General features: G+C 36.4%; 4 protein-coding genes and 1 long non-coding RNA gene across 11 annotated transcripts; 2 read left to right on the forward strand and 3 right to left on the reverse strand.

Moving 5' to 3' along the window:
* Window positions 1-269: 269 nt before the first annotated feature.
* Window positions 270-44,479, reverse strand: LOC138238209 (uncharacterized). The gene is made up of 3 exons (XR_011189326.1): window positions 44,313-44,479; window positions 40,990-41,076; window positions 270-794 (listed from the first exon to the last, which is right to left on the reverse strand). It is a non-coding gene; the product is annotated as an uncharacterized lncRNA (long non-coding RNA).
* A 184-nt stretch (window positions 44,480-44,663) lies between these two features.
* On the forward strand, window positions 44,664-48,899 carry sfrp2 (secreted frizzled-related protein 2). The gene is made up of 3 exons (XM_006629484.3): window positions 44,664-45,353; window positions 46,430-46,510; window positions 47,512-48,899. Exons 1-3 carry the CDS (start codon window positions 44,858-44,860, stop codon window positions 47,814-47,816), a joined length of 882 nt encoding a protein of 293 aa, XP_006629547.3. The 5' UTR covers window positions 44,664-44,857; the 3' UTR covers window positions 47,817-48,899.
* A 4,252-nt stretch (window positions 48,900-53,151) lies between these two features.
* rnf175 (ring finger protein 175) lies at window positions 53,152-66,017 on the forward strand. Of its 3 annotated transcripts, none has more exons than XM_006629485.3 (9): window positions 53,152-53,245; window positions 54,915-54,952; window positions 56,919-57,060; window positions 58,449-58,603; window positions 59,754-59,861; window positions 61,086-61,206; window positions 61,585-61,718; window positions 62,806-62,907; window positions 63,984-66,017. In XM_006629485.3, exons 1-9 carry the CDS (start codon window positions 53,195-53,197, stop codon window positions 64,102-64,104), a joined length of 972 nt encoding a protein of 323 aa, XP_006629548.2. In that variant the 5' UTR covers window positions 53,152-53,194; the 3' UTR covers window positions 64,105-66,017. The 3 variants fall into 3 exon arrangements, with proteins under 3 accessions (XP_006629548.2, XP_015200207.1, XP_015200208.1); XM_015344721.2 differs by having other exon boundaries at window positions 53,176-53,215; XM_015344722.2 differs by lacking the exon at window positions 53,152-53,245 and adding an exon at window positions 53,558-53,659.
* Window positions 66,018-66,029: 12 nt separating this feature from the next.
* Window positions 66,030-71,329, reverse strand: tlr2 (toll-like receptor 2). 2 transcript variants are annotated; one of them, XM_015344720.2, is made up of 2 exons: window positions 71,255-71,329; window positions 66,030-68,448 (listed from the first exon to the last, which is right to left on the reverse strand). In XM_015344720.2, exon 2 carries the CDS (start codon window positions 68,436-68,438, stop codon window positions 66,045-66,047), a length of 2,394 nt encoding a protein of 797 aa, XP_015200206.2. In that variant the 5' UTR covers window positions 68,439-68,448; window positions 71,255-71,329; the 3' UTR covers window positions 66,030-66,044. The 2 variants fall into 2 exon arrangements, with proteins under 2 accessions (XP_015200206.2, XP_015200205.2); XM_015344719.2 differs by having other exon boundaries at window positions 71,107-71,306.
* A 7,455-nt stretch (window positions 71,330-78,784) lies between these two features.
* On the reverse strand, window positions 78,785-133,036 carry tmem131l (transmembrane 131 like). 4 transcript variants are annotated; one of them, XM_015344654.2, is made up of 34 exons: window positions 132,834-133,036; window positions 132,085-132,152; window positions 128,868-128,911; window positions 106,257-106,325; window positions 104,859-104,982; window positions 101,373-101,489; window positions 100,038-100,142; window positions 98,829-98,906; window positions 97,735-97,882; window positions 96,165-96,223; window positions 95,962-96,067; window positions 95,155-95,257; window positions 94,816-94,966; window positions 94,298-94,468; window positions 93,657-93,726; window positions 93,011-93,128; window positions 91,912-91,981; window positions 91,253-91,362; window positions 90,853-90,922; window positions 90,034-90,167; window positions 89,358-89,500; window positions 88,940-89,126; window positions 88,442-88,627; window positions 87,884-88,033; window positions 86,769-87,360; window positions 86,362-86,489; window positions 85,779-85,942; window positions 84,437-84,634; window positions 82,257-82,332; window positions 82,043-82,152; window positions 81,827-81,959; window positions 81,147-81,229; window positions 80,642-80,778; window positions 78,785-79,229 (listed from the first exon to the last, which is right to left on the reverse strand). In XM_015344654.2, exons 1-34 carry the CDS (start codon window positions 132,955-132,957, stop codon window positions 78,942-78,944), a joined length of 4,614 nt encoding a protein of 1,537 aa, XP_015200140.2. In that variant the 5' UTR covers window positions 132,958-133,036; the 3' UTR covers window positions 78,785-78,941. The 4 variants fall into 4 exon arrangements, with proteins under 4 accessions (XP_015200140.2, XP_015200138.2, XP_015200139.2 ...); XM_015344652.2 differs by having other exon boundaries at window positions 82,248-82,332; window positions 94,816-94,963; window positions 132,834-133,035; XM_015344653.2 differs by having other exon boundaries at window positions 82,248-82,332; window positions 93,657-93,723; window positions 132,834-133,035.
* Window positions 133,037-133,340: the final 304 nt, after the last annotated feature.

The raw sequence follows: 133,340 nt of genomic DNA on the forward strand, positions 1-133,340 counted from the left end.
GGTAATTTCAGGATTAGTGTTAATCTCTAGAATTACACAGGGAGGAATCGCATAGGTCTTATTTAGAATCAGTGGAGAATGGGTGACAACAAGTTAAAAGAATTCTACTTGAAACAAAGAACAAATGTATAATTATCATAAGAGTCAGCAGATCAAAAGCTAAAAAATAGGATTTAAAATGTTTAAAAAAATCTATTAAGAAAAATGCTGTATAAAAATAAAAATGACAACAACCATAACTTAAAAGGAGTATAATGAAAAGAAACACAGATAAAAAAGATACAATAGGTCAAGACAAAGATGAAAAGAAATATGACAATGGAGGCTCATATAAATAATAAAAATAACTGCAAAAAGAAGTATAGAGAATTAAATAAAATGTATGTGAGACAATCATGAAAACCTTCTAGACAATGAAAGGGAAATAGCTGATGCACTGAATAAGTCAATAATTTCACACAGGTTTGTATTAACTAAGGAAGAAATTAACCCCATGCTTCAGAAAGCAGAAGGGCAAAGGTCTGTACTAAATGGAAGTTACTAACTGGCATTTGGGAGGGATAACAACAACTCAGTCACATACAGATGCACCATCTTCATGGAACTTTGATATTGTAGGAGATTGGGGGTTTTAATTTGCTGTAACATTCCACTCCGATGGCAGGCGGAGCGACGCGCCGGTTGGAATATTTCTCAGTCGCAGTTAATGGCAACGTCAGCTCAAAGATTTGGTTCAAACCACCAAATGGAGACGGGTGTGCCGACAAGCGGACCCTGCTGATGCGGGATTAACGCTAGGAAAGAGAGAGAGAATTTGCTGTAACATTCAAAAATTGTAAGGGTAAATTACGAGAGTACTTGACGACTTTTAGGAACCAATCAAACAATAATTTAAGACTCACACATGGATTCTAAATATACAACATGCAATTTATTGATATTACCAAAACACGCAGAACAAGCAACAAACACAATATATCTGTGAATACGAATGACTGATCTTTCACTTAGTCATTACAAAGATCAGAGTTGATAAGGGTTGAAATATGCATTGACTATAGCATGTTACAGTGTACCTTGTATACCATAGGTTCTATCAGTCTCATATAACGGCTTGGCTTCTTGAAGAAAAGTTTGTCCAGACTTGGACTGCTTGTAGTCATGTAGTTGTAACAGTCAGACAGCCAGTTTAGATGGAGAGATTTAGTCAGTGAGTTAACCAGTGAAAAATTACTCATGTTACTGTTTAATAGTACAACCAGAGATACCATTAGGTATATACCCACCCTACAGATCATTCATGAGTGGATCTTCCTTCGGTCGATTGACCATGCCCTGTGACTTCAAGATCAGGTCCCTTCTCTTGTCTGATCAATTTGTTTGAGTTCTTTGAACAAGCAACAACAGCAATGGATTTAGATTTTCACATGGCGATTTATGAAGTTCTCCATATAAACCATTATTTGTCAAATTACATGGGGTAGGCATTCAGACAAAGACATATATTTGGCTTGAGAATTGGTTAATGGACGGGAAACAGTGCAGACAGATAGGGATGATTGATATTGATGTAATTTGTGGGATACCAAAGGGATCTACACTGGGACCATTGCATTTCCTAATTTATATCAATGATCTAGATTGTGGTAAAGTTTCTAAACTAGTCAGTTTTGCAAAAAGTACCAAAAACGTGGATTAGAGAACTATAGGTAGAATAGGTAATTAGGCCACAACAGGTCACAGGGATAGAGTTTATCCAAGTTTCCATGGTGTTAAGCAAACTGCAAGCACATAACATCTCCCATTTTATAGTACCCCAGTCCATTGCAGAATCTACGCACAAAACACTCATCATCATTCATATAGTTTGGCAAACTGGAGCAATCCAGGTAAAGTATCTTGCTAACAGAGCAAAGCTAGTAGAAACAGCAACTGAAATTCAAAAACATTTAGAAAAATTCAACAATGGGCAAAAATCTGACAAATGACCTTAAATCTAGACAACATAAAATGGAAAACATTGAGCTAAAAAACTACTTAGCTGGTTTTGTTGACACATCATTTACATGTTTAGATAATGTAGGATAGTAATAAAAAGGCAAAAAATGTTAGGATATATAGTCAAAGGTATACAATTTAAATTAGATGTGGTCATGAAATTGAAATTCTATAATGCCGTAGTAAGTCATTTAAAATATTTAGTTCAAATTTAGTCTGCATGCTATAGAAATATTGTTAATCTGGACACAGAATACAGCAACCAGATACATTCAGAGACTTAAATGAATGCCCGAAACTGATAGGATACAAGACCTGTATCTTTTAAGTCTCATACAGAGAAGATCTTGAGTAGACGTAATCCACATATTTAAAATCCTCCATGACACAAAGTCAATACAGTGGACTTCTTCAGAATCAAAAGTGAAACTCAAACTACAGAGAAACTACATGGACGTGCATTAAAACTAAAACTGTTGGGGATAGGCTCTGTGAGAAATAAACCATCTATGCTAATTAGAAGGCTTATAAGACTATTTGAAAGGAAAAGGGTTTCTGTCTATGTATAGGCTCTAGCCTGGATGGAGAGGGAATGAGAGCTCTAGAGTTCTCCATAGTGACAGATCAGGCTCAGCTAGCTGTGAATCTTCTCCTGACAGTACAGAGAAAAGAGTCTGCATTTCTCTGGCGGGGACAAACTTTCTGAAGTTAGATCGACAGCTTCTCTTGTCAAAAAATTAGTAGTCTTGCCAGACTACTTATGTGTAGGTGTTGAAAACAGATCAGGTGCCATCCTCTCCATCAACCAAGATGGGAGGTTTCCCAGAAGGCCACAGCTAGCTTTATCTTCAGCAGAGAGACTTTTGTTATTGGAAAGTAACTTCATGTCCATATACACAGTTGCACATTATTTCCCTGGCTAATCATCAGGCATGAATCGCACATTATGTTCCTGGCTAATCATCAGGCATGGATTCCAATAAGAACATGCCCATCTAACAGAAAACATTGCAGTAACATTTGCAAATGTTGCTAAAAGGTTGTGGTTTGGTTATGTCACACTAAATATTCTTTCAAAAGTTTTACAACATTACTGGAAGGGTGCCGTGTGGTTATATGAGACATAAGCATTCTTGCCACATTACAAATACCTAATGTGTGTGTTGTGTATATGTTTGTAAAAGACTTGGTGAAAAAAAGATGTCCATAGCTGCTAACTTTGACTTAATATGTGCAAAAGGCAGAAACTAGAAGTCTGTTTAGATGGTTCTGTCTCCCTCGGTATTAAGTCAGCAAGAACATATTAATATCCATTCCCATAATTCCCATAATTCATAGATACATATTCATAGATACATATACAAGCTAATTTTAAACAGCCCTTTTCTTGTCATGAACGGTTCATTCAAATATGGCTTTAATGATAATAATGTTTGAGTTGCATAATCAATGAGGCAATCTGAGCTTTACACATCTGAAATGATTTAATTAAATCATCTCTGCTCCAAGATCCAGTTAATAGCATGAAATGACAATAATACTGTATATCCCACAGACAAATGCATTCAGGGAATGCATGGAAAATTTACGAAAAATAATGGGCTTACTATGGTTTGCCAGAAACCTTATCATCAAGAATCTTTCTTAGTGTCCTGCTGAATAAAGTAACCAAGTTTTTAATGAACTTTTCATAAATATGCATTAAAAAGAATTAAAGCAGAAAAGGGGATCTCTACTGAAGTAGAGAAAGGTCAAGCTGAGAGGCGAGAGACCAGCTGTTTTATTTTTTAACTAGTCTGATTTCATGCAGAGCACTGTTCAGTTCTGATTATGTTTTTAATTTGCCACTAATGTTCATTATACAAAACTTTAATGCATCTGCAGTGGAATGTTGTTCTCTTGGCTTACTTGGCTTGAAGGATTTTTGTTTGGTTAAGTTTAATGATTTCCACTCTAGGTGAAATTATAAGTATGCTAATTAGAGACCAAAATGAATAAAAGTTCAACAGTTTTATGTTTGGGCTGGTCTGCACAGGCTGGCACCAAATAAAAAGAGTTTTTAGTATTTCCAATTGGTGTCAAACAGCGTCCAAGCAGCATGGTTTGAAATATATTATAGCTCAAATTCCATGTTTAACTGTCAAGGGAAAACATACTGTAACCATGCAAATCCATTTTAATTTTGTAAAAAACTTTATATGTGTGCACTAACGCTCAATGTATAATTTGATTTTAACAGTTATATTAACAGGTACATTATTATTTTTATTAATAGGTAATTACAAGTATAACCAACATATCAACAGTTACAGTACATACAGTATGAAGAATGTTTACAGCAATTGAATACTTCAACATTCATTTCATGATTTTATTCTATGAAAAATGTATACTGTTAGTGTGAAAATAATAATGAAATTGTCTCAGTACAGTTGTCACACAATCTTGTCATTGCTGAAACATGGACCTACAGTAAAAAGCCTCTAATCAGATTGCTAAGGGATGTTCTTGTGTGATTGCAGCAAGCTAGAGGCCTGAGCAAATGGAGAAACGGAGACAAATGGCTTCTGAAAACTCAAGTGAAAACTGTCAAGTACAGTGATAGCAGTTTTCTCAATTTTACTTTTTTGCAGTTTTCTTAACTGAAAAGTGTAAAAAGCAGTATTTCATGTAAGAATAAAAAATGTATAATAGTTGATTATCTTGCATTAGTTTTTCAAAACCAAACTGCCTCTCAGTAAGCACTAAACAGAAATAGTATTGGGAATAAACAACAAGGAGAACCATGCTGCTGCTGTAAGTGGTGTTACAGGACCAGTAAGTGGCACCCTTCCCTCTGGACAACAATTTAGAAACCTACCTCCCAGTGTATTGAAAAGATATACTGTACTATAGGAAGTGCCAGTTAAACAAAGATTGTGACTACTTGGCCATCATAGGCCTTTTAAAAGAGTAGGGGTGTTCACCCTAGTGTATTGGCGCTATATATGGGGCTATACAATACATTCCATGCTGAGCTTCTAGCACACCTAAAGTTCACTCAGTTTAAACAGTGAAGCAATGTCTAATCTGAGGGATAATTTCTACAGCACTGCAGGAGTGATGGATGAAGTGGTTCCCCTCCTATGTATAAATCCCTTTGGGATCTTTTAGGCAAGCACAATAGAAAGGCAAGGAATTATTATTATTAGTTCATTAGTCTCCTTGTCACCTCAGTTGTTGTCTGGCCCACAAAATCTGAACACAAAGGTTGAGACTCCTTGGAAGAGCATGCACATGCAGTCATGAAGCAGAAGGTGAATGAGATGCTCCTGGTTAGAATAGTGACCTTCTGCCACCTGGACAGAAGCAACTAAATGTGGTGATTGTTGAAGCAAAGCAACACATTTTATGTGCACATTTTCTACTTCATTAATTTTGACAGCAGTAATGTGTTCCTTTAAAGAGGAGCAATTGTGGCTTCTCTTATTGTCTGGATGAAAACCAGGCTTTTTGGATAGGCTTTCTATACGAATTACTCCACTGTACAGAGAAGACTACTCCATTTCTGTAATAGCTTCTCATGCTTAAAACTTTTTCTCAGAATGTTTTCTATCAGATGCGAAAAGAACTAAAGATGGGATTTTTGCTTTCTATACTGTTTCTCTTATGTGTTTTGCCATCAAAACTATTTATTTGCATCAGATCAGGCATGCAAGAAGTGAAAACACTGATTCTAATTTAACACAATTCTTAAATGATTGGTGGAGTTTGTGTCTCTCATTATATGTATTTTATTTTATGGAGTTTGTAACAAAAGTTTGGAAGGGATGACAACAACCAAGTTCAGCTGTCAGCTATCACTCCTGACATAATTTCCTCTCCTAAAACTCTATACTGTATAGCAGTATAAATACTGTACCTGATCCACTTCTCTCCCTCCCATCCACGTCCCACCTCCACCTGCCCCTTTGTCACTCCTCACTCTACAGCCTCCCAGCCTCCTTGTCCAGTGGCCAGGAGGGTAGCCCTCAGCCAAGCAAGTTAAGCCAAGTTTTCACTAAACACTCCATTTAGTACAACCACTAACTTAGTACTTAGTACTTAGTACTTAGTACTAACAACTAATTTAGTACAACCTAGTGCAATGGCCTCTGAAAATGAATAAAATGAGCATAGTCAAATTTTGTTCCTACTGTAATAAAGCTGTTGAGTGCTTATTCCATCTGGCCATTTTATAACTGCTTCACCATGTACAGGGTTTCAGGGAAACCAGACCCAATTCGGGCAAGCAACAAGGTAAAGCAGGGTACAGCCTGGACAGGATAACAGTCCATCCATTGAGGACAGACTTACAGCCACACATACAGTCACATTTAGGGCAAAACTCAGTCCCCAGCGCTGTGAGGCAGCAACGATAACCACAGTGCCACTATGCCACCCTCAGTGGTTAATATTTAAGTTTGTTTAGAATGTATTCCTTACATCGTGTTACTTATGGCACCACAACTGAAATAAATAGAAGTAAAGTTATCTTATTTGGTTGTAAAAGGGTGGCAAGGTACATGGTGGTAGTATTCCTGCCTTGGATCTGTGTTTAATTCCAGATCTGGGGAGCTATCTGCATGGAGCTTGTGTTTTCCCCATGTTTCTTCACAGTGCTCTGGTTTTCTTCCAACGTCCAAAGACATACTGGTAGGTTAATTGACATCTGGGATTATTGGCCCTGGTGTGACTGTGTGCATGTTTGTTTCTGTGTGTGTCCTGTGATGAACTGATGTCTGGTCCAGGGTGTATCCAGACTTGCGCCAGTTTGCTTGCTGGGTAGGCTGATTGATACCATATACAGTACTTTTGCTTGTGTTGTGTTAGTATAAATTACTATGATTTCATCTGAGGCCGAATTTACCTCAGAACTTATTATTTAATATGTGACAGCAAGCCCTAACTACAAAAATATTTCAGTGTAATTATTAAGTCAATCTTTCACATAGTGTAGTTCCATGAAACAGACGGTATATAAATTGCAGTAATGATAAGGTACATTTAAAAATGTTTCCTTGTAGTTTATTGTGGAGCTTTTTTTGCTTTTGAAATCCACTCCACTGTGGAAACTTTGAATGTTAGCATTTTACCTGTTCTTTACTCTGCAGGAGCTCTTACATTAACAGCTTGCTGTAACCATGGGCCAGAATGCTGCCAAATGGTCTAGAGAAACAGTTAATCATCCTGTTAGAAATTGTAGGTGTTTCATTTTGTTCCATTATTTTTATGAGGAATATCAATATTTTGAAGTTACAATTAATTATATGAAAAGAAAATCTTGCAGGTTGTGTTGAACAAAATCCATTCTTCTTGATCATCGCCAGGTTTTTTAAATATAGTATAGAACACAAATAGAATGTTTATATTACTTAAGAATGTTATGGACCACAAAAGTGAAACTCCAATAACTCTGTTTTCTTCAGCTGCAGCTGGCCTTGGATAAAATTAATTTGCTAAAAAGTATTGCCATCAGCAATCCAAAAGTGAATAGCTTAGTTTAATTAACCTAACATAGTGAGAAGAAAAGAGCGAGGTGTGATACTGAATTGCAAGTTTTCACCAATGCAGAAATATTATTTTATTTTTAAAGTTTCACGGGAAAACAGACATCTCAGTAGTTTCAATAGCATCGTTTTCACCTGCAGGGGTTGCTGTGGAGCAAAGATCCAAACCTGGACACGGGGACTTGAACTGATGCCATGGCAACCCCTCTTTAAACTAGATGACAAATTCAGACATGCTCATACACTAGGTTTACACACAGGAGTTGTAAACATTTTGCAGGTCTCCTGTGTCCGCTATCTAGACGTCACCATACAAAACACAGCTAGCTGAGATCATTAAAAAGTGGTAAAGAGGGAATGCTGCTCAGCTCATAGTAGCTTTTACACATATTTTAGGTCAAATGCTGACACTTTTAATACAAATCAGAACACATTTTTTTATGACCTGTGAGAAAGGCTCTAGTTATTAAGCAGTTTGGAGACAGTTTTGGGAACAGTTTGTTTCTCATTAATGAAAAACAAATGTAATTCAACAGAATTGTAATTGTAATTACTAACATGATTCAAAGTGGTAAGAAAATTGGGATTTGTATGATTTATAGTACATAATAACAGTATTCTCTTTTACTGTAGTTTAATATTTTTTTTATTTTCATGGAGGACTGAGGAGCATGAGCTCTATTCTACAGTACATACAGTATATGGTACTACTACTACATCAATTTACAATTCTGATGTGTGTCATTAGTATTGTTACTGTGAGAAAATAGTTCTTTGTGTCACAAAAGAAAGCAAAGATAATATCACGATATTTCTAGCTCTTGATAGATAGTATTATCTACTATCTATTCTATCTATAGAGTAGGATCTATTCTTAATGTAGACCTTTGTCATCCATTCAAAGCTCTGACAATCTGAATAACAAGCTGAATAAGAAAACAATCACTTGATCAAAAACATACACACAGATCTCCAATAGAATGGTTGAAGAAGAAATTTCACTTTTTGAATTGGCAAAGTCTGGATAATAGAGAGCTGCTCAAGTAAAGAAAGCTATGTCACTGACTTGAAAGAATATTGTAAGGTACAATGGGTAAAAATAAATAAAAGTCACTGCAAGAGACTGATGATCAGTTACAGAAAACCTCTAGTTGCAGTCATTCCTGCTCAAGTAGCACCAGTTACTGACTCACAAGAGGATATTTACTGTTGGATCATTTTGTTAATAATCCAAATATATCTCATGTTATACATTTAATCAGGTTATATGTATCTTTTAGAATTTCATTACAATCTAATTATGTTTACATTTTAAAAAATATATATAATAATATGGACAAACCTAGAGGGTTCACACTCGTTTTCTCTACATTGTGTATAGGTTATGATTTTTTTTTAATTCAAAACCTCTGGGTAATTGAGCAAGAAAATGAAAGTACGGCAGTCAATAGGAACATCAAAATTGGTTGCTTCCAACCACAGCATTCTTACATGCATTTTCACTTTAAAGGAACTGAGGGGACCGAACTCCATTTGGTGAGAAAAAGCAACTTGGAAAACATAGGGTTATTCAGGTGGGTACGGAGGGGAGAAAGAATGTTCCATTCAAAGTATCTGATATTGACACAATTTAGAATTGAGCTCTGTGTACGTGTTTTTGTCTTTCTCTGTGCACTATATTTAAACACACATGCTTTTCAGTGTAAGAACAACTTCTTCTAAATGTATCCTCTCTTTGTATGTCTGTGGCACATGGAGAATGAGATCATGTTTCCTTTACTCATTATAGCACCAAAGGTAGGACTAGTTCACCCATTTAATGATTCCTTACTTTGAATTTCAGCCTGTTTCTTTTTCTTTTTACTTTTCTTAACATATTCTTAAGATGTGCATTACACAGTTACTGTAATTGCATAAAATAAAAGATGATTTATACAGCTCAGATTACTGGTATTAGTAACAGTAAATTACATAAGTACAAATGTCTGAATTTTAAAATATACGAACAATCCTCAGGTTGTTTCATTATTCTGTAGAGGGTGTCTGTTTAAAACTGAAAAGCAATTCCATGGCACCAAACTTCCATTGCATAGAAATAAAAGGCATGCTTTAGGACAAGGGAATGCTGTTATTTATGTAACATTTCTAAATATAATTGTCTTCAGATTCTGACATTTTTGGCCAAATAAAATAACAAAAGCCCCTGGATTTGTTTTCAAGCACTAGTGAGTAATGTTGGACTAATTTACCTCTCTGTTATTTTGTATTTTCCAAAAACAGTTCTCCTTTCTTTGATATTGCAGAAAAAATTGTCTGAGTTTACTAATACAAAGATGTTTATGTGCAATTTATGGGAAGAATTGAACTTTATTTTATCAGCTTCTATATTTTAGCAGCTGAAATTAGCTTGCAATAGAAAAAATTAAACTTTTAAAATCAGACTCTTACTATGAAAATAAATCTGCATGAAATTTTAACAATCAGAACCACAGTGTGTATGTGTGGTATTAATGTATATGGAAATTCCAGGCTCCTAACCACTAAATCAGACCGATACCACATGTTTTTGATATTTTATGTCTAAAATGATCAGATTAAAATTGTTTTAAAAGCATTGAACTTCATTTGATTAAAGTTTCTCTCATAGAGCAGGTTTAACCATTAAGCACAGGTCCCAACTTTCCATTGGTGAATCACCACAGAATCTTGAATTACAGACACTTGCATGTGGAGAGGAAGTTTAGCTGCTGTAAACCAGATATTATTAAAGTGATGTAAACAGATTTGGAATAGCATCGTAAAAGAGATTTAACTTTAACACGAAATGCCTTTATTTCATGATCTTGTTTGTTTTGTGGTCCTTCTGGTTATGAACACAAAGTAAGTCTTAGATATGAAGTCCATATATTTGTCCATTCATCCATTATCAGATACTGTAGTCATTTATTCCTGGCAAGGTTCTTGGCAACCCACAGCTGATCCTGAAGCACAGGGGGCAAGGAAAGATTAATCAGAGGACAGGGCACACACAAACATGTAATTTAGAGTCACCAATTTATCTAGTCAGCAAGTCTAATGGATGTTACCCAGCAACTCACAACTGGTAACCCACTGAAGCTAAGCAAGTGTGAGCCTGGCCAGTACCTGCATTGGAGACCTCCTGGGAAAAAACGGTTGCAGCTGAAATAGGTGTTAGTGGGGCCAGTAGGGTCATTAAAATAATCATTTCTCAAAAAGAGTGGAGGTGTTGCCCTGGTATCCTGTCCAAATTTCCTATTGGCCTTTACCAATCATGGCCTCCTAATAATTCTCATCTATGAATTGGCTTACTCTATTACTCTATTCTCCTCCACAATGACTGCTGATGTGTGGTAATCATACTGGTGCACTTTGGCTGCCTTCGCATAATCCAGGTGGGTGCTGCACATTGGTAGTGGTGGAGGGGAGGGGAGTCCCCATTATCTGTAAAGCACTTTGAGTGGAGTGTCCCACCTGAACACAAGAGAACATGCAGAACGTACTCCAATCCAAACTTGAACTCAGGACCAAGAGCTGTGAGTGAAGCAGAGCTAACTATCACACTACTGTGCCAGCTAACATAATGAAATTAATTTTTAATCATTGATCTTAGTTTGTATTGTTCAAAGTCATTTACATGAAGACAAAACAATTCAAAAAAATCTAAGAAATAAAATAGTGGAAAGAAATATAAAATTATTGAACATAAGTTCAGGTGGAGGTTAAATTCTGATGTTACACTTCAGCTTCCCCACACATACTGTAAAAGCTCACTGGTTAATCTCAGCTTCCTGGTTGAACAGTGCACTGCCGTGCATCCTCTTGAGAAACCTGTGTAACACTTTGCCACAGACGGATGCATCTCCTGACTCAGAGCTCCACTTAAACTAAGCGCCTCTGTACCAACCACACTGCCCACATTTTTCTTCCAAATCTCCTGATGCTAGCAAGCTTCCCAGAAAGCAAGAAACTGCTGCAGATGTCTGCACAGTACAACCAACCGAATGTGTTGTTTAGGACCCTATGCAGATGGTATAATCTGTGAGTGACTGGAGTAGGACATCAGGGGAAACACGGCAGGAACAGGACAGGGTGACAGTCAGGGGGAGTGACGGCTGTGATCTGGTGCTCTGGGGCGTGGTGCAGGCGAACGAGCCCAAAACAGTCCAAAAAGGGAAACCTGGGCGCAGTCTATGATCCAAAACTGGGAGGTCCATCAAAGACAAGGACGATTAAAATCCCCGGGAAGGGGGAACTCGAACAGGAACACAGAGGTTAAAAGGGTAACGAGGCCAGGCACTCTGAGCCCCAGAATCAGATGGTCAGGACGCTGTGATGAAGCCTGTGCCGCCGGGTCACTCCTGGACCTGCTGGTAGGCGGGCTTCCGGGTGTCCATTTTCCAGATGCTGAGCTGAGAGCTTCGGAAACTTCACACTTAAATAGTAAACAGCAAACAGGGGGCAGGTGCATGTAATAACGAAATTAAAATACAAAAGGGTCGGAGTGCCCTCTAGAAGAGGGATGAAGATCATGACAATTTACCCTTCCTTTTGGCTAGTGTCCAACTAGTCAGCTTTAGCCTTCAACTCCTCCCCCTCCCAAAGCTTCCTGACACATATATAGCTGATATTCCTTTTCTTTTCATTCATCTTTTCATTTTCTTTTGGATTCAGCTCAAAATACATTTTGTCTAACGCATGTCTTTTCATCCACAACATACATGCTTCTCAGGACACTAGCTCAGACTAGCGCAAGTCTGCATCATACACGTTTTTGTTTATTACACACGTTTGGCTAAGTTCTGGCAAAAACACAGCCAAACCAACTTGCTTTTAGACTATCATTAGAAATCTGTGTCTATGTTTTGGGGATTCTGGCTGAACTTGCCCAGTGCAGTCATGTCCTAGGAGACATGTGTCAGGAGACTCTAGGCTAGGAGAGTAAAAGCCGAAGTACTGATCAAGCAATCTCTTTATTTGTCAGCTCATTACAATGTTATTATAAATTGACCAAACAACTGAAGTATGTGTTATTAAACAGAAATATGCCTGGACGTCAAATACATGGCGGCATTGCGCCGCCATGCGTCCTCTTGAGCATCCCTCCTGCACCACCAACATCATCTTTGCATTAATCCTCCCTCTCTCTCTGTTTTTATATTTGTCTTGGTTCATTTGTAAAACGAAAAAAGGAAACTACCTCTGTTAAAATCTGCAATAGAATGCACCAGTAACAGGACAGTGGTAACTGGCAAGAAAGGTTGCTTGGTTGAGATGCCTCATGAGCCATATAGGATGAATTGGTTGATAGGACTCATTGGAGAAATCAGAGCAATGTCTGCTTGTGGGTCAAGTGCACGTTTGCACGTGTGAGTCAAGCACTGCAGCTGCATGTGCAAGCTCCTGTTGCAACAACCACTGCCCTGTTACTGCAACATAAAGTCCAACACAAAATAAACACCAAATGATCTTGAAATTCGCTTCACCCCTTAATCCAACAATACATGCTCAGTCTGATGGACAATATGCTTTTGTGTGAAAAGAAGATGTGGGAACATCTCTGATGCAATGCTTTCTTCAAACATTTGGCTGAAATAAGGATTGCGCTTCTTGTTCTCGTCACGATTGTAGTCCCTCACCCTTAAGGGCGCTCAGGCTTGTTCACTTTTAAGTTGATTTTGTGCACCTGCTCCTTGTTCCAGCCCACCTTTAAAAGCCAGATGCTCACTCTGTTCCGGGTTCTGTGTTGGAACACGGACGCCCAGAGGCTCACCTATCACCGAGTTGCCCTACGTCCGCGGCTCAGGTGGCATTCGCCTCCTAGTTATCCTGAACCAGCCAAGCCCAGGACCTGGAGCGCCTGGTTCCGTTCCCCCTTTCTTTCCACTGACCCTTCGCCAGATTTCACTCCGGCTTTTAACTTTGTTTTGTTCGTCTTGGATTTATCACCCGACTCTGGACCTTCGCATGTACCGGACTTCCCTTTGGACTCCCTTTCGGACTGTTCGCCTGGACCACGCCCCCCGGAGCACCTTTGTCACGCCCCCCCCCCCCGTACCTCTACCAGCCCAGTTCCTCGTTTCCCCCCTGTGTGTGTTCACTCCCTTCTTGATTGTGTCATCTGCATAGGGTCCTGAAAGACGGTTCGTAGCAGTTCTTTAATGATGAAACCAGTTTCTTTTGAATAGGACTATTTTTCTTGGTAATTGTGAGATATTTCTCACACAGAGTTAGCAAAGCTTCTTTACTTCCTATGATTTTGCCAATGAATGATTCAGTACAGGGCAACAGTAATATGTGAGCTCCAGGCTACACCTTGATATCACAAAAACCAGACTTAAAACCTTAAGGATTCATGTGTGAACTCAGCGTATTGACATGTTACTGGAAGTGTAGACGTGTCGATTCTAAAACTTCAAAGTGAAGTGTGACGAATTTGAAAAAAACAACTTTTTCAGAAAATATGTTACAAGGATGTAAAAGCATGCCCTGTGAGTCTGCAAGCATGTGTTTTGTCATTAAGGTATTGTTCTCACTGCTGGAATCAAATCCAGATCCACTCCATCTCTCCTTTGATTGATGGTACTTGTTGACATTCCTTTTCTCTACTTGCGGTGGTGCTCTCAGCAGGAGGAGCTTTGTGCCTAAAACGGACACTCTGCTGAAAGCTGTGATTTCTACTAAATTCCATTAATTTTCTGCTGCATCCTAGGAAAAGCTGCAGAGGCACTGACCTTCCAAAATATGCACAAACTGTATGTCTACATACTGTATATATAAAAGGCCACAAACTTCCAATACCTCAGAGTTGCAGGCATAGCCATTAATAGAAAAAGTAAAAGATACCTTCATCTGGATGTGCAATACTTCTTTTTTTAGTGTACTTCATGTTTACCTTGTGTGAACTAAAATTAAATATTCAAATATACCTTTTCAGCGTGAAATTAATCTCTTCTTGTTCCTGAAAAAGTGAAGTGAACTGAAGGGGAAAAAAACAAAAACCGTGTTGTTTTGTATTTCCAAGCCATCTTGGGTCAATAATACAAAAAGATTTCTCAAATCCCAGAAAAATGTCTCCTGCAATCTGAAAAAAGAGAATCTTGTTTGCGGCTGGTGGCACACTGTATATATCAATACTGCTTCACATCTGGAACCGCTTGGAAAATCCCTGTGCTGTTGCAAGGGAGCCGGTCTTTGTCAGACATGGAGCCGGGCACAGTTTTAGCTGGAGGCGAGGAACATCCAAGAGCTCTGCCCCCTGCTGACCTGGGTTTGTTCAAGCTCTGAGGCAACTGGGTAAGCCCTCTTTCTGTCAAAGCCATCCCCTGCACTGCCCTGTGCCAAGAGAAACCCCAGGTGCTGCACTAATTTAGGACCACTGACCAAAGAAATTTATTTGGCTAGTTTGGACTAATGAGAATCAGAGGCCTTGAGTCTTTGATGGGCCTATTAGTTCATACTTTACTGGCAGGTTACAGAAGGAGGTATTGAACGATTAGGCTGCTGCTACAGACGCTGGGAAAACATTGTGACATTCCATTTCTAATTTATGTGCTAATAGGTCCCATCTCCAGATTAACTTAATTTTTTACTCTATATATCCAAAAACATCAAATGCACACTCTTCTGGATTAACGGGTAATTAGTTTGTGATGTATTGTTACAGAACATCCTTCAGATTAACTGACGTTGTGTCATTTACATTACTGTATTTACTGTTTATTTACACATGTATTCACCATAATATTAAGCAGACATTCGTCAATTCACTTGCACAATGTTTCTAATCTTTAAAATTAACTATTGACGTGCTTTATTTTATTATCTAGAAAATGAGAATGTTTTCTTACATTTTTTATTAAATATGTAATATTTTCTTTCAAAGTATACTGCATAATATTTATTTTCCCACGATGAGAACGTTTACTACATTTCTGTAACAGAAACAATACTCATGTCATTGCTGACTCTGAAGCATTGACTTTAAAATTAACACTTGGACCTTTGTTTTTCATATTGTTTTGCTCCATACATTGTTGGAAAATGCAAACTGAAAGGTTCAATTTGTGTCTTGCATGCAGCTATTAAATTTCCAGTGAGCTATATCCAGTTTTATAGCAATATTTTGTTTATAAACTGAGTTACAGCATTTGATTTCTTTTCTATTGGTAAAAGCAGCATACTTTGTGTAACAGATCACTGTCTACTTTCATGAATGTAGAAAATGCAATCAAGTCTTACAAGTCTTAGATTGAGTTAGTATGTCATTTCTTGTCTGAAGTTTCACATACTGGACTGCATCCATGAGATGCAGCCACATCTTGCAATGGGTTACTATCAGATGGAATTAGCCTAGCATGCATTTAAATTATGAGCTGCAGTCTATTTTTTAACTTGGAAAGTGATTTCCTTCACAAGAAAATGCATATGCTTTTCCACTTGAAGCAGAAGTAGGATATACCATCCATCCATTTTCTAACTGTTTCATCCAATTCATTGTCACAGGGGAGCCAGAGCCTGTCCTAGCAATCAACAGGGGCAAGGGAGGATACATCCTGGGTGGGATGCCAGTCAATCACAGGGAGCACACACACACACCAATTTTCCCAGAAGCCAATTAAACGACCAGTATGTCTTTCAACTGAGGGAGGAAACTGGAGCACCCAGAGACATGAAAACAGGGAGAACATACAAACTCCACAGAGATAGCACCCCAGGTCTGGAATGCACCCAGAGCCCCAGGGCTTGGGCAGCCATGCTATCCACTGCACCGCTGTTTTGGTCTTGGGGTATACTACTTATTATATTAACATAGCCCAGACAATCATGCTCTTTAATGTATTTTATTTTCATTTATTTATTATGTGAACGTACACAATATATACTTTCATTCCAGAAGCAGTATGAATAATTGCTATCACTTAAAACAAATCTGGAATTCTCAATTAACTGGTTTATCCAAACATGAGGTAAGAAGCTGGTAAACACACTTGCAAAGAACATTACATATTGAACAGTCAAAACACTTTACTGAAAAGCATCTGGCTTTTTTCTGTAAGGGTTGAGTGATAGAAAAAAATGTGATTTGTAGACTGCTATGTGCTAATGTTCCAGAGATGGATGTGATGAGTGAGTTTAAGCAACCACAGCATAGGCAGGGAGACTCAGAGTTCAACTGTACAGCCCGTCTGCAATTTGGCAAAGAGCAGATCATCGGACCCAGCATTCACCAACTGGTTCAGACGTCTTGGCTTTCCGCCAAGCCAGCAAACCAGCCTTAAAACAGCAGGAAAACACTCCATAATTTCATTCCTTCTGAGGTTTAGTGAAAGGAGCCATGAGGCACCTAGTCTGTGGGGATTGCTCTGCCTCCCACATGGTCTTTGTCTCACTGTCTGCTTCACACTCAGCAATGCCTAACAGCTTTTGTTCCTTCATTGGTTTGGGTTCACTGGTTCTAACCTGAAACACAGATTCTCAGAAGGAGATTAACAGTAACAAGGGTATTATGGTGCTTTTGGATTTACATTATTTCACAGAGCAGAGCCACCCTGGAGTGATTTCGTGACACACATCAATTTAGCCAAAGAAGAAAAGAGAGGGGTATTTGTTAAGTACTGTATTAGCTCTTTTATCACACGTAACTTGAATATTATTAATATTTTTAATAGTAAGATTTTCATCTTTTTTTAAGCACACCCAATTAAAAAGTACAAAGTATAGAAAATATTTTTTCCTTAAACTGTACTTCCACTGTTCCTTGTTCTAAGCAGATTGCACTCTATCGTCTATTCCTAAAACAAGGATTGGAATTAAGTTCTCTTAGTCAATGATGTGTCAGAGATCTAGAAATCTTTATCTCAGCTTTGTCACTATTCTCAATTAAGGACTCATTCCCTAAGGGACTCAGTCCTTTTATAGGTAATGATTTTTAAGTTTCTGTTGTAATAGAAATCTAGAGACTACTTCATGTTGTTGGTTTACTTCCATTTGACTATAACAGAAGCAAATTCATAAATGGCTGTTTTGAATCTGATGTTGTACCATTTATGCAGGATGATCAACAGGGTTCTATGCTGAGTCCTTCACTTTTTAGAATTTACATCTTGCCTCTTGGTCAGGTTATTCATGGACTTGGGTTTCACTATGCAGACACCACTCATATTTACTTGCAGGATCACACTTCACATGTTTCTGTTATTAAAGATATGGATGTATTCAGTTATATTACTCATAGTTACTGTATAATACAAAATAATCATAACTTAAAATAACAACTTCATGCCACAGTGTCCAAAGGGACTGTACAATGAAACAATCAAACCAGTTAGACATTAAAATAAATTCTATTTTTTTAATAGAATTTGAAAGTGCTGACTGACAAAGCAGGAGTTGATATGGCAGAGGAATGTTTTCAACAGTCTTGGGGAAAAAGAACAGTCTCCCAGAGTTTGAAGCCTCATATTGGGTGCTGAAAAAAGACCAGAGTCCGACAAACTGAACTATTTTGAATTCTGTAAGAACAAAATTCCTAGAAAATCTCGGCAAATAAGCTAATATAGGCGAACCTGGTTGAATATGCCATCAAGCACAAATTTGCAATAATTAAGCCTGAAAAAAAAGACAGAAATAAAAGAAAAATAAGACAGCTTCACACCCCTGTAAATGTGAGCTTCAGGTTCAGGTTCAAGGCTGCAGTTAAAATGACCCAAATTCCTAACCTTAGTACTTACAAGATGACAATAACATATTTGCAAAGTTGATAAGAAAATCCAATCAACACAATGTATTCTCACCAGAGATCAAATGCAAAATGTTCTTTTTTGCATTCATTTCTAACTTAATCTCAGAGGTGTGACAAAGCAGATAATGTCAGGTTTTCTCGGGTCTTCTAAGAAATATTTCTTATGAAAAAAGACCGCTGTGTGGAGTGTCAACATCAATGTTAAAATGTCCTAAAGGCTTTAAATGCTTGCCAAATCAAGGATGAAAAAATAATCCCAAACTCTTCAGAAAAAAACAGAATTCTTGGTTTGCTGGCCTGTGTAACGTCATAAACGTTGGGAAAACTTGGTAACATTCAGTGTTGTACAATCAAATGCATTCATCAGTTCCCATCATCAGCTTGACAAGGACTTGTTGTTGACAGTGCTGAAATCGAACACTTGAGAAAAGATAGAAATGCTGGCTTTTCTTTTGACCCTGTGCTCTCATGTGGAGCAAATGTTAATACCACAAGGATCTTATTTCCACCTACATTACATTTCTCATTTAAAGTCTTTGCTCTTTCTAGATGATGCTGAAATATTGATACATGGTTTTAGTTCATTAATACTTCTGTTGTAACTCTTTATGTGCTCAGGTACCTCTTAAGATACTAAATAAGTTTCAGTATTTCCAGAGCTCTGCAACTCATGAGCAAACTGAAACGACTCTGCATCAGCTTTTACTGTAACACTCATCCTATGTAAATTTCACCAGCTCCCTTTAAACCCTAGAGCAGACTTTAAGGTTTTCCTGTTCTCATGTAAAGCACTAAATCTAGATTATTTTAAGGTGTTACTGCATGAGTCAAGTCCAGCTCTTAATAAAAGGTTTGATTGTTCTGGCCTTCTAATTTTACCAGTGACCATGCTCCTCATAATGGGAGATAGAGACTTCTCTCTCCTATGCAGCACTACATCTGTAAAACTCATTGCTAAATTCCATTAGATTTGACCACAGCCACATTTTTGAAACTCACTGTTTTAAAAAGAAAACCTGTCTATCTAGACTTAGATAAACTGTATTAAGATTTTAATACTCCTTGAATTATCCCAAGTTCTCTGGTTTGTTTTTAATATAGAATTCAGTTTTACTCTAATTTCTTTTATTTTTTTCATTCAATTTACTTTGCTTCTCTTAGTTGTTTCTCTTTTTTTACTTATTTTTTATGCATTATTTAAGCGTTTTTTGTACTCCCTTTTGTACTTCTGTTTTTAAAAGCATTTACAAATAAAATTATATTATTATCACTATATTTTGTATAAAACATTGTATTTGTTGTTTTATTGTTAACTGCTTTTCTTTTCTTAAATGGTGCCTTACAAACATTATTATGAAAGAAAATTTCATTACTCATTTCTCTCTCACATGATACCGAGCCGACTTTTAGGAATAATTAAGGAAAGGGAAACATGATAATTTGGAAGAAGTCACCAAATAGTCTGACTTCTGATAGGCTGGTCAATCAACTCTTTGTTCATTTAAACAAGGATGATAGAAGAAAAGGCATGTTTGTTAAAATGAATTACCATGCTTTTAAGGAAGAAGATGACATACTAGTATTGCACACCATTGAGAGTATACTAAAATCTACAAGAAAACATTATCCAAACAAAACAATCTGAGAAAGAGAGACATAGATGAAGGACTGTTGATTCCAATTCTATAACAAATTCTTCTTCAAAGGAAACAGTAAAGACGTTTCTTTGCAAATATAGTGTCATGAAGAAACCATAAAAAGTCCTCTAAATTTTATGATTGGTTAATGAGAACAAAGAATAATACAGTAAAATGTCAGAGAAACATTTACAGAATATTCAATCAATCAATTTGATTAGAGAGAATATGTTTTTGCACAAATTTGTATTTGTTTTATATTTTTGTTTCTTTATATTTCACTGAATATTCCCATAATTTAAACCCTTATGTCTTAGTAGACACTTTGTAATATACTCACACTATCAAATAGGATGTTGCACTACTATGCACTGGCTGCAAATTAACAAGTAAAGAATAATTTCAATACCAAAAAGTAGAAAGAAGAAACACAATGTTTTGGCTGTTGTATATGTTGCATATTTTAACGCAGTTCTGTTGAAATGCAAACTGTGTGTCCATAAAAAGGTTTAAGAACCTTGTGAATAACTAGAATAAAACATTTTCAAAGATCATGAATCATTTTGCCGAGAGTAATGTACAACATGTGCAAGTATACATGTTTTAGTGCAGCTGAGGCTTGTGGTAACTTTGAGGTTTAATGTATGTACTTTAATTAGAGACATTTAAACATGTGAAAACAGGAATCCAATCTGTGTCTAATTCTATGTTCTGTCATTGGCTGTCAGACATCAAATTATATAAAACCTGCAGATGGCTTAAATTTTACTTTTTGCATGGCTCCTCAATGTGCTTAATGAGACTGTTTATAATATCAGAAGTTGCTATCAAGCAAGCAAGACCACACATGTCCTGCCACAAAATGGGTGACCTAGTGTTATGACAGCTGCTCAGACCCATTTCATTGGAAAGACATTTCTTTGCTATTGTTTCTAAATTGCTCCACAAACCACAAAAAACCTAAAGAATTCATGCAAAAATAGACTGAAAGAGGAATCCATACTTGTGCAACGAACTCATCTTGCTACAAGGTGTATCCTGTTTCAATTTTTAGCATGCAAACCAGTACCTCCTATAGAATCAGATCAGAATGTATTGAGGAAAACTGCTTTTATTTTGCAGATGCAAGATTTTGAGCCCATTAAGCTTCTTCATATATCATTGCTCATGAGGTTTCTGATCTTCAAAGATAAACCCAAACCCTAGTTTGAAACGCTATTCCCTGTGGTCCCTGTGAGATTCTGAATAGGTCAATGAAGTGCTAATGCAATGCAGTGACTGCTGCAAAAGCTGAATAACATGACCAGTAAAGAAACTGTGACTTTCTCTTCTAGCCTTGTTTGTCTAAGAAAGAGGCGCTCAAACAGCAAAACTGATGTTTAATTTGAAATGAAAGATTTAAATTATTTTGATGAGCTATGCTCACACCTTATACTATTAGTTATCAATTCATTTCCATGACCATGTTTGTCACTTATTACTGTCTCCTTGTGTATTGCATTTTTATCTACAATATATGTCAATATTTGTGTTGTATACTTGATTTGAAATTCAAACTGAAGTGAAATCAACAAGTTTTATTTGTGATGCATTTTAAGGTCTTAAGTGACTTACTTTTATTATTACTGATTTATTGGGTTGATGCTTTTATTTAAAGTGACATAATCTATATTTACAGATACATAATCCATTTATGTAGATGGGTATTTTACCAGAGCAATCTGAATGGAGTACAGTACCTTATTGAACATAACAACAGCAATGCACCACCCACAATTTGAACCCTCATTTCCATTTCTCCAAACTGCTATTAATATACTAGTGCTGGCTGGATATTTTATCAACAAGAAAAAAAATGTCTATTTTAAGCTTTTCAGTACCTACACGCACAAAAAACATTATAAATACAGCACATGGTGATTCACATTCTATGACCTTAATTGGGAAGAAATATGCTGGTCATTATGACAGTCATTACTTTATACTGTAATCTATTAATATTCTGTAATACACTTAATAAAAAAATAAAGAGCATTTCCGTTTCAACACCAAAACATATGTGACAAAAAATATTTGAGGAGTACACAATATGCTTTGTTAATTTATTCAGGAATGCAGATCTGGACATTCATTAATTGGAAGACAGACGATTACAAGGGTAACTGGTACAGATAATCAAATTGCTCAAACGTATTGACAAAGTCAATCCAGAGCATTTCTGCAAAATGAACAGTGAATCACAAATTAGAGGGCACAAGTGAAATGTACATGAAGGTCCATTAAAAAGTAGAATAAACTTCTTTTTTACCAAAAGGATGGTGGGAGAATGGAACAGGCCACCAAATAAGTTATTGAATACCCTGGCATCTTTTCAAGAAATATTTAGAAAACATCCATGCATCAATTAACAAATAATTAATAAATTAGCTAGATGGGCCCAATGGTTCTTTTTTTTAAGTTCCCCAAATTCCCATATTTTGTTACTACCTGAGCCTGCAATCATAACATTTTCAAATAGGACTGTATATTTACAGTTTACACAAACTGCCCCAAACTGAAAAAGATGATAATATTCTAAGTCAGTTAATGAATTAGAATTTTCAAGAAAAATAGTATCTGTCTCTGTATGTTCCCATGGACAGATATTTAAGATATTTAAACTCACATAGCTACACCACAGATCAACCAGGATGTCAGAGAAGAAGTGGTACTGTATATAGAGATGTAGAATATGTGTAATGCCAACAGAACAACTAAAATTTCATTAGAGATATACTGCAAACATGTGGAAAAGGGTTTTATGGTTAGACAAGACAAAAACTGAACTTTGGTCTGCATGGTAGTGGCAGCATCATTTTATGGGGAAGCTTCTCATCAGCAGGGACAGAGTAATGAGAAGCATCTGGAACTGAGTGATAAGTGAGCACACTAGAGGCAAATCATAAACAAAAACGTACTTGAGTCATCCAAGCATCTAAAACTGGGTTGAAGATTTATATTTTATATAACAATGATACAAAGAACAAGGCCACAACCACACTGGAGTGGTTTGACAATAAAAACATTAAAATACTTGAATGGACCTGTCAAAATGCTGACTTACTGGAAGTCCTTTAGAACATTTATAGCAAGAAGATTGCACCGCCTCAGCAATCCCCAACAGTGTTTTCAGAACTAGAGAACTGGAGGAATTGTTGCCAAGAAGAAACAGCAAAATTACATCATCCCACTGTGCAAATCTGCTAGAGATCTATCCAAAAAGCCTGCAAGTGGAAATTACTATCACAGGTGCTTCCAACAAATAGTACTGAAAACGTATGCAATCAGTAAATTTGACCTTTTATGTCTCCTGAGCAAATATTTCTGACATTCGGTCTCTTTCACATACAGCATATAAATGTTCATTTGATTACATTACAATTTTGAATAAAAACTGTATTAACAGTAACAATGCACTAATATTGCATTGATTAATACAATAGGTAAATCTTAAATCTCAGGACTATGAAATTGACAAGAGATTTGCTAAAGATAACAATAAATATTTTAAATGTTTGAATGTGTTTTAACATGTTTTGTGAAATGTGTTTTTAATAATATTATTATTTTAACAAGGGGTATGGATAGATAACCTAAGGATAATATCATTAAGTGAATTTTCTTAAATATGGTAGACATTTACAGACATGAAGCGTTAAAGATCAGGTTTACTCCAAAACCACAAAATCACAGTATGGCTGTTTAATTTTTGAAAAATAACTATCTTCTCAGTGAACAAACATGTTTAAAATGTCCTGTAGTACTGCTGTCATAGTTTATGAAATGCGATGAGCAGTATTTTGTTTTTTGTTTGTTTTCTATATTATGTGTACTGGTCTGAAAGCTTTCAGTACCCTTTCTGAATCCATGTGCCCCATTATTATTGTCATAATATAACTTTTTGTACAGTTAATTAACCTTTACAAGATTTCATTGTAACTTAATATGTATGCCAGCAATCAGTCTGTCATGCAGTATTTTTCTTTGTTTATTTTTAAAAGGAGTTCGAAGCATGTTGACATTTGACAAGACCCTTGTCCATGTGTCCTCAGTTAAAGAGCTTCTATAAGTATGGTTAAAATATGATTAAACTTTTTATATTTCTCTAATAGTCATCTGTGAGTCATGCTGTATATAAAAATACCTGATAATAGAAAACAGAATTTAAAAAGTTTAATAATGCTGTTATATTTTACCCCAAGAAGAGCACTATTTTACAGTGATAAACATTTTAAAAAGGAAGAAAAACAACAGTTACAGTTGTTTATAAGGTATAATCATATGCAGTATATACATTCTTATCATTTAAGAATGGATGCTGCTTTATTCACATATTGCCATTTTATGATTATTATGTCTTTACGGCATAATGCTGCTACACTTATTATTCCATTTGGTTGCTCTATTTATCTCTAAGAGAAATTACATATACAGATTACAGCTAGCAATATATTTACATTATATACAATGGCAATGTATCAATTTAAAGGTACCTGTAAAAAAACTGTGTGGTACGTTTTAGCACTATGTAAAATGGTCATAACATTATCATTGAAAACTTAGTTATATTATGGTAACAATGAACATGATCAATTTTGATAGTTTTGAACCTTTCAAAGAAAACCTGATTTTTTATCTATGGTTGATTTCACTGTATTTTACTTTCGGACACACTACTTCTAGCATTTTTTCTCACATTCATCTCTCCAACACCCCATTTCCACCTCTGTAGCTACACCTTGATTAACTCCTCTCTCTGTAAGAGAGAGGATCAGGCCTCCTCATCCTATATCCAGGAGGGACTTCTTAAGAAAGCAGGTTATGCAAAGACTTAATATAGATAAATACTCAATAAACATTCACAAATCATCTGATTCTTGGATTCAGATTCCTCATGAATTCATTTTTGTGGCTTACACATGTATTTGGCAGATGTGATGAAGCCTTTAAATCTTTGTTCATATACAGGTACATGTCATTCAAAATACTGTGAAACCATTAATTAATATTTCCTTTTGGAGCCCTTAGCATTGTTGCATAACTACGTAGACTCAAACAGATGTAAAAGAACAATTTTTTCCATCAAATGCAGAATTGTTAAAGTGTTTAGAATTTAAAGAGGTGGACTGGGGTGCATGGGGGTTAAAGGCCACTTGACATAACCATGTCATGTCAAAAAATGTTAGTGCAAAAACGTGTGCTAGTCCTAGATAAACTGCCTTTTTGAACAAGCCAGGGTTCACCAGATCTTGTCTTTGGCAACATGAACTTGCTGTATTTTCAGGTCTTACGTATTTGTATTTGCACTGTGATCTGTCCATGGGGCAGGTGTTCCTTGTGCTGTTTATTTTTCTTCACTCATTGTTTTGTATGCAGGAGATTATAATCAAAGATCTATATATCCCACTTTATACTTGTTATACCAATATTTCTACCAGTGGTTAACATTCTACAAGGCTGGAGTTAATTGGGGGTTTTTTTGCAAAAAATGTTTTGTTTAATAATGATCACCTTCTCTGAATACCACACATGAAATTTGACAAGATAATTAAATGCAAACAAATATGTGGGCAGTGTTGCTGTCCTCTGCCTTTCTAAGACAGGGATTCACAGTCCTCTTCCTGGTCCCACATAGCTACTGTTCCACCTTAGCATTCAGTAAAGTAATTCACCCCTTAATACATCTAATAATGTGGTTAATAAGAACTCTTTAATTGGTTTCAGTCCCTAAAAATGTAGAATGTGCTTTGTAACTATTGTGCTTCTTAAGTAACTTTAAATTTTCATCTTAAAAAACAGCAAAGGTTCTAACCAAGTGACTTTTTGGTTCAATTCGGAATTTAAGTGAAGAGGTCAGCAGGTGTGTAAGTTTCCAGGATCAAGTTAGGATATGTGCGTAATCCTCTTTGTTTATAACTACATACAAGGCCAGGGCGATCCACCTCTACATCCTTCAACCCATAATCTCGCTTTTTAACTAGTAATTCACAGAATAAGGGAGGCTATTTAATGTACCTGAATTATAAGGATACCTTCAATATTACTAAACAACTACTGATAGGAAGACAGATATTTTAGCAGCTTTTTATTATCTGCTTAGAAATTTTTGTTTCTGTTTTTCATTCCTTAATGAATGAATGAAACCTTAATGAATTAATTGAACTGAGCGGAAAAGAAGTCAAATCATCTGTGTGTCCCAGATCTTAATGAGGTGCCAATTGAAAGATTCCTCTAAAACTTGCAGGATAACAGAAAGACTCCAGGACTAGACTTCTCTGCCCATGTTGGTACCTATCACATAACCTGATTGACCATTGAGAAAATTGTAGAAGTACTGTATTTGTGTTCTTTAATAACAGTATTCATCTTCCATTGTTTAAATGACATAATTTATTGTTGTGGTTTGGTTAGCTTAATGTGCATAGAATTATAGTTTTTTTTTTTACTCTTGTCATTTAATTTCTTGAGTTACCAAAAATGTCTAGATTTAATTCCTTTTTTTTCATTAAGGACTGCATATTGTTCTGGTTTGTTTTAACTTTTCCATTGTCTCTTAGATGCCCTTGGAGATAGTGCCCTGGCTGACCTTTTGAAATCAGCACCTAAAGTTTAGTGGTTGTTGCTTTAGGCAATCCAGCAGACAATGAAAACATGGACAAATATATACATTTGGGCTACAGACATGTCAAGGGAATAATGCACACTACTGTACAGCTTCTCTCAATTCTGTAAGACTAGTGGATCAAGTGACTACTCAAACATCTATCAAGTAGTTTGTCAAAATAACAGATGTCTTGTCTTGTTGGAATATTTTTGCATGCTGGAGCACGACATTGTAAGCATAGGTGTACATCATTACATCTGTCAAAGAACAATCATTTAAATTACATTGTGCATCATTTCTTTTTTTCCTTACTATAAATCAAAGAAATCAGTAGAACTGCTTGGAATCCTGTGCTATGAGGAATCTGTACACCTAGACCACTTTCACTCTTTAACCCCCTGGACTAACTGTGATACAAGCCTTTTCAGGTTCTGCATATTTTCCTACTTATTTTTACAATTCACCATAAAGACCTGGAACACAGTTGGGTCTGACAGCAGATCATTCAGCTCCACACATAATGCAGAAGAAAGGAAAGAAAGGAACTCAAATCAGAGCAGGCATACTTGAATTACATAACTGTCTATATGTATCCTGAAGTATCAATGGAGTCCATTACAAAGCCTTCCTTAACACAAGCTCTTAACATTTCCAAGAAGCTGCTGATTTTGCCAGTAAGACTGGTACGGGATCACCAATAGATAAAGTCCAGGCATTGACAAAACTGACATTGCTTTTGTCAAAGCCTTTGACAAAACGGCCCACTATTACTTCTTCAGGGGGAAATACATGCTTTTATAGGAACATGGAGAGTAGGTTTGCAGGGAAATTGAGTAAAGGAGGAATTGTGCTAAAATGGCTAAAAGCAATTAAGGGAATCTGATCCTTTTTAAGCCAGGAAAACCCTTTATTGAGAGGAATGATGATGACACTTTGATTAAAACTTCAAGCATGCAGCATTAGTGTGGGCAGTGCAGCATGTGTGTGTTTTAAAGAACAGGAACCATTGAAAAGACAGCATAACAGGGGGTGGTGTAGTTAACTGTGGAAGTCTGTGACTGAGATCTACCAAGACGAACATGCACCAGCAGTGTAGTAATCGGTGGCACAGGAACACTGACTAGAGAATGGTTTAGGTGTAGACATATGGACATTTGGCTGATAGTTGGAAGCAATATAGTCTTCAGTGCTTCATTGTTCACTGCAAAGGAACAAGTAAAAGTTTTTTTCATGCTGAAAAATGAAGAAAGTAAACACAACATTTTGGCTGTGGAGCCTTCTTAACACCCAAAGAAGGCTCCACAGCCAAAATGTTGTGTTTCCTTCCTGCTCTTTTCAGCATTTACTTGTTCCTTTGTAGCCTATGCATGCTAACGCAGCTACATACTACATTGTTGCCTGTCCTATTGACTGTCTAACAAGTTATTGTAATATTTTAAAGTGCAATAAGTTGAATACCATCTTACTGGTCTAAGTTATTGTGTAGGAGGATGTGTTCTTCACTGTGTATCCTGAATTACCATTCTCCATAGCTGGGTTATGCTTTATGTAATGTTTCCTTAGATATTCAGTGCTTCTCTGGAGAACAGACCTCCTACTGCTTATTGAAGTGAGCTATATGAATTCCCAATCCATTATACTTTTCCTCTTGGAATTAACCTCCACTTATTTCTTGTTGAAAATTACATTCCACTGTTCTAACATTTGAACAACTAAATGAGGTAACAAACACTTCATTAATCAAGCAAGATATCAAGTATGGAGAAATCTTGGCAAGATTATTTAATAAATATTGTAAAATCCATCCTTCCTCATTGTTCTCTTAATAATAGAAGACACTTCCAGCGGGAAAAAATATAAACATATGCACATTTATACAGTGGATTCAACTTTGATTCTCAGTCATTCCTTCTATTTTTTCTCAATTTTGTATTACATTAGTATTTGTGTCTACAATGGAGTAAGTTTCCATTCATTCCTTAAAGATAGTTTGATAGTGGTGTATAAATAAATGTACTACGGATTGTAGTTAATCAAAGAGTTCCTGTATAGTTAACAATCTACCTAATTTGTGCTGTCTATGAAATAACCTTCACATCTCATTTGGTAAATTTGGTAAAAATGCCATAAGCCTTTATATACCATGCTTCGTCATCCCACACTGAACATCTATGAGCAGCTCCTAAAGATTTATTTTATTGTCTGCGTGTCTGAGACTCAGTAAGTCTTGCTAACAAATTATTTGAACATCACTAAGGCATTTAATAAAATATTTTTACTATGTTCAAAATGTCTGTTTTCTGTGGTGTCTATTTTTAATCGCTGAAGGCAGAAATCAACAAAATTAACCTCAAGTGAAAAGGTCTCTGTTTTGTTTAGACAAACTATTTTTGCACTTGTTGTTTTTAGGCCCGTCTGACTGCTCTCTGGTTTCTCTTCTGTTTTTCTTCAAGTCACACAGAACAATTCACCTGATGCCTGTAACTGAATTCCGGCCTTGTCACCAATTGTGACAAATGTAACAGATGCCAAGTTCCATTTACTACACACTTGTCAAGGACTGAATTTGGCATCTAAAGGTCAGCTCGGGTCATTTAACAACCCCCATTCAACTTGTCTTAAATTAAGATTTTTCAGCCTTTGTACTGCTGAAATGAAGGGCATCAGATTCTATTTCAGGTTGGGACTATTACACGGCCCCATAAAGTGTAGCTAGGCAGTGACTGCCATTTCACTTTACAGGAGAATGAACAGACAATAATGACTAACACTGTTGATAATAAACAATGTATGAGACATAAATAAATAGGCACAATTGAGCTGATGAAAATTGTACAGTGTGTGTGTGTGTGTAAAAGCAAATATTTCTGCAAATATTTTGTAGAATGCAATAATTACAAATTATTTTCAATTCATTGTAAATCATTACAAATACCACAAAAAATAGGTTTAGTTAAACTTATGAATGTATGTTAATATTCTGAATATTAGTTTAGTTTAATGTATAAACAGTATCTTGTATAATATACAGAATAGTTTTTATACACTGTGCAATATTTCTATCTAGAAAAGTCAAGATAAGTTAACAACAGACAGGATTTGCAATTATAATTCTACTGATGTTAGATGTTGTTTAGATCTGTAGAGTGTAAAGGAAATACAAGTTTTTAAGGTAGTTTAGTTTCTGGCATTACGGTAAGTACTTCTACAGTAAGCAGCTGACACTAAGTAATAAATTATAACTATCATCAGTCCTTTGCATGTTTACCAGAAACTATTTAAACAGATATTTTAAATCTGTTGTTGTTGTTTCTAAGGGTTTTCAAATGTTATAATTACAGACAATAGATAGTTTTCATTATGGTGTTTCAATGCTCCAATCAGCTGATATTATAACTATAAACAGCCTACAGAATATAATTGTATTTAAATAAACTTAATTGTATTTACAGAAATAAAGGTGTAGCTATCCATTTTTTTACGTTATTTATGAACAAAAAGTACATCAGTAAATAAAACCATCTACTTATTGAGTTGTTTTTTTCTGGAATCACTCACTATACCTCTGTACTCTGTTTCCTGCTCTAGTATACAGAACAGAACTCAATTTCCCTTTGGGCTAATCAAATAGGCAGGCTGTTTAAAACGTAGTGCATGTTTCTAAGTTTCTGTCCAGTGTAAAAAAATACTGTTAATACATTTTTTATTTCAAATACAGAAGGATGAATATCAAATGAGAGCAAGTCTCTTTATGAACTCCAAAATGTAAAATGTCTACAACCTTGAATATATAATAAGACATGTGTTAACACAGCAGTTAAAATCACATTCTTAAATTTATAATACCAAAAATGTTATGTAAACATATTATGATGCTCCCGCACATAATTTCAGATTATACAATAAATTATATATGTATGTACTGTATACTGTAGGTGCATTGTATTTTGTTAACTGAACATCCTACTGAGCCAGGAGTAGAGAAAGGATATGTAGAGACTCTGGAAAGCCCCTTAAAGCCACACTGTAGCGTCTTTAGTAGAAGGTAGATTAATTACATAAATAATCAGTCATGGTCAAATGTTAAATACAATATGAATTGTAGCCACACATTGTGTAATCAAGACGTACAGTTAAAAATGTAATTATAGACATTAACACTCATTAAAGTTGGAATGTAGTAATAAAGCTTAATGGGAAAACATTGTACACTAGCTTTAAAAAATGAATTCCAGAGTCTTTCAGGAAGATATACTGTATGTGTGCAATTGGTTATTTTTCTTGTTCTTTCATTGAAATATAAATGGTTCTGAACTTTATGCATATCCCTCATTTTGCAAAGTTGATGGCTAGATGGGCCGAATGACCTTCCATTTGTGACCTTTGATGTATAATGCATGCTTCCAACAGTTTAATTAATTATTGCAAAAGTCGTCTACAAAACAACCGTCTACACTGTGTTTCCCAGCATACACTGGGAAATTGAATTTCATCGTTCCGAATTTACCCTTCGGTTCTTACTTTCAGTAATCAAAATTAAACAGAAAAACACATTATTACACAAACATAACATACTTTAGTGATTTTATTAGGTAGTTCTGTTGATTCAGATTTAGTTCCATAACAAAATGTTCTTAACGGGTTTGGCTTGTGTGTATAACTCCTTATCTTACATGGAGAGATATGTGTGAACTGTTTAAAAAAATAAAGCAATCTGAGCTGCTTTGGGGTTCTGTGCCATAAGGGCTGAATTAAGTGCCAATAGGTTTTTTTTCTGTTGGAATGCATCTCAGCTGGGGGTGAGATGTGGTGGAGTTGACTAATGCACAAACCCTTTCTCCATATGGGAGAAACTTCAGCGCAGGTCACAAAGAAATGATCAACAACAAGATGTTCTTCTTCAAATCTATATAGCAAGGCATTTAACAATTTACAGAATAACATCTTTAAGGGCTTTGAATTATTAAAATAAAGTCTGGGTAATGTGTAGGAAGAAAACTCCAAAAACAAAACAGAGATGGCGTTGAAAAACCTACACAAGTGCAAATTGTCTTCTCCTTTCCTTAGAACTTCAGATTCTGGCACAATCTAGTTTGTAAAATTATTCACAGAGCAACTGGGACTTATATTTTGTTAGCTCAAAACAATTTTCTGCTTGTTTTTATTCACTTGGCCATATGCTTATATTGTAAATGCATTCCAACTATTAAACTCATATTCAGAGTTCCAGCATGAACTATTGTTCTTTTGCTCTTTGTTTTCCTTCACTACTTTTGAATAAGCTGTAGAGTTAAACATGAATCTGTCTTGAGAACACTGCATTACATTATCATTTATAACGGTAAAAGGCACAAATTCAAACATATAACATCACATAGTATATCCTAGATTCAATAATTCAACCCATTTTTAAAAAATATATTTTTGTTTAGAAATATTTGAATATTTTGATACTAGATATAACACAAATTGAAGCTTTTTATAATTAGATACAATTTAGAGCAGATAATATATAAAAAACATTAATTCTCAAGTGTTTTATGAGCCCATTTGGCAGGCTGGAGCACATGTATCAACAAGGCTCTATCTGTCACTCAGAGAAGTAGAATTTGTGGTTTTCCCCGAGGGCCTATATGACCTAATTGCCTGTAAGCCAAGTGTGTAGCAGTTATAGCTACCTTATAGCAAGATAGTCTCCTAACCCGCAGCGAGTCCATTACACAAAAACAATAAGACATTTTTTGAATTACATTGTGTAAGCACACTCTATAAGATTTTAACTTTAAATCAATTAATAGGTTCTACACGACATGAGTTCCCATTGAAATGTCAGAAAACAGGAGAGATTATGTCTAACAAGCTCATTAAGAGGACTATTCCCACTGCAGTTCACTGCATTTTCTGAAATACCCTTTTCCTCTTCACTAAGGATTAAAAGGTCTTCGTAAATGGTATACTATTATCACCTCTAATTGATCTCAGGGATACACTTCCTTTGTGTTGAAAGATAAATGTTAGATTTTCTGAGAGAATAAAGGCTGATGATAGTAATAAATGAAGGTTTAAAACTTGATTGTTGAAACTGGGGTAACACATTTGTTACAGTAGTTATTAATAGGTCAGGTGTTAACCTTTTGAAGAAAAACGTAAGTCCTACTTTCCATGAACTGTACCTTTGTACCAAGAGTTGTGCTTGTAAACTTAGGTAGAAGCCTTTTCATCACTTCTGTTCTGGACTACATTGTATAAGCATTGTAACAGGACTGGGTTTCCTTAGAACCCATGACAATATAAAGATGCTTAAAGTGACTGCCAAGAAACTCATATTTGTATTTGTAAAACCTCATAATAAAGCTTTAGAAGGTTCTGGAAAGCCACTGGCCTTCCCTTTCACATTGATCAAGCATTACTTCAAGGACATCTCATACAGAACAAAGAATAACTTCAAAAGAGAAACATTACCTAATGAAAACTTCAACTACAACTCAAACACTGCCCAAAAATGACCCTTAGAAATTATGTGATATGTGATATAGAAAGGCTGGTAGTGGAACAAATATTTTGTTGCAGGCTGGTCTCCACAAAAATGAAATTTTATTTTTTTAATTCATTTACTGTTATGGCCCCATTTGTTTTCATTCGGATATTACATTAAAATGTGTTGTCAGATTAAAAATTGCATAAATCTTTTCGGATTAAGCAACATTTATAATTTTTGTAGGCAGGAGCAGAATTACCAAATGGGTTTGATGGGCTGAATATCCTGCTCTCCTTTGTTATTATTCTTATGTTCTTAACAAAATGTGAAAAGGTGGGAGCAGCTAGAAATGAAACTATTGATTCAGAATAAACTAAAATATGAAACTAATTTCTGTTAGCAGGGTGGAAGTGGGATTAAAAAATAAATTCTTTACAATGTTTTGTAGCTCAGTGTAGTCAAACCTGATTGTAGTATGTTTATAATTTAGTCAAAATAATTACTTGTAGACTTGAATATATTGTACTACAAAATGAGACACAGCCAGAAATGTCCTATGATCAAAACTTTTTTTCTCATTTAGGTTAGCCATTACAGCTAGAACTGCAGCTGAGTTCAATAACAAATGAAACACTTACAGTTCGCTTCCTGAAACCAGCACATACAGTTCTCATTTGTTCCCTGATTATCACGTACGTTTGTAAGCATTGCAGAACAACGTCAGGTGCAAGAACTGTGAAAATGATATATGATATTTAATGATATCTGAATATAAAGCTCTTCTGCTGCTTCAGAAGTGTATCCAAAAACTTTGCTGCTGAATTATGACCCAACCTTTGAGGCATCTTGTTCATCAGTGAGAAGTGTTTTACTGTTTCTTGGCTTTAAATGCACTTCCATAGCAGCATAGGAACAAATACATGAAACCAGTATTGATCTGAAGATTTCTGCACTATGTCATTCAAAATGAATATCCTTTAATACAAATGAGCAAATTACTAACTACTACCAAGGTCATATGTGCCGAAGGGCTTCCTCCCTTTTGGAGCTGTTTTTATTCTCTTATATTCTTATATTCCAGGTTATAGAAAGTACAGTATATGAGATTGAAAAAAGGCAAAAGTGTAAACATGCCAAACAACAATATCGGGGATACTTGTAAAACAGACAAACATATTCTATCCTTATTATTAAGTGGTAAATATATGACATATTATGAAACAATGCTTAAACTTTATCTTTGATGAATTGCCACTGCCAGACAAAGTGCACATACAGTACAGCTTCACCTCCGCAGTGCTGGAATAAATGATTAAAGAATGTATTGCTTCTGCCAAGAAAAGTGAACAAAACCTATTTCAAATGGACAATGGCAATTTTGTGTTGGGGAAAAACACCTATAAAAATAATTTTGAAAATAAACAGAGAACAAGGGGACTTGTACTGGCATTATTAAAAGTTTTCTTAAAAAATACTTATTTGGAACAAAGATTCAAGGTAAGGATGTTTCTGGCATAACTCTTGCTGTTCATACAGTACTTTAACGGTAAAGCCTACTTATTTTCACCAGGAAAAGGTATTTGAGTGAGGCTTAATGAATTTATTCCTCAAAACCTTTCTGTGGGTTTTGTGTTCGTTGTGGCCTTAAGGACAGATATGTCTTAAAATTGATTGTGACAGTACTTCAGTCTATGACTCAAAATAAAAAAGTCAAAGGTTGCCAGACCTGCGATGCAAGGCCAATTCAGCAAAGCTGCTGCTCATTTTCACACGCAGACCTAATGAAAACCTGCTGTATGGTTAACAGTTATGGAAGAGGATTTATGGACTAGGTTCTGCAAGCCCTACAGTAAGATTATTTCTTAACTTCAGTTAGTTACATAGTTTTGTGGTCCAGACAGCCACAAATGTATATTGAAACATATTTTTCTCTATCACTGAGCAATATTTGATGCTATCTACCACAGAGCAAGAGTTCTTAGAACAATGCTGAGAAGTGTGGTCAATGAGTAATCACAGAGCTGTTAACTTGGTTATTTTTCTGAATGATTCATTCATTTGTGGTCCGATAAGGAATCCACTGAATGTTCTCTTCTGATAGAAATTACAAGAGAAAAATCAACAAAATGGATGATGGTTTCTGCACCATGCATTACTGAACTTTGCCTAGCAACTCAGTAGTGTGTCTTTGCAAAACAAATTTACAAAACACACATCTGTGATAAAAGAGGTACTGTATGTGTGTTACAGGAGGGCTGTTCTGTGATATTACAGCACAGTCTTGTTTTATCAAAACTATTAAATACAACATTATATTATATCCTTCTAAGAAAATACAATTGCTATTAATTAATTTGGTTCTTCCAAAAAGAAAAGTAAAGAATGTTAAGGGGCCAGATGACAACATCATCAAGGCTTGAACTGGAGATTCCAGTGAACTCATTCATCAAAAAAGGTCAATTTTATAAGCTGTCTATTTTTTGTAATTTAAGTACGCTTGAATTTGCTCTTTACAGGGATCAGCTATAGAAATTTTCGGAACATTTCGCTCACTTTATAGAACTTCACAGAAGTTTGTCAAGTACTCTGGCAAACCATTCACCCCACTCTTCCCTCCCACACAAACTTTTTACATGCAGTTAAACTCCAGATGAAAGCTTCTTACGCATGCAATTTTGCATAGAGTTAAATTCCAGATGAAAGCATCTCAAATCCATGTGCTGTTAGGTCATCCCATGTAAAAAACAAAGGAACTATAAGACTGAAACAGAAAATGTGTTAAACTACTAACTTCAATACTTTCATTTATCTACTCTTAAGATCGATAAACAATGCACTGAAATGCTCTCATAACTAACAAGAACTTAAATGACTAGACATTATGTCAATCTTTTTAGAGAAATTAGTGGAATTTCCTCAAAACAAGGAGAGAAGAAGCAAGCTACATTTTTGATTAAAAAAATAAACCTTTGACTCACAGGCACTTCAGATTACAACGTGCTTGTCAAATCTGCAGCCATCAACTGTAGTTGAAAAAGTGAGACAATACAGTAAATCAAATCCCTTGTTGTTCATTTAAAATATAAAGCAACTGTAGTTGTAACAACAAAAAGCAAAGGCTTTTTTGTTTAAGATAATTAATAAAAATTACATCTAAAACTCTTTCTTGAGACTGACAGAAAGCACCACCAATACACTGGAACATCTTCAGTCTGTTAACTCAAGTTGTCAGCTGTCCTCACTATAAAATTGTTTATTTAGGCGAAGTAGCCAGACCCTTCCATATGCCAGGTATTTGCCTGAGCCTGGGTGAAATCATGGTTAGTGTCTGAGGCAATGGCTCAAGTCAGATAAGAATCTATTGGGCTTCCTACAGGTTATTCCAGCAGGAAATGCTTTCAGAATGTGTACTGGCGTATACTCCAATATATGAACGATATTGCATGCACCTTTTGTATACTAAGTGCACTTTGTGTATCTATGTGTATTTGTATAGTATAATACATTTTTGTAATAGTGTATTGTTTTTGATCAACACAAATGTTTCATTTTTAAATTTAGTTTAGTGGATTTTGAAATATGCAAAAAGCATGCAAACTATTTTGTAGTTAGTTTCTTCTTTTGTTTCTTTACATTCTACAAATACAATAAATATGAATTTTAAGATTTGTGCATTTTAATTGCAAGCTTATAAAACTTTGCGAAGTCTGTAAGTTTACACTTTTTTTAAAAATGAAGTATTACTTTTTCCTCTTTAAATACAGCATACACCCTAAAAGTGTCCAATACCTCTAGACAAAGTGTAGCATTTTTTGTGTATACACAAAAATGCTGCAAATATAGAAAGAAAAATCCTATTGTACAGTGTTTTATGCATGAACTCTGTGACATACAAGAAAATGATTCTGTTCTTGTATTTGCTGTTAGAATAGGGTCTTAATGATTTCCAAAATTTAGACGCTATGCATAACGATTGCAGGTAAGACCAAATGGGCTTCAAAAGGAAATGAAAAACAGCTCTTATGATTGATATCATTTATTGTTCAACTCTTACTCTTATAATGGTACACAATTATCTTCCCAAAGAGCCTTAACATATGGACCCAATAATGAATGCGTATATGTAGTCTCTGAGTTTCAACCACCAAACCACAAAACACTGCACCAGTGTGCATCCTGTGGCAAGATTGAAAAGATTAGCAGTGCCAACTTTTTTGTTATTTTAAGATTTCTTTCACACTCTCCGTAATGGCAATACTGCGCGTACACAAAGCAGACCTCATACCTGTGCATGCACTAATTATGGGTAAAGTTGTCCATCCCAGTTTCATCACTGTGTCCATACTGCATCAGTTTTTATTAAAGTCCAGAAATTACAGTTTTTAAAGTGAAGTTTCAAAGCTTCAGTGATGACAGGATGTTTTACAATCTATAATCACTAAATCTCAACATGTGGGTCTTGGAAACCCAAGAAACTATTAGTTTTCCTTGAAGATGACTTGAATGATATTAAAGTTGTGTACATTGCTTCATTCCAGACAGACCCAGAAAAACTGTAATGTGCCAGGGTGTTCACACCACCCTGTGGATGGTTTTCAGGGCATGAAGTAAATAGTTTTTCAAGTGTCAATTCTTGTACGCTGGCATAGCAATACATCTGTTCACAAATGGAACATTTGGACACAATGACTGTATACCTGGGTTGGGTTGTCTACTAAATTATTCCCAAATGTTTACTGCATAGTTAGCATATAATTGGGTTACTATTATGCCATTTAGGGTGGGATCTAGGTTCTTAAAGGTGACTGTTAGTAATCAGACAGAACGTTTTAAGACAAAAATTGGTTATAGTTAACCTGAAAACGGTTTTATATAATGCGGGTGGTAATGGTCATTTGTAAATATCTCTACGAATATAGAGCTGATGCACAAACAGCTGAAAGAGAAGAAAGTCATGCACCCTTGCAGAATTAGCCTACCTGCAACTCTATTGTTAGGAGCTCCATAAATTGCAGGCATAAGAACTGTTTGCTGGTCATTCCTTAAAGTGTTATCCTTAAAGGGCATTTTCTATGCAGGATCTTAGACTTCATGACAGGAAGCCACTTTAAGTCACTCATATATAGCAAAACCATGTCTTAAGCACTGGGGAAAGTAACAGCAAACATTCTTCCTTAACTCTAATGATTCTTTTAAACTAGGTGCCCTGTACAATTCCTGTTTATTGTTCTACTCCCATCATTTACCCTATTTGGACTTAAACCATCTTTCAAAATGATGAACAAACAAATGTATCCATTCAAAATTTTAGAAAATAGTATTTAAGTTAATTTAGTGCATAGTGTCAGTACTTATGCAAAAAAGTAATTTAATCACTTTGCAAACACCTTAGATGAGACACTACGTGAACAATCATCATGTATGGGCTACTCTGTAGATGCAGAAGCTATCTACACTATATGAAGGTTTCATATAGAAGAATTGCTAAGGTCTTTATGACTGATTTCAAATGCTAAACAAATCCCAATTTAAGAGAAAAGTCAGTCCTAAGGTATTGATTTCTAGTAAATTACTCTCAGTAACATTTATTCCAAGTCTTTGTTGTAATTTGTATAAATTGAATCTTGTTTTGCCATGGAAGAGCTTCACATATTCTGAATAACCTACACCCTTGTTTAAGTCTGGCACTTCTGAGTAATAAAGGTTAATGACAGGTTTTATGCACATCATATGAAATAAGCTGATGTGCACATCATTGCATTTGGTTCATTTATTACCGTTTTTATAGTTTCAAAGATTAATGTGTCTACCACTCAGTGCCACTTAAATAAAACCTTTTTTAAAAAGATGTGTAGTACGTTAACCTGCATAAAATGCAGAGAAGTGTTAATGGAGAGAAGAAACAACCTGGAATGTTGTAGCTCTCATAAGCTAGTTTTAAATAGAAGTGGGGAAAAAGAATGATATTCTACACTTTGTTTATTTACCTTGTGGCAGATTCTATTGGAACATGACTAAAACGTTATGAACCCAGTCAAATTCTTAACATTCCGTTACACAGGTTCATGATCTTTGCGTGATTTTACACAAAACAGCAGACATAATTTTCCATTTTCAAAAGTTATAATGTCAGCTGTTTAAAAGCTCCTTGCATACATATACCAGAATTATAAATTACAATTAAAATGACAAATTACAATTTCAGCATTATTGGCTAGTATTCTATATTTACAGTCATTAGATACTTTCACTATTCAAAATAGTTTTTGCTCATTTTCCAAGATAAACAAAATCTACATGCTGCAATTTAATTTACCAACATATAAAATGCTAGTGACTTTCCAACACACATGAAAAGAAACATGTTCTGATTTTCTATTAACCTTTTAAATTCATCATAAATTGTCTAAAAGAGTGAAGCAAATCATTACAATATTTTGTTAATTAATCATATTTGCATTCATTTTTTCCCACAATTCACCTAATCTTAAACTTATAAATGCGTAGTACATATAGATTTTGTGTGTGTGAGGCTCTCCCTAGTATGAATGGATTCCACATTAAGAGCTTTTTGTGGAAAAGGGCCTCACAAAGCAAATTAATGTGGCAGCCACAAATGGTGTTTAACTTTACTGTTGTTGTATTTGGACAGTGTTTTGCATTACGTTTTATCAAAAAGAAAGTTAAAAGGTCAGGGGTTTCATTTTTTATCTGTACAAAGATTCAACCCCAAGAAAAAAAAATATTTTTCATCTGTGACTCGTCTTCTTTTCCATCATAATAAAGATCACCCCCAATACATTTTAACTGATAGGTATCAGTAAAGAGCTTTTTTGATGATCAATGGAGGAATAATCTCTCTTAGTAACCTTCTCATGACAGAAAGAAGCTGAACAGCATGTCAGGAAAAAAACATTCCACTGTTTGCAGTTTCTCAACTGGAACAGCAAATATTCCCCCTTCTAATGAAAGGGTGAAAGCAAGGCGTTTAGCAGCAAAAGACTGCTTATTTAATTTTATTCCTGAGAGTGCAGACTTCTTCTCTTGTCACACCAGACTGTGTTTCACTCTTCCTTGAGGAATTGATGCTGTTGAAAGACATATACTAATGATGATTAATTATTTAACTGAAAGAAGCCATTAACGTGATATTAGCCACTGCACATCAAAAACATTCTACACTGTTGTCAGTAGTTCTGAACATATTCAATGCACTTTATACTCTGAATGTTCTACATTTAAAGGGGGAAAGGGAAATAGCATGTGATGATACAAAACACATTCCAGTAAAAAGTGATGTAATAGGCTTACAGTACAAAACTTGCTCAGTGAACTACAGTCATGCATTGTGTATTGCTTAAGGAAATAACACTTTAAGAAATGTGCAAAAACATGGACATGAAACAAAATATGGTGAGGCAAAGGTTTCAAAAGAACCATACACACATATTTTTCCTATTATATCCTATTAATTTATTGGAAATGCTTTTTTCGAAATTTAAGAAAATTGGTTCTTTACCAATGTACTGAGTGTTATATTTTGTTCATGCTGCAAATTATAATATTGATGAATAATAGCTACAGCAAAACATTTAAAGAAAAACTTAAAAGAGAGTTTAATGGATGGTATTTATTACTGGCATTTTACTTCAACTATCCTCAGATAGACACAGATGTATGCATTGTGAAACAGACATAGCTAATTAGTCCTATAATTCAAAGGAATTGTTTGCTCTTGAAACACACCATACCTTGAAAAGCCACATCCTTGTAAAACAGACAGCTAAATTACTGAAATTGAGTTTTTTGGCATTTCGAGTCATATACATTTCCTTTCCGTTAATTTTGTCTTCAAAGCTTTTAATAGTGGAGATTTTCCTTCAAAAACGTTTTACTTATGATTCCAACCCAGATGAAGAAAATACATACATTTCTATACATACCGTATCCAGCTGTCCTGGGATAATTCTGGCTACCCTTCCTTGCCTCGTGTTCAGCACACAAATGTCTTTGTGTGCATACCAAAAGCACTGTATCAAAAGCAGAGGTAGACACTATATTTTTAATGAAGCCTCCAAAAATCATCTACAGGCAAAACATAAATCATACAATGAGAACAAAAGCTCAATTTTAATAGAAAAGAAAAAAAACAGTACAAGGCACACTCACAAACTTGGCTTATTTATTCAGCTGTAGTTTTACATCAATGCGACTTTTTAAATATATCTGGAATTACACTTCTGCACGTAATATAAATTAACACCAGGGAAAAAAATACTAAATAAATAGGAGAGCGTTATATTAGTGTTTAATTTCCAAAACTATTTTAGTTGGCACTTAGGTATGGTACATAAAATGGGACTGACTTCTCTGCTGAAATTCTTCCATGGGTTTCTTTTACCTGCTCTTGCCTAAGAGGATTTCTCTAATAGGCACATTGTTCAGAGTAGATGACAATTTTTTTTCAAAACCGAATCTGCTGTTTTTTTAAGAGGTTACTAGGTCATACCATCTATACGATATACTCCACTGGTAAAGCGATAACACACTGTACAAAAATATTCAGAGTTAAATGTACAGGTCACCGGTGCAGATAAAGGTTAAAATCTTAAAATGAATTTTCCATCCTGGATGCAGTTAAAACTGGTGTTATAATAGACACTTGTAATATTTATTGTTTTATATTTAATTTGAATATTTATCTAATATTTCATAAATAATTAATATTTCATTAATAATTAAATAGCACTAACATTTAATTTGATGCAAAAACACTCAATATTAAATTAACATTGTATTGTTTGGAGGAAAGGTCCTGTTCTACATCCTCTTGGATGGATGAAACAACACTGATTGAAGATATAATCCAGCATCTTTTACCAGCACTGAAGATGCAATGGAATTAAAATTACACTTTAAAAACAAAATGATCCATCACTGCAGATAGGTGGGAAAACGCTGCAAAAGGCCATAAACCTCTCATTAGTTTCATTCTCAATTAAGCGTGAAACTTTCTTTGTTTACTTGAATGAGCACATGCAGAGCTAATGGAAGAGCTTTGGTGTTGTCTAAAGTTTGGCTCACAGTATGAATATGGCAGCACAGAAGAGTCCATCAAGTTATATAGCATATGTAGACATGCTCAACAGACTTTGCAAATCTAGGACTAGAGCATATGATGGATTAGAAATGTTTAAAGGGTTTTGATCCAGTTAGGTTGTGTTGTATAATGTAAATGAGACTGTAATGTTACAATCTTATGAATCCATGATATGCTTCTCAAAAACTATGTTCTTCACAAAATACTGGGTACATGGAATAAATTCCCCAGCCAAAACGTACACTCTTTGGCATCTTTCATAAATTGGTGGGATACGATCCCAGAAATTGTTTTCCGAATATTTCTAAAAAATATGCCAGGGCTTCTACATCCCAACAGCATTCTGGAACAATGGTCATAACAGGTTAGCAGATGGATACGACTGATTCTTCTACAGCCTTTCTGGAGTAAAGTTTAATGACTACTTATTATCAATTTAGCTGTAAATAAGGCAGTGATCCATTGTTTATTTATTAAGTTGGCATATGTTACAAAGAAAGAAAGTACAATATTATACGATGATAGCATTTGCTAAATGTATTAGTAAACTAAAATAATGTATGTTAAGAAGCTCATTATATGTTTCTGTTATACATGCATAGGCAGATAAATGGAATATTTTGGAATCTAGAACTGATTGCATTTTATGCATATTTGCACAGCATAGAGCATTTCTCTTCCACAAGTTTTAAAAAGTTGCAGAATATTACACTTTGTGTGGTATAGTTAATAATAACTGTATGCATGTTTTCCTACAGTATGTACATAAAATACATGATAAACATTACAAATAAGCTCTTTCCAAAAGTCTTTCCATCTTAAGCTTGCAATGCTGTAGCATTCCGGGAAGAGTCATTCAAAGCTTGAATGACAGCTTGCTCTGTTTTTCTACTGATAGAGCTTAATTTCCTTTGGGTCTTGAACTGCAGGAGGCTTGGCATTGCTGCATCACAAAAGCCAGTGTGTACGAACCTATAAAAGTTGTGTCAGTTGCAACGGCCAAACTCTCTTTAACCTCACTACAGGACAGAGCAAATGTGTTTTTTGTATGCTTTGTAAACCCTTTTAGGCTTTCCATATGCCCTTGGATTATAAGAGTGCTTACTTTCCAAATAACATATTTCTACATCTAATATTATGAAAATATTTTTGTCACAACATACTGAATGATATCTACTTTGAAATGATCCTGTCTTGAAAGCATATTCTCTTCCCTGGAGTGCCGTCTAGTAGGGTGCTAGTAGTTCTGTAAGCTCTTTTCTTAACATTGACCTTCAGTCTCCAATACTGTACATGCTTCTCTATTGTATTAGGTAACTGATGGTTTGCTTGCCACGAATGAACTTGGTATCCCTCTACTGGATTTGCTTGTAATACTTTGCCTTAATTAATAGCCAGTTCATTGTAAGAATTATTTTAAATTCTTAGAATTATACAATATAAGTGACAAATTATTTGCTAAATAACTTAAGCAGTTATTGGGTATGAGTAAAATAATCCCAAGACTCCAATATATATGTATTAGTTATAAATTTATAGTTAAGTGCAAGCCAATGTTATCAATGTTATCAGCCAGTGCATAGAAACCTCTAGCATTTAAGGTCCCAGAACAACATTTAACAATGTCGATGGCCAGTGAATTTCAATCTATCAATAAATAATTTTCAGTTTTGACTAACAGAATTTGCTTTCTGTTCACATTTCAAAAGGTTAAAGTACTGTATTATATTTCACCTAACCTTTTATTAACATCCTGGAAATATTTGATCAAATAATGTAGTTGTTCTAATTGCTTCACCTTCAGAAAAAAATCAATATTGCCTTTAATGTGAAATGATATTAATATAAAAGATTATTTTTGCTCAACCTGTATCCCCTCGGGAGAAAATAGAAAATATTAGTAAATGGAACAAACCTATCGCGTCACACGTATAAGACTATCGTAAAGATTAAGTGTTTTTAGAAGCCCTTTGCTTTTAAGCAAAATATGCTACAGAAATCATGAACGTAAAAATTCAGAGACAAAACTAGCAAGTCGTAACACGGGTTTGGAAAATATTTCCTCTTCAGTACAGTTTGGGAATTGTAACTCTTTTATGTGGAGATAAACGGATAATACATTTTGCATTAGAAACGTGAATTTGTGTCATGTTGTGACAGACATACCTGTTCAAAATAACAAATGTTGACGGATTCTTATCCCCAACTTTATCTCGGTAAACAACTGGGATGCCAGTTGTTGAAAAATCAGTATAACAGCCTTTGTTATTGCTCCTTAGCTCCAGTTGTCCAACATGTCAGCTTTATCAGACCTTCGTTGTTAAAAACTGGTGAACAGAAAGCAAATGAGTGATACTGAAGAACGTTTACTTAACTATATTGAAAGTTTGTAGCAGAAAAGTTATTGTGCACAAATACCTGATCCTGACAGCGTGACCGTATAAAAATGGACCAATCGATTAGTGGTCTTCCGAACTTAACTCCTCCCTCCTTCATTAACATTAAAAACCTCAAGAACCCCCTTTTCATTGCAGCCTCCAGCAGCATCTAGGAGCCACTTATCTGGAAAGACTTAAATAATTAAAGGGGGCTATTAAATCTAATAGATGTCGTTAAAGCCTCTCGTTGTAAAACCTGAAAACTTTGTGTAAAAGAGGGAAGCAAAGATCATTTTGAAAATCCTTTACATACTCTGACATAAACCTGCAAAGATGCACATTACATATATAGTGATTATGGCAATGGCATTCCCTGTTTGCATGGAAGCGATTCACGGGATGTACGCTTTCGGTCAACCCGAACTGTATTACAAAAAGAACAACTGCAAACCCATTCCTGCGACTCTTCTGCTGTGCAACGACATAGAATACACCGAGATGAGACTGCCAAATCTGCTGGGACACGAGACCATGAAAGAGGTCCTCCAGCAAGCGTCATCTTGGATTCCTCTGGTCCAAAAGCAATGCCACCCGGACACCAGGAAGTTCCTCTGCTCTCTCTTTGCCCCCGTGTGCCTGGACGATTTAGACGAGCCCATCCAACCATGCAGATCGCTCTGTGAGAGCGTGAAGCAAGGCTGCGCTCCGGTGATGTCTGCCTTTGGCTTCCCATGGCCGGACATGCTGGATTGCAGTCGCTTCCCCCTAGATAACGATCTCTGTATTCCTCCGGCCAGCATCGATAGTGTTGTACCAGCAACCAAGGAAGGTAAAATAATATTACTTTTTTTTTTAAAAGAAAGTAGAAAATCTTTACCTGGCGGTGAGCGGAACGTGTGCTTAAGTACACACAAAACTTGTGTACCTCACCATTTTAAAAGTCACGAAATAGAGAAGTCAGGTTTGCAGTAAAATCTATAAATGTGGGAAATTGTATAAACAATTGACACTGTTTAAGACTATGTAAAGGAGTTTTAATGGTGGGTTTTGATATGATATATCATGTTAACAGTATAAATTACGTTTCTTTAAAAATGCCCACTCCAGTAGGTGACCTACCTCCTAATATTGAAGGCTGTAATTATAATTTATTGGATTCGCGCATGTTAATATTAGTACAAAACGTCACGGTTTAGTGTAACTGAATTATTAAAGAATGATCTATTTGTCATATTTTAATTGATAACTTTTTATAGAAGTCGTTTTAAGGCTGCACATTCACGGTGACTTGTCTGATCTGTAGGAACTGGACAATCTATGCATGCCCTCTACGAAGACAGTAGAGTGGTTCGTATATGGTTTAGGAACAGGAATTATTATTTTTTGTTAACATCCCATCTGTGATAGATCAGCATTTCGCCCACATTATTTGGGGGAAATTGCCGTATCAATGTGATTTATTGAACAGGATCTCTCATACGTTGGAACTTTTTTCCAATTAGAGCTCCTTCTGACAGTAGCAGTTAATTTCAAGGCCAATAGGGTGCCATTTTCAGTTGAGCATTTCACCGAGATTTCCTTCTGGAGCACCAATTTTTAATTGGGCTGTTTCCCTAAAGGGAAAATAATTAACAACATAAAGGACACTGTCAGTGAACTGTACTTGTAATTCTAAATATTCTGCGGTCATAACTGTGTTATTGTACATTAAATACGTAGACAATTTTAAATAACAGAATGATCAAATGGTCAAGAATTGCATTACATCCACTGAATATATTTCCTTAAACTGTGTATATAAATGTGTATATAACGCCTCCTGCTGTCTGATTGTGAAATTACGTTGTTGTCCCCTGTATCTACTTGGTTCTCGAGTTTTGCTACTTCAAGATTCATTTATTTCAGCGCCGAGGGTGTGTGATGCTTGCAAAGACAGAGAAGAGAACGACAACGAGATTGTTGACAACCTTTGTAAAAATGACTTTGGTAAGTTCCCATTCGTTAAAATAACCCATAGTCTTTTTTTTACCAAACTGACAATACAATCAAGTCTGCATGGCAAATACAAATCAAGCCCGAGAGCAACAAAAAAATCGAATTTGTAGAGGAGGTTAATTAAAAAAAATTGCGGAAATATTTATTACCAATACTTAGAGACCAATACAACTTGAATATGGCATGAAAATGCGTTATGTGAGTTGTAGAAACCATTTCATAGGTTTTTAAATTTAAATTTAAAACCAGCAAATTTTAGTTATGCGTGAACTACCTTTTTTATATAAACTACCTGTTTATTTTTAGTTTTATTCATTTATTTTTACGTTAGTATACGTATGCAATTCTGTACATAATATAAATATTGGTACATAATGTAAATCATAAAAAAACTTTAGTACGATCAAAATAAAATGTCCTCTACTAGGCTCTAATTCTTTCCTTGCTATTTATATAGTGTTTTAGATGTTTTATGTTTTATTTTTTAAAAACTTCAGAGAGTACTGTTGGGTGTTAATTTTTGTACTGTACTTCATTGTATTTTAAAGTTCTGCAAATGAATTAGAGACGAAAGCAGATTCTTTTTAAGTAAGAAAACGACAATTGTTCAGCAGTTAATTGAATTAACGCTCAACAGTTGAGGTATCTTGTTTAACCGGACTTAATCGGCTTTTCTGTCGGATCTCATTGTAGATCCTTTATCATGTTGTTGAATTAACAATACATCAAATACCCGTTTCTTAGAATTTTAGAAAGTTTGGAGGGGCAGTGAGCCATTCCTTTCTCTTTAAGCGTTTGTGCTTATCTACTTGATTGTTTTTTAGAAGCTATACCACGGAATGCGCCAATAGCAGTTTAGTGGGTGACCTCTTTAGTTTACTGGGAATTTAACCACCTGCTGTTTTGGAGGAAGGGCTGAAGTGTCATTAGCAATTATTCTGATTTTCAATAAGTGACTTATTCTCTTGTTTCTAACACCCCCTGCTTGTCAGCTCTGAAGATAAAAGTGAAGGAGATCTCATACATCAATGGAGACACCAAAATCATTCCGGAGACAAAGAGCAAAACCATCTACAAACTTAATGGGGTGACCGATCGGGAACTTAGGAAGACTGTTCTCTGGCTTAAAGACGGCTTGCGGTGTACATGCAATGAAATGAACGACATCAACGCTGCCTATTTAGTGATGGGACAGAAGCTCGGTGGGAATCTGGTCATAACCTCTCTGAAAAGATGGCAGCGAGGCCAGCGAGAGTTTAAAAGAATCTCTCGCAGCATTCGCAAATTGCAGTGTTAATTAGGCACAGTACGTCCCTCCCCTTTAGCAATAATAATCCTTCTGCACTTCTGTAACACTTGGCAGGCTCTTTAGCACGGTTCACGTATAATTAATTACCAGATTTCTTGTGTTCATGAACAAAATCCCAGCACAAATACAGATTTACTGTATAGTGAAAACATCAAGCTTGTCACAAATTTAGTTTTATTCAGTTTGGCTTAAAACTGCATTTTTGAAAGTCTAGGTAACGAATGTGATATATTTTTTCTAAGATGTTGTAAGATAAAAGTTGGGAAATAGCTGGCTATATTCTCATATACAGTAGCCAGAAGGCTACTCAGAATAGTGATTGCAATCAGGAATAATTTTATCCCTTAATGTGGTTTTGATTCAGTTCTAGGCAAAGGATAGTTCTTAAAATTAAACCAATTTGTTAAAATATTATATCCTGTTTGTGATATACAAAAAGACTCAAATATTTCAATAAAATTATCATGATAATGCAAGGTATAATTTTGTTTAAACCTCTTTACTTAAAATTGCTAAATATTGTATAGTTCTTTATTTTAAATAGCACCTGGACTCGGAAAATTGATGGTATTTTCTTACAATGCTTAGGTCTATGGCTAATCTCTTAGCACATATGATTCACAGTGAACTACAGAAACATACTGTTAAATTACTTCAACAAACACTTTAAATGCTCGTTTGTTTTACAAATATACACTTAACAATTTGAGAGTTGTAAAATATTGCTTTATTGGTTACTCTGTAAATATTTAGACACTTAATTCTTGTACATATGTTTAAAACCATGAGTTTGTGTACTTTAAAAAAAGGTTTGTATCCAAACAGTATGCTCTGTACTGGTGGTAGGCTGCGGGAAATTTAAAATTGTTTTGCCCAGTTTCAACCTCACTTTGCTATGACAGTGTCATTAGAGAAGACAGACGGAGTTGTGAGTTTGGGAGGAGTATAAGGGTAAAGGAATGTGTTAATTTTTTTATCAACGTGCTTACAGACTTTGTTACATTTTACAAAAATGTACTACTTCTCTTCTTTTGTATAAAACTTAAAAAATAAATCTTGAAATAAATTTTACATATCTTGCTGTTAACTGAGAAAATATATGGTTGCTGACAGATCAGTTTGAATCCCTCATAACTGACTTCTATGCACATAAGTAATCTGGAAAGAAAGCTTGTGAAACATTTTAGTTCAAATTTAATTTCAAGAAATATACATTAATGATTAATAAATAACTTCATGAAACCTATCACTGACCCTGTCAGTAGGTATCCAGCAATTCCCTTTATGCTTTAATGACCTATGCAAAAAGTGTTTAATGCAGTTTATTTAATACTGACATATTTTCTTAAGGGAATAAAATACAAATACAGCTTAAAATGCATCAGGCTGCAGCACATGAGCTATGTTTTCTGAATGTGGTGTGAGTACAAGTCATTCTTTATTAATTTTAAGGCTTTTAGGTAACTTTCAGAAATAAAGAGGGCTATTAAATAAGACCAGTGAGGCACACACACATGGCCAAGATAGAGACACCAATTAACCTAACCTTCTGTACCTGAAGGGGACACAGGTGGATACGGAGAGAATGGGTACACAAAAGGTATCCTAGTCCACCCCAGAGCATCAAGAACTTTAAAGAAATAGTGCAAATAAACCATTCATCTTCAATAACTACTTAATCCTGTACAGCGCTGCAGTGAATTACAGCCTAATCTATCTGACAATGGACACAAGGCAGGATACACCCTGGATGGCATGCCAGTCAATAGGATGGCACACACTCATGTGCGGACCATTTAGGGATGTCAATTAACCTAGACAGTGTGCATTTAGACTGTGGGAGAGAATCGGAGCACCCAGATAAAACCCACGAGCCCCCAAGGAGGACAAGTAAACTCCATACAGAAATTGCCCCAGTCCAGGATCAAACCAAGAGCCCAAGCGCTGTGTGGCAGAGAGCAAACTGCCACACTTCTCTGCGACAGTCTTATCAAAATATCGCAGCGGTCACTTTCCACCATTTTGCTTTGTCTTGTACTTGATATTTCATTATAATAACACCTCTGTAATAACACATAATGTGTTTGTGCTTTACATGTATACCGAGGTTGTGCTACAGTATCTTGTGATTGATAGTTCTATTGGGCTCAACTATAGGGCGAGAGCCCTCTAATGTCGCAAAACGGTATTGCAAAAAGACTTCGCCTTCTTTATATAGTGCTTGTCATCCCCGAAACACAGAATTGTACTGATGCTATTAAGCAATGAATGAACAAAGCATATTCTTTGGCTATGTTCTGGTTCTTATTTCTATTTTTCTGTAGATTTCAAATACATTGGCAATATTTGCATTTTAAAGAAAATTAGTAATGTATACATTTGAAACATACTGTTAATATACAATCAAAGCTACAGTCTTTTGGAAATATGACGTCATGTCTATCTACAGTATATATACCACTTACATATACAGTATAAACACATACATGCAGAAAATAACTGGTACTTACAATTCTAGACATCCAGGAAATAAAATTTAAAATGTGTACACTAAAATAAAATGCAACATGACTATATGTCTTGAGTCTTATTTTGCTGCAGATGCATCTCATCACAATATTAATCCTTTATGGAGTATTTTATTTGAACTCACACTCCTTTGAGTGTCCCCAAGCATCCAGGTGGATGTTGCACATTGGTGGTGGTGGAGGGGAGTCCCCATTACCTGTAAAGCGCTTTAAGTGGAGTGTCCAGAAAAGCACTATATAAGTGTAAGCAATTATTATTATTACACAATGCATCACTGATAATTTCTGACCACAAAATCTTATTTTCCAAATCCAAAGCAGGTTTATTTTTGTAATAATAATATAAATAATACCATATACTTACTGTATATAGCGCTTTTCTGGACACTCCACTCAAAGCACAGGTAATTGGAACTCCCTTCCGCAGCCATAGTGCGCCAGAACACTCACCCCACATCAACTATCAGTGAGGAGTGAGGAGGAGAACAGAGTGATGAAGGTTGGGGATGGGCATTATTAGGAGGCCATGATTGTAAATTTGGCCAGGTCCTACTCTTTTCAAGAACCCCCCTGGGGTTTTTAATGACGACAGAGAGTCAGGACCTTAGTTTTAAATCTCATCCAAAGGACGGCATCTTTTTTTACAGTGTAATGACCGTGGGCTTCGGTACAGAATGGAGCAGGCGTAGGACTCAAGGAATGGGGTTAAACAACCCATATAATAACTCGAACCAGGGAAAGGTACACACAGAGGGACAGGGGTTACAGCACTGCACCTACACTAACACACACACACGAAGGAAAGAGGCTGTCTCCCAGCCTCCGTCCCACTATATAAAGTCCAATAGGCCCACTCCTAGGCACTGTTCTAAGCCCACCCTGCATGCACATGGCTAAAGCACTCCGCGTGGCGCTACTTTGCCCCCACCTGAAGAGTCAGGCATCCCGCTGACCCCAAACCGTCCCTAAACTGTCCCTCCAGGCTGCACATGCAAGGCAGGCTGCTCCGCAGGCTCCTCCTGCTGGTCTCTCCGTTTGGGCTGGGGACCTCCGTCTGGGCAGACTCTCCGTCCATGCCAGGACCCTCCGTCTCAGCTTGGGCTCTCTCCCCGCACACTGGGCCTCTCACCAGACTGCTCTGGGACTCTGACCGCTCCATTCCATCCTGCTCCTGACACCAATGTAATGACCGCGGGCTTGGGTCAGGAATGGAGCAGGCATGGGACTCAGGGAATGGGGTTGAACAATACATTTAGTAACCAAAATCGGGGAAAGGTACACACAGAGGGACAGGGGTTACAGCGCTGCACCTACACTAACACACACACAAAGGGAAGAGGCCGTCTCCCAGCCTCCGTCCCACTATATACAGTTCCGTAGTCAAGCCCCCAGATGCTGTTCTCAGCACACCTTGCGTGCACATGGCTAAAGCGCTGTCACGAAGTGGTTTTCCAGGACCCTATGCAGACAATAGAATCCGGAAGGGAGTGCAACAAAAACAGGGGAGACGGTGAGGAACTGGGCTGGTAGACAAAGTAGACGAACAGGGGGGTGTGACGACAGTGCCCTGGTGCTCAGGGGGGCGTGGTCCAGGTGAACAAATCCAAGGGAGTCCAGGGGGGAAGTCCGGGGCGATGTCCAAGAGTCGTAAAACCAGGAAATCCAGACAAGATGAAAACAAAACACAATCAAAAACCGGAACGGAATCCGGAGCAGGGAGAGGGAATAAAACCGGGGGTGATGAGGCCAGGCACTTTGTAATGCACATGCTATAATATTTTCATTTTATTTATGTCACATAAAACACGATCAATACATCAATTTCAAAATTGTATATTCTTGTTGTGAATTAATATATTTTACAGTCGTATGTTTAAGGTTGTTATAATGTTGACAGACAAACCCAAGTCACTTTCCTGGGGGTACTGAGAAGAACATACTATTATTATATTGTAGTATTTCTATATAAATGTGCCTTCTGTTTTGATTGTATATTTGTGTAGCGGATCCCCACCCTAATTAATAATCCTTGGGGAGTTTTGATGGATATGTCCATAAATATTGTTGGTACCTCTCCTTCCATTCATGTATATTCTACCCTCTTTTAGCAGAAAAGCTGCGGGTTGCCCATTCAGTTAACAGGTTGGTTCCATATTTTCATCTAGTTTTTAAACCTCGGGTTATGACAATTTGGTGCAGCATTCTGAATAAGAGTTGAGTATACCCAATACAAAATTACACATTTTGTATTTTTTCAATAAGCCAAGACATCTATATTCAAATTACTTAGGTCGTTCAATACTCGATACGTCCTGTAGGGAATTAAGCACTGAGGTATTTTGAACTGTGGACCCATAGTTCTTAAATACCTCGTCAAGCTGGTTGCAAATTCTCTCTTTCCCGCAATCCACATTTCATCTGTTCCCCTCCTTGAAGGTAGAGACATACCTGGTATTAGATCGTGATATCTCTAGCAAGTCTTAGCTGTGTATTGTATAGCTTATTGCAGGAATTTAAAACCTGACCGCCTTGCGCAGCACCACTCGTTTTTCTGTCATCATTTATACGACTGAAATGAATAGCGAATGAAATAATAAACAAAAGTCGCGGAACACAAGAGGTAGCTAATGGTAGCTACTGACATTCACTGCCTGACCTGAATTTTACACTACACACATCACCGAATTCCGACGTTTGCATTACTATAAAAAGTCATATGCGTCAGTTCCCTGTTTCTGGTGCAGGATATAGCTTCCGTATAGTGCGTAACTCCCTACGTGAATAGCAGATCGAGACGGTGAATCAGCTGTCTGCGGTGTGTCTTTAAGTAGAAGAGTCATGGCCGCTGTGGCTGCCCAGGTAGTGGAAATAGATTCCCTTAATGAGCAGGTATATAAAGAATTGCTGTTATTTTATATTTTCACTTTTATGTGTGGGTTATACATATATTCCTGTTTATTGTAAGCGATAGCCCGTAAATCCATGTAATGATTAGCTAGGTTGTTTCTGCAACGTGGCAAGAGATTGATCTGTGCTAAGAGACAGCGGTGCAAGATAAGAAAGCTACCAAGTATTTTAAAACATCCGGCCTGTCTTTTAATGTTTCCAGATGCATAAGACCTATTTACTTCATATATTGAATTTGGAAGTTTTACAAGTTGAAACATATTCTCTTAAAACTTATCACTTGTCGTAGTGTTTACTGTTTTCATTTCTAATAGCAAATGAAAACAAAACAACGTGCATTATTTCGCTAGGTTTGCCAGCCGGTATTGTTTCTTCGTTGTTGCCTTGAAAAAAGAGGTAATTTCTCAGCGATAATTATCTATGGTTGTCAGTGTTTTATCATAGCTTCATACTGTAGCTTCTGTCCTAAAAATACTTTGCTTGCGCTGCGATTATTTTTTAGATAATCGTAAAAAATCATATTGGGTACTCATTTCTTACGGACTGCAGGGCGTTTTTACTTAAGAAAATGAGACTTCTGGCTCTACGTTTAACCACATTTTTGTTTGACAGGTTTTGCAAATAAAATATGAATATTAATTTATGTGACGGGTGTTGTGTGTATCTAAAATTATGTCAATGCAGTTCAATTTGGCAAATTTGACCTACAGCTAACCCGGTTCTGCTGAAAATGAGCATGAAAAGATGTAATTTAAGTGGAAAGTGATGTATTTTTCTTTGCAGTATTTACGTGGATTATCCAGTACTTTTGCAAATGTTTGTGGTGTTGCCCTAAACGATTGTGCCGAACAATCTGTAAATAAGATTTCAACAACTATTGAGTGCTGATACCACTAGCATCATACCTTTAGTTGAAGAGGAACATATATTTAATGCCACCCAGTTTTTCCTGGCACATGCCTCTTCCAGAAGCTAACTCATCTCCCATGGTACAGCAAATGTACTTCTGGAACACACAGGAATGTGTTCTGGAATTACTTTAGCAAATTCAGTGTTAGGCGAGTTCTATAGAGACACATTCTTAGCAGATCAGAAAATATTTCAGTAAATAAATGGTTTTGGCCAACTTGGAGTAAAACTGGAAATTTCCAAAGAGAAGATATTTTCCAACTTGTTTTTGTTTTACTCACTGTTTCTTTTTTATTTCTTCATCTGCCTCTTTTTAATCCAGCATTGTCAGCATAAAAATGTCCAGTGAAATCAAAGAGTTGGCAGCATTAATCCGTGAAGGAAATCTGAATTGAATTTCTTTCAGCAACATCTTCTCTGTGCATGTTAAATAACTTAATTATAGCTGTAAGATGCTATCACTATGTAATGGCTCATGGAAATTTGTATTCAGTAAATATTATGTAGCATGCAAATCTTCTAAAACAGTGAATTAAGTACAGTTTAGGTATGTGTACTTTCTTTTGTGTGGCTTAAAATGCATACTAGGGTAAGTTTCCATACTTCTTTGATGAAACTACTGAGTCTTTCTAAATCAACTTTTAGTGTTTAGTTGTGTTACTAGGAGTATAATTTTCAGTAGCATTAACTTATGTATTTTTATTTACTGTAGTCTTACACTTTGTTCCTGTTTTTATTGTAGCGTGATCTTTTGAAAATGTCACCAGAAGATAACTGGAAGTAAGTACATTGTTCTGTAACAGTGGTGATGCCAGATTTACAACAGTACCTAAATTAACCTTTTTGAAAATGGAATACTTCATTCAGGGAAAACTGGATACAAAACCCATCCTCCAGGGTCAATAAGACAGCAACTCCTATTAAAATTAGAATAATAATTTGAATTCTCCATGAAGTTTTTACTGATTAACATTACAGCACACACAACTGGTGAAGCTAGACCAGTAGGTCTTTTTCAGAGCAAGAACAGAGACTTAGTTTCTTTTATGAAGAACTGGTGGATATAGACTTAATTTTAATAGGATTTCACTTAGAGGGACTTCTTGTATTGTTACAAATTATGAAAATTAGGATTTAACCAAGTGGATTAGTCAATAAGTGAAATAATTATTTATAACCACCAACTTATAAATGTCTTTAGAATATATCTGAGTGGTTGGTATAATTAGAGGCACATTAATTATTTATTCTCTGGCACAGCTTTGTTTAGAGAAGTAATAATCCAGGCACAGTTAGTTAAACAAATATTTATTAATGATCATGAGACACAAACTACACTACACAAAACATTAAACACACAAGTTACTCTGTTTACAGTATTTACAAACAAGGTGTTTCAGAGGCCTAACATTCTGGTCACCCAGAAAACTCCAGACTGCTACTAAGCATTAAACTCTCTCTGCACTACGAATGCCAAAAAATTAATGGGAGCCTTTATCCCTATCCGTAAAAATGCAGGAAAGATGTTTCTAACTGAGGGATCTTTTACCCGGGAAACTCAAGTTCACAGAATTGCACACTGTTCTCTAGGAAGGTTCAAATACTTAGCTCCAGGCAGGTTTGGTTTGGATAATGATGATGATGATGATGATAATAATAATTACTTACACTTATATAGCGCTTTTCTGGACACTCCACTCAAAACGCTTTACAGGTAACAGGGACTCCCCACCACCACCACCAATGTGCAGCATCCACCTGGATGATGCGACGGCAGCCATAGTGCGCCAGAACGCTCACCACACAGTGGGGAGACGAGCAGAGTAATGAAGCCAATTCATAGATGGGGATTATTAGGAGGCCATGATTCGTAAGGGCCAATTGGAAATTTGGCTAGGACACTGGGGTTACACCCCTACTCTTTTTGAGAAACACCCTGAGATTGTTAATGACAACAGAGAGTCAGGACCTCAGTTTGTTACGTTTAATCCGAAGGAGAGCGCCTGTTTACAGTACAGTGTTCCCATCACTATACTGGGGCATTAGGACCCACATGGACCACAGGGTGAGCACCCCCTGCTGGCCGCACTAATACCTCTTCCAGCAGCAACCTTAGTTTTTCCCAGGAAGTCTCCATCCAGATACTGACCAGGTTCACAGCTGCTTAGATTCAGTGGGTTGCCAGTTGTGAGTTGCAGAGTGATATGGCTGCTGGCTATGATCATGAAGTAGGGGCTTGCCCAATGCAAGCTTCAAGTCCCAGTCCTCTGGACTTGTCTCTCCTCTCCTCCTTCTGCTTCTTGTCTCTTCCTTCTTGTTCCTCTCAATATGGTCTTATATTGTGTGTGTCTGTACAAGCTTTAAGCTTGTAAAGCTTTACAGTTGTTTCTGCAATTTCCCTCCCCTTTCTTAGAAGCTAAAAGTGTTTACTCTTCCAAATGTCACAAGCTTTATCTAAAATCTGAGAGACACTTCTCAGTTACCTAAAGCTGTAACAGTATGTATATTATTTTTAATTGTGTTTGATAACTATTATTAAAAGTGAAATGAATGTGTTGTGTACAGTGTTGTTCATTATTCATTCTCTGATGGGTTGAGCAATTGATACAGACGATAACAAGAGCTACAGATGGTCAGATATGGTATCATAGTTTCGCAACACTTTTTCATAGTTCTATTTTTGCTGTCTTGTACGTTCTGAATTTACAAGAGTTTCTCACCTAAATTCAGTTGTGCCTGTTTCCAGGATGGAGCATGAAAAGATGCATATAAAACACAGAGGTCATGAAGCCATGCATGCTGAGATGGTTCTTATTCTTATTGCTACCCTGGTGGTAGCTCAGATTGTCCTGGTCCAGTGGAAGCAGCGACATTGTAGATCATACAATGTGAGTACTAACTTGCTGTCTTTTTTTTCTTTACTTTTGTTGGAGTAACACATTAAATGCTTTTCTGTAGTACTCCAGGTTATAAATCTATATTCTTTGGTACTCTTGTTTTAGTTCATCTGTGTTTATGCAGAACATGAATGACAATGTTTCATTTATAATTGTTTCCCCTAAATTGCAGTTTCAAGATGGAGCCCTGTTACTGATATTATAATACGTTGGTCTGATATACACTAGGTACATTTGGAGATTATGGCCTTCTCCAGTAGTTACAGAGGGACATCAATCACGCATAGTGTGGGCTACAGCCTATCCTTTTTTATAATGCTATAATTGAGGTTTAATGGTTTCTGGTATGTCTCTTTGTTTTCCAGGACTTGTGGTCATCGTAATAATCTGCCTAGGATTTTCCTAGGGGAATTGACATTTATATGCAGTCTGTCTTACTAAGGTCGCTAAATGCATATACTGTACAAGTTTCTATTATAATATAATAATTCGATTAAGAAGGCAATTAGCCTTTAGTGATTTTATGAAGACTTTATCCTTTTCTTTTATTCCTCTGTGTAATTAAAAGTACTGGCTTTGTCAAATAACCAGACCTACTGGTTTAAATGAAAGCATTCTACCTACCTCTGTAGTGCTCAGCTCATTTAAAAGCCAGTAATGAGAAAAACATTTTACCTCTGGGCATCAGTCTGATTTGTCAGGAAATTCCTCTCGCTATGATGTGTAGATGAGTTGAAGTCAGTCTAATATGATCCATATGACAATTTTGCTGTTTGCCAATATTTTAGATGGGTTATTACATGCATCCAGATGGTGACCTCTCATCTACCAATATTTAATGCGTTCCAGGTCCCAGGTTCCATCCTGCTGGCACATGTAGCAGAATCGCCTGCATGTGTAGAATAATAGCAACTATGGAAGTGACAGTTTCTTCTCACAGTGGAAGAGTCTATTTCCTTCTGGTCTTCTCAAGATTAATTGCTAAATCTAGAGTCGGTTTTCATTAGTACAGTTCCACAGACTTCAAGTTTTTGCATGACAGTAAACAAATGTTCAAGACTGAGTTTACTGTATGAACCTGTATCTTCCTAGGGATCTTTCCTCAGCACCTTCTCCCAAACCACAGTGAAACTGTTTGGAAAATAAATAAAAGAATGATAACTAAGCTTCATTAGTGCAGTCTGTTCTATTTTTTTCTTTTATTCACTTAACAAGGGATGAAGATCTTAGAAATAAAATTAAATGTGACATCATGTCAACTTAAAGCATTCTCTATGTAAAGCAAAGTCTGGTTCCATTATTGCATTTAATGTGGTTGCACAGGAAAGCTACTGCACTGCTTTCAGACGTATTTCAAGTGTTCTGTATTTCTTTGACAGATGGTAACCTTGCTGCAGATGTGGGTCGTCCCTTTGTATTTCACTTTAAAATTGTATTGGTGGCGTTTTCTCTCCACGTGGGGAATGTTCTCAGTGATAACCAGTTACGTCATCTTCAGAGCTACCCGAAAACCTCTGTCCGGAAGAACGCCACGGTACGTTCTAACCTCCACCAATAGCTCACTGCCGCTTTCCTTTTTTTGCCCAAACAGCTAGTTTCAGTGTTTGTGTAGTTAGAAAGTAAGATTTACCTCCAGTTCAATATTAAGAACTTTGCTTTCTTATGTAAGGAGGGCTTTATGTAGATATTCATTACCTTCACTGATAGCTCTAAATATTTGTGCAAAACTTGTGTTACTCAGGTTTTATAGTTCTCTTAAAGCCAGTGACATTCGCTCCTAGTCCCAGAGTGGTGCAGTCCGCCAGGTTCTGTAGGTAACGTCCTCAATTCTCGATGAGTTAAGACCTGGAAATAACAGTAATATAGACTAATTAAAGGAAGAGCAGGAATGGCCTCATCACGTCGCAATTTGTGGGAACTCTCGCCTGTGGCGAGACCAGGACTTTACAACAGAGCACTTTCATAAAGTTTATAATTTTGTGTTTAATTCCAAATTTGTCAATTTTTTTTTGCCATCAACAAATTTATTTTGTTACCGATTATTTAATTACCAGTCTGAGAAATGGGGACTGCAGTTGAATCGAATACAGTCATTAAAAGTCCAAAATGGAATGATAATGAGGAAAATGGGACATCCCACCAGGAACCTTTTTTTTTTCATTGTGAGAATTAAGAAATTAAATGATTATTAAAAACATAATTTTGATATTTCAAAATAAATAAAGCAGACCAGATAACTACATAACCCTTCACGCTTAGGTCATCTCTAGAAACTAAAGGACCTAAGAAAAATAGTAGTAGTGGCTTGTTAAGTTAATAATTATTTAAGAGAAAAAAAGAACACATTCATTTCTTAATGTAGGAATTCATTTGAGTACCTCTCTTTAATATAAAACCTTATATATAAATCAGTAGTTGGTCATTAAGCATTGTTATCAGAACAAAAGATCCAGACATTTGTAGTTACTTGCAAGTTTTTGATTTTTTTCCCCATGTAAAAACTAACAAAAAAACAACAACAGAAGGCCAGTGTTTCACTGAATTAAGTTAATCTTTAAAAGATTGGATTCAGACTTGTGATTTCCTGACAGTAAGACACCTTCCTTTATTTACAACATTCATATTGGCATGTATATGAATGTAAATATTAAGAAATCTAAAGACATTTTTCTTCTTTCCAACAGAATGGTATATAAGTGGTTTCTCCTCATCTACAAGCTGAGTTATGCAGTGGGTATTGTTGGATATGTTGCAATTATGTTTACCATGTTTGGGTTCAATTTATTCTTCAGGTATGTCCTATAAATTATATGCATATGTAAGTACGTTTAGGTAGATGTTGGGGTGAAGTTGTATTTCTTTAGGTGTTGGAATCGTAAATGTAAAAACATTTCCACCTGTTTTAATACCAGATTGGAGACTAAGTTCTGGGACAGATCCAGGGCTTGATCTGTTGACGTCTGTTTCCATCCAAATGCTGTTTCCATTGACACTCTTTGAGTAATTTATATATTTTAACATTCAGATATGCTCAGTAGTCCAATTTTTCATATGACCACCCACAGAACATGCTCCTAGTGTATTCTTTAGGGTCTTATTCTAGACAGTACATATAGCAGCAGTATTATTATTTGTTAACCTTAATGATACAAATAGTATTTTGGGTACATATTTTGCATATTTGTGTATGGATTCAATACAAGACAAAAATACATAGAACCATCTCCAGTAATTAATATGCTTCTTTTCCATTACTTTTTCTGCTGTGCAAATTAGTTTAGAGTTTTATTCAGATGTAACTTTTACACTGATCTTGTTAGCTATGTATGTCTGTGCTTGGGTAAATCCTGGTAATAAGAAACCCTTAAATGTTACAATACAAATGATTTTGTATTAATCTGATTTTTAGTGTCTGTAACATTGTTTTAAATACATTGATAGATAAAATAGACAACACATACTGGTTTAAAAAGATTGTATCTACTCCAGTTACTTGGTTCCTGCAGCAAATAGTGCTTTGACGGTCCCAAACAGACTTCTTTTTTTCTTTTATTATTTTTTCAGTTTATCACATCATTAAATCATGGTTTCAGTACTGGTGGACTGAAGAAATGTAACACTCAAGTGTAATTAATATTTTAGTTATATATATATAGGAAACAAAATTGTAGAAAAAATACAATTTGCAGACATTACACTACAGTCATTTTGCTGATGTGCAGTCATTTCTTGTGCTGCAGTTGCTGCAGTGTGAAAGTGAGTATGTAGATGGATCAGACAAATGTGACAGCCTGTAGTGTTGTGATTATCTTCTGACTTACAAGAAGTAAGCCTGTCTTTCACAGAGCTCAAATGTTTATTATTGAAACGTAACATCTCATTCTCTGGACAATGTCTCCCATAGACAGGATGTTTTTAATCAGGCCGATAACTGATAGTGGTATTCCTTTAACAATTAATTTGTTAACATTTTATTTGAATGAATTCAGAAATGCATTATTTAATCTTTTTAACAGGATTAAAACAGAAGATTCAATGGATTTTGGTGTGATTTTGCTGTTTTATGGCTTGTATTATGGAGTCATGGGGAGAGACTTTGCTGAGATATGTTCAGATTATATGGCCTCTACAATAGGTGTAAGTGTCCTTGTCCTGTTTTTCTAATTGAATACAGTTACTGCTTTAAATGTATAATATATTTTGTTGATAACTTTCATTGGTATTGTAAATCATGTAACAAAGCAACAAATAAAATCCAATAACTCTGGTCTTTGAAAATGTCATTTTATGCATTGGTCTCTGATAAAAACTACAATGATTAAAAGGCATGAACCAGAATTTCTGGGATGATCTAAAGGTATCATTCCTACTCCTTGGGCTAATTTAGTGTCATGATTGGTAGTTCTAAAAAGCTTTGAATTCTGTATAAATTAGATACTTTTTGTGTTTTGTAAAATGATGTTTTTTTCCAAGTGTTATACATGTATAATTTTATTTACTTATTTTGTATTTCAGTATTATAATGTTGGGGCTATGCCTTCAAGAAATCTCTCTGGCGACATCTGTGCTGTGTGTGGACAGAAAATATTTGTGAATCTAGATGAAGAAGGAATCGTTGAAAACACCTACCAGCTCTCATGTGGTCACATGTATCTTTTAAATAGCAGTGCTATTTTGAGAACCACTGAATTGGAAAATAAAGTGCATTTTCTTTTTTTTATTTTATGTTTAATATAAAGTTACAGCGGTTTTAATTTTCAGCATAGCTTGGGTATTTGCAATATGTTGCAGAATATGTGGGCACATGTAATATGTAAGGGAGCACAATGATTGTCTTGTTTAAATATGCTTTTGTTGTACCTTTGCTTCGTCTTGAGGGGGTTATCCACTGAAAATGAGTGGCTTTGGAGCTGCTTTAATTTTTAAAACAAAAGCATTTTTTTACACTGAGATATAATTCCTTATTTGAAAGTAGAAGATTAGTGAAAAATGTTGCAGTCTGCAGGAAATCATTGAAGGTTAAATGGTTAAAGAAGTATGAGTAGAAAGTAGCATGGATACAGTGCAGAGGAACAGATAAAGGTTTAATCCATGCTAAAAAGAAAAGAGACACAACACTTCAGCTGTGGAGCCTTCTTTGGGTGTGGAAAGAAAATAGTTGAAGAAGTCTGTGAGTTTTACTCTGGGTGGTATCCAAGTCAAAGGAAAAGGTGTTTAGTTCAAGATAGAATCCTTTAGGAATGATATTATTAGGACAACATCTGTAGAGGAATAGGAGGTGGTTAGAAAGTCCAATCTTGGAACAAATTGCTGTTAAGAGAATGAATGCCAGTTTAGTGAGAGAAGGGGGCAAGGAACACAAGAGAATATGTATAAAAGATCATAAATGACGAAGAGGTCTAGAAAAATATTCCGTGGGAGGCATAATGAGTTCCAACAGAAATGCAGGTGTTCTTCCACACCTGAAGAAGACTCCACAGCCATAACATTGTTTCTTTTTACCCGATCATTTGAAAGTTAAATGGTGTTTCATATGTAAATCTTCATGCAATTTTCCTACCTTTTCATTGCTTTGTGTCATGTTTTAATTTTAAAAAGCAAATGCATTTCTGAGGCATTGTACATTAGATTTATAGTTCTGTAAACTGCATAGTTACATTAGTTCTAGTAAACATGGACACATTTCAGTGTGGAAATGTATTTATAAAGAAGTTCCTTAACGATTACCGATATCAGATTTCATGAATTTTGTATTCGGGGTTGGTGTATTGTGGGAAAGAAGCAAACCTGCCCTTACTGTAACGAGAAGGTGGACCTCAAGAAAATGCTGAATAATCCGTATCCTTTAAACCAGTGTGAATGGCAGGTTGTACTACTTAGAATAATACATCATATCCCCAGGAATTGTAAAGTCAATTTCAAACTTTACAAACATCTAAGGATTGCCCATCCAAGGATTTGCAGTAATAGAATAAAAAACTATTTTTAAAAGCAACATTGTTTAAACAAGGGTGTAAGAACAAATAGGATTCTGTGAGGCGTTTATTTAATTAATTTTTAGTTATTTATTTTTATGAGGAAGCACTCTATAGAACACATTCACTTAACAGTAAGAGACACAGGGTCAGCAGAAAGACTTCCTTCTGCTTTTGAATGGTCAGTAAAGACATCTTTTGATTAAGACATGGTGCAAGCAGCTCCCTCTGCTGGCATGTTTTATTAGTGTTATTATAAATTGAGGTCACCTTCACATGGTATGTCCACAGTTTTTTCTTAAACGAGAACATACCTCAAATAGATGTTAACGGATAGTTCTGTGGTATTGCAAATGCAGACAGTGTGTTTCAGACACAAAATGTGTGAATTAAAACACAGGACACATGAGTTCATTATGGAGTGGTCTAATAATTGTCTGAGCGCAAAGGAAAATTGTGCCTCAATTCTGAAAGTGAAAGTTAATGTACAATTTCCCTGTATTTTATAATTGCCCAAATAATGCAAGCCCAAAAAAATGAAGTTTCTGCAAGTTACACAATTTATTGACATATTGAATGATGGGTATAAAATGTTTTGAAGGTGCTTTTGAGTATCAGTTGAAGCCTGTTTTCCCACTGAAGGTCTTGCATTTAAAATTCTTTGTTGAAATATATTTATAGATTTAAAATGTATTGAAATATTTAAAAAGTTGTAACTTTGTTACAAATCTAAACTAATTCTGTGTTTCGTAGTTTATTGATGCAAAGTACTGTAAAAGGTAATGTTTGTAATATTATAGTGATATATTCAAATTCTGAATAGTTCTCCTGCACAATAATCTTGTGAATCTTAAAATTGTTCAAAAGCCAAAAATAGTACTGACTGAGGTAGATGCTTAGAGCATTGTTTTTGTTGTAATCCTTAACTGCACACAAAAGCTGGGAACGTACTCATGTTTTATATGGTCAGTTGCTGGACTGGTTACGATACCTGGTTGCCTGGCAACCTGTAATAATTGGTGTGGTTCATGGTATTAATTACACCTTAGGACTTGAATAGTTCTATTTTGTTCATGTAATGCTTTCAGTAATGGCTGTAAAAGTATCTGTATATCCTGTATTTATATTGTAAAAACAAAATGGTATAATTTATTAATGTAAATAGCAGTGCCATATTCATATGTGTAGTAGCACAGCATTCTCATGAATTTTGTAATGGTAAGATAAATTGTACAGACTGCATATCTTGAAATTCAAGCAGTAAATAGTGACCTATCATTTTTTTCACCTTTTATGCAATTTTATTTTTATTTATTTTTATTTTTTTTATGCAATGTAGATTTGTTTTTAAAAAAAGTCTTATTCTGACAGTCTAAAAATCAATTAGTAACTTATACCTGTGTGTGGTTTACCAAGCATTGGTTGATTTTGTCTATGAAGAGCTAGAGATTTATAAAACTCTGTCTGAATTAAATTCATAGTTTTGACGTTCTGTGTGGGAGAAAGGAAAGGAATGGTTAGCTGACAAAACTAATAATAATGCTTATGTAGTAACAAGCACAATTCACAAGTATAGTTTTGTAAACAGTTATATTAGGGTTGTTCCTTTTTTATATTTTCTATATTATAGCCAGCAGCCATATCACCCTGCAACTCACAACTGGCAACCCACTGAATCTAAGCAGGTGTGAGCCTGGTTAGTACTTGGATGGGAGACCTCCTGGGAAAAACTAAGGTTACTACTGGAAGTGGTATTAGTGGGGCCAACAGGGGGTGCTCACCCTGTAGTCTGTGTGGGTCCCAATCCTCAAGTATAGTGATGGGGATACTATACTGTAAAAAAAAAATGCCGTCCTTTAGATGAGATGTAAAACTGAGGTCCTGACTCTCTGTGGTCTTTAAAAATCCTAGGGCGTTTCTCAAAAAGAGTAGGGGTGTAAAACCGGCATCTTGGCCAAATTTCCCATTGGCCCTTACCAATCATGGCCTCCTAATAATCCCCATCTATGAACTGGCTTCATTACTCTGCTCTCCCCACTGATAGCTGGTGTGTGGTGAGCGTACCGGCACACTATGGCTGCTGTCGCATCATCCAGGTGGATGCTGCACATTGGTGATGGTGGAGGGGAGTCCCCATTACCTTTAAAGCGAGTGTCCTGAGTGGAGTGTCCAGAATAGTGCTATATAAATGTAAGCAATTAATTAATTATTATATTGTTTTTCTTCTTTTTAAAATTGCTGTAAATACATCAAAAACTGCTGATAGCAACAATTAGTTACAAAAAATGCAAGATCTGAAAATGAATGATTGTCAATCTCAATAAGTATTGCGAATTGTGAGCTGGGGTGAAACATTCTATGTTTGGAATTATTAGTTAAGGAAAGGTCTTCTCTGTTTATTTGGACATTTACTCCAAGAATTCAGTATAATATGCAACTTGTCTACAAAGCCTGCTGGGAAATGTTCAGAGCAGGTATGTCTAACTCTCTACACTAGGGCTTTTCATAGTGTGGCCCTTCCATTTTGTTACAATGGGCTCCTTAATTATTTAATTGATCATTTCCACTACATCAATACAGCATAACAATTAAGGGATCAGTTGTATTAAAATACTGAAATGGAACAGATGGGAAACGTGAGTTAAATACCCTGTCACTACATTAACAGAGGAGCAAAGAAAGACATTAATGTACAAGTAACCTATATAGTATAATATCCCAAACTTTGAGGAATTAAATCTTAAATTGTTAAATAACGGTTCACTCATGATAAAATGAAATAATAAGATGATAGTAACATTTAAAAATGTATGATTCTGAGCTTAGATTTATTCAACAAGATTTGTATTTTGCAAATCTGTAGGCCTAAAAGGAGAAACAGTAAAATGTATGTATGCATTTATATAGAATCACTGTATATAACACTCTTTACCTTGAATGTTCATAATAAAATTGTATTTTTGTTCTTTGTAATGTTAAAGAAAAGATTTCATTTTAAAGTTAGCGTAGATTGAATTCCTCTCTTTTTATTGCTAATTTAAGGTTGTGCCAGAATATGGGTTGTAGTGCCTCATCTTCAGGCCATTCCAGATATGTTTGAGAGTTCATGAGTTTGCGCAGCTTGCAGAATCTCTTTGGAATGGTTTCCTTTGGGATTGGTTCCAATAGAATTAATATGGCTGTGTCATTGTTCTCATCAAAAAGTCGGAAGTGGGAGAAATCCAACTCGTACCTGCACCACTCACTACTGACAAAGTGCTTGGAAAGAACAAAAAGAGTCTTCTGGCTTTGCTCTATAGAGTTGATTATATTGTCCATGATCCATTTTCCTGGAAGAAAGTCACGTTTGTGAAGGCAAAGTCTAAAAGGTGGTTGTGTACTTTCTAATTCATTGACCAAGTAGTTCTCCACCCACTCAGAATCTCTTTCGCTGTATGAAATGAAGGCATCATAGTAAATATTATTGACTCTGGTGGTGGGCTTTCTTTTAGCCTGAATCCATGCCCATGTCATTCTTAGGTACCAAAGTACATGAAATTTGTAGCAAAGGATCACAATAATAAAAAACACAAAGAGAATGCCTGTGCACATTACTGCCAAAGATATCATCATATGACATTCAAAGACTGAATGATGTATATCCCAGACCAGCAGTCCTTTCATCACAGAAGGTGAGTCACATACATAGTCCTGACGGCTGTCATTCAGTTTCACCATGTGTGTAATGTCCTTTTGCATGAATGGCACAAATTCACAAGAGCATACATATTTGTTATTGCCAGCCTCCAAAAGTGCAAGTTTCTCAAAGGCTTTTATATTTTTCATATTAAGTGTGTTGAGTTTGTTTCCTGTAATTGAGAGCACTTCAAGGCTTGGAACCAGTCTTCCATCAGGCATTTGCATGAACTTGTTGCCTGACACATAGAGCTCTTTGAGCAAAGGTAATTTAACTGTGAAGACAGTCAGATCATTGTTGCTTAAATCCAGAATGTGTAAACTCTGTGGAATAGAGGGTGTTAATAGTTGAATTTTGGATGTAGAAAGGTTTAAATATTGGAGATTTGGAGGCCAATTACAGCTCTCAGGCACGTCAAAAAATGTATTTTGGCTTATGTCTAGAGAAACAAGCTTGTTGAGATTAGTGAGTAATTGACTCAATTGTCCTAGAAACTTCAAAGAGTTTTTACTCAAATTTAGATATTGAAGGTTTTTCCATGTCCCATTTCCATGACATGCACTTTCTTTCATGGCATAATCAGTGAGCAGATTTCCACTGAGGTCCAAATATTCGAGACTTTGAAAACTCTGGGATGTTAGGCAGGGTATCAAAAAGACTTTGCTGTCAATGATAGTCACTCTTTTCAGAGAATGCAGATAATTCCGGAAATCAAGAAAAGAAGTGAATGCATAGAAATTTGTAATTTCTAAATTTTTTATATTCACAGCTTCTAGTTTAAGAGCCTTTAGAGCAGGTTTAATTTTACTAGCTTTTTTCCAGGCACCCTTACCGGACAGCCGAGAATCCTCTATACCTAAATAAGACAGCCCTGAGTTAATTGTGACTGTAATGAAGTCATCTACAGCTTCGTCTGACAAAGAGACATTTCTGAATGTTAACTTTTTCACCCCTGCGTGACAAATTTCAGAAAATGACTGTACTGAATTTGGAAGGGTTAACTCTATATCTTTCAATTCCAAGTGAGTTGTACAGTTTGAAAGATCCTTCAACATTTTTCGTATTAAAACTCCATCATTCTCGAATGGGCCATGGATGCTCAAAATAGCGTGGCTAATATGTTTTATATGCCTGAAGCTGCCCTTTTCATATTCCTTCAGGTGACTGCCATGTAACTCCATATCATCAAGCTTCTGGATCCCAACAAAGTCTTTATTAGATATAGCTTTGAAAGATGGATTTCCAAATTTCAGGCTCTTTAGCCCACCTAATGACTGGAAAATAAAGCCTTGACCTAATGTTCTGTAGATATTTCCCAAAATGTTCAGGTGCTGTAATAAGACCAGATCATTAAACCATGATGGTGATAAATTGCCCAGTTGGTTGTAGGACAAGTCCAAGTATTCCAGCTTTTTTGGAAATCTGAAAGCTTTTTCATGAATTGAGTGAATCTTGTTGTTCTGTAAGCTCAATGCTTTGAGCTCTGTCCAAACTTTGAAGTCTGTTTCGGTGACAATTTCAATGTTATTAAAAGAAAGATTGAGAACTAAAATGTTCTTCATGGGCAAATTAGGTACTTGCAGCAGTTCTTCAGCAGAGCAATCACAAATACTCCTTTCGTCACAAAGGTGACAGTTGTGCCTCCCACATATTGCACTGTAACTTGTGAAAAGGCACACAAGGAACAGTTTGCATAGTTTGATGAACAGAACTCCCATTGTGGCAAACCTTAAAGAAGAATGAAAATATAGTGAATGTACAGTATTTGATTCTTACATTAAAACCCATAAGAACCAAAAGCCAAAAAAGAAGCTTGTGTAGCTTTAAGGGGCACTATTTCTGATTAGGCAAATGTGAGCAGTGGTGTGATCCCAGAATCTCTTTTAGTCCCTTTGCTCTTCTTAATCCATATAAACATTCTTGATTCTGATATAGTAAGCAAAATAATTACAAAATAAGGGTAGTGGCAAATAATCAGTAGGATAATTGCACAGATAAAGGGTGGGCGGACATCAATAAGTGCAAAACGATCCATACTGGTAGTAGGAACAATCACTACGTGTTCAGAGCAGAATGTTCCTAGACATGAAAGAATTCTTGGTGTTTATGCAGATTCTTCTATGTCCTTATCAAGATATTGTGAGGAAGCAATAAAAAGCAAACAGAATTCTCTTAAACATAGTAAACTGGAATTTATATGTAGGGAGGTTATGCTTAAGCTTTACAATGCAGTAAAGAGTGCAAGTAGGAACTGATAATGTTGTGTTGCCCTTTGGAAATTGTATAACAAAAAGGACATAACTTTCAAAAGAGTTCAAAAAGAGCAAAACGGATATTTCTGATCTCAGGGGATTGTTGTATATAAATGGATTAAAAGAGCTGCATCTTTTCAATTTAGAGCAAAGGAGATTGAAAGATTTGATTCAAGAATACAAGTTGCTAAGGGATATAGACAGGGGCAAACCAGGGGGTCATACTCTATGGGGTATCATATTCAGTGAACCAAGGACACAATGGAAACAACAATTGGAAAATAACAGGTAATTCATTACAATTCAAGGCTGCATTAAATTTTAGTTTCACTTAACTACTAATCTACCAAATGAGCAAGACAGGTCAAGTGTCGTCTTCTCATTTGCATTCTGTCTTACCTGTTTAATATGATGAAATATATTTTCCCCACACGCAAAATAATCATGAAATGGTGTAAGTTTAGTGCTGCAGTTTAATATGCAGAATTAAATTATTTTATATATTTCTTTATAGTCCTTCTTTATTTAGTTTAAAAGCAATGAGTACAAATGCATTCAAAAGGAAAAGTGAGTTTTTTAAATGCAAATGTAAATACAGTAGTTGTAAAACAGCACAGGAGGCATTTCTTCACACCAGCTTTTGCCAGAGTATGGGACAAGCTACCCTGTCATATTATTAAAGCTGATGACCTGGCTTCTTTCAAGAAACAGCTGAATGGCATCCCCTTTAATATCAAATAGGCTCGGTAGACCAAATGGCCTGCTCTAAACTTATTGAAACCTTGTTTTTGTCTTACAAATGCAAGCAAACATAAGATTGGATTTCTAGATACCCCCAATTTAATACATTTATGTAATGGTTGATTAAGGAGGCTTTCAAATTAGTTTAATATTTCCCCCTTATTCCACTATGGATTATGATTGAATGTAGGCAATGAGATGTGTTGTAAAATTGGTTCTGCCTTAGTTCTAGATTATTTTTGTGTCGTCTACAAAAGCAATTTCTCTGTTTTGCCTAATACCCACTTCCTTCATTTCATGCAAAAATAATTTATTCTGTTTTGTATAGCTAAGCAAAAGAAAAGTGATTTGGATTCTTTAATTATGATCAAACCACCAACAAGCTACGTACCCCACCCCAGGTCCGGCCCAACAATCAGGTTAGCCCCATTTAAAAGAGTGAAGCAGCAGGTTGGGTAACCTGATGCAAACATGGTGAAACAGACAGAACAAGACTTTGTGGATCCACAACAGTTAAAACGTTTAAATAAAACACAGCCATATAAATATTTACGAAAAATAAACAATGCCCTTTGCCACATTAATGGCTCAATTAATGGCTCATCTATTAGTCACAGTTCCAGGGGTAGGACCTTACTAGCTTGTACTGTAGTTACAGTATACTTGCTGAGTATTTTATTCACGTACAGTTTTTATTGAAAACGTCAATATTTACAAGAAAGTCCTAAAGTTTGCATTTGTACTAATATTGACATATTGTTATAAAAAGACAATGTGTTGAACATACAGTATTCTCTAAATAGACTGGGAAAGAACCAGCAAAAGTCCATCATGCTCCACACTAAGCATGATATTCTATTATGCACATCGTTTAAAAAGGAAATCACTGTTTACTACATTATAACATTGTATGTTAAAGTTATTACAGTGGAGTATATAACCAGTTTATGTACTGTACTGCACCAAAATAACACAATGTCCTTTGTTAAAGTATTAAGGGTAACAGTGTTAGTACTTACTGAATATACTTTTTATTATATGGCAATACAAACATACAAAAATCTGTCACTTTTTTGTCACAGTCTAGAAAGCCAAATTATGTCTATAATACATTTGAAATTCTTCTCAGAGCCTAGAACTTTTACATGGAAAAACTGCTGCAGGAAAAAAAGAAATATTTCTACCTGAAAACAACTGATATCTGTATTGTGAGTTGGTATCAGTGGCTGATGCATTTTACATTGATAGTCCTGACCAGTATTTTTTGTAACTATGCAAAAAACAAAAAACCCATAAAGAGACAAAATGTTTAAAACACTTTACAACTATGTTATCTTAACAGTTTACACAATTAGTAATGCAAGATAGGTACTTGGTACCCAGACGTATTTACCTTTTTAAGGACTCTTGCTACTATTCTCCACTTCAGTGTTTGTTATTTTTGTCACAGGCTGATCAAAGTCAAATATATTAACTATATTGCACCTGAAGCATGCACAAACACAGCTTTCAAATATAGATATTGATCATTTAAACATTACCTCCCAAGCTTTCTTCACTTTTCTTGCAAATGCACAAAGACACATTTAGTGGTGGGTTGCCCTTGTGGTTCAGAGAAGGTACTGGAAATTTGATAGTTACTGTAATGTTGTGCAGCAAAACAGGATGCACATTTAGATTTCTGGTAACTGTTTCCACAAATTAGGGGAAGAACCAATAAAATGCATTACGATTCTTTAAATAACTTCATCATCATGTAAAAGCACATTTATATCTTAAGGAGACCTTCAAGGTTCCTCTTGAAAGTTATATATTTTTTTATTTTACTGTACTCTACAGGGACTGCACAGTGGTATGGTAGCTAGCTTAAGATCTGGTCTTGATTTTGGACTTTTATGTTGTTTTGATGTTCTGTGTTTGTGACAGTTTTCTCCTACCTTAGTCTTTAAATTGTGTGGAAATGTGTCTGTGTCCTGTGATTGAATGGATTCTATTTAGAGAATTATCTTAATTTAGTCATTTAAAATGCAACCACTAAGATGAGTGAAGTAAAAGTTGAATAGTTACTCTGAACGCACTAGTAGCTTAGCCAAAACAACATGATTCTGCAGAAAACCTCAAGTGAAAACCTTTCAGTCTGGTAAACTTACCTTAATTCTTAAGTATCTTAATTTTGTGATTTCAAGTGGAACTAGAAGTATAAACAGAGTCACAATTTGATGAATCTTGTAACCCTAACCCTTGACTGGCCTGAAATACGTGGTCTTTTCAATACGATCCATTATTTAATCAGATTAATTTTCATTTTAAGGAATGGATTTGATGGTTTAAGGTACATATTATGTGTAGTAAGGATTGTTTTCAAATTTGATGAATGGTGGGCTGCATATACAAATTGCAGAACCGCTTGGTTTAAACTCCTGCTAGAGATTTGTGTTCCATGTGGCTGCATTTTGGGGCCCAAGTGAACTTCAGGAAGACGTTTTTCCCTTACTTTATTTTTTTCTGAATAGATTTCGCTGCTTAGATTCTATTGAACAGTTCCGGAATTGAAATTACAGAAGTAACATGAAATAAAAGCGTTAAGGAAACCCGTTCCATTTTGGTAAGCTGTCTCAATTTTGCCTTTTCAAGTTGAAGCAGGAGTATAAACAGAGTCACAATTGGGTTCCTGTAACCTTAAAAACTATACTGGCTTTAAATACATGATCATTTAAATACCATATTTAAGGCGATTTACAGCTGATTGAATATTTGCCTAAAGAAGATATATAATTGAATCAGATGCATTTACAAGAGTTTTTACAAAAGGAATTGATGGTTTTAGGCACATATTTTGTGTAATGAGGAACCTTTTCAAATGTAATCAATGGAGGGATTCATAGATTAAAGAATTGATCAGTTTAAGCTCCAGCTGTGGTTAGGGTTATCATTTCCACAGTATCTAGACATTTTTTAATCTCATGGTTGTATTTTGGTGCCCAAGTGAAATTTAAGAAGAGTAATAATTTTCTACCAACTTATTTGATTGACTTGATTGATTAGGCTTACATTGTATTACACAACAAGTGTTTCACACAGAAAAAATAACATTATCCCGTCTTCCCATGGTGTGAAGCAGATCAGCAGGTGGCTGAGAAAATAGTGCACTGCCCACTGAGCTCAGTCAGAAGAGGCAGCACCAAGAGAGACAGGAGGCACAGAGCTCAGCAATACAGAAAGACCATTATGCAGCTTGGACGTGTACGGCACCGGGTGTCTATGTCTTTAAAACGTTTTTTTTTAAATAATTATTCAGGCAATGTAATTTTTTTTAACTTAAAGTCTTTTAATTATCATTAAGCATAGCTTTCTCACCGGTTAGGTTTATTTTTTGAACCATCGTTAAACAAAGTAGGATCTTATTGTACTTCCTAATGACATTACACATGGAAAGATTATACATTTTAATTATTTTTAATTTTTTAATACATTTTAGAACAGTTTCATTTATACAAATCCTACAAACTATTCTCTATTGTATTTCTGAATGTTATGTCACACTTAGTTAAATGTTTTACATACATCTAAATAAGAAAGTCAGATGTGAGCATAAACTATTAGTAATCAATTATTAATATTAAAATTTGGACTGTAATAAATTGTTGCACTTCTTCCACATCTTGTAAAAATATTAATTTACAGGACTTTGTTCGAGTATATCTTAAATCTGACTATCAGAAAATAAGTAAAATACACAATTATTTAAAAAAATGAGGATAAAATATAATTTAAAACATTTTACTAACTAAACAATCAATAATTAATAACAATGTAACTGTTTATAAAAATTAAATTATTACCTTAAGAATAGGGTGGTACAGTCGTTAGCATGGTTTTTGTATCTTTTTTTCATAAATACAACAGTAGCACCAGTTAAATGATTCATGCAAATCTCTGAACTACAAAGATGATTATCCAGCCATTTCTCTGGTTTCACAGAGGTTAGCATTGCTATCTAGGTTCAATTTCTGGGGTCCTGTATGTGTGGAGTTTGCACGTTCTCTCCAGGTTCACATGGGTTTCCTCAGGTGATCTGATTTCTTCTTATAGTTCCAGCACACTGGTAGGTTAATTGGCTTCTGAATAAATTGGCCCTGGTGTGAATGTGTGTGTGTTTGTGTCTACAGTATGTGTGTGCCCTGTGATGGACTGGTGTTACTTCCAGGGTGTACCCTGCCTTGCATCTGTTGCTTGCTGGGATAAGCTCCAGCTTCCCTGTACTGCATAAGAGTTTAGAAAATGGATGGAACTATATGTATAGATACTGTGCAACTGTTCACAGTGATAGAAACTCACTATGAAATGGCAGCAGTTACTCATTAAGGATACATTTTAAAGTGCTGGCTTAAGGAAACAGCCTTTCCACATCTCTGGCACATCAGTATCCATAGCTAGTTTGCTATTTTAACAAATTGCCTCTAAATATAAACATCTTAAGATGCTGGCTCTGTGGATCAGCATCAGCTACTGTATGTTTGCCTATTCCTCCTGTTTATGTGCATCAACACACAGTTCAATGCCAGTAACTACACAGAATCTAAAATGTGTTTATGTTTAATATCTTTTGATTAAAATATGTTTAATCTCATTTCAGGATCTATGTAAACATTCAACATTGTTCACATGCTTTTGTAACACATAGCTTTCAGTGATTGTCTTTGTATATTTAAGCTTTTGCAAGTGTTCCTGCATTCTTCTTCTGCACTATGCCTGGTCATGTTTCACTTTTTTCTGTTTGCTCATTTTAAAGTAACACCTGTTCCAGATTTTTTTGCTCGTATGTATTTTTGTATTTTTACATCTAAACCATTTATTTACATCTTTAACACGTCCTAAATTTTCAATTGTGTTAATTAGACTGAATTTTAGCTTCAGCCTTAAAAAGCTTCAATTTTCTCTCTTTGCTACTTGTCCTACTGAGCTCTTTAATTGTGAAGTTTCCAGAATCTTTACATTAATCTATGCACATTTTAAACTCTTACTGATCACCGAACCATTGCACTTGACATGGCTTAATTCACCCTTTCCTGAACTTCTATGGCAGGCAGAGCTAGTGCCGTCTCTGGTGTGATTTTTATTATTTTTATACATCTGGCTATGTAAACAATATAGCCAAAAGGATCGCTCTGACCATGATTTGAATTGCTTTCCTCAGAATAGGAACCACTTGTCTTAACTGCTGTGCCAAACTGCCTGTTAGGCACAATGCGCTACATTAGTCTATGAGCATTTCAATGTCCATTAGCATTGTAAGGACAATGGAAGTTTCCAAAATATCCACAAATGATATTTTTAACTGCCAAAATGTCTTTGGTTACACGATTCCATATTAATGTAACTGTAGTGTTTGTGCGATGGTGGTTTAACACTCTGCTGGTACAGATGGTAACTGGATGGAGATCGATATATATATGTATTTTTGCAGTTTATTACTGAAGAACCACCTTTACTACTCCGTGTTCTCTCCCGGTCTCTTCCTGATCTCCCCCTGTCCTAGTCACATTCTCTCCCACCTGTAACCAATCAGAAAACACAAAGTCACATTACCGTAAAACTATCCAGCAACTGAACCAGAGAACTCCACACAACTCAAAAATATTTCAAACTGCTCAGCTGAACAAAACAACAGGACCGGAGCTTACATTAATATTCCCTATCATGTGGTATTAAATCAGCATTACACCTTTTTTTTACAACAATAACGGCACGTATTCTTATTACATACTCTTCAAAAAGGACAAAACATTATTGCTTTTTATGAAGTACATAAACAATATAGTTAGAACAAGTGCTTCAAAACTTTTCCAAACTAACCATGGCAAGTTACTGAGTTAAATACTTTGATGCACACAATGTTTATGAAGAAGGTGGAATACTGTGTACTTTGTATTTTTTATATTTAGCTACCACTTCTGTATGTACATTAGGTATACATTACATACGACATCCTATGACTTTAAAGCCACTACAGTACAGTACGTGTGTAATATATTTTTCACAATCTGAATTTAAAGTTAAAATATTCTGATTACTCATTGCTGAAATTTGCATTAAGGCACAACATAGATTATCTCAATGCAGAAAGCCTGAAAGAAGGGTATCGGTTCACAACAAGCCAAATTAGAATAAAAAACTATTTTTCATATCGAACTGAGTAATGCTGTTCTTGTAAAATAGCCCTACTTTCTAATTAATTTTATATTTAAAATAATGTAACACATAGCTTAATATTAATAAAAGTCCAATCAGTATACAACTTAAGTTCTATAATTGGAAAAAGATTGTCCCTCCGCATTGACTGGGATTCAAAACCAGGCAACAGCCCAAATGCTAATAGATGCCATGTTAAGCTTTCACTGCTCCACCTGGTGGTTTTACAAAGTAGTGCAGTCTGACAACAATATTTTTTAAAAATGTGCAGCAACCCGCAGCACGTAATGTACTGCATTATCCGCCGTGCATTCTGAGCGGCAGGATCTGTATTTTGCGCAGTGAGGAACCTTTTCAAATCTGATGAATGAAGGGCTTCATAGATTGCAGAACTGATCAGATTGAAAGTCCATTTAGGGTAAGGGGTAGCATTCCCACACTACTTAGACATTTTTAAATATCATGGCTGTATTATGGGGTCAAAGCGAAATTTAGGAAGAGTTATATTTCTCCCCCAACTTTTTTTTGGGGGGTTGAGTCGTTGAATTGGTCGCTTATGGATTGTACTTTAATCCTCAGCTAGGGTTAGGGTTAGCATTCCCACCGTACTGAGACCATTTTTTTAACTTCATTGCTGTATTCTGGGTCCAAAGCGAAATTTAGGAAGAGTGATACTTGTCTCCCAACATCATCTTTTTCAGATAGATTTTGCTGCCTAAATTTTTTCACAGATAAGGAATTGGAATATATAAGGAATATACAATTTCTTGTATTAGGAATTTGTCTTTTTGCATACCCTAACTTGCTCTCCATGAGACACACAGACAGGGTCAAAGTGCAGCGTCAGCCATTTATAAAGCGCCCCTGGAGCAGACGGGTCTTGCTCAGGTGCCCGACGAAGTAGGATCCTTCTGCTGGCCGCAGGATATGAACCGGCAACCTACCTTCCAGCCACAGGCACAGATCCTTAGCCACTGAGCCACCGACCCACCTGTTTTTGACATTTTATTTTAACCATTTTCTATTTTCATAAACCCTCCCCATTGGATGGAAATGATATCTTACTTTCCTCACTACACATGCTATCAAAATAACTGAATGACTTCTGACTTGTAGACCAGATTCCAGCTAAGTAATTCAAACCTTGTTATAGTGAGGTTGCACTCCTGGGTATTTTAGGAAATTCCAATTTCCTTAATTGTGGAATACTCAGATTAAAAGCTTTCTTTCCCTGGTTGGAGATGTATCTTCATAGAATATGGAGATGGATTTTGATACACTTTAGGGCATTCATGTTGTAGGATGGGATGTTTTAGTCTTGTGTTATAATCTTGTTTTAGAATGCAGGCTGTTTTTTTCTATGTTGTGAAAAGTGTAACCAATGCGGGTTGTTTAACATTTTGTATAGCTTTCTTGTGGTATTGTTTATTTTTAATATTTGTTTTTCATGTTAATCATGTTATGACTCCTGTTTTATTAATCACGAGAACTGTGCCAGAGTACATGAACAATTTGTTACCGATGGCTCAGGTAAAACATTTATGACATTTTATTTAACCATGTTCTATTTTCATAAACCCTCCCCATTGGATGTAATACTATCTTAATTTCCCACCCACATGGACATTTAAGTTGTTCACATTTATTTGTATATAACACTGTTTGACGTTACGTTGCTATACAAAATATAACATTAAAAATTCTTCTGGTAGACATGTTTCTATACTTTTCACTTAAATTATGAATGGTTATGCATTAAAAGTTTAGATCTTACACCAGGCAATACATCACCAATCCAATTAATGGTTTAAATGCATGACACAGAAAAAAATCTAACCTGAAGCAGCAAATGACTTGGTTTTCATGAGACAACTGTTATAAAAGAGTTATTGATAGTATATATTTCTATGTATTGCTTTTTATTAGTTATTGTATAGGTAATAATACATGTATATACTGGTGTCCGAACTGTATGTTGGGGATGTATCCCAAGGTAATTACATTATTCTTTATGGATATTTCCTAAGTCATTTCGCTATAAGTTGCATTACTTAGGACTGAAACCTGGATTTATAACGGGATCCTCTGTACTGTAGTGAGGTACTACAAGTGAAACTCACACTCCATCTAACTTACAGTCCCCATCTGACTATTCCATTCTTATGCATGGGCAAAGTTTACACTCTTACAGTCTTGAGCCCTCCATATTTACTGTTCTTATGGAGAAAAAACTGCCCTTTATATGTTGTTTTGCTTATGTCATGACTTTCTGGTCCCTAACTCTGACTTATAACAGTAACCTCCTGCACACATTTTGATACCTTTAAATAGAGCTGGCTTTTGTGGGAACAATCTGAGCAATATAGTAGTACACTATTCTACACTAGCACCCTGAAAAAAGAAAGCAAAGTAGAGACAGGACCAAGCACCATACCAATAAGGTCCTGGAGGCATGAAAATAGTAGATTGTGCACTACACCCATTAAAACTAGTCACAACATGTGACTATCTGTTCTCCTTTAATGCATTAATTTTCTGGAAGAAAGAAAGAATTGCTCAGAGCAACTTTTAAAATCCGGACCTTTGGAAAACAAACCCTGGCTATCTCTCTCCAGCAGTCCAGTGCCATTAAGTCACTGAAAAGCTTCACTTCATCCTGATGCTTCATTTGATAGACTTTTTCTAGCGATAGCAATAGCTCTTTCAAGTCCTGGCAGTCTATAAAGAGATAATTTATTCTCATGATGTATAAATCACTTCCAGAAAAAATGTTTCTTTTGGTATTGAGTATATAACAAGTTTTTAAGTGCTACTCTTATATCTAATATTTTTCCTTGCAGAGGGTGAAAGCACAAGTTTCACTCAAATGGAAAAAAAACTTACAAGTACAAAACTTTTTTTTTATTTTCTATGTTCAAATCTGCAAAACATCTAGAAAAATATACAACAAAAGCTTAACTTTGCACAACATTGAATTCTGAAAAAAAAAATAAAAGTATATTCACATTTCTTATTTCAACAATAAAACCACTCTATTTAGATGTCACCGCAGTATCCAGAGTCATTAGAGAGCAGCGAGTTTGGACTTCGACTAGTTGAGGAGTTCCAAATGTCCAGGTTCATGTGGGCCCCAAAGGGATCGAAACTGGAATACTGCTTTGGTCTGCAGGTCCCGGTTTGCTCTTTGACAAAATGTGACTGTGGACACTGAGGCACTGCTCTCTCCAGTTGGAAGTGGCTTTGGTAAGGTTCACTCTGCGGAGTCCATATGGAGCCAAACAGACTAGACATAGGGGACAGACTCCTGGTGCCTGAGAAGTATGGCTATAAAAGAAGCCAAATGGGAAAGGTGTTAGATGTTTTGTACAAATTAAAGTCATTATTGGTTCAAAAGTTCAAACAATAAAAATATAATCATTGTATTTTATTTAAAGAAAAATGAAATACAATATATAATATGGATATTGTAAAGGCAAATGCACCTAAGGCTATACATGAGGTTGTCAGCTTTCTGGTTCATCTTCACAGCATGAAAGTTGCAGAGCCTGACTATGTTAATGGCTCAAACTCTAAATGTTTAAAATGGGCTAAGATGAACCAAAGCTAAAAGGCTCTCCATTCCTTGCTCCCTCTCTCAAAATGCCAGGCAGCATTTGATGTGTATAGATTCCTGATAAAAGGAGATGAGATTTTTTAAAATGGAAATTGCAATCAATACAAGTATATTTGAATATTTTTTTAAAAAACATTAAAATAGATCAAAAGATTAATACCTGACACAAACCAAAAGAATATTCACTGGCAAAAGGTAACAAAATTTGGAAACAACAATCACCCACCTTGCCAGGTCTTAAATATCATAAAAAGTCCCCTTATTGTGTGTATTAAGATGAAAAATAACATTAGCCTTCACTTTTTTTAACCAACAGGAAAAAAACTGCTATGCTCATAATCAGTGAGGTATGCCACATCTGTATTGTTAACCACAGAAAAGAGGAAATAACCCTAGCAAATTAAGTCCATAATTCTTTCAGTCCAATAAATTAGGACTTCAACTCAACGTTGTTACTAACTTAGTTACCAGAAAGCTAATTTTATAGGAACACTGGGCACAAACTGTGATAATTAATAGGTATACTACAAAAGACAATGAGGAAATTTGACAAATTTGTCATTTTTAAAGCACAAACTACAAAACTTTTACATTTGCAAAGTACTCCAAACACTCCCTAAAGCAAACCTGCTCTTTGACATTGTCTTTACTGTTGCTGTAAGTGGTCACAAAAAAATATCGCAGATAGTCAATACTCCTTTCTGTCTGTTTTCCCCTCTTATCATACATGTGAAATAAACAAATCTGATAAGTCTTATTTTCAATATTAATAGTTCATTTAGGTCCAACTCAGCTTTTGCAAGATGATACTCTCATTCCTTTCATTAAACACGTTCCACCCTAAGGGATGAGGGGCTCCAAGCACCCAATCATGTAGTTGAATCTGGCAGTCTGGCTTCTTTCAAAAAACAGCTGGAAGATCAATTAGCTGCAACAACCCAAGATAAGCAGACGGGTCTCCACTTACCTAAAATCTTACTTAGGTTTACCTGGGGCGGTGATATTTCTACCTAAAGCCCCAAAGTTGTTTCAAATGCATTTTATGTTCAGCTGTATTGTCATATCTCAGATGGATGGACTCTGGAAAAGTGTTAGTCAGCAGATGTCTCTGATTCAGCCTCACCTTGCTGCCAACACAGCCAGTGGTGTCCCAGGCAGAGGTGGCATCCTGGATATTATCTTCAGCCCAGCTGTGTTGAGGGGAGTAGGGCATGGTGGGTCTCTCTTGGCATGGGAAGGCATTCTGCAAATTTGCATTTCCTGGAAGAAACAGGCAAGGTTTTTAATTTTCATCTTTAAAATTATTACAGCAAATGCCAGATATTATTTATGAATACATGAACGCATGAACACTTACTTTACCATAAAAACAGTACATAACTAATTTATTTGGCTTACATTTTTTTTTCAGGTTTAACCAGTATATCATTCGAGATAAGGAGAAAGCATTTTCAAAGAAACACATACCCCTTTAATTACCCCTTTTATTGCCAGCATTTATGAAAATGAAGCACATTTTTAAACATAAAAATGTATCAATATCTTGATAGATAATAAATAAATAGTTCCCCACTGATCAATCTTTGAAAAAAAGAAATCCACATAGTATTTCTTCAATATATTCCTACCTTCTAGCACAGAACAGTAGTTATTCTGTTCACAGTAAGGGTATGGGAAGGTACACTGGGTATTAGCGTTACTCCACAGAAAGCTAAAACAAAACATTAACAAAAAAAAATTCAGCACATGCACAAAGTATAATTCAAGAACTGTCTAAACTTTCCAAACAACTAAAAGTCATTGATGAGGCACTTCCCAAAGAATTATGGGAATAAATAAGAAACACGCTACCCAGTTATGATTTAGCTGAAACCTTGGCTTCTTTCAAGAAATAGATTGATAAAATACTCAGATCAATTAGCTATTAACTGCCAAACAGCACAGAGAAGCCAAATGGCTTACTCTCATTTCTTATTTTGGTGAATGCCACAGTAGTCTAATAATGCAAAGACACAGAGATCATAGACATATCTATGGAAACTGGTTGCTTAATATTGTTCAGGTGACAAGGTCTGCAGCTGTAAAGAAGCGACTTCAAATGCAGAAGTTGAAAAAACTAAGTCTCTGAGGCCTTGTACCTTTGGAGACTATTAAAAGGATCTTTGTCTGCTTAACTATACAAACTTTCTCATTTCCACTGAAGTGATATAAATAGAGAAGAAGAAGCAGTGTTCTTTTTACATGTCCAATCAGAACAGCACATCTCAGGCACTGTAGGCACTAGATCTACCAAAAAAGACAAATGTACCCATTGTAAAAACCATGAGAAGATCCATGAGGTATGCATGACAGGCTTTCTGTGGCATTGTATCTAAACTCGTTGGTTAAAGGAATCGAGGGTGCTGACCACATTTCTTCTGCTGAATAAGGACTTGACATCCCTAGGGGAAAAAAAAGTAAAAATTAAAACAAAAAAAAGCCCTTTTGTGAAAGATCCACTAAATGATAGATTCTGGATGTTTACCCATATTCCTTTCTACTCCAGCTGCAACATCAGCAAAGGTAGGGTTAAAGTTGGGAGCTAGAAGAGAGTCAGGGGTTTGGCACAGCTCCTTCGGATACAGATTATGCACGCTTAAATAAAACAACAAAGACAATGGTTAAGGTAATATTATTAACTTCAGATGATGGCATCATTTAAAAAATTACACAGGCCTCATCATACTCACTCTTCATACCTCTCTGTCCGGAAATTGGAATTGAGTGTCTGGCAACAATCTCTTTCTGCCATATAAACACTGGGCTGAAGGTCCACTATTAAAAAGGAAAATACAGAAATTAATCTTCTGTTCCATCTCATCTGCGTACACAGACTAACTTAAAATCATTAACTTTAGCTTATTAATCTGAGTTTATTTCTAAATGTTCTCAAATTGTTTCCATTACAAATCCTTGTGCAAAATCTTCCAGTCTTCTAGGGTTTAACCATTACAAACTCTAAAGTAATCCTCTCTGAACTCAAAGGGGTTGTAATTCTGCTTTGCAATTCTGACAGTTTTCTGACAATCTATATCCTCCACTAAAATAAATTATTTGTATTCCCTTCGCTTTATGAAGGTAAAGACAAGTTGCTTTGTCTGCTCTGAATTTTTAGATTTTAGATTATATCTCTGTTAGTATACATACAGTAATCAACAGCCTGCAGCAACTGAGAACAAAAAATATGGCCTGGCCAATTAGCTGGTTTGTGTCAAGTATTAAGTCCAAAACCCCACATGAAGCAGAAGCAAGGCTAGGAACAAGCAACTCAGAAAAGCCCAACAGCCATGGAATTTCAACACCTGCCTGGCTGTTTACCCATTACTTATTCCTTGGAAGGGTTGTGGCCCGTCCCTGGGCAGGAAGCCTGGCCCTCTCAGGACATGCACACACATACAGGCACAATTTAGAGAGGTTTATCTAGCCAGCGTGTCCTTGAAGGTGTGAGACAGCTCGATTACCTGGCAAAAACCCACACGAATGCAGGGAGGACATGCAAACTCCAGAAAAGAGTTACAGTCCAAAATTAAACCAAGAGCCGTGATGCAGCGGTCCTATCAGTCTAACCACTGCACATCTCCAGAATTCAGGCAGTGAATGTAAAATTGCACAAATGGCACAGAGTTTCATTTTTTAGGACCATACAAAGATTACTTTGCAACTTAAAGGTAAAACAAGCATTCACAGATCAATCCAAGACTGAGAAAGATGGAAGTAAATTAAAGCATGAAACAACAGATTCAGAAAGACTTATTTGCAACTATGTATACAGCTTAACAACAGTCTAAATGAAGTACTGTGTTCAAGGATACAACGGTAGTGTTTCCACTGGGATTTCAACCCATAACCTTTGAGTAACAAGTACAGAACCCTGAACACTGCTCCACACTGCTGCCACAAGGCGGCAGATCCAGGTAGATTTTGCAACACAAAGGACACAAGCGAAACAGATCAGTGCCACAAAAGTGTAGTATGCAGTGTGTCCTAGGCAATAGATACAGCCACCCCAAGACAATGAGCGAGAGTGAGGTGGAACAGAGAGTAACAAGAACTTAAGTTTTTTCCCCCCACAGATGGAACCTACACATCCTACCAGCCATCTAGGTGGAAAGCATACATTAGGAGAGAGGCTGGAGCTCCAGGCTGATGCCTGAAGTGCTGAATTAGAACATACGGTATATCACCATCTATTGAAGGAACCTTTGAAGAGTTGAAAGCTAAAAAAAGATGATCCTGCAAGAATATTAAATCTGTTAAGTGTCTGTTTCTGAGGTGATATACCAATATTGTATCCCAATATCTCATGTTCAAAGATAGGGTATTCCATGCTAAAAATGTAGCAAGAATTTAAAAATATTTGTGTTGTTTATGTGCTGTGCAGCTTGTTATTAATTGCAGTTAATGATGGTTTTTACTGCTGTGTTTACTGAACCCCAAAACACTTCAAATGGCTTTTTGTGTTTGGCCATTTAAGTCAACTTACAATAAAGTCTACTGAACATGGAGGGGTCCCATTCATGCAGCAGGTCTACTAAACACTATAAAAAAATAAACATTTACACAAATCACTTGATTTCCTTATTAAGATGAGTATTCTTTTTGCTGTATTTGAGTCTTAATTGCACATTTTATTAAAGAGGCTAGAGAAGCTTTGCCATCGTACAGGGCTTATAATTTAGCTGCACTTTCTCAAGGCAGTTCAGCGCAAAACACTGAGCACCTGTTTGCCACTGCCCTAGAAGTTACTGTCAAGTTTACAGGCAATAAAGACGAATGACGAACTGGCTCAACCGGAACTGGAAGTCTTGGAGTTTTCTTAAGCAGGGGCAAAGAATGAGTGTTCAGGTGAGTGGTGGAAACTAATTACAAAGAGACGTACTTTTCTTGGTTGAGGCAGGGCAGTGCACTTTGGCGCCATTGTGGTCCTTTTCTCCCTCCAGACTGCTGGCGCTGCTCCAGCTGCCCCAGCTGCCCCGGCTGGCTCTCACGCTGCCAGAAGAGCTGCCCGAATCCGAGCCAGACTCCCACAGCAGCCTGCGCTCCTGGCACTTCCGCCTTGGGTTCGCCCAGCACACGCCTGGATGGGAGAACCACACGGCTCTTAGCGTCTACCTCTGGCCTCCAGTGGGTCAGGTTATACCAGCCAGTCCATTCTGGGACAACTGGTTTGGCCCATCTTCCCCACAAATGTACTCGCTGAACTGCACTTCTGGACACAGATCACCTCATATTCATTCTGCTTTTTCCCCTCGCAGTACTTTTAATAATCAAAATTACTCTATAGCATAATGGGATACATGTTTGAATGCTTAACTTTTTACACATAAGAAAGTAGCATACACAAGTGTTTTACTTTTCTATAAAAAAATGTATTGTTCCTGCTTTCCCCAAAGAAATGCAGAATTGCTACTCAATTGCCTTTACAAAGAACAACATTCTTTTACCTTTAACATCTAATTACCTCTAATCTAATTTTAACAGAAGGAAAATAAGCTGCTAGAATGTTATACACAAACCCTTCTAGGATACAATCATGGAGCCGATACAGTGAGAGAATACATACAGTACAACAGAAATGTGCAGAAAACTGTACTCACATGGCAAAGATGACCCCTAGTGTTAATATAAATTCATTTTTTTCCTTTAAAGATTCCTTGGTGCATGCAGTAATATTTTTTCATATTATCCTTTTTATGAACATATAATTTGCCAAATACTATTTTAACATCAGAAATCTGTTGTTAGAACTCCTCAAATGAAGGAAAATGTATCATCCTTGTATGGCCACCACATACAAATCATTTCCCAAAAGTATTCCCTCTATATAAGTGACTTTTCCAACTATTAACAACATAACAATAATCTAAATAGCTTTAGCTCTAAGGACACAGATTATGGGATACAACAGTACTAGATCTAATTATTTTTAACAATGATCCATAAGGCATATGTTCAATGTTTACAACTGCTAAGATTGCTTGAAGAAACGTTTACAAATCTAGATCTGATAGGAAAACAAGACATACCAAGCAGGACAAATTAAGGACATGAAGACATACAAAACATTAACAGGACAGTTTCACTGTGCTTTGCCAGGTGAGAAAAGGGCATACATCCCATCAGATCACTACTCTCAAGTTGTTTTCTGAAACAAACCTCCAGGTACTTCAGAAAGCTCCACAGAACAAATATTGTTAACAGACAGGGCACGGTTCACCTACCATTCTGCATCTGTTTTACAGGGCTCTCTGGTACAGGTCCTGGTTTAGCACCGTCCTGCTTTCCATTACTGTAGCGGTTTCGTGATCGATTGGGGTTCCTATTTTCTCTCCATTCAATATCCCTATTCTTTTCTCCCAGCAGAGGCACACTGTGCTCAGGAACTCTGTATGAATGAAAAGAAACAAGATGAATGTGACTGCATCCATTTTTATCTCAAACCGCAGCCATCAGGTACAATAACAGTAACTGACTAAAAAAACAAGTACTATTCACCACATCCCCAATAGGAAAAACAAAGAGGTTGATAATGTCATGCAATGTGTGTTCTTCTGGTCTTCGAACCAAATGAGTTCTCACTTACTTAATTGGTTTCTTTTATTCTTTTCTCTTATTTCAGCTACATTCAACAGGTCTTTGGAATGTAACTGGATAACAGGTCTCATGCAAAACTAGGAACATGTTTTATGAGAAACATTTTATAATCTCCATTTGTCTATGCATTATTAATTGGTGGCCAATTAACTATTAGGTTACAAAAGTGGTGCATCACTTATCACAAAACAGGAGACTGAATTCACTTACCCAGTTACACCCTCCGTGGCCTTTTTTCTGTTCCTGCCTGTGTTCCTTCTTGCTTTGCCATTAACAGCAGTGTTGCCCAGTTCTGTTTTGTCAATGTGCTTTTTCTTTGAATTACTGTCTTCTTTTAGCTGAATGGACAGAAACAACAAAACATTACATGGCCTGTATGCAGGATTTGATTTTCCTTTAAGCTCTAAAATATCACAGGAAAAAAAAAACTGACAAAACTGCATGAATTCAGAAATTAAACTTTATATTCATTATTTCAACTTTCTGTATCATGTACCAACAGAGACCATAACTAACTTCACCTCCCGATAAGGGATCTCGATTTTAATTTTAAGAGGTTCAGTTGAAGATGATTCGGAAAGCATCAGTGTCATAACTAGGTTTTTAATCATACCAACCTCTGAAGATGGGGTGTCCTTTTTGTCACAACCCCTTTTCTCTGTAAACTGTGAGAAGGGGCCACACTGCTGTGCTGTGGAGGTGCTATCATTACATGACTTCTCAGCCGGGCTGCATACACACAGGCCTGGTCCACTGCCTGGAGTCAGAATAGTGTTCTCTGAGAGGCTTGAGTGCATTTCCATGGGAAACATAACTGGTGCCACTTCCTTATCTTCTTTGAAATTCGGAGAAGGTTCTTTCAAGTGTGTTTTACTCTCAGACAGGGCCGGGACCTCTGGTGTGTTATTACAAGGACTGGAGTCCTGGTCAGTGCAATGCTCTGAACTGTCTGGTTCTTTTGCTGCCTGAAAGTCATCTTCTGTGGTGTTAGTAGGTGTTGTAATGGAAGCTGCAGAGCTTACTTTGTATTTAGTATAATAAACAGAGACTTTATGTTTCTTCTGTGGCTGAGCAGGAGCTCCAGAGTTTTTCTTAGATGAATATTGGCTTCGAATGGGACCATTGGCAACAGCAAGAGACCCTTTTCCTTTGCTCTTGTCTGATGTATTGCAAGAATCCACAAATGTCTTACAGCTACCTTTCACTTTGCTGAAAAACAAAACACAAAAATCAAAAAGTCGCACAAATCTTTGATGACAAAGGTAATCTAATATTATGGCTACTTTAAGTGCCCTTAAAGATGGGGAAAAATGGCAACTGATCTAAAGACATTCAAAAGATAGCTGTAGTAAAAAAACAACTTTGCAATTCTAAATGGACTTTTGCACTTCATGATGGTTAAAGAACATCTATGTAAATAATAATAATAATTGCTTACACTTATATAGCGCTTTTCTGGACACTCCACTCAAAGCGCTTTACAGGTAATGGGGACTCCCCTCCACCACCACCAAAATAGAATTCTGATAAAGTGTAGCAAGGCCAGATTTCACTTTCACAGTCTTTAACAATTCTGCTTGCCGTACTTTTAATTTAAGTTTTGTAAGCTGACCTTTAAATTCTATAAACAATGAGCTGTTAACTCATTGTAAATACTTACCATAAAAATAAAAGCGTTTTGTAATTTTTGACCAAACATTCAAAATTCCACGCTGAAAAAAAGGCAACTCACCTCATTGAATTGGGGCTGATTGTATCAACAGGGCTGGTGTCTCGAGCTATTATAGAGTTGTGGTTCTGCCTTGATCCCGGCGATGTAAATTCAGAAAGAATATACTGGGCTTGATAGAAGGCCATCAAACACACACCACCCAGAGAGAAACTGGGGGAAAACAACAATTGTATCTTTTCAAGAACTTTGCAATATTGCAAGACAAATCACAAAAATGTACATAACTCGCTAAAATCGGCTCACAACTAAATATACAAATACTTTAATGACCGATTAGTTGTTAAGGTGTCCAAATCACTGACATTTATACATTAACATTTCCTGATTATTTTTGCAGAGGACTGCAATCTTATGCAAAATTCAGTTCTACTACAGATCATAGCACCAAGTATACTCCCCTCTCACAAACTCTACAAAAAAAGATTAAGAATACACATTAGTCAAGAACATCCTTGGAAGAACTGCATTGTGCACAATAGCCAGTGTCCATGCCGTTTCCCTGCAGGAAATTTGTGAGCAAAGCACCTAGGAAGACCTACATCCTGACAGCATACTGACCATGTGAAAATGATGGTGACTACCCAGAAGGTCTCCTCCCAGCTGGGCCCGGGCACTACCTGGGCACACAGGGGCAGCATGTGATGGGGCAAGGTGACATTGAGAGTGAAGGGGAAAGTTGAGCCTCGAGCTGTCACTATAGTCAGGTCCCTGATCACCCAGGAGGAGGTAAAATCAGGAGTAAAACTGGAGGATAGAAAAGGGAGAAGAGGTGGTAAAACAAAACTCTTAACCTCCAATCTGTATTTAACTTAAAGGAATAACAGGGTCCAAAAGGGAGAACAGAGGCAGTTATATAAAGTCAATACGCTGGCAATTTTACAAAACCTTTTAAATTCACATTGTTTGTTTTTAAATGAAATCTGCTATTTACCAATGTGTCTGTAAATGCTACTAATTACCTAGGTTTTCTCTCACTGGTTAAATCTGATAAAGTTCCCCCAACAATGCCTAAATAACCGCGCTTTAAACGACACATATAAAAACCTTAATACATACGCAATGTTGATTTCAGAAGAAGAGTTATAATCAAGTTGAAATGATCGACACTCCAGCACCTCGAATCCAAAACCCTGGCACTTGTATCCATTGATGTTCATGGACATTACGGTCAAAGGCAGCTCTCCAGCGTTTTCCACTTTAAAGCTCTTGCGAATTGCAAACAGAGGCTTGTTGGTTTTGAGCCCTAGATGAAGAAGGATAAAAATGTATGGTTTTACAGCACTGAGTCATACCATTAATCAGGTATATATCCGATTGACTTCTAAGACTAATATTGTCTACATATAATGGCACCTCTGCTGTACGAGCACAGACCAGAAGTGAGATCTAACTGCCAGAGGGGATCCTTCTAGTTAAAGGCCAGGTATGTTGAGCGTCATCTCCCTCGAAGAGCTGTTTTGTGCTGTACTCTCACCATCTCTGCACTCCATCAGCGTGGACTGCGGCACGTTGAAGCGCAGGGAGGCTCCAGCTCCCGGGAGCTTTCCTCCCACCCGCAGCAGCTCTTTGGCGCCATGGCCCTTCACCATCACCATGTCGAAGACTGTCAGGTTGTTCCTGAAATTCCAAAATAACACACTTACTGAGATGCACAGAAAGCCGCTAACCTAACCTGACTATTGTCCAAATAAAAAAAAAAAACATTTTTCTATGTGGCAAACCAAAAGGTAAGACTAGAATGTTAATATAAAAAAATGAAAAAACACCACCTTTACTATTAAATGTATAGTAATATACATCAGTATAGATCTAAAATACTGCAGATTCAGTTTAAGAATCGACTTAAATAAGATGATGTGTATTATGGAGGGAAACACTGGAAGACCTCAATTCTTCCCACAAAGATCTCAATTAAGGCTGCATGAGTACTGTTCACAGCCTGTATTGTTTAAAATTTGAGCTCAGTTTCTAAACCTTCAAACCTTGATCTGATTTTACAATGTATACAAACGCATTAGATATGTTTACACCCACCTAAAACCATTACCATGAATAAGAGTCTAAAAAAACTAATCACAATTACAGATAACTAGAGAGCGCATCTATGCAATACATTATTTCTACAGAAGCTCAGGAATTAATGTGGTTACCTGATCAGTATGACTGAAGTCACAGATTTGTGCTCTACAGGTGTAAATACTACACCAATCTCTTTCTCTTCCCATGGCTGAAGATGTAGCAGCAATTTTCGAGCTCCTTTCTTGACTTTGGTCTTCCTAGTGTCCTGTTTCAATATTTACAACAAAAAAAAATAAAACTCTTGAAACCATGAACAATGTTATATTAGTCGGAAAACAAAAGAGAAGCGAACAGCACTGAACAAGGTCCATCACCATAGTCTGAACTGACAACAGGGCTAAGGTGCCAGGAATCTCACAGTAATATAGAGTAATAATCAGTTTTTAGATTTTATGAAGAATTTTGAATATCACAGGTGATTTTCACACAATGAATATAGTTTTAGGAGGGGACATACTTTGTGTGTTTTTATAATAGCAATTTCAAATGCAAAAATGATTAACATGTTTAGCAAAATTATTTATAGCATCACACATTTCTCTTCATTGCACAACAGTGATTTCATTGCTTCACAGCCACGGAAGTGTTGCATATTGTAAGGACACTGTTCAGTGTTGCCATCTAGTGGTGCAATACATTACAACTACTGTATAGGCAAAGTCAAAAACACAAGAATTAACACTTGCATAAGCTATACTAATGGTGTATTTTTTCCAAAGTATTTGGAGGGCTCCTATAACACCTAACACCACTTTAAAACTGTACAAGACAAGTCATTTTTATAGTTTAACAAATGAATTCACAAAAGGATTTCACAAAAACATAAATATTGACATTCCAACAGACTGGCTGATCAACCTCAGTGAGAGGCTGGATAAAAGAAAACAGACCTGATGGTCTTCAGTCACTAGCGTAAACTCTCCTGTGGTCACGTTGACAGACAGTGGGTTTATCTTGAACCTACAAAACACAAACCACTTGTTAGATAAAAAAGTAAAGGATAATAGCCTAAAACAAAAACATTTACCTTTATTTAGGCAAACAGATGTTAATTTCATAAAAAGCCTGGGCATTAAGCTTGAAGAGAGAATGAAGTTTCCATTTTATCTCAGCCAAGAGTACACATTTTTGTGCTAAACACAACCAGCTTCATAAATCTTACTTATCCACTTTATGGTGAATGGAAAAAAAATTGCTGGTGATGTGTAACTAAATTGGAAGTCTTAAACTAAGCCCAAAACTATTAAATTCAATGTGACAAGCTCAGGAAGAAAAAAAGTACTCAAGTACCACTTTGTCAACAAATCGAGAGCTTCCAAAGGAGCAGGATATGAGGACAAGGCAAGGAGCTGAATGGTCACAGGAGAGGCTGAGGGGTTCTTCAGTGCAAAGTACTTCACCTAGGAAATGGGAAAATGCAGATCAATGCTTCTCGGTTTGTATTGCAACTAAAAGAATGACCTATGTCAATTCTATTTGGGCAGTCATCGTAAGACATTGCAACATGTACTGGCTAAAAGAAATAATACACAAATGTCTATTTGGGCAGCCATCATTTCAGAAACGGTTTGGCTAGTCCAGTGAAAATGAACAACAAGTTAAAAATAATCAAAGCCTTTTCTTACACTGAGAAAAATGCCTTTGAAATCAGGGCTCACATGAGAAAAGCTGGGATTGCACAAATGTTTTATTCAAGTGCATCCTGACCGCCAAAAAAATTTATTGCATTAACTTCGGAGCATCACAAAAAATAATGCACTTTTTGTTGTTCTTGTAGCAAGGTGCAGAGTGTAGTTAAAGCTACTATTAATCTAAGACAAAATGATTAAAGGTACATTTTTCCTTAGAAAAACAAGATATACACTAGCTGCTTAAATAGTGTTAATATCATAATCACTATTGCACAGTGACTAAAACATTACCTTGAGAAAAGGAGAACCTTGACTTACCTTACTCTCATTAACTGGAGTCGCACCAAAGTCAAATGGGTAGCTTGTTTCCATAGGTAGTCGAGGCCATCTGTAAAGAAATACGGTTCTGTAAACTCCACCAGTCTGAGCAACCATTACTTTAAAATTTGATTCCAGTGAGTTTTGGATATTTTAATTCATAAAACATTTTAGAGAGAGGAAGGATTCCCTATCCCTGACCAGAAATACAGGAAATACACACCAGCTTGTTTTTGTAACAACCAAGCCCCGGTACATATTCAAACCCTTAACTGAACTGATGACCGATTTGTATGGTTTGACATTTTTCAGCTTGGGAGTTTCAATTATTGCATCACATAAGAAAAACAAAATCCTGAACTTTTGAGAAGAACACAAAATTTGCAAATATTTGAATCCAGAAACTTGGTAGTTCAAGTGAGGCTTCAATTAATCTTTAATGGAATAAAAACCAGGAAGCATGTGGTGCTTCAGGGCCAACACCGAGAAACCCTGTTCTAGACAAAATATAAAAGCAATAAGATATAATCGGAGTTCAAGCACTGCTTTCTGTATATCTCCTAAATAAGACATTAAAAGGTAAATGCTTATGTGGTCATGCTTAATGCATTCTGGATATTCAGTTCTCACACTTCTATAAGCTCAAATTAAGTGAGATCATTGGTGGGGAAAAAATAAACTCTGGAACGTATTAGGTATGACACTGTGTCATGCATTGTTAACGTATAATACAAATCAGAAGTTAGCAACGGTCCATTTTAAAATATTTTTCACATTTTTGAGGTCACACAAAGATACAATAGAAAACATACAATCCTGATCCTTTGTTATATAGAAGCAAAGTCCTGCCATCCCTAGATCACTCAATGTATTGCTTTCTTTCTTAGCAGAAGAGTCAGCTGTCAGTTGCTAGCGTTGGTCAGAACTCAGAACTGAAAACCAAGCAATTTCCCCATGGAAACTAAATATCAATGCAAAGCTTTGTCACTCCGTTGCACTATTTGTTTCATCTGGCAGAGATGAAATGAGGAATGAACACTGTGCTCAAGCCTAATGGCAATCATGGAAAATGTCTGGCTTTTCACTAACAAGAGTGTACCTGCAGGTTAGGTGGTCCTTCTGGCTCTGCCACTGTGTGCAGATCTCTTTGGCTAAACTGTTATCCACCCTCCAAGTGGAAGAGTCCAGGAGCAGACTGCCTGGCCACTGAAGCCGGCCTGCCACACACAAAACAGTTGTAATAAATCCACAAGTCCCCTCAGATGCACAAGTCGCTGCCCTCAAACTATCTTAATCAAAGAATTCAATTTAAATTATTACAATAATATACCACAACCATGGTTAGCATGACAAATATGATACATACTGTACATCTGTAGAGGACTGTAAGTTTCATATTCCCTTCTATATGCTGTTGTTCTTTTGCATTAGGATCTACGTGCTTGGGGAAGTTTCGCACAAAAGCAATTCAAATTTCCATTTTTCCTTATGAATCTACAGCTAAAATAAATTCCTCATCATTCTTCATGTAAAATCTAATTTAATTCTGTGATCACTATACATAAGACATCTTTTCTTAATAATAAATTATCTGCCAAATACACACAATGGTAAACAATAAAACAAATCACTTCAGCATCAAAGGGAAGAAGGGATATTAGATGTAATTCTTAAATCATTGAAGATTTAATGAAACCAAAGATCTAGCCCCATTCCAATCTTAAACCAATGGACCAGTTTTTAACCTGCTTTAGACAATCCCAGTTGACAAGGGTTACCACACTCTCCATTGGCTTCAAAAACAAGGTCCCCCTGCTGGAAAGAAAGATAGCATATGAGCAAGGAATTACTAACTGGTGACCCAAAACTGACCCAAATACTGTTATCTGAAGAACCAATGTTGACGCTTTCTGAGTCATGTTTGGATGACTAAGCTTTAGTTTCTTCCTAAACAGTGAATAACAAAAATAGTGCATCATGTTAAAGGATGACCACATCTACAGTAAATGTTTAAATGATTTTGTTACCTTTAACAGTTGCCTGTTGGCTCTTACACTAAGTTAATGGTGCTGCACCAGACAAGTAAAATAAAAACTGAACAAATGACTATGATTTTTTAAACATTTTCTAGAAAACAATATATAGCATCAAAACCCTACATCAAATGTGCAAGAAACAATTACTTTCAAGTGGTAGGGTAGCTTGAAATACATAGCAGACATTGGAGATCAGAAACAAGTACTGTGCAAAAGAGAAAGGAAAACCGATCTTACGTTTTCAGAGCTATAACACTAAAGATCGGGGAGTAGTAAGAGTACAGTACAGATTATTTCATTTTGGTTCCTGACATTTGCCCAAATTAAAACAGAATAACAAGAAACAGTACCTTTGAAACACTAGAGCGAATCTGCAATGGAATCTGTAGAGAGAACCCAAGGCTGGTAACTACAACCAGACCAGTTATCACATTCATAGGGATTTTCGTATTAACAAACTTCATAGAGAACACTTTCCAGCACCCAGGAGGCACCGACACTGGGCCACTGAAGTTCACAATCTGAAAGGCACACAACAGGTTATTAAATCAAAACCATTATAGTGTAAATCAGGACAATCAAGATCAGTAGGTTCATATACATTTATTTAGATCTGTCAATTATAATATTTTATATAATCAATAAATTTTTAGATCAAACTGAAAAATATAGATAGAGTTTTCTTAATGAAAAAGATGATAGTTTGTATGCCTATCATGTTTTAAGTTATCAGCCCTGTTGGAAGTGTTGTTTGCATATATGTAGCAACAATGTGTAGCTGTCAGAGAGAGGAAGAGGACAGCAGTGCTTTAAAGACTGAATGCTTCTGTCTATCTGGTAGCTGCAGGCACCAAGGAAATGCATTTACCTTTAACAAGCTCTCCATCTGTTGGTGCATAGTGACATCAACAACAGAAAAGCGGAAGTCAAAACCATTGGTTAACCATACATCCACATAGTCTCCGCCATTCTGTTTTTGTTTCATGTGAAATAAAGTGGGAAGATCATAACCAGACCTCCTGAAAAAAAAGTAAAACACTTTTGTATTCTTTTCAGCCATAATAACATATCCCTAGCTTATATAACTCTATGGATATATTTTATAACACCACTTTGAAATAAACAATTTATCCATAATTTTACATTTTTCCAATGTAATTTTGTTTATTACATTTAAAGAAGCAAAGAAGCAAAAGAAGTGACTCACCCATTTGTTATGTCAAATGCAGGATATGATTTTAATGTGTAGCTGCCTAAGATTTGCAAGCTGATTTGACCAGTGCATTTTCTCTCGTGAGCAGGTAAAGTTCCTGAAAAAAGACAATTCACATTTGAAAGATGCCTTTATCCAAGGTAACTTACACCAATAAGTAACAAAAAGAGTATAAAAGGATACAACTATATTAATAATATATAAAAAGTATTTACAGAATGTATACAGCACACTGTACATACAACATCCATCCATTTTCTAAACACTCCATCCAATTCAGTGCCGCAGTGAACCGGAGCCTATCCCAGCAAGTAACAGGAGAAAGGGGGATGGGACACCAGTCCATAACAGGGCACACACATACAAACACGCATACACTTACACCAGGCCCAATTTTCCCAGGGGCCAATTAACCTACCAGTATGGTTTTGGACTGTGGAAGGAAACCGGAGCACAAAGTGGAAACCCACGCAAAAACGGTGAGAACATACAAACTCCACACAAATAGCACCGCAGGAATTGAACCCAGGGCCCCAGTGCTGCGAGGCAGCAATGCTAACCACTGTGCCACTGTGTCACCCACTCACCCACTGCATAAATAAAAGAGTCGTTGATATTATTCAGTATTACAACTGAATTTCAACTAAAACTTCAATAAATACTGTGTGCAATCTTTTTTCTAGATTCTTCAAAACAATATATTCCTAGAAATAAAAAAGGACTACATTGAGTACCCAAACACTAGCACCCAATTGTTTACTGAAAAAAAGTACATTTTAAACCAAAACACAACATACATACCACTGCAAATTAGCGAAGCAACATGTGTAAAATTTGTTGCAGACGCTCCCAGCTGAACTTGCTGAAATTTTAGCTTATTTTCCATTCTGGAAAGAAGCTGCATTTCCTGCAACAACAACAAAAAAATCAAACTACTTCTAACACCATTGGAAAAAATAGTGATAACAGATGGAATGCATAAAATTCACAAATATCTTGCTTACCTTTACATATAAATGCTTGACTCCAGAATTCAAAATAAAAATGTTAATTAAGGGCTCCCCTATAAAATTAAAGAAAAGGTAAAGATTTTAGTTTTTGTAAGGACTGATAACTGATAAACTGATCCCCTATTTAGTGGAAATTAGTTATTTTAATCATTCACGTGAAGACATACTTGTCAATACATATTTGTAAACCTGTGACTTAATGTGCAGTGTAACATCAATTAAGCAGTAGAAAAGAGAGGGTGTATAATCACTGTGCATTCAGGAGGCCTCAGCTGGTATTAACCTTAGAGAGTGCATTCTGCAGCCTGTAGAGGGCACTCAATGACCAACTGGGAAAAAGCATATGCACCAAGATCAACTTTGCACTTACTCAAATAAACCAAACCTATAAACAGTTCAAAGACATGAAAACAAACCATTGCCTATGTTAAAAAGGTACCAGAGAAAAGGGATGAATCTCAAGAGATTTCAGTGCTTTCCAGCTCTTATTCAAAAAAGACAGGCATGCCTATCTCTGAAATCTGCCCCAGGGGACAAGAATTGGTCCTTCCCCACCTCTGCTCAGGACTCCATCTGTACCAGTATATGTAGCCCAGTACATTTAAGCTCATTTTAAAACGTGAAGCAATTTCACTACATTTTCGATACTACGAGGTTCATCTTCAATGGCTACTCATGTTGTGTGAAATGGGGCCAGTACTAGGCTGTGTTGCTGGGGTTTGGTCAATATGCCATTGCCTTCTCCAGGGGAAATCCCTTTCAAAGGTTTCTTCTCTAAGAAGGCTGTTCAGTCTTCAGAGATGGGGAGTTTCAAAATCTAAGGGGTGGCGTTAAGACCCTGGATAAAATGTTTCCAAACTTCAGGAACCAACCGAACCCAGCAGCAACAGGCCTGGTTTCCCAGTCGAAAGAGCCCTCCATGACAGAGGCCCTGTTCCTAAAGAATGCAGCACCCAAGATTCCAGAGTTCAGTCTGTTTGTAACGTATCTGTGTAAGGGAGCTACACCCATTGGACTATTACTTCCCTGTTCTGTCACTTCAGGTTTTTGTGCAAGAATACCATTCCAGCTTTTCAGTGGTGCGAAAATGCCCTAACCATCTAAAACAACCACTAACTGCTGGAACTGAATAACTGATTATGCAATTCAAACCACACTAGTAAAACGAATATTGAGAATACAGTACACTGCTGGTTAAAACCACAGCTTGGAAACAATTAGCAGAAAAGTCTGAGGGGGCAGGTGAGAATCTCTACGAGGCTTTTGTATTATTGTTCTTGCAATTCACTATGACACTAATTTCTAAGTATACAGGATCTTCTTTAAACCTAATGTTTCTTTTTAATGTCACCATCTCAGCACCTAGTAAGTACTTTGTACACTTTTACTGAACTGATCTAAAACTATGATAGCGTGTGACTCTTGTGAGCTACACAATGTGTTAAAATTAATTTCAAAGTAGTCCTTGACATTTCAAAAATATGACAAAACACATCACTTAATCTACTCTAACATCACACCTATCTAAAACTCTTGAACTTGAAGGTAATTATGTTTTACTTACACAAACCATTTTCTTCTGAAAATATAAATACAACCATTATGTTCTCCAGTATATACTGCTTCAATTTTTCTAGATCTGCACGTTTTTCTCCTCTCTCAGACAGGCTGATATGCATTACGAGCTTCTCGTCTGTCATAAAATAGAACCCCTGGGAAATAACAGGAAAACACTCCACTTACACAAAGAAAAACAGCTTCCATAGCAAAGAGGAATACAGCACAGTTTACAGAACAGTACAGTAACCTGTTTACCATTTCACACAGGAACAGTGTCATGCTGTTTGCCTGCTGGGTGACTAATACTCTTTAATTACAAATCTGTAAACTGCATGTAATGCACAATACAAACACACCTGTAACATGTACACTGACATGTTATGTATTAATGCTTCACAGCATTTTTAAAAAATGTATAGAGTATATATTGTATAAACTAAGCAACAGACATAGGTGACTGTTTTTATACGGACTGCTTCTGTTAACTTTCTTAAGCAGTAAAAAGGCTGTTGTAAAACTGCTAGAGGATGGGCACAGTATTGGGTCCCAAAAACACCTACACATAACATAAACTTAATAAAATCTCTTTTATTAAGTTAAATTAATTAAAATTTGGTTCCTGGTTGTATTGAAAAAATGCCTACTCATAGTTTTTGAAAGTCACAGCAGGGTACTAAGAATAGAAAGAGCACAACTATAATAGAAAGTGAAAAACTGCAAATCCCTATTAAGATTAAAATAGCACGCCTATTATGACAAATTATGTGACATTTACACAGTATAACAGGAAAAATAAATTGAGCTTGTATTCAAATACTATACGATCATTTTCATTCTAATCATGTACAAGAAAACCTGAAGAAGGCTCCACAGCCAAAATGTTTCTATTTTTCTCTTTTCAGCATGGAATAAACCTTTACTTATTCCATGTACAAGAAAAGCCTCATTTTGTTTTTAATTAGATTATTGGCAGGAATCTGCTACGTCCCTTGTTTCATAATCGCTCTGTCTACTACTACAGTAGTCCAAGTTTGGTTTAATTTAATCAAGACATATCTACAGTAAAGACTGAAGTTCAACTTTTAGTTTTTTTTTTACCTGAGGATATTTGTAGCTCTTGTTGGGCAAACTACATTCCAACCGTAATCCCAAGATACTAATATTTGCTGCATCTTCCTGTAAAGCCAATCATGTACAAAAAAACACATCACAAACACTGACAGATTACTACATATATGTTAAAACAGCAAGTATATTGAGGATTTTGGTTCCTAGCAGATAACATATTACATACCTACTGTAGTTAGCCATCAGCCAAGAGCTTACCCCTAGCATGGGCTGAATAGCCTCTCCATATGTAACATTTCTTATGGCACATTTAGTTCCTTCTGAATGCAATGTAGAATTCTCAATACCTTATTATAAACCATTAAAAAAATAATGTGATTTTTATGTGAATAGTGATTGGAAGATGTATAAAAAAATATATGTATTAGACAGTAGGTATTGATTAAATGTTTTGGGCAAACATTTTGATTAATTGATCACTCTTGACTGTGATACACTTGAGATTTCAAAAGAATAGCAACTTTGTGATGTCACTATGCTGAATAAGGCTGGACTAAGCCAGTGCACTGTTGCTCACCGTCTAAGTTGTTCGCAACCAGCAATTTCTAACAATATTAAGATGTTACAGCCAAACAGATTGTCAATTGCCATAATCTGAGAGATCATGACCTTGCCTAGAGTAATGGTGGTTACACAAGGCGAACACTGGTTTTATGTTGCACAATATCCAAAACAAATTTTGTTTTGTAAAAACAGGAAACACAAGAAACAAAGATAAAAAACACAAATGCAAGGAACTTCAAACTGAAAAGAAAGAATATATTTTCTCTGTGCTGAATTTCAAAATACAATGCCATAGTATTTTATTAAGAATTCATCAACACCAATCATAAAATGCTGTTTTCAAAAAGATGTTGAAAGTGAAAAAGGACAGATCAGATAGTGAAAATAGACGTGCTGCAGATTGCCGGCAGGTATCAGCCAGCCACTGACTTCCTGTGAAAACGGGCAGATCAGATCCCACGAGTTATATATGCACTTTCACTAGCTTTGTTTTCAATACTGGTTCCTGCAGTTAACCCACTGTCACATACTAGTACTGACAGTCTGCAGACCTCAGCTGCTACAAGATATCAGATGTCAAGCAGTCTCTGCACCTGGAAGAACACTTACTGTAGTAAGTCAAACAGAAGATCAAACAACGGATAAGGTAGCAAAATGAAAGGAATTACAGTATACCTGAGTCTGTGTTAATTTGATGCTTTGAATATGTGGAAATATTAGCATACTAGATTTCTTCTGAAAGTTTTTTAAAGTGCCATGGTGGACTCCAACTCCAAATATCTAAGAAAAACAAAAATATTATTTCATGCCAACACAAATTGGAAATATACAGTACAGTAACAATCTAAACATGTTATCCTTTGAAGAGTTACTATTCTGAACTCTCAAATATGGTACTAGCCATGCACACATGGCAAGATAATTGCTTAATTCACTGATAATAATAATAATTATTATAATTGCTTACACTTATATAGCGCTTTTCTGGACACTCCACTCAAAGCGCTTTACAGGTAATGGGAACTCCCCTCCACCACCACCAATGTGCAGCATTCACCTGGATGATGCGACGACAGCCATAGTGCGCCAGAACGCTCACCACACATCAGGTATCAGTGGGGAGGAGAGCAGAGTAATGAAGCCAGTTCAAAGATGGGGATTATTAGGATTATTAGGCCATGATTGGTAAGGGCCAATGGGGAATTTGGCCAGGACGCCGGGGTTACACCCCTACTCTTTTCGAGAAACGCCCTGGGCTTTAATGACCACAGAGAGTCAGGACCTCGGTTTTACGTCTCATCCGAAGGACGGTGCCTGTCCCCGTCACTATTCTGGGGCATTAGGACCCACATGGACCACAGGGTGAGCACCCCCTGCTGGTCCCACTAACACCTCTTCCAGCAGCAACCTTAGTTTTCCCCAGGAGGTCTCCCATCCAGGTACTGACCAGGCTCACACCTGCTTAGCTTCAGTGGGTTGCCAGTTGTGAGTTGCAGGGTGATATAGCTGCTGGCTCATTGCTTCCCTGAATGGATAACCATCAGAATACAGACTGTGGGAGGCTTCTACAGTACATGCAATGGCAGCTCAGCGTGTCCTCATTTTACTATGAATACTATACAAACGGTGAGTATGTGTGTTGCCTGATAAATCAGTTAAGGTTCTTAAATCCAAAGCATTTGAATGATACACTAAAGACTGACACAGAGGCAGTCACTTGTTTTCTGACGTCTTAAAACAATCACAACAGTGGGAACGTGAGATTTTTAAAATATGCTTTACATGTTTGGTATCTTTAACCATAAACACAACATTCCTCTTAGGAATCTCCCACGGTTGTTTGCCCCTTACATGTATCACAACTGCCTCAGTCTCTAAGTTGTACAGGAAACCAAAAAACCTCCGCACACCCTTTACCCCTCTATGCTCTTTGGTTTACAATATTCTGGTTTGAGGGCCTAAGCCATAATAATATATGATTTTCTCAGTTTTGACTAAATTGCTACTGACCTGGTAGGAGAGTACACCATGAGAGGATGTGTTTATAAATAATGAATTTTCTACATTTCCTTCCTGTGATGGAAGGAAGATAACTTTAAATGATGTCCGGCCCTGGGGAGGGATCACCTGAAACAGACATGATCAAACAATTAGAAATGGAAAATTGAAGTAATAACTGTTGATCAATGCAGAAAAAATGGTTCCCAGAATTACCTTAAGAATTATGTTTTATATTAGCACTGATTTCTTTAATCAGTTAAATTTGCAAGCTTATAACAGCTTATATGTTGATCTTTTAATACTTCTCAATAATTTGCAAATGATCATGATCAGCTCAGGCAATATTTTTCAGTGTAATGAAATTCTTTTTTCTTAGATTATTACATTTTAACAAGGTTCTCTATATACTGTACCAGACAAAACAAGACTGACTTTTTAAAAGTCCATGACCTTGCAGGAATAAACTGAAGAAATTTCATCTTTTTATCCATTTAATCCATAAAAGGTCAACTGAAATTACCATACCACTGTTACATGATTTCATAACATTACAAAAGAAGTTAGAATGAAGCAAATTGAGATTGATCATTCACATAAAACTGTACATATATAAACTAAACTTCCTTTGAATTTATACAGTATTTCACATATAGCATGGGGACAACATCTATATTTACAAACAGAATGAGACACAGCCATTCTGTACTGATAGCTCACTGCACAGCATATCATGTGGGAAGGTAAGAAATGACTTTGCCATTTGCAATAAGGGAGAAATTATAGTAGGCCAGGCCTTAAGTGGATGCTTGCCAGGACATTGGGGATAATATTTCTACTCTTACAAATAGTTCTGTGGGTTCTGTGTGATGACAAATATTAAAAACCTTGGTTAATATCTTATCTGAAGGATGGCCCTTCCCACAACACAGAGTCCCCTGTCACCATACTGGGGCACTGGCTTGGAAATTCTGAACCAGAGGGGAAACAGATTGTAAATGAAGGCCGTGTACAAAAAGACAAAGACATCAGCCTGGAATTTTGGAACCAAAAATTGTTAATGTAATAACCCATTTGCAGACGTAAAGATGGTTTAAATAATATTCACACCCAATTGCATAGATTACTTGTAATGGTTTCCTGTTACCTTCAGGAAGCTATTTATAGAGCCTATGTGGTTGTTCAGCTGTCTTTTTTAACTGAAACTGACAGTCTGTAAGTCCTGTAACCAAACATCTTCACATTTTGTCAAAAATACAAAAATGCATATCTTAGTTTGAAGCACTTCAAACTAGTTGAGAAATTACAAAAGAAGCAACTTAGCAAGCCTTGTTGATTCATCAAAACTGTTAACTGTTAAACTAAGGCTAAATCCGTTACAAAATGTAAAGGCTGTGACACTATGTAATCTGTTTCAATTCTTATTACTTGGAATTATATCCTACATAGACTGACATGTAACAACCCTAGCAGCCTGCTGTCGGTGCTCCAGCAACCACCTGGCAGCACAATCTGTCAGCATGGACAAGCAATCCTATTCCAAGTGACAAATTCCAGGCAATATCCAATCAGCACACTACTGCGTCACATAAGGGCTGGCTGTAAAGTAAAAATGGTTAAAAACTGATACCACAAAAACCATAGTTGCCTGGAATCAGCACAGAGAAGGAACACTGAATTTTCTTAAGTTTAACTGTCAATTAAATGCTTTTTAATCTGGTAGTCGATTGTAATAGAATATTAAATGATCGCAATAACAGTGTAGGTAATGCATAGCAATGCATCTGATTGCTCTTTTAGGGACCGATTCCAGATCGCCAGTATCTAATTGTTGATCATCATAAAACTGCATATAATTTTATAAAAAGAGCAAAACCAATCAGCACAGGAGCATTATGAATGATTCCTAACAGAATGATTCTCCAAAGGGGTTTTCCTGTTTCTATTTCATCTTCTTAATTATTTTTATTATGTGACATAAGCTTGTAAACATATTTTTTACAAGCCCTTAATGACTAAGGAGTTAAATGAAACAACAAAACCTGCAGGACAACACTGGACTTCGCTACCACTTAAATAAGCAAATGGAAAGCCATTTGACTGCTTTCGCCATCTCTAGGAAGAAAGATGAAGTTTTCATTTCTAAAGTTATCAAACACTGTTATAAATGCCCAGACATCCTGGAAGCCACTGAGAGTGTGAACTGGGAAACAAGATGTCCTGCTCCAAATGATTCTGAGCATGTCATCGGTACTGTCTTGTGTTCCCACCAATTCCCTGGGTGAGGGATAGGTTTTTTTTGGGGGTTCTGGGAGGGGCTGTGTAATGTGGTTTGTGGAATTGGGGTTACACCAATTTTTTATACTTCAATCTTGCTGATTTTTTTCTGCACTTCTCTCCACTTATCAAATTCAAGTTTATGCGTTTTATTTCAATTCCGTATATAAATCTATCACATTCTGTGCATAACGCTGAAAAAAGAGCTGTTATCAAAGGACCCTGTTACACAAGTCAATGCCCAGTCAATCTATTGCCTGTGACATCATGGAGGGGGACTTTACCAGACACAGCAAGCACAAAGCACATAGCTCACATTGAGGGCGAACTGCTTTCAGTTCAGCCACACTCAGACCTACTGTACGTCACATGAAAGCCTCAAAAAATAGTTTCCAAGCAAAAACAGTTGCTTTTTACTGCTTATTTGTTATCTTAGCAAGTCATAATTATTGGTAGGTAAGTCAGATCAATACATAAAATAAGGTTCCAAGAGCAAAAATCTTTTAAAGTAATTCTCCCATTGATTACAATTAACTACCAAATCAAAGTTCAGGCAGCAGTAGGGGTACATTTTAACCAATTAATTCACCAGAGCTGACAGTCAAGAGACATAGCAGTTTGCTGTCTGGATATATTCTGGAGCTTGTCAGTTGGAAAAGGACTGCATTCTTCGGCAGGTTCCTAGGGATGGTACACAGGGCAGTCTATAAAGTTTATGGCTACAAGGCATAAAAGCTGCCAGCCCACTGTACCGTGTAGCAAAGACCTTAGAATGCAAATATTAATATTTTCTCGCCCAATGGCAAAATCAGTTTTTATGCAACGACTTTCTCCACTAAAAGTTTGACTTGTATTATAATAACGTACATTATTATCATGATTTAATTGCTGGATATAGTGCACATTACCCTTCTGTTAAGCTCAGGGGCTTTCTCAAATACTTTTAGAAAGCTAGTTTGTTTCAAACCATGTGAGTGATACAAGTATTATGATGTTAATACGTAGTTTGTGAGGACTCTACAATATACAGTATTTAAAAAAAAAATAAAGACAGAAATGTCAGTCTCTGGAATAAAGATGCCTGCAGACATCTAGCAATCAAACCTGCCTCCCAAGAGGCCAAATCAGACAGCGAGGTCAAGTGGAAATAAGAAAGACCCCTGTCCCTGCAGTTTATCTGATGGTGAAGCCGCTGCAGATGTGGCTGGAGCAAATACTCACCCTTCTCTGGAATGAAGGCATGTGAAAATGTCTGCTGGATGTAAACATTGATATCAATGTCACTGGTAGTTCCTGGCTAGGGTTGTGCACATATATTGTTTCAGCTCTTGGCAGCCCCACAGGCCTACAGAAGTTAAGTAAAGAAAACAAAACAGTTCATGTACTGTATGTGAAATATGGATGCTTATACAGGCAAACAAATGCTGGTTTTATGGCATTTTCCATCATTGAAGATATCACTTCTAACAAAACATTTTCCCATTTTTACGATCCGTGGTAAAGTTAAAATGTTGGTATGGCAGTTTTGTTTTACTTCTCCTGCATACCCATCTTCTCCACAGAAACAAAGTATGACTGTGGGCAAATAAAGATATTTAGTACATTTCTGCCAGCAGCTAATCTTGAATGTGTACACTTTAAAAAAAACACCCATGTTCAAAACCTTTATGTCAACTTGCTAAAATAATATTACAATTACATCTGTGTAAACCCTAGCTAAACGCCATGCCTATTTATGACAATGGAAGCAACTGTATTAAATATATATATATTAACTCTATTAAAGAAGACATTTCACAAAAAACATTTCAATTATGATTTACAGTGGCATTTTTAATAAGTACAATATCTAGCGAATAAAGATAGTAGCATTCTACAGTATATCCTCTTCTAGCAAATGTGATGCATGCATTTTCACCAATTAAAACCTTTTACTTTTACAGGTAGAAGGTTTCACTCAGACTTACAACCAAACTTAACAGAACTTTTCAGAGTCTGCATTGCCACAAAGATACCCAAGCACTTAACCTTTCAAATAGTTGTCCTCAACATAATGAAAAAGAAACTGCCTTATTTGGCTACTATCAGTCTGTGCTCTAAAGTACTACAAACCTCTAAGTTTGTAAAGCACTGCAGCTATCCATATTAAATGTAATGTACCATTTGGGTTATAATTATAGGTGTATGGGAATATTTTCAAATCTTTCTGATAAAACACAGATGTTGTCTTTGGTAAAAGAGAATTTGTAAAACAAATCATTTTTTTATCCTTCCCTAATAAACATTTCTGAAGTGTGGCTTGGGAAGTATGAATGTTATATAGGCAAATGTTATCTGGGTTGTTACAATGACATAAATGCACTCAATTTCACCAGCAAGCAGACAACAAAGGATCATTGTGGCTCCCGATTCTAAAAATGTTCCTTATTCTTTGTTTAAAAAATCTTCTTTCTTATTTCTTTTACAAGAGTATCAGCAACAACTAAGACAATAAATGCACACAGGACGTGTGAAATGAAGTGCAGGTTCTTCGGTGTGGTCAAGCCCACATCTACAAATAACAGCTGAGCTACCGGTCACTTAAGTACTATTGCAATTGCTAATGGAGACACGACTTACTGTGTTCCAAAGTCCAGAACAGATGGCTGGAAATGCAAGGCTCTCCCACTTGGCACATAAAATGAAGAGCTGAGGAAAGAAAGCAAGAAAAAAATTAACACCAAATGTGTAAAAAAAAAACTAATACTGGCACAATATGGCGGTGCTATAAGCAACATGAAAGATCTACACGGCTGTAAACTGTCAGAGACAAAAACAACCCAAAAGGGAACACTTCCAACATTACAAGCTGCCAAAACATTCTTAATCATATGATGTAGACATTTTAAATTAAATACTTTAGTTCAGGCACAGAATAATTTTTCATTCAAGAATAGCTCTCTCTCCTCTTCCTCTTGTCATGACTAAACAAGGCAAAGCGCATCGACGTGCTCTTTCTACCCCCCCCACACACACCCCACTTGCAGGCTTTTGACTGTGTCAAACAAACTAAAGATGCCACTAATTCACAATTAGAGGTGAAGCCCCACCTCCCAGACTGGAAAGTTTAATCAATTCCATTATACACACATATAAACAGGGATACACAAATGGCAAAACATAAACATAAAACAATTACTAAAGGCACTGAAAGCATCCTACACTTAACACCTATAACTAAGAAGTATTATTAGATTTTATCAAGGAGCAGTAACAAATGCTGCTGTAGACTTATGTCTAGATTCATGCTTACCAAGGCAAATCCAGGTCAGACTCCTTCTCCTCTTCCCCAAACACTCACACACTCAAACCCTGTGGTAAATGCGTGCTATGCTGTATTACTCTCAAACACTTTCAATGTCATGTTTTCCAAACATGGTAACACCTACAAAACTATTTTAGACATTTGCTGTTTACATGCAAAAAAAGTTGGCTTCCAACTGAAGATACAGATTGAGCAAAGGCAAAAACACAGTTTATCCACTGAACTTCCTGTTTATTAATGAAGCAGGAAGTCACAACACTATTATATACCATTGAATTAAATCCGAAAAACATTTTAATGGAAAATCTTACAAACCTAATTTTTCCTGCACAGAGCAGCAACAACAATTTGATATAACAGGAAATTGGGGTTTCTGTCAATGTTTTGAACTAGCTATTACATATCAAAGCTTCAGGCACTTATTTACAGGTCATGAGAAAGTGGTAATTCAGTTACACTGCTTAACACAAGCTACACACATCTCTGAAAAGAACAGCTGTGCAACTGGTTTCTACATCCCTGCGTGTCACATATTTCCCACTGCCATGCACATCCATGATTTCACCTGGGAATGTAAACTTCATGGTTACAGATGTGGCTGCAAGATATTATAATCAACCAGCTACAGTCTATATAAACATACAGTACACGGGAGATCCAATTGCGTAGATCTTTGAAGTACTAGCATGGAAAAATAATCATACAGTAAAATATAGGCCTAGAATAGAAATGGTGACAAATCCAGTGAATTGGTTTATGGTGAAATTAACGTGTAGTCTTTATATTCTTCACATGAGCTGATTTTTCCAGATTCAATCAGCTCCAGATTCAGTGCAACTCCTAAGCCTGACCTGATCATTCACTATGCATGTGAAAGTGATCTTGAAACATGGTATTCACAGTGACTCTACAGTAACTCTCAATGAAGGCCACAAGCACTTCAACAATGCACACAACACACCCAAAAAAAACCTATGGCGTAACAAACATTTTTCTAAGCAGTTCCTAGTAACTGAAAACAAGGCGAGGTAACAAAAGCATAGCTGAATCCACATAGCTGGTGGTGCAGTTTTAAGCAGTGAAATAAAGCCCTGCTAACTGCTAACTATATTTAAAGCACATTTTCTTGGTAAGCAAAGAATGCCCACTGATGCATATAACCCCACTTGAAGAAGTATGCAAGCACTGATATCAAAATGTTAATTGTACTCCTAACCCTAGATCCTCATGCTGATCTTCTACAATAGCCACATCTGAAGATACTCTTTACTGTCAGGACAAAACTGTATATTCAAAGCAAAATGACAGTCACAACACATCTTCTGGCACAATGGGAAGCAGCAGCAGCTGCGGATCTTTATTGGTGTGTGTGGCAGGAGGCAATGCCTACTGTAGTCTTGACAATTGCTGCCTGTAGCAATTTGGCTGCTCATTCACACTTGACTGTAAAAGTCAGACAAGGTGAGGGGAAAGACCCCTATATCAACAGCTGATTGTGTTGATGGTACAGTAAATACACTGGAAGAGAACCGCACCACAGACTAAATGTACAATGTATTAAAACTGCTTCCACCTTAAGTTCAATTTCATCTAGCTTTCATGAAAAAAAAAAACTACAATCAATGTGACTCAAATATTACTCTACATCAGTTTTCATTACAGAAAAAGAAAAACACTACATGTGGGTTAGAAGACCTGCTGTCTCAGAAAAATGAAAAGTGAAGCACTTCCATATCTGTTCACAGTTTCCTAAAGGTCACAACCTGCTCAACCTTTGTTTGCCTCCTACTGAAAACCTACACCCTATTGCTGTTTTGCTGGCAGTAGCCAAATTAACACTTTGTTAAAATATAATAACTTAAGAATGACAGCTTATTATAAAAAATGGTTTAAGTATCACATCAGAAATTGTATCTTTAATAATGTTACAAGTCTACAATATGAGCTTTTGCTGTGCGCACTCTCTTTTCCTGCACTTACATAATTAGTAACACACTAACAACATCAGTACCATCAGAGTTTAAATGCCTGATGTCTGGAAGCATAACAGTACGTGGAGCACATGGACAACAGGACATGGAGTCTCAAATATTTTATATTTTACACAGTAAAAAAAATAGCTAACAATAAATAATAATAATAATGGAGTGAATCATGTATACATTTTAAAGAGTTAATGTTAAAAGCTAAAACTTAAATTCAATTCATGATCCATTTTATTAAATAATGCCATCTTTCCAATACCATATATACTGAGCTTTAAAAATACTACTATTTTATAATACTGAGCTATTAAAAACCCAAGAAATTCTAGGGACTCCAATACTCATCTGATACATTTTAATGCCTCTCACTATATATAAACTTTGGTTTTATCTCGGCACGTTGCTGTTTATTTATTTTACTGAATACACTGCCGCGCTCTCCTTCTGATGTACATGTGTTCTCAATGCGTGTTAGGTATTAGAGGGTCGTTTTCTAGTCTATCAGAGAGACCACCTGCTAGATGCCATAAGAACCGGAGCACTTGAAAGTTCACCACAGCCACTGTCTGTCACTGCCGTGTCCAGGCTTTCAACAGCTGTGCCCTCCATCTCAGAGGGCCAGACAACTCACAGCACTCCGTTTCAAAGTTCAGGTCAACTGCAGCTGCATGGGAGTGCAACGTATCAAACTAAAGGCACTGTTTCAAATCACATTAGGCACTAGTGCTTGCTAGTCGACACTTAGCACATTTACAGATTACAGGTCCACATCTACAGATTATTACACAGTTATGTTTAGCCAGTTCCTCAAAACTTTTCCAAGACTTAAGTTACCTCCCCATCATTGGTAACTGAACACCACACTTGTTCGACACAAGTACATTACATTAATATTTAAGGAAGTATTTAGCAGCCACAACATACTACACTGGACAAACCAGGGAAGAAAAATCTTAAATCAAAAAAAGGATCACATCCATAAAACTATACACAATTTCTATTATGGGGAAAATTAGAATTGATCAGAACAACACTGAAACTGACAGTATTGACTGAAACGGTTTAAACCAATGATTCTCAATAATCCCTCTTATTCTCAGGACCTAGCCATAAAATTCCAGATTTAGAACTTTTTCAGGCATAATGTTCCCTGAAAGGGAACCAACTCAAAAATTCACCACAATCCTCCACTCTAGAAACCGTCTTCGTTTAGAAACAGACTGAGGATCAGCTCTACAGAAAACAGCTGAGCCGTTCCAGGAATGAATGGGACACTCGGTGTTATTAATAATATTAATATTAATGAATTTGGATAGCACATTTATCCAACACATCCACTGAGGACGTGAACCCATAAACTCTAAGGTATACAGTAAGTCCATGTCCACCTCAACTCCACACTGCTGCTCAGCAGGAACATCCTAGCCTGCCTTGAAAAACCAGGCCCTGTCAATGGCTGTGTGAGAGAGGATCTGGGCAGTGTCAGAGGGAGCAGTGCTGTTCCCCCAGATGACTGAGCTTCGAGGCTTCTGTTCCGGCCTCGGGAGTGTGAAGACAAGTGGGCGGTATGACAGCAATGTCTGTGTGAATCCAGCTTTGCAAGGTAAACGTGGGAGAGCAGTGGGAAGAGAGGTTGAAAGGTAATTGGGAATTCCAAACTGGGAAATTAGACTTAAGTGACTAGGTATATCCTAAAAAAATCACAAGCCGTCTGAACAACACTTGCGAGGTTCAGTGAAGAGTTAAAACTCCTTGAAAAAAGAAAATTCACCCCACCCCCAGTTTTCTCGAGTACTATTTTCAACAACAGATTTTGGCTTGTCACAACACAAGATCTAAAACTGATGAATAAGGAGTGAAATTTCTTCATACAATTTTATATGAAATCTTAAGACAAACATGCTATATGTATGAACCACATAAAAGAGAACAAAGTCCGAGAAGCATATTGCAATGTGCTGGCTGTGTGAAAGCTTTTTCTTGCCGTAACCTATGAAGGGAAACTGAGGGAGTGTTCTACTTTCCTTTGTTCAGACATGTTAAATGATGCAATGCTTTCGAACCTTAGGGATAACCCAAATAGCCAAGGATGATATATATACAGTAAAGGTACAAACACATAGAAGATATTCACCTGGTACAAACTACAGTGAGATCCTAGATTCACAACTGCACCACACTTATCACTCAAATAAAAACTGCTTACTAAACTGGTTAATCAGTTAGCACTGCAAGTCTGATAAGAGAGCATGAGATGCCTGAAGAAAATGTTAAAAGCTAACTTGTGCTTTTTACATTCCTTGTACTGTTGGAGTCTTAAATGACAAAATGGTGACAGTAAGTTTATGGTATGAAATGTGTGCTTCTGAGTTTGCACATACGGAAGGGAGGCGTGACTGAATAAAATCCATATTGATGGTCCAGTTATACCCACAATGCAAATGTAAGAGACAGAACTCAAAGCATTGCTGGCCTTTCCATTTAACACTGCCAAGGCATTTAGAGCGCATCCCCCTTGGTAGGGTTCTAAAGAATTTGTAACTGCTCTTTGAACGATTTTTTCTCATTGTTTTCAGTTCGCTTCATTAAGGTGAGATGTACTAACCACGCCTCTGTCAGCCACCACCCATTCAGCTGAAACTTAAAACTACAACCTGTCATGTTTTTGCTAAACATTAGCAGGTTTTGCCATTATGAATAGTGGCATTCACAAATTCATCAATTACCTGACTCCAGAAGCAACATCAACTGAAAGGGAGCACCTGTCTTTAACCAAAACCCAGTGAATAAGTTGAAACCACCAAAGGGAGCATATAGTTCAGAGGGGTAACCCCAGGAACCACTTCTGCAAAGCATCAACAATAACTGCTAAGGCACCAAGGAAGAACGTGAAATCTGATTACAGTTAACAGGTGTCCCCACCTACAGTACCATCATGACTCAATGCCACGAGACAGAACCACACTAGTTTATCAACAATGGTAACAAAGGCTCTGACTTTCAAACGCGAGAGTAGTTTTCAGATTAATTCAGGACCTCATAATTGTGGAAAAATGTACACAGGAGAAATGACAAAACTTTTGTCTAATTTTGTGCAAAGATATTGGTGATCGCGCAAGGATCCGCTTCATAGATCCACTCTGGTAAACAGTAACAAGCTTACTGCACAGTGCAACACTGAAGACACAAAGACTGTGCTACAAACCAACTTCCAGCACAATAATGCAGGATCTCATGAGTGAAGTGTCATTCTTTAACAGCCTTATGTGGGACAAGCTGAGCAGACATTCTATGTCAGTGTAAATCCTTAGCAAGTTAACACCGCCGATTTGATTTGGAAGAACCCTGCAGTCTGTATGCGAGACCCCCGTCAGTCAATGCCATACCTTTTGCATGCCTGGGTCAAGGCATAGACACTATTGTTTTCATAGGGGCACCTCAAGTGAAGGCACTATGTGATCTATACCGTACATTACTACCAGATGCAAAATTATGTTCTAGTCACTTTTGGTGACTTGCTTGCTTGTTTCACAGGAGAACGGCAACCTCCACCTTCATTTCAAATAACACAAGACGAAGGCAGCCCTTCAGTGTCACAGAAATAAGAATATCACTGCAGTTCACACTGTTGAGAGGTTATTTCCTGTATGAATAAGAAACAGGAAGCTGCAGGCAATTTGAATACTGCTTAAGATGGCCACTTCCGGAGTTGGGACCTGAGCTAGAATTTGCCTTCTTATCTTTTCCAATTGGGTTTGTAATACCATAGACCTTTATTAAAGGATACATGTTTAATTTAAGGAGGAAAGAATATTACCAGGCCAAAGCACTAGTAAGAAATTTACTAACTGCACAGCCTCTCTCACGGAGTCATGTGTTTGATAAGAAAATTTGCAGGGTGTTAAAACGTCTGTATATCTTATCTGCAGAGACCATGGTTAAGCTATGAGCATACACACCACTTCCTCATGGGCAGCAGGCATTGGCAGACAGAGCTGATACCAGCTCCTCAGTTTTGCATACGCCCACAGTACAGTCACACAAAAAATGACTGAAAACTATTTCAAATTCCTGAATACGTTTAGAAAACCAGACATAATACAATAGAATCCCCAATGGCATTTTCTTTGTTTCTTTCAAAGTAAGACTGTCACAACAATAAAAGAAGCTGTTCCAAGTGGGTGGCATCCCCATTAGCCTGTACTATAGAACAGTGTGTGTTTGTATATGTATGCATATACAAGCACTAAAATCTACACTGTAAGTCTGGGTATCTATACAATTAATCAGAGAATTTATAAATAATAAACATTAATTTTTCTACTTATTTTAGTGTACTCTTTCTAGTGTACAAATCGATTCACTTCAGCTGAATTTATTTTGAAAGGACTAGTATAAACATGCGTTCACACAAGTGGCACAAGTGGAGCCATGCATAACAGTTTCTGAACAGCTACCTGTCAATTGTTTTGAAGTTACCAAAGCATGATGAGTGTAGAAGATTTATGGAGGGCAGAAACCGAACACAGGGATGTGATATCATCAGAAGGCAGTACAACCCCCCTGGTTTTCACTGTGCTGCAAATTTCCAGGACTGCTGTTCCAAAGCTGTATGGCTTTTGATGTGATTCAGCTGTCGGCTACACTCTGAGAAAAGCATTCAAAATATTTTTTGCTATTCACTTGAGAATGTGTTAATAAAAAAATATGCAAGGCCTAAGATATAAAGCAATTTGTTTTATGCTTATGACCATTATGACAGTTTTCAGTTATGAAAACATTCAAATGGAAATAGTACAGAAATCCATTATTGAAAAAGACTGGACTGATCTCTGGCAAAAGCCTCTTCACAGCAGTCCTTTTTTCACTATGTCAGTGTACCCAACTACAGCATTATTCTGAAGTTTGATATGTATCCTGTTTCAGTCAAAACTAAATTAGGTCCAATTCAGAAACAAGACTATAAAACCAATTAAGTTCCAGTTAAAGAGGAACACATACCAAAAACATTTTAAATGATAGTTTTTAAGCTTGACTTGGGGTAATCACGCGAAAAGAACAAAATGTGTTTTAGTTTATTGCAGTCATTACAGTCAAACCAACATGGAATGCAATTTTGCATGTTTTAACCTGCTTCCAAGCTTGCCTGTATACTGACATCCTATTACACAGCTCAGCTCACTAAAAAGGGTGCTCATTCAACGAATCTTTAAAAGGGGCATTTACATTTTAAATTACAATTATATTTCTGTTTTATAAGATGGAACACGGTTTAAGTGCATGTGTAAACAACAAGACTCCATCAAAATAGCCGTTTTAATATGTCCTGTCCTACACATTTCAAAATAAATTTAATGTTTTTTTATATATAAAAGTAACATGGGTTTTACTGTTCAAAACTACACACCTTAATTCAAATAGTTGAGAAAGTATGTAAGCATTCAGGTTTTCAATAAAATATTATTCAATATTATTAACGTTATTAATGACAATATTGATAATTTAATATTATTTTGTTGAATAAACACTTAAAAAGCATAAGCATCATTTTGTAAATTCACTAACCTGAACATGATAATACATAATTTACTTTAAAAACATTTGCACTTCTGTATATCACCAGCAATTACTTCAAGCACCAAACACTCAAACATACAGTATGCTTAAAATGCAAACACAAACATTGTGCTAATGAAAATAAACTAAACTGGTACAATTTTCAAGAAAATACACTACATGGGACAAGAAATGTTTCATGAGAATTTGATCCTTCATCTTCTGAAGAACTGGTAAGATGGTTTTGACAATAAAAGTGGGGAAACCATTTCAGGAGGTCCTGAATTTTCCTTACAGTGTTTTTTAATGTAACCATTATATAACTTCGGTATACAGGTATATTCTTATGAACACTGTTATGCCACTATTGTGTTTAAAAGTTTTCATTTTTGAACAATGATCCTTTCACCAATTTTCACATTAATTTCTCTCTTTACTCCTTAGTCAAAGTGAAGAATATCGCTTGGTGCATTTTATCTTCTTTCTAAGCTGAAACTGTAGGAAAAATAAAAGATACTCAACCTTTCCCTTCAGGCAATTGCTAAATTGGAAAAAAAATATTAGCTCTCTCTCTTGCTACTGAAGTGCAAGCTATTTTAATTTCATATTAACCACAGGGCATGTCATTCATTTTAATGCAATTTGTGTTTCCCAATACTTTGTTTCCAACATGTTTTACTATCAACACCAAGTAAACTATTACAATTGTCTTTGGTCTTTGAATTTCTTCTAGATATAAAGTCTTATATCTCTAAGCTTATTCCATATTAACATTACTATTAGAAGAAATATGGTAATTATGCAAAAGTCATCTCTCAGGGTAAAAATGGTAATTAGGGTTTTGTTTTTTATAAACCTATAGCTCCACTTGCATGCAATCCGATCTAGGTCCTGCTGTGCAATCAATCATTAATGCAATTCACACTGAGTTGACGTATAAACTGTGACAGTGTAGGTTTTCTAGGTTTGGGTTGAAGTCGAGGTGTAGCAAAATGTATATTTTGTGTTCCATTTTATGTTTTTTCGTCAAACAACTTCTTAACCTTCTTTGTAACCTCCAAAAACTGTACTTTTATATTTGTTCCAGAAATATTTTGGGGTCTTTCCCTCCTTCTCTTCCCAAAACATTAATTTCAGACCATCACAAACAAATAAAAAAATGCTTGTTCGAAAGCAACTGGATCTGAAGTAATTGGTTGCCATAGTTGTTAAATAGGACTATAAAATGGAAGCAGAATGGCAAGCTGGTTACTGGACCATTCCTGTTGCTGCATTTATGCTGGGTGTTTTTATAATGGCTCTAGGCCAGTGTCAATGCTACCCGTCGACCCTGTGCCAGACTCTAAATTAGAGTATGTGTGCACACATATCAAGCCTGTACCAGTTCAGGGCCACCTCAGTGTAACTGTCACATGACAATCCTTGTTATCAGTATGCCTTAACCAGCTTAGGTCTCTGAGCTTCTGAGTCTCCAATTGTCCAGAATGAGCTACCTTTTCCATTCTCTGAGAGAGCACCTCTCCTTCCAACATTAATGCTTCAGAGAGCTTCCAATCGCATTTAGACAAGTTAGCTCAGTTAGCTTCCTAACACAAAATAAAGCACATAAAATGAACAAATGTATCTATACATGTGTGGATATATACAACATACAAACTTACTCTTTTAAAAACAATGATCCAGGATAACTATCGAGTTAATTTAAAACCTTCTTTACACAAAGGGTTGTGGGAGTATGGAACTAGCTACCAAAGAGTGCTATGGAAGATAGTACTCTGGTTTCTTTTCAAGAAATAGCTTTTTCTAGCTATTAATTAGCTAGAAATGGGGTAGATGGACCTAATGGCTTCCTCTCGTGTACTGTACAGTTATTTAAATACTTTAATGTGTTCTTTGTGCATATTATGGTTCACTGGTATACTCTAATATTTTAAAAATGGAAATGGAAAGTACTTACTAGCAAGTATCCAAGGATGATTGAGTTCTGATTTGTTACCATTGATTGGATATACTTCCTATTCAGTATAGCCAAATACACATCAGAGTATGCAGGACAGTGGGGTATAGTGTAGATAGTGATATAGAACCATACATCTTCTGCCTCAATAAATACATCACTAACACTGTGCAAGTCTGCAAGTTAGTAAGAGCAAGAGCTCTCGAGGCATTTAATGAAAGTTCCTTTGGATTTATTATACAATGTCACACGGCACTACACTATGAAACATGACACCAGGCGTAAATGTCCTTGGTATGGTATTTAATCTTTCGACAGTTAATTATTTTGGACATCTGAATAAAAATCAAGTACAGTCACACAGGACTGGAATGGTTTTGATTGGGAAACCATCGCTGTGCATGCAATGTGAAGCCCCCGCTCACGTACACCTCCCATATTAATGTTAGATGCATTACCTGGCAAACCAAAGAATATACAAATCTACAGTTGGCCTTGAGAAGCATGGCAGAAGGTACGCGTGGAAAAGGGGAATCCATAAAAAGCAACAAGTGGATTATAGGACAGTGTGTGATAAGACTAAAATCAGTCCCAAGAAAACCACATTGTTTAAAGGAAATACTTAACTGGATCCCAGGTAACACCAACAACAAAGACGATGACCTTATGCAAGTTAGCCAAATAAAATACAAGAATTTGTGAAACATCAAATAAGCACACATAAAGACAAGCTCTTAGCATAACTGTTGGGAGCTCTTTATCTAGCAGTTGATTGACAGGGTGAGAGAAATGCTGCACCAAAGGGCTACTTTTAGAAAAACTGACACTGAAAGAGCTTTTTTTCTATTCTGTTTTCTGCATCATATTTTCACTTTAGACAGCCAACAGCAGAAAAGACTTCTTGCTACACCTTAGCAATGAACACAGGGGCATTAACGTCAAACTGCTGTGCCTCTTTACCTACAGTAATGTAGCGGAATTACAGGGAAAAGGTTATGAGCATTTAATTTATTGCTTTCAAAACTTTTTGTGTTTCAATTTGTTTTTATTCAAAGAAAGTCATGCTTAAGAATATGTATAAATTCGCTGCCATACTGCCAAAAAAAACAGCATCTTTCTTTACATAGATGTACTGTAGCTATGTCCAGTAAATGCTAAAGGAAAGTAAGGAATATACAGGCTTAGAAATTTTAGCTTTATTAAGGATAATGTTGCAAATTGTATTATTGCACATAATTCTATTAAGAATAATTTAATACAATGTACAAATGTATAGAGTGCTTTTAGCACTGAAACCCAAGTAATAAATATCCCAAAAGAATGTTGTCTTTCAACAAACAAAAAAACTACCTTTTAAAACCAAGTTCCCTTACCTACACGACTCAGTGAAAATTCAGCTCATCTCTACTTTAGACTCGCATCGCACCACAGTTGGATCTTGTAAGGCAGAAATGCTCTCTATTGCCATGATGTCAGCAAAGTTCAAGTAAATGCATTATGTTTTATTCAGAAATTAAAGTTTAAAAAATTAAAAAGAAAAGCAATATTAGGGTATACAGTATATAAAATTTAGAAATTAAATAAAGGTGTTCTGGTCTAATCCTACTATCTTGCTCTGACAGAGTAAAAGCACCCAATCTGCAACTATGAGATTAGTATGAGAAGGCTTTAAATAAGTGATCAAAATGATCAGTAAAACCCAAAACCAAGGACACAACTGGAAACAGTTTTGAAACTGAGAACAGGAGGTGCCTGTTTACCTCTTCACACAAGGGGTTATGAGAGTGTCTTGTTCAATACTCGGCCAACACACTGGCTTCCTTCTACACAAGTCTGGATGGGATCCTTGGATAAAATAGGTACAGAAAAAGGATAGACGGGCTGAATGGCCTCCTCCCGTTTGTAACCATTCTTAAGTTTTTTAAAACAAGTTGTCGTTCAAAACACAAGTCAAAATTAATCTTAATCGCTTGTTGTGGTTTGGCCTTGCAATATTATCTGCACTTTAATCAGGGGAGACAAGGATGAAATAAACATCTAATTTTTAGGAGCCACTAAGCAACTCACTCTTTGGCTTCACCCCAAGAAGCATCATGAACAGTGCGGTGCACTGACTGCTAGACCATTGACTGCAATTACTACTACGTTGTCATTAGAATGTGCAGGAGTAGAAGCTGATTGATACAACGCACTGCAGGTGGCAAATTAATAACTGAGGAATGTTGTTAGATGAGTGGAATATTTAATCTGGGTGATTGGAAAACTTACTTAAAAGGTTTCCTTATTTGCTATTATTATTGAGCAAAAACAATTTGGGTTTCTGCACAACAAACCAAACTAAAAAGAGGCAGAAAGCATGGTGGGTCATGGGGCAAGAAAATGGTTAGAAAGCCAATAATAAGATACACATATTTGTTAACAAGGAATGTATTCCAAAACCACTAATAATTGCTTTAATTTCACCATAAAGTGCTTTAAACTTGCCATTTGGAACTCCAGCTTCAGTATCATAGTGTTATTCCAACTGTTTCAAGAATTAAAAGCAAAAGGATACATTTTTAATATATCCCTCATTCACCGAGGAAAATATGCAAAAGAAGAAAAGGAGGGTTTCGAATAGTTACAGTATGTCCCGACAGCAACAAAGCTCTCAAGTGCATTCAATGACAAACAACATACATTTGAAAGAACCTGAGGGATTAACCGGTATGTGTCATCTCCATGTACCTTATTTAGCAGTTTGCAAAGACAACGACAACAGCTAGAAAAGGTTACTACCTCTAAAACACAACTTCCTCATTTTGGCAATACTTCCCCATTGCACACACACAAAGCCAAATTTGGGATTCACTTTCTCAGAGGGGAACAAAGAGTGTTTAGGCATGAAGAAGGCAGTTAATGTTTAGGCTGTGGTATGCCTCAAGAGCCTGACTTGTACTGCAGCTATATTCAGACTTTAACAGAGATAAGGGAAATGTTCCCATATAAAAGCATCCAAGATAAACTATTCACGGAATATACAACGCTTAATGAATGGAGTTTTCATTTCAGCTCATTTTTTGGCCCCTTCCCCCAAACTAAATACCATCAAAGTGATGAGCTTTGTTTTTTCAAGAATAACTAAAAATTGAAACATTATTGCATACCTTGACTGTAGCAGTACAAACTGTTTATAGGCCAGACGGCAAATTAGATTGCTATTTCCAGAAGAGAACTTTTCCATTCACTGAACATTTCCAACAGAGGATGAGGATACGTCAATGGCAAGACTTAAGTTTACGTGCCGTTAAAAATATACAGTGGCAAAACTTTCTCCCACCCCCCCCCAGACAATTTGAAAGCTAAGAACTCAATAAAATGCAGCTTCCATGCATCAGCTCTGGCTAACATCTACAGCCAGTACTTTTCAATGGGATTAAAAATAAGAGTGCCGCACTTTCAATGTGCTTGCAATCCAGTCCAAAGAATTTTAGAAGCTTTTCCACAAATAATAATCACCCTGCCCATCACCGGTACCACAGGAGTACAGAAGAGGAAGGTGCCCACAAAAATGTTAATTGGTCAAACTGCAACTTAATGGAAAAGCCTAACAGACTTTCTGGCCTGGAGAGGATGATGTTGACTCTATTCAATGTTCACTGTTACATAACAGCTGCTCTATAGCCATCACCAGTTATAGCTGCCAGTTCATTCATTCACTGTCAGATGTCATTATCGTGATCTGCTCAGGGTGGCAGTAGAAAGTGGCACAGCAAGGACAAAGTTTAAAAGGTTACTTGTCAAAGGGAGAGGAACAGTAAACTTAATAACCTACGGTTTGCCACTTTAAGCTTAAGTTACAGTTTGTATACAACTAATTACAGTTTTCTAAGAAATCTCCACAAAAAAACAAGTCTGAAAAAAAGTCCTGTTTAATAGAGTTTCAGACCTTCTACAAAATTAATGCTAAGCCAACCCAATATTATCACATTGGCCACGCTCGAGGAAACCTGTTGCATTCGTCCAAAACACCTGTCCCTAGTATGTTTTAAAATCCTGCTAGAAAGGTGAAAACAAATTAGCAGACAAGTGGAGAGATCTTTAAATCTCAATCAGCCTCAGTGTCCAAACAGCATTCTTCTGTTGAAGGTGAAATGCAGATCAGAAAATCAGAAAAAATAAATGAAGCAAAAAAGACGTATAACATTTAACAACATTCTGTAAACAGTTTGCAACAATAAGCATTAAGCATTTCATTAAGCAAGAAATTTCGTAATGTCTACAGATACTTTCTGAAATGTTTTTACTGCAGTCATTTTATATTGTCTACCAGTTGTTTTTGTTCAAAGGCCCATCACCCTGCACACACACAAAGCCTATACATGTTGTAAGGAGCACCTACAGTATATTGGCTCCTTTTTCATATACATTTCTTTAAGACTGAAATCTATCTTGGATACCACCTTCAGGCACCTTCAAATATGAGTATTGCTGCAAAAATGAATTAAAAAAGGGCAAATAAAATTGAAGGAAATTTAGTAGATCAGAATCCACAGAATTGGTCATAATCCTAACGCCTTATTTGAAAGTGAATTTATGTTTACATGTGTAAAAAAAGATGGCTTTTCTCCTGATAATTCATTAGAGGATTTCATCTAGCATGTTCTTAAAATAAGGTATGGTATCAGCTTTGACAATAGAGCAGGGTAGTTTGTTCCAAACTCCTTTTAGTGTGAAGACGTTTTTCCTGTTCTCGGTTTTAAATGCACTTCCCCTTAGCTTCCATTTCTGTCCTCTGGCTCATATTTCATTGCTGACTTTAAAGAAGTCAACAGGGTTAACTGTGAGTACCTTTGAAGATTGTGAATACTTGAATCAGGTCCTGTCTGTCTTTTCTGTACAGGGCTTCAAGTGCTCCTTTATTCCATTCTGGTCAGTCTGAGACTGTACCTGCTTGCTCTTCTCTGGACTGACACCTTCCCAAAACTGAACGCAATATTCTGAATGAGGTCCTACTAGGGCATTGTAAACCTGTAAATATTGCAAATATTCTGTATGCCACTTTTTCTGCTCCCCTTCATTGTCTAAAAGATGGAAAAAAAGGTGCCAACATAAATACATGGGTAGCTTCTACAAGATCATCATTTCCCAATTTTTCATTTAAAGTATGGTTTTACTACCCACAAACACTTCTTTGTAGCACTCTGTACCTGTCTGCATTAAATAACATCTGTCAGACCTTGTGCCCAGCCTTCATTTCAAATTATTTTGCAGCCACTGCAGTATTTACTGATCCTCCTAGTTTGCGATCAGCTGCAAACATGCCCAGTTTATCAAGTATAGCAGTATCTATATAATTGATATAGATTAGGAAAGGGTGGAACAGTGGTGCAGTGTTTAGCATTACTGCCTCGCAGCACTGGGGCTCTGGGTTCGATTCCAGACCTGGAGTGCTATCTGTGTGGAGTTTGTATATTCTCCCCCTTGGGGAGCTCCAGTTTGCTCTCACAGTTCAAACACAAACTGGTAGGTTAAGTGGTTAGGATAAGTGTGTTTGAGTCCGTATGTCTGCCCTGCGATGGACTGGCGTTCCAACCAGGGTGTACTCTGCCTTCTGCCCATTACTTGCCGTAATTAATTCTTGAATGCCTGTGGGCATTCACAAAAACTTGATCAAAATCCTTCTGAAATTGGCTACTTTACACTCTTTTCTACTCCTTTTGTTTCTATTTCTGTTGTTGCTAACATGTTAAGCAAGACATACCTTTGCTAAATCCCTGCTATTTCCTAGAACCCTACTGGCATACAACTCATCTAGAGGATTATCTGTAATTATTGTTTCCTTAACACTACAGAGGCCTAATTTGGCTTTATCACCCTGTTTTTGGGTGGGTGCAATATAAGTAGCTTTCCAATCAATGGGTACTACCCAGCCTGAACAAGTGTTGAAAGTGTTTTGGTAACGGCCTATAAATACTCTCTTGAGTACACACAGCAAAATAGCATCAGACCCTGGTGATACATTTATCTTAAGTGCTTTTAGCACCTGTAACTCTTCTGGGCTACGATACTTTAATCTAGAGCTGTCTTTCCTCAGCCCAGAGGCACATTGCTGATATATTTCTTAATAATCGCCTGACGGAAATATTTAATGCACTAGACATTTCCCTTTTATCATCTAAAAGATTCCCATTTTTATCTTTGTGACTATTACTTTGTCCTTTACAGTTTATTGTCTTTTGTAATACTGACAACTTTATTTAGCCTCCACCACCATTCTTTCCGCTCGGTCTGGTATCCTTTGTACATGTGCTCACAGCTCATTACACTCTTCTGTTTCACTGTATACTTTTCTAAATCATATTTTGAATGATCTTCTTCCTTCATATATTTTACTTCAATTATTTAATTTATCCATCCATTTGGGCCAAAAACTTTCTAGCCTTCGATTTGCTTACTCTAGGGATGAATGCAAAAGAATACAGAACATCTTTAAAATGTCTCTATCAATTCTCTATTGATCCTATAACCATTTGATCCCACCTTCCTTCTCTTAAGACCCAGCCCATTCCACTTTCTTAGAATTGCATACTTTGTTTGTGAATTTAACTTTATAACTGTACAGTTATAAAATTATTTCAGAGCCACACTGTACAGTGACCAGTTCCATGTATTAAGAAAGCAAACAAGAAATACGATATATATTACTGCTGTTGCTTGTTTGAAGAATTCTAACAGGGTAATCATACCCCAGAATACTCCTGTCATACTACTTTAATTCCAATGATTTTCACTACCTTACATTCATATAATACAAATAAGATCAATAATTGCTCAGTTTAGTTTTGTTACCCATTTACGGCTATAGAATAATATCTCATTTCCTTAAGTATAATCAGTAGAATACCATCAGACACTGGAGATTTATCTTAAGTTCTTCAAATATCTGCAACACTTCCACCTCTTCAATGCATACATAATGTCACGTAGAACTTTTTTATCTTAACCTGATGCATGTTGTTAATTTCTTCATCGATAAAACTTCCTGGAGTGAAAATTTAATTTAATAATTCCGCTATTCCCATTTTTGTCACCCTAACTTTTACCTTTATGTCCAGACTGGACATACTGGAATTCCTGTTCTTTTTAATCACTTTTAAAATGCTTTCATTCTAATATTTTTCTAAATTAATTCAGCAAACCATTTTTGTAGGTGATTCCCAAACATTGATATACTTATTTGTGGTATTAATGTTTCTTAGCCTTAGCCTCAAAGAGGGGCATACTTCAAACTTTTGCTGTACATTCTGTACCAGATCCATCATGTCCCATCCTACTTTATTATACTACTATATTATACTGTATATATATATATGACAAGTTTTATCTCAAAGAATGCCAGAGTAGACATGGAGATTTGCATCATTCACCTGTGAACTACAGGCCCACTGTACAAGAGATCTGGCAAGGAAGAGAGAAGTTTTTACCCGTTGAATCAAGGGGGGTCTTTATGAAAACCAGTATATTGACACTTTGACTTTCCACTGTTTCCAACATCTAAGGTAAGTTTTATTCTTCATGGTTTGCTTTCCTGAAATCTTAAGTTAGTAACCTTTCGCAAGTTGCATGCTACTGGGTGCATTATCTTACTAACTTATTTCTATTGATGTTGAGAGTGTGCTTGAGTGTTATTGACTCAAAAGGAAAACATCGGTGCAAAATATCAGAAACCTAGACATCTGACAAAATTCTGTTGCCCGTTCTTGCATGCACAATGCAATCTCAATTGTTCATTAAGATGTTGGAAACAGTGGAAAGTCAAAGTGTCAATATACTGGTTTTCATAAAGAACCCCCTTGATTCAACGGGTGAAAACTTCTCTCTTCCTTGCCAGATCTCTTGTACAGTGGGCCTGTAGTTCAAGGTGAATGATGCAAATCTCCATATCTACTCTGGCATTCTTTGAGATAAAACTTGTCATATATATATATACAGTATAATATAGTAGTGGTAGTAAAAATAACCCATGCTTACCCCTTTTTTTAAGTTCTTGACAACCTGTATGTTTTTTTCCCAATCTATCCAAAGAAAATAAACTCCTATAACAACCTTTTCTCCCTTTACGCATACTGTGTATCTCTGATTTAATTATAAAAGTCTGCATTATAATTAACATCTGAATTTGGTGTTCAGTGACAGACCCCTAACAATGTATCCTTCTATCATATCTATCATATGAGACTTTTTTAGTCCAACCCATACAGATTCTCCATATACCAATCTCACTTAGTGGTAATCCATCAAGCTTGTACTGGCTAGCCTTTGCAACAAAAAGCTTTTCCAGTGACAGAGCATGCTGAATCCTGCTTCAGCACACCATGTCTGCACTCATGCAGTTTTCAGATGACCATTTCCAGCTGATCACAGTTGCAGAGTGTAGGCAGGACTCCTGAGAAAACCATGCATTTATTCCTTCTGTCAATTCTTTTCCACAAGGTCTTTAAATCCGTTACACAATAAGAGTGCGCTGTTTATGCCAATGACGAAATGTTTTATTTGCTGGGAGCCTATCTACTACTTGAATGTCAGCCATCTCGGCTGCAGGACGACAGCACAATGTCTGCTGCTCAAAACAAACCACGTCTTTCCTAAGCATTCCCGTTTACAGGTACTGAAGTGAAACAAATTGTCTGGCTTTATGTTTTGTCAATTTGTTAGGATTGGACAATATATTTTAGTTCCTTTATCCACCTGATACTAGCTTCTCTCCCCTTCTGTCTTATTATTCTTACGAAATGGGATGCATACCTCCACAAATGTGGAAATTGCTCATTCGCTGATTTCATGATACTCTTGAATTCCTGTAGCTCCATTTCAATCAGCAACTGGATTTTGTATCAATACTCACAGATATAAATCTTCCAGGATACTCCACTTGACAAGCGACAATGCACGTTTAAAGTGGGTTCTCGTTGGATGCTTTATGCATATAAATGTATGTTTTAGCCCACACTGATTCAGAGAAGTCAGCTTTTATTTTAGGAGATGAGAAGCACTGCAGCTCTCTCTCTCTCTACAGATGCTTACAGTCAGCCTATCTGCCTACCACTGACACCATATCAGCTCCACTCACACAGTACTTCAGTCTTTAAATTAGCCACTAATAGTTGTCAAACTGTCTCGCGTGTACACAAGACCCTACAGCACAGCTCTTTCTAATTTATATCAATCATTTAGATTCAGTTACAGCTAGTAAACTAGAAAGTTTTGCAGATTATACCAAACTGGTCAAAAAGAATTTCAGAAGGACAGATTAAATTCAGGACTGTGCAGATACTAAGGAGATATATGTTGTTAACAAACACAGGATGGTGCATGCTAGGAGTAAAAACAAACTACATAAACCGGAAAACAGATTGAAGAGATTAATACTGTACAATGTACAAGTAAAACCTCGATTAGAATATAATTTTGGTCATCAAATTACAAGAAAGATACTGCTGCGTTACAATTAGTACCAAGAAGAGCAACAACACACATTCCTGAGCTCAAAGCTGTTCTATATTGTCAGGATGTAAGTATTTAACCTTTTTAGGCTTCAACAGAGACTACAAGGTGTTTAAACCTCTAAGGTATCAAGGCAACAGACTCTTTCAGAATTTAAGAAGGAAACAAACAATATGGCACAACTGGAGATTAAGTAGAATTACATTCAAAACTGAAAACAGGAGGGACATCTCCATTTACATATTTTCACCAATTGCTGTGGGAATAAGGAACAAGCTGACCAGCTACATCAAAAACTATTTTCTTCAAGAAACTAGACAAGAACCTTGGATAAATTAACTACTGAAAAAAACATGGCAGACTGGGCTGAATGTTCCTCTCTCATTTGTAACAATTTGCAATTTGTACAGTTTTGCTGTAAAATACTACACTGCAGAAATGCTTTAAGGATACTTTTAACTAGAGTAAATTCACAAAATCCTGATGCACGTATCTAATTTGAACAATTACTAAATACATAGGCACACTTACAGAATAAATCCACCAAACATATGACGAGTATTATCACTGATGCCATAGATCTGTTATTGTGGTTTTGGCAGCTGGCTGAGGGAAGGTTCGTAGAGTCTTTTTCACAAGCGTGTATTTATTTTTTGATAATACCCAACCATAATATAGTCTTTAAGCTAGAGAACACATCATTACAAAAATACAAAATTAAAATCTAAAAATATCCTGATCACCCATGTTAACCTGTCTGCAATCATTACATTCTTGAAGATATGACACGTTCATTTTAACATGCTGCAAGCTGAACAAAACACACCTTTCCTGGAACCATATTTCAATCATTTAACTTTTAAAAAGGAGAAAGAGGAGTTGCTTTATAAAGCCATAACTTAAAAGCTCTTTGGTTTTATCCATTTCAAATACCTTAAGTGTAAAATTTTGTTTAAAATGTTGCATATTTTACATGGATCCACCTACACAGTTCTATACATTTTAGGACCACTCAAATGGAGATTTATTTGAGACCACTGCAAAATACTTTCCCATGTGCAAGAAAAGCAAGCAGCATTTCTAATGCTGAAGTTGATCCATTTTCCATTCTACTGCTTTGTTGATTGCTCTTCAGCTGAATTGTAACAGTAATATCGTAGATGCCTGCCACAGAAGAAACCAGGGGAATATGCAAAAGCAGCCAAATAAATTAAATCTGTAACCTGACTCCTATGTAAACCACCAAATGTGCTTTCAAAATCACATAATATAATAATTAGTTTGCATGTGAAAATTATCGATTACTTTATTCCCAGATGCTTCAGCTTTGTAGTACCTAAGCTACCTGAAAAATATTCTCTGCTTTAACTAGTTATGGCTTTAATCCCACGATGATAATTTAAAGTTTAAAGAATAAATAACTTGTTTACTCCACCATTTCAAACCACTAAACTATCATTTTTTTCACTTTTCCAAAAGAATTTTTGTTTTAGTTTTTTTTTAACTTTTCATAAAAGATTATTGAGGTGTATTCACCTGATCTAACATAACATTATGAGTCCTGCACTGTGCTGATAATATACCACACAAGACTGCGACTCTTTCAACTCTAGTGCAACCCATCTATTAGTTGAACAAATTGTGAAATGTAGTGAACACCAGGGTCCTGTATTGAGAAGATAGCAGGGTGGGAACCATGTCGTGTGACAAACTAATTCGCTCTTATCCAAACAGCATTGTTACCTCGAAACTAAGGCCTACTAAAGAATTTGAAATCATGTCAGTTACAGTAGAAGTCGCTACAGTAAACTTCAAAATTACCAACAGCTACTAATCTTGATTGGGTGAAACAAAACATCCTTTCTGCTTATTTGTTTCTCTTCATGTCAATTCACTAGAGCAACATGGATCTGTTGAAAATTGCTCAAATCTTAATATTTTGTTTTTAGACAGATGACTTTAATTACAGCATACTTAAAGTTTTACCCTAACTCTTGGAATATGAAAGAAAACAGCAGTAGTCGCAGAACCAATTTCATATGTCGAGCGGCAGCCACACATTCCTAAAAAGCTGGAGTCTCCAGCAGCTATGACCTCATACTGAGAGGGCAACAGCCTTAAACATAGAGACTGACAGCATCAAGTTAAGATGCTGATAACCTTAGCACCAGAAGGTAAGTGACAGTTTAATGGCAGCCTGCTTCATACCGAGTCATTTTACTACTATAGTATTATACTATACTATAGTACTAGAGTATACGTTTTTGTTCCTGTTTTGCCACTACAACTTGCAGTTATCCTTTCTCATGTTGATCAAGGACATCGTGGATCATGATCACCTTTTAATTACTGCTGCTGTTTCTCAAAAGTTCACTTGTATCCATTGCAAGCACCCTGGCAGAAAGCTATGTATGAACTGAGACTCTACATCTAAACCTATTTTAATTCAATGAAATGCTGGCTGCATGTATTGATTTATTTCCTGCTTTGCTTTTTGACAAACAGAATGTGCTCATTTCACCTTTTCCTTGCTAGAACTGACCAGAAACAAACAAAGAAAAACTATCAGCATATAAATTTGCCCTCAGCATGGCAAAACCTGCTTGTTTACAGAGCAACAGGTTGTTTTGAACAGAAATAAGTCTCACATATACATGCACAACTCCAAGAGGCACACGCTTGAGATAAAATAAGTTATGCTTAAATATTCCGTTTTCTGACTTGACTCGAAATGTTTGGCTCTTGAGTGTAAAGCACCACAAGCACGTCAGAGATCCCTGGTGACTATTCTCTTTCACGCAGTTCTAAACTTAGCAGTCAGGAATGCAGACCTGGGCTGTATAACCTTCCATGCCTCACTCCATCACAAAAAAAGTTACTGCTTTTTCTCTTTCCTGCTACTGCCACCAGCAGACAATGCAAAGACTTCTGAACAGCCTCACCTCTCTTGCTGTGGAAGTCCTTCCGGGCTGTGCTCTCCTTCAGGCTGAAAAAAACATGGATGCAGAATGAATTAAAAATTCAAGGGCACTGAAACGCAAAGAATTAAAAAACTCCAGTTATGTGTAGCAAACATTAAAATGTCACATTTAAGCTCATGATGCAGCATCCTATGAAAAACACAGCATATGCACATGCTGATATTTAATTAAATGTTACAACTGTTCAGAATATTTACCACAATCATTTACTAATATTTAGAAATTGAGGAGTAATGATTACCAGTGCAGTATACACTGTATATTAACAAAACATGTTACAGTACTTGTTTAACAATAAAATGGCTGATGTACAGTATGACGCTATATAGTAAAGGGTTTACAATGAAACATTGCTGTACCACACACATAAATTTACAGCTCCAGTACAGATGCAGACTTAACCATGAATTAAATCCACAATGAACTGCAACACAAGTCCAAATACAGACACACAAGCCTACAACTACTAGGCATGGAAAAATGACACTGCCAACATCAAAACATCTTTATTTACATAAGTCTGTGAGCAGACGGAGTGTGTACACAAAAGGTATTCCTAGATATTGTGCTTCTCATATCTTTTCATGAATTACCTGACTTACAAACTATCCAAATTACAAAAACAATGATGCAATGAAAAGTTATAAGGACACAATGTTTCTATCTTTCAAAATATATATATATATCTAACATCCAAGTGTTTCAAAGTGCCTATTCTGTGTGATATTGTAAGTGGTTTGAAGGGGGAAGGTATGTGCTCAAGAATAAAGCATCTTTTTCAGGAAACGTGCTTGACAAAGTCAGAAATGCTGTTGCCACTTTAGCTTAACATCCTTCTGTAAAACCAACTAATCTGACTCCCACTGCCCCTGTCAATATTATCAGACAATAACACTACTGAGATGTTTAATTGCCCAATACTAACAGCAGGTGAATTCCAACCACTCTGTGTCTCATTTTAAACAAATGTCCTTCAGCGTTCCAACATGTTTAATACCCTTTTTGGGCATAGGAATGAATCTTAGATGTGCTATATATATATATCTCTGATTACCACATAAAAATCACTTTTGATATTAAATGTGTTGCCCTTTAAAAAGACTTTAAAATCCACTGAAAATGTTAACTAAGTCAACTGGAATTAAATCAACACCTAGAGAGTAGATATCCGTTCAAGATGAAGTGACATCATAATTATAATGATCATTAAGACTGGACTGCTATTTCCATGTTTGCCTCTTTTAGTTTTTAAAACCATTTAATAATTAAATGGGGAGTAATCATTGCAAGTGAGCTTCTCATCATCTTGAAAATAGCTCCTACGAATTTAATGTTACAAGATGTAACAGCTACAGATTCTGTTAAGAGTTTAATACTTTTCCTTTCACTTATTGCATTATTCGATAATCTGTCATGACTACATACACAGCCTCACATTTTCATTAACTATCCTGCATGTGGCACACTTTGCAAGCTCCTTCAGGCAAACCACTGTCAATCTCTCTAAAAAGAAACACTAGAACACAAACTGTTGTGTTGTGTTCGGGTATGCAAATAATAAAAATTGACACAAATAAGGGGGCACTCAAAGATATTGTGGATTATAACTGCCTAACCCTGTTCAAGGTATGTCATGTTTAAAATAGCCAGTTGCACACATTAGGAACTTAGGAATTACGAACATTAGGAACTTTTCAGAGTCTTTTTAGCACAGAAATGTTTCAAGCATCAAGACACTATTGCATTACTACCACAATGACAGACATAGCATCTGTATTTTCAAGTAACTGGACATCCCCAGACAAGAAAATCCATGGTTTTCAGCTTTACTGGCTGTAACTATCAAAACATTCAGTTCACAGTTCCATGTTTCTCACACTGCCAACAATATACAGCCTTTTCCATTTCATTCCTTCATTTAATCCTGAGTTAAACATAACTTTAACAAAGATGTAGTGCTGCCTTCAAGACAAAACTTGTATTTCTTTTCAATACACATGATCTTGAAAACCCTGATTCAGGAGGCAAGGCATAAGATATTAATGCCAAGAACTATGTCAAAACTCCTTGTATAAAAGGTCCCACAAGCTTCATTTTTTATGCCATTTAAATATCTGGAAAGATTTTGCAGTACAAAACTCAGAACTACTGAGTGGTTTGGGATTACAAGGGTAAACAATTTTAAATCCCCAATCACAACCTGAGTTTATAAATCTTGAGGAATAACTGCTTCAAACTAAAAATTAAAAGCATCAAAACTTTAAAGATAGAAATGTGATATACATGTGATGCTCTGAGAAAAAAAAACACCTGAAACCTAATAAAGAATATAATGCATTAGCATGTCTTGCACTGAACATGTTCACACTTAATTCAACACAATTGTGTAATGTATTGTACCTCTGTCTTGGGTATTATTGGTTGTTTAATAAGATCCAGACACATTCAGGTGGTTTACATTTCTAACCACTTTTACACTCAAACAAACCTTTATGATAAAATTGTTACTGCCCAAAAACTAAAATTGCACAAGCTGCGTGTCGACTCAATCAAGTCAAATGTACTGGAAAATACTAGTCTACAAAACAGCTTCCCACGAGTGCTGTGCACTGTCATCCAAAAACTAACTTCAAAAACCCAACCCGTGTGACTGGTTATAATTTGCCTATAGACCCCGGTCTGGACAATATATGGCCTGCAACTACTGCGTATCTGATAACATACGCTCCAAGACAGCCCAACATTAACCTTGCACAGTCCATCGTATTTTAATGCCAACTAACAGAAACTTGGTAGACCAGGCCACATGGCCAATATTTAAGGTGCACGGTGACTGAGCCCCGGTGAACTCTTCCCGCCGGTTCTTCTTCTAATCATCAAAGCCCCACGTGTAGTACAGTGATCACAGACCAAAAAACAGTATTACGGTTACTTAGAGCCACTGTATACTAGGTACCTACTAGCAACGACTCAAACCTGACGACAATTAAATGCACGATGCTAGAAGGTCAAGGATTTAGAGCACCATCTGAATTCACATGCTACCACAGATTTCGAGAGTGAACCACGCAACCGTGGGTTTTGCGTGGGGCTTTCCTTGCAAACAATTCGGCACTCAAGTAATTACAGGTAACAGCAAGAAAGCAAAGTTGAAAAAGTTGTAGTTAGGTTCTCTCACCTGTGTGGAGACTAAGAGCTCTTCATCTGCCTGCCAGACCTCCACCACGCTGGACATCTGAGCAAGAGCTTGGTTGAGAAAAAAAGAATTCGCAGCGTAAAAACATGAAACCCAGCAAAGGGGAAAATTAAGAATCAGGAAGTAAGCCCTGTAAAAGAGAAACCTTTTGGTTATGTCTCTTACAGACGGCTGGGCAAGCGTGTGTGTGTTCTTATATGGTAATATAGTTAATATTCAACCTTAGTTTTGCTTTTCAGGATAAAAAAGAGAACCTTTACATACGGAAAAAATGGTTCTCTTCATCAATACATTTTAAAACGCTTCACTAAAAGAATGCCTTCAAAATAGCACTCCACTTTTTTGGACCTTTTAAATATTCGTATGCATTTGCCTTAAAACCTAATATTAATGGTCTGTTGCACAGAAAAAAACGTTTCTACAGATGGTTTATCAACACAGGAAACTACGCTGCGAACAATACCAATTTGTTCAAAAGGAAGACGGTAAAATGCCTGGTAACTTCGAAATCAAAACAGGATCAACTGGAAAACAATGAACGGTATTAAATATTTAATATTTATACAAAACAACATCCCAAGAAGAGGTAACTGAAACATTCTCCTCTTCGCAAAACGACTTCTGTCTTCAGATACACTGGTTTGTCAAAACGACTGGGTTGGCAATCCGCTCTTTTCTCGTTAGCGTTAACCGTGGACGAGCTTTTTTAAAACGAAGCTGATCTCCCCAACCTTGTAGCTGAGCCCCTCCTTGGCGAACGCAGGGCGAAAGCAGCTGTAGCACTCCAAATACGAGATTTATCCATGTTTTCCTGTGGCAGTGGCTGCCTTGATAGAAGTCCCTCAGCCCCGCCATGCTGCTCTGTCTGCAGCCAGCCTCGCTGTGTTCTGCTTTCTCGGCCCCCTCCCTCCTCGTCTCTCACACACCCTCCCTCTCTTTCCTCGCCCTCTCTCGCACTGTGCGGACTCGTCGGTGCTGACGAAAGCTTAGCAGTGAGGTTCCCTGAAAGTGTGCATCCGTATAGACAAAGCAGAGACTCTCCAGTGAGATACGGATCTATTGCGAGAATGGTAGAACCTCTGAAAAGAGTGCCGTCCAGAAACTACACGCAATGAGACAAATTGAGCACATGGCCTTTCTGAACGACCGCGGCAGCAGTCGGTTGGAGTCGCATGGAAACGTACGCTGCTTACACAGTTCTTTGTCTCTTTGTTTAAAAACCGCCTTGAGAAAACCGT

Source organism: Lepisosteus oculatus, chromosome 1, assembly GCF_040954835.1.
Source record: "Lepisosteus oculatus isolate fLepOcu1 chromosome 1, fLepOcu1.hap2, whole genome shotgun sequence".
Lineage (NCBI taxonomy): Eukaryota > Metazoa > Chordata > Actinopteri > Semionotiformes > Lepisosteidae > Lepisosteus > Lepisosteus oculatus.

What these genes read in the sequence shown, in the direction of transcription:
- sfrp2 (XM_006629484.3), top strand. Translation starts at nt 44,858, where the DNA reads ATGCACATTACATATATAGTGATTATGGCAATGGCATTCCCTGTTTGC. An exon ending in TGTACCAGCAACCAAGGAAG is followed by an intron (nt 45,354 to 46,429) that starts GTAAAATAATAT and finishes CATTTATTTCAG; the next exon opens with CGCCGAGGGTGTGTGATGCT. An exon ending in CCTTTGTAAAAATGACTTTG is followed by an intron (nt 46,511 to 47,511) that starts GTAAGTTCCCAT and finishes CCTGCTTGTCAG; the next exon opens with CTCTGAAGATAAAAGTGAAG.
- tmem131l (XM_015344651.2), bottom strand. Translation starts at nt 132,957, where the DNA reads ATGGCGGGGCTGAGGGACTTCTATCAAGGCAGCCACTGCCACAGGAAA. An exon ending in CTACTGTTCTGTGCTAGAAG is followed by an intron (nt 80,779 to 81,146) that starts GTAGGAATATAT and finishes TGTTTCTTCCAG; the next exon opens with GAAATGCAAATTTGCAGAAT. An exon ending in CTGGCTGTGTTGGCAGCAAG is followed by an intron (nt 79,230 to 80,641) that starts GTGAGGCTGAAT and finishes CTTCTTTTATAG; the next exon opens with CCATACTTCTCAGGCACCAG.
- tlr2 (XM_015344720.2), bottom strand. Translation starts at nt 68,438, where the DNA reads ATGGGAGTTCTGTTCATCAAACTATGCAAACTGTTCCTTGTGTGCCTT.
- rnf175 (XM_006629485.3), top strand. Translation starts at nt 53,195, where the DNA reads ATGGCCGCTGTGGCTGCCCAGGTAGTGGAAATAGATTCCCTTAATGAG. An exon ending in CTGTCCGGAAGAACGCCACG is followed by an intron (nt 58,604 to 59,753) that starts GTACGTTCTAAC and finishes TCTTTCCAACAG; the next exon opens with AATGGTATATAAGTGGTTTC. An exon ending in ATATGGCCTCTACAATAGGT is followed by an intron (nt 61,207 to 61,584) that starts GTAAGTGTCCTT and finishes TTTGTATTTCAG; the next exon opens with TATTATAATGTTGGGGCTAT.